Below are 144,179 nucleotides of genomic sequence, written 5' to 3'. Positions count from 1 at the left end.
CCTATGTTCCCTCTCTTGCTGGCTGTCTCTCTCTCTGTCAAATAAATAAATAAAATCTTAAAAAGAACCCATATTTCTCTGGCTTCATTTTTACAAAGACATAATACAAGAATATTTTCAATTTGCTAAAAAAAATGTATATTTATTCTTTTTATAACTGGTCCTGTAAATGATAAAAGTAAAACCCAAAGTGAGAAGGAATGTGGATTCAGGTCACTTCAGCTTAATCTGTGGTGTTGGAACACGTGTATAAAACTAAGCAATTTCGACAGCCGTTGCCTTAGTAAAGCTAAACAAAGAATACTGAAAAACCAAGAGGGACAGCTGGGTGACAGGGCAAACTGCAGCATTATGTACAGATGTCGACCAGACGTGAGCTAAGCCTGGCTCAGACTGTATCTATAGAAACGAAAACTTCAGGCCCGACATGTTCGTGAGGTGCTGGCTCTTTAGACATTTACTTAACAGTCTTCTACCAGCCCTGCCTCCTTCTGGGGATCTGAAAATCAGATTTCATTTCATACTTTGTCCAAACTGAGGTCCAATCTAGAATTCTCCAACCTGCTTTCTTACTCTGTATTAGCAGATTATTACATTTTTCTCCCTTAGAAATGCAAGTCAAGAAGACATACTGACAAGCTGAGGCTCAGCGTGAGAAGGGAGAAGTCCTTGTATTGGAGAAGGTATTTCAGAGGATTTAATTTACAATGAAAAGTGGCTCCATCTCTAGCGATCAATGCCCTCTGGCCAGAAAATGGTTATTTGTTTTAGCTTGTCATTTTACTTATGAAAGATCAAGAAGGTAATCCAATAGTAATTCAATCACTTCTTTCTCAACCTCTGAACAATTACCCTTTTTCTGACCAGGTTTTAGGAAGAAATCAACCGATAAGGGTCCATCTCTATCCCTCCCCTCCCCACACATTATTGTTACAAGGGAGGGAACCAGTTAAGGGAAGTCCTATTTCAAGTAGATGGGGTCTGGGGAGGGACGAGAAGAAGGGGTGCCGTCAGAACCGGCCACATAAATTGCGGGGCTCAGTTGCAAAAGGAAAACGCAGAGCCTCTTGTTCAACTGTTAAGAAATTCAAGACAGCAGAGCACTAACCAAAGTGTGGGGCTCCCCGGAGCGTGGGTCCCTGTGTGACCGCGCAGATTTACGTGTGCAAGAAGCCAGCCGTGGTTACGCCAGCAGCCACACTTCTCCGGAGCCGGCCTTCCAACTCCAGCCTGGGGCGGTGATAGGCTCCAGGTCTGCAAGGAAAAGTTCCCTCTCCTCTTACGGAGGTCTCTTTCTCAGAGTCCTCTACGGCCTCTTCTGTAATCTAGTTATTATTGGACAAAGATGTCGTGGAGCCGAACTTTTAAGGGATGTCTGTGTGTTTAAGCCTAGTCTAAATCAACATCCGGATTTTTGTTTGTTTGTTTTCTAATTATAGGACCCCCTCTATCTTCTAAGTAATCCTTGACTGCAAGTGGGTGGGAAGGGAAATGGGCTGTACTCAACTCCAGAGCAGGACTACGGGAACCCCTAATGAGTCATCTAACTCCTCTCAGTAATATAACCCCTCCCCCCCTTCCCTAGTTCTCTCTTACACCTGCTGCGCGTGCCTGGGCACGTATTTGGCTCCTCTGCGGCAAACTTGCTTGTGACACACAGCGATCTAGTAAGTCTGGATGCAATGAATAGAGCAAATATCACATTGACTGTGCTTTTCTGTGTCTTTATGTCAAGGAGACGTGCTTCAACCCAGCACGTCCGCTCCCTCCTATCAGTTCATAGCATTTTCTACTCCCTCTTTTCTGCCTGATAACTTGGTCAGGGCTTAATTCATATGCAGATTTTAAGTGCCTCTGATCATGGCCACTGGGGCCCAATTCCCTTTTCAGACAACCCAGTTGAAATTGGTGCTTAGCCCGCACCCCTGGATCTGGGGGGCTGCGGGAGTATAGTTAGTTTCACAATACCCCTACGTGGAGTCCTAAATGAGTAACTCAGGATTTCCAGCTTCTCTTCCTTTCAAAAATCCAATCAAATCAGGACAAATAAATTCTTCTTGACACATTGATAAAGATTCTGGGGGGAAAATATTGAGACGGGCAGTGGGGCTGTCCTCAGCTCAGGTTAAACCAGCTTCATCTCATAAGAATGGTGGCAATCAAATTTGTTCTCACCTCTCTCAAAAACATAATTAGAATGCAGGGAGAAGTATATGAAAAGGGATGGGATTATTTATAAAAGTTTTAGAATAAATCTCTCTGGGTCAGGAGATTTGCCCAGTGGCAGGAATTTCATACATAAGCATAACTCTTTAGAGAGCTTTTGCTCCAAGGACTTTTTTTTTTCTTCCCCCAATAGGGGGAACTTGAGGAAATGAAAAATTTCCGAGAGATGTTAGGAGTGGCTGGGCAAAACCCAATTTGATCTCCACTCTAATGGTATTATTTGATTTTTGCATTAAAGACTAATATCCATAATGTGAAGATTATGCCAAGTACTCTATAAAAGGATACAAACCTTGAGGCAGTCATCTCTGACTGGCTTCCAATTGTGCTTAAAATGACACACACACAAAGATATGCCAAGAAGCGCGGTGTCAGCAAAGCATTTGGGGCCGGCAGATGGAAGAAGGAGGCCGCTGAGTCCCACCCTCAAAATACAGAAACTCATTATATAAGAGAAAAAAGTATCATTTAGAGGTTGAAGAGTTTGCTGAATGGGTATGGGTATGCTAAAGGTATGAAATGATTATAAATTTGACTTCCTTGATTGAAAAAAAAAGCCGTATCTCATACATACGGATATAAATATACAAGTAGATACAGGTGTAGATAGACACATATACGTATATGCACATGTAATTTTCAGCAGAGCGTATATATTCTTTGAGAGAAATCATATATAGAGTCACTGGCAACGTGCTGCTGTCCGGCAGAGCATCCACATATGAAAAGCCCAAATTTCACTTCTGTACCACTCTGTGCTGATCTATATTCCTGCTCCTCTTCACAGAGAAAGGTCAGAGACCTAACCGGAAGGAGCAGCTAAGTTTTACTGCACAGGGCACATCTACAGCGGCTTCCTCAAGAGCTGTGATGAGAACGATCATGTGTCTGTCTGAGACCAGCAGGGAAGATCACACGGATGGATTAGTGATGTCTACCGTGGCGTACAAAGGAAAACTTTAAGTTTTCCATCTCTGTTCTGGACTTGACCAAGGTTGGGGAAATCGATGGAGGAGGGTAGATTTATAGTTCATGGCTGATGGAAATGGCGTAGCGGTCATGGAGGTGTATGATTTCCCTTCACAAGTGGCCACACCGCCACCCCTTTGGGATCCACTGTGGTCCTCACACTGAGCTATGAGCTACCGGGCTGCTCCCAGCTAATGAGTGAGCGTGGTTGGGGTACTAGAGCCAGGTAGTTTCTACTTGACCTGAGTCTCTTCTAAGGAATTATCTTTGCCCTGGGGTTCCAGGTCTGCTCTAGAATTTCTCAGAGACATACTGTACTTTGAAACTCTTCCTACCCAGTCTTTCTTCCTTTCTTCTCTCTTTTGACAAGCATCATGCCCAAATGTCAACTGAGGGCTCTCTGCTTAATTCTGTTCTCTCTCTCTTCTCTCTCTTTCTCTGCTATAGCCTTCACAGGTGTTTTCTCAATCAATCACTCAAACTTCTAATTCTGTTAGAAGCATCTGATTCCTGGAAGAAAATAATAGACACACAGGATAAAAGTGAACCCTACCCTTGGTGGAGTATCTCAACAAAATAACATTTATTTTCTTCTTTCCTTTTTCTTTTTAGTAAAATTTATGTAATATAAATATTAATTGATTCTTAGGTTAACAAAGAAGCTCCTCTATATAAAATTTTCATAGAAATGAGCAAAGCTATGTATGTAGGCAATAATGTACGATCGGCATCCACCACTAGTAGTCCAGTTGTGTGGGACGACTTTGGGTTTGAGGACCATGGATTTGTATAAACTTCACCCAACCTCATTGTTTATAGGTGGTGAAGATACTCCGATGATTAGACTGAGTGCAGAGAAAGAAAAAGATCTATCCTTCACACACACATTTGGTTCCTGACATTAAGCTTTGAATTTTACCTACGTTTACTATGGCAGAAATTATTTCTATATCTCTTATTGTTGGCTCAGAGTGACTCATTTTTTAATCTGATAAAGTAACCTACATGTTTTTAAAGATTTTATTTATTTATTTGAGAGAGAGCACAAGCCAGGGGGAGAGGCAGAGGCGGAGGGAAAAGGAGAAGCAGATTCCCTGCTGAGCAGGGAGCCTGGCACGGGGTCGATCCCAGGACCTTGCGACCATGACCCGAGCCAAAGGCAACCGCTTAACTGACTGAGCCACCCAGGCACCCCGTATTTTGCATTTTTTAACACGGTTTATACCTGGATATATATATTATATGAACCCAGTTCTTGTAATCACTAAAAATCAAGGCATTGCATCAAGAATCAAATCAACCCCAAATAAACAATATAACATTAACTGAGTCGATGACACAGAAGTTGTCATTCCTCCTTTATTTCCTAGGCCCACGTTTCTCCAGTCCTGGCCTTGTATACATCAGGCTATCTAATGACAGGAGAGAACTTCCCAAGTGGATTATTTTTCCCACTGTGATATGTCTTCTTGGGCTTGGCCAGTAGTCAGCTTGATTCCTACTCTTCCCACTCCAGGCTTTGCCACTGACTCATTTAACAAATAAACCCATGTGATCTGTTCTGATATCACTACCAGCTATATTTCTATACTTACAAGTATGATCATGAAATGACAATATGAAACCCATAGTGTTCAGTCAGTTCTGATAACTAACTAATTCAAGGTATTGGAAAAGCTTTTTGTAGAACACATTTATTTTATAAAGGGACATTTGCTGTGTGCCCACTTTAAATGGCAAAGACTTTTTATTGTATTTGATATAGGATATATCTTTCTATTTAAATATTCAGGAGCATTATGAGTTCCCTCTCTTTAAACTTTGTTCCTCAATGTTTACATTTATAATCTTGTAAAAATCTCAAGGAAGGAAATTGAAGGAGAAGCGCCCTAAGGAAGAAGCTAGCAAATAGTACTGAGAGAGAAAGCTTAGTCTCTTCTAGACTTGAACGGATGTACATCAGATATGCTAAAGAAAAAAAAATCTGTCATGTGTTACAGAAAGTAGAAGGAATAACTTCACCACATAGTGAGTGGGACATGGCTTGACGATCCATTTCTTAGATGGCAGCAAGATAGTTTCCTGGTAGGATTTTAAAAGACTGATCTTTCTTTTTCTGGTGAATGAATTTTTTTTTCTTTCTCCCCAAAGAATTTTTTTTTTCATTCTTCCTATATTATTTCTGTTCACTGTAGATGCTTCTAAAATTCTTTTCATGGGTTAGAATTTCATTCTGCTTCTGGTGAATCCCTCTGAGAAATTAGAAAAAAAAAAAGGAAATCTATATAGTCTTGGTTTCAGATTGTATTTTTGGGCCCATCTCTAATTTAAGGAATACTGCTTAGAGATGAAAAAGAACCAAACAGATTCTTGGGCAAGAGTTGACTCTGCTTTGTAACTAAAGTACGAATAATAGTTTCTGTAGAAAAAATCCTGGGTTTTGTTCACTAGTCATAATGCACATCCAGAATTTCAGTTTCTCTGTTCATAGTCATTTGATGAGGCCCCTATTTAAGGATAGATACATTATTTTTTAGACCATATCATTGAACATTTTTACTTAACTTTAACCATGATGGTTTAAGTTTTAATATGGTTGAGATCCATTGTTGACATCTATGCTTATTATTTAGTTCAATTTATCGACAGAAGTTTAATTCTAGAGAGAGCTACATCTCTCTGCTATCTAAGATTAAAAGGATATCAGTGAATTAAGCGAGTCCGAGAGGCAGTCTTTATAGCTTTTGTTTTGACTTATGTGGCCATTCATTAAACTAGTGATTAAAGGTACCTTACCGCCTAATGTGTGCATTTCAGCTGTTGACATTATGCACCACCTTTTCTTAGTTCAAAGGAATGAAGGATAAAGTGAAAGCACTGATACTACACTTTAGTTGCCAGGGACACGTAGAGTCTATGAGTTTTCTCTTTACTGACCAGGATCGCACTAAGGTCAAAGGCTGACTTTTTTTCTTTTCTTTACAGAACATGGAAACTGCAGATCTCAACAGCAAACTCCATGTCCATCTTTTTTGGTGGGTTGCAACTCACACAGGATTTTAGCGTCTCATTTCTGGGTCTGTACTTTGGGTTCATATCCAGGTTCATCCATGTCCCAGCTGTATGCGTGTGAGTAAGCTAGTCCGCCTCCCTAAGCGTAAGACCCCCATTTATGTTAGATGTCCACCTCAGATGGACAGATAGTGAGTATTTTTAGAATATTTTTAAAATATTACTACAGTGTTTAGCCAAGTCACTAACAAGAATAAAAAAGAGCATTATGTTTATACTTTTTAAACACAATAATTCAAATTTGAGATAATGCCTTCAAGAAATAATCTAACACATAGAAAACATCATGTAGAAAGATGTTCAGGGGTGATAATGGAAGTGACGCTGGACAGGCCAAGGCCCCTAGAGAGAGGGCCTCGGGCCCATTGCCAAGAGGTTTCTTGGTTTTGCTTGAGAAAGAATTTAAGAGCAAGCCACTTAGAGAAAGGAACAAAGATTTATTAAATATAGAAGAAAGGAACTACTTCACAGACAAAGTGGTAATCTCTCCTCTGGGATGAGGAAGAGGATCCCCCTTTGCCTCTAATGAAGGGTTTTATAAGTTTGTTTAAAAATCAGCTAATTGCATAGGGAGGGGCTTGTTCTTTAACTTGGGGTTTACCATTGACTTTGGGTGGTTAGTTTTTCCATTGTCTTAGGGTTGTGGAATGACCCACAGGGAGCAATGTTAAAAATGTACAGCCTTTGTGGCTCTTAATATCGAAGGGAGTGGGGCCTTGTGGTTTTCCATGAATCAGATCTTGTGACTCTTTTTATGACCCGCTGACTTTTAGGTTAAGAGTCAGCCTAAAACCAAAACAGCTTTACCTTGGTCAACTTGTCTCCCGGGTCGGCCTTCCCTCCTGCCTCAGAAGTAAAAAAATTGGTAACAATGCATAATGCCAGAGAACTGTTAAAGATTGATAAATAAAGGTGATTTTATGCAATCATCAAAAATTATAACCGTAAATTAATATATAAATAGGTGAAGTGCAAAACTAAATTTATTGTACCATCAAAACTCTGTAAGAACATGAATGTCCAGAAAAAAAAAACAACCCACCAAAATAAGGGGCACCTGGGTGGCAGAATCCGTTAAGCGTCCAACTCTTGGTTTTGATCAGGTCGTGATCTCAGGGTTGTGAGATAGAACCCCACGTTGGGCTCCATGCTCAGTGTGGAGTCTCCTTGAGATTCTCTCTCCCTCTCCCTCTGCTCCTCCCACTTGTGAACGCTCTCTCTCTCTCTCCAGAATGAATAAACAATTTTTTTTTTTAATTCCAAAATTAGGGGCACCTGAGTGGCTCAGTCGTTAAGTGTCTGCCTTTGGCTCAGGTCATGATGCCAGGGTTCTGGAATCCAGCCCCTCATAGGGCTTCCTGCTCAGCAGGGAGCCTGCTTCTCCCTCTCCCACTCCCCCTGCTTGTGTTTCCTCTCTCACTGTCTCTCTCTCTGTCAAATAAATAAATAAAATTTTCAAAAAATAATAAAAATTAAAAAATAAAAATTTCAAAATTATATCATTGATTCTTTCAAAATGGTAGATTCACTTCTGTGAATCAGAGTATTGTTTGTTCTGCTTTTCATAATTTCTATAATGTGGTCATATTTCTTTTATAAATAAAAATTGTACCAGGAAACTTATCATCATTGTTTGAGGTCTGGAAGTCTGGAATGCTGAAAGGAGGAAGTTCTCTGAGCTGGCTTTACAGCACTGGAGATTTCTAGAGTGGAGGCAGCTTTAACATCAAGGTGGCCTTCTCTGGAAAGGCTGAGAGTGAGATTAAACTTCAATTCTGAGACACGAAGTCCAAGTCAGAAGAGTTCTTTCATATTCTCTCTACATTTGTGAAAAAAAAATTTTTTTTTAAATTTCTGTCCCCTTGCCCCATCCGCATTACCATTAGCAAAGCCCAGAAATCTTAAGTACTTAGAAGTCAGCACCTGGGTTGTAAATCTTTGAGCAGCAATATTTCAAGTGGGTACCTTAATTTCACACATATATCTCAATAATCTTCACTACTCAGCAGTCCTCCCCCTTCAGCCTCCTCCCAACCTCTGACCTCCATCAACTCATGATCCACAATTACTAGCCCCAAGGAGCTAGCTTCCCTATGTCGCTTTTGCTTTTTGTGATCTCACTCCCAACTACTGCCCCCTTCTTCGTTCAGTGTCAGTAACCCTTGCTCTCTTAAGTATACACCATGGCCACCTGCCCTGAGCTCTCTGAAACCCCAGCTCCTGGAACACATTTACTTGAAAAAAATTTGAGAAATTCACTTGTCCTTAACCTCTAAAACCTTTCCGAAGTGGACATCTCCCCACCCCCAGTTCTTAGGCATCAAAAACCTGTGAGAACGGAGAGAGCCCTCGCTCCCACCTGCTGTTTCCACTTGTTCCTTCTGCTTTTTTTTTTTTTTTGACTTACAACATTTCTCTTCAACTTTGAACCATCCTTCTCACTGTTAGGGATCTTCCTGGTGCAAAAGGCCGGATGAGGACAGTCAGTCCTTCTCAGTCAGTCTCGACTTGCCCTTCTTTCATTCTTCTGAGAATTTTTGGCAGCAGACTTAAAAAGGAATTATAGCACTTAAAACAACAGTTAAAAAAGAATACGTGTGTTTTATAGAGCAATCGCCACTACAGAGCCACCGCATTTCCAATTTTTACAAAAGCATCCACTGACAATGGCCCATTTCCTTGATCACTCTTCAGGGCTGGATCGGTGTCGGAACAGAGTGTTTCTTCCCAGGCTCCGCTCTTTCCCTCTGTGTGAGATGGTAAAGTTGTAAAATTTCCCAGAAAACAAGACCTTCCATTGGTGACCATCTGATATCACACTGGGCCTTTGCCAAACTATTTTTTGTAGCAGGTCTCATGGAATGAACAGTTCAAAATTTTGCGTCACCTACGTTAGGATACATACTCATTGCAGCGCAGCAACTTTTACTCGTTAAATCAAAGCATGGTGGTATTTGGGGGTGACGTCAGCAAGATAGCAGAATGGCCTAGGTCCTCCCACAGAGATAACAATTCAGTAATGATACATAGACCAATTCCCTTTGGGAGAAATTCAGAAAACAGGTAAGAGACTCAGGTACCCCTACATGAGCAGGAAACAAACCACATTGATTCCAGTAGGAAAATTCATGGCACCCACTTGCCAAAGTCGTTCCCCCAAGTTCAGTGCAGTATGATTGGGGAAAAAAACCCTCTCAGTTCTTAACTTTTCCATGGGAAAGGAAACAGAGAACTAAAACATAAGTTCAACATGCAGACCTTTCAGGCAGTTGCCTAAGGAACTGGTTTCGGTCTTGCCCGATTCTCCATGCTGACAGGAAGGGGCGTCAGGCTGGGAGCTGCTGAGAACAGAGGCAAAGGTTTGGACTCACACACACTCGGTCACTGGTTCATTGTGGAGCATCAGGAGAAAAAACCCAACTTCCAGCTTCTCCCTGGGGAGGGAAAGAGTTGAACGTGAGTTCAATGTTACAGCTTTTGGGGGGACAGCCTGAGGGACAAATTTCTGTCTCTCACAACTCAGAGAACTGATGGGACCCAGCCTACATAGAAGCCCAGTGGCCACTGTGAACCTAAGGGAGCTGGACGGCTAGTAGCAGCTCCGGGACACCTGCATTAAAGGTAAAACAGAGACAAATGTGCAATACGGTGACCGCAGTGCTATAGACAGACAGACACCAGACGGAAGAGATTATGAGCTCCTGAAAAATATCTGCAAACCCCTCTAAACTGAAAATGCTGAAAATGTACACATGCAAGTCCACAGAAAGCACATTTATTTTCACTGAGACACTATTCACAATACCCAAGACACAGAAACAACCTAGACATTCATAGACAGATGAATGGATAGATGAAACATGGTATACATAGACGGTTGAATATTATTCAGTCTTAAGAAAGAGGTCTTGTACACGGCGACATGGATGAGGAGCACATTAAATGGAGTGACATAAACCAAACGCAGGACAAATGCTGCACGAGTCCACTCATGTGAAGTGTCTCTAGTAGTCAAACTCATGCAAGCCAAGAGTAGAATGGTGGTTTGCAGGGGCTGAGTGGAGTGTGAAATGGAGATTTGTTGTTCAATGGAGCTATGGACTGAATTGTGTCTGTCTCCAATTCATATATAGAAGCCCTAATCCCCTCTGCGACTAGCAGAAACGGGGCCTTTAAGGATGTGATTAAAGTTAAATGAAATCATAGAGTAGAGCCCTGGTGTGATGGGATTAGTGTCCTTATCAGAAGAGACACCAAGGAGTTCTCACTCCCTCGTTGCCCCCACCCATGAGAAGAACTTATGTGAACACACAGCAAGGTATTGCCACCTAAAAGCCGGGGAGAGAGACATCATCAGAAACCCACAACGCTTATCCCCTAATCTCAGATTTCCAGTCTTTACCACTGTGAGAAAACAAATGTCTGCTGTTTAAGCCAGCCATCTCATGGATTTTGTTATGGGAGCCTGAGCGGACTAATAGAAGCAGGGTGTAGGGTTTTAGTCACCCAAGGTTAACAAGTTCTAGAAATCTGCTATGCTATGTGAAAATGTGCACTTAGTTAACAATACTGTACTGTATACTTAAACATTTGTTGGGAGGGTAGAGCTCATCTCATATGTTTTTTTACCCAATTAAGAAAAAAGTAGTTGTGGGCGCCTGGGTGGCTCAGTCAGTTAAGCATCTGCCTTTGGCTCAGGTCATGATCCCAGGGTCCTGGGATCCAGCCCCACATCGGGCTCCCTTCTCAGGAGGGAGTCTGCTTCTCCCTCTCCATCTGCCCCTCCCCCTGCTTGTGCTCTCTCTCTCAAATAAATAAATAAATAAAATCTTAAAAAAGAAAAGAAAAAAGTAGTTGTATTTCCATAAAGCCTCATGCTGGCCAGTGTTTTCCTTTTCTTTAAGCCCATGTCCTATTCCTACACATGCCCATCCAAGCCTTCTTACCTCCTTCCAGCCCAGAATTTTTCACTTATCTCCTACATTTTATCATTATTATCTACATTTTCTTTTCTTTTTTTTTTGTATCACCTTTATTTTCTTTTTATTTTAAAGAATAATTTGAAGAAAAAATAGAAACACGGGCTATAAAATCCAAAAGATGCAAAAGGTGCAGAGTAGAACCTGTCTGTTACCTCTGTGCTCCATCTTGCAGCCACCAACTGTCTTCTCAGAGAGAACCCCTATTTCTTGCATAGTTTTCCAGATGGAAATTATGCATAGACAGACATAAATACGTTTTTCACACAAATGATAGTATATTAAACACCATGTTTTGCACCCTCTTCTTTTCCCTTAAAACGGTGCCTTAGTAATCGTTCCATGTAAGTACGTATAAGTCTACCTCGTTCTTTTTCAGAGCAGCACTAGAAGACGCCATTGTTTTATAGAACAAGACATGTCTATATTAATGGTTACAAAACAAAGCTCTGAGTTCAAATCTCAGATCTACCACTTACTAGCCATTACCCTGGGCAAGTTATGTATCTCTCTGGGCCTCAGTTCCCTCATCTATAAGAGAAGGATAATAGTGGTGCCTGGGTGGCTCAGTCAGTTAAGTGGGACTCTTGATTTTGGCTCAGGTCATGATCTCAGGGTCCTGTGTGGGGCTTCACCCTTGGCATGGAGTCTGCTTGAGATTCTCTCTCTCCCTTTCCCTCCAGCCTCCCCCCCCTCCTCTTTCTCTATCTCTGTCTCTCAAATAAATAAATAAATCTTTAAAAAGAAAAAGAGAAGGATAATAGTCATCTGTGCCTCATGGTTTAATTGAGAAGAAATAACATAGTCAATACATATAAAACACTTAAAATGGTGTCTAACTCAGAGTAAACACTCAACATTATTTTCTGTTAGCATTTATTGAGTTTCCTATTGAAAGGCATCAGGTTATTTCAAATATTTTGATGTTATAAGTAATTCTATAACAAACTTCCTCATATAAAGCCATTTTGTACTTATGCAAGTATGTCTGCAGGATGATTTCTGAACATGGACATTTCTAGGTCAAATGAAGTATGCATTTTATATATTCATACATGCTGCCAAGCCACCTTCCATTCAGATTATAATAATTTACTCACTAGCAACAGTGATATGAAAGTGCCTCTTTATCTCACCATTTCTAACATGATGGGCAAAAAATTATATTGCAGCCCAGTTCTAATTTTAATTACCTATTTATGTTAAGCATTTTCCCATATTTTAAGAGACTTCTGTATTTCCTTTTCCTTTTTTTTAGGATCAATTCACTCAGTTACTTGCCCCATTTTTTAGTCTTTTCCTTTGTTTATACTCACACTTTTTTCTAAAGTGTAGGTGGCCAGTACAGAACCACTCACTTCCCTTTCCTATTGAAATTGCAATCTCTGGCTCAAAAATGCTCAGAAGTTGCTCCCTGAAGTCACCAATGACCTCCAAATGACTCTATTTAATTGTGTCTTCTACATCGGAATTCTTGCTTTTTTTGCAGTATTGACCATGCTTGGCCACTCCCCTTCCTGGGGCAATCAGGAGACTTCTAAAGTACACACTTCTGCATCTCTTTGGAGCTCTCTACTTGCTTTTTGGTTCTCTGAGGATGACCATATGGGCCACCTACCAGTTAAGCTTAGGGTTCACCATATAATTTATCATCAACCCAGTATACTTTTTAAGGCAAAAGAGGTGTTTTAATAATCATTCCAAGGCAATAGTTGTAAATAGATTACGCCCCAAGCAAATCATGACATATGCTTACTCTAATCAAGTCCTTAAACCATCTTTCTGTCAAGTATTCTCTTTCTTCTCCAAAATCCAGAGCTTTTTTGGTCTAGCTGTGGTGCTTTAGCTTTGCCATTTATTTCTTGAAGTTGCATTCTGCTGAGATTAGGTAAGGAGTAGAGTCTATTCATCCCAGTACCCTGTTTCTTTGTTGCATCCCAAATCAAGTATTAATCACGGAATTTTAAAGATTGCCTACTAAAAACATTAAAAGTATGACAGGGAATCTTATCAGAGAGAGAAAGCATGGCCATGTCTGAAACAGTGATCCAGCTGCTAAGGGGGTAACTTAAGATGAAGCATATGGTCAAGGAAGGTGAGCTGATCTCTTGGAGGTCGATACTCAAGGGATCTCTAGAAACTCAAAGTGGCTATGCCTTTACAACAGATGGTGGTGTACTTCATTTTAAGGAACCTGAAACCCCTGATATTGTGATCACTCATCTACCACCATAGTTGTTTCAAATTCTCTTGAACCAAAACACCAGAAGGAATTCACTTTTGCCCAGACAAGGAGACGCTGTTGGAACGAATGGTGGAAGGTGGACTTCTGACGGGCACTCTGCACCGTGGACATCGAACTCCTCTCTCAGGAAGACAGCTGGTCCACCCTACAACCCTGAGCCATGAGGCTGCTCTTGATGTTTCATTCAGGCTGGATTTGGGCTGCACCCATGTCTCTGCTTCATCTCTTCCTACATTCATATGTAAGCCTGGAGATAACCCTGTGTTCTTTGCATAACTGATAAAAGGGATTTTTGTGGCTCAAGGCTGAAATGTATGATATAAAGGTTATGCTGCTGGGACAGGAATCCAGAAGGTGGGAAGCAATTCACCTCTATAAAAAGTTTGATGTGGGGCAATGCAGAGTTGCCCACCCAAAATCTATTCCCACCTTTTTCCCTGATGGCACAATCTCACCAAGTATCACACTGACCTAACAGTTTGGTTTATTCACTTTGTCCCACCTTCAATCCATTTTATACATTATTCCATTCAAACATCCACTATAATTATGCCAGTGTCTGGCTCAGAAATCTATAGAGATTTCTCCAGTTTCTAATAATATTTAAAGCATTCACCTTTTTTTCCCTTCCAAAAGCATAGCACAGCACACTAAATCCAATATATTTTTAGCAATTTTTTACTTTTTAATTTGTAGCCATGAGTAATTTTCAAACAAAGCCAATCCTGTGTGTGAAAGCATTACTACCTCTTTGTTTATATTTTATTAAAGAGGACTCTGAGAAAGACCCAGAGAAAGATGCACAACTAGTCAAAGGAAAAAGAAAACAAGAACACCAAGCCCTGACTTTGATACTTGCAATTTTCTCACTAGAATATGCTCCTTTCTTACCTGTTAGGCTACCGACACGAGGCTACCATCCCCAGCATTACTAGGACACACAGTTACATTTATGACATCTGGGGTTTTTCCATTGGTTGTCTGGAGGAAGATAGAATTCTTTTCAGTATAATTCCATCACCTTAAGGCATGAGAATAGCAAAATCCCAAGATACCTTTGTCATAATTACAAATAAGAGTAGGCCAGAGTACGTGGTGAGGATGTTCCACAGATAAAGGAAAAAAGGAAAGCCTATGAATCTATGGAACCATACTTATACAGGAAAGGGTTAGTTCAGCAAGTCTGGGGAGCCCAAAGCCTGAACATTCCAAATAATGACTGGCTTTTCCCAGCTCCTGGAAGATAACCTCAAAGTCCTTGGAATATCTTGCCTAAGAGTGTCTTTATATGCCTGAGAACTTGGGCCATGCCAGACAGTGTGCCAGCAATGTCATATATGGCAGAGGCCTTGAGCCCTACCGTACAGATTTGACCTCTGGAGAAGCTGGAGAGTAGCTAATGTCAGCCACGGAGGTGTTCTATGCCTACATGACTGTTCCCAATTAAAATGCTGAACACCAGGACTGAGGTGAGCTTCCCTAGTTGACAATACTCTGTATGTCTTATTACGTACATTACTGGGAATATTAAGTGCCCTCTGTCCGACTCCACGGGGAGAGGACAACTGGAAGTTTGCATCTGGTCTCTCCCAGACTCTGCCTTGTGGACCTTCTATCTCTGCTGATTTTGATCTGTATCCTTTCACTGTGAGAAGCCATAACCATGAGTATAATCCCTTACCAGAGTTTTGTACGTCCTTCTAGCAAATCATTAAATCTGGGCATGATCTTGGGGATCCCTGACACAATACCTCTTGGTGGCTTATTTAGGATTAAGGAAAAGTCTAAGAGCACCCAGGTTACCTGAAGGGTGGTAAATGGACGTGTGAAATAATCATAGTAACTAGCATTTGTATCGATACTTTATGGTTTACAACATGCTCTCTTTTGAGACTCTTTCCAAAACTCTGTGAAGTAGGTATTATTCTTATTTTGTCATTTGTTTGTGTAAAAACAAACAAACAAACAAAAAATAAAACAAAACCCAAAACTCAAGTTTACTGGATTAAAACAACAATGAGTATTAGCTCATCATTTCTGAGAGTCAGGAATCCGAGAGCAGCTCAGCTGGATGATTTTGGTTCAGGGTCTCTCGCAGGGCTTCAGTTACCTGGGGTTGTATTATATTGTAAACCCTTGACTGGATTCCAGGCTCAGCCTCTGAGAAGACTCACCCAATGGCTATTAGCTGGAGCCCTCATTTCCCTGCTGGCTATTGTCTACAAATCTCAGTTTCTTGCCATGGAGGCCTCTGTACAAGGTTGCCTGGGTAGCCTCAAGACATAGCCCTTGGCTTACCCCAAAGCACGTGCTGCCTAGGACAGAAGCCACAGTCTTTGTAACCCAATCTCAGAAGTGACTTAACAGCATTTCCGCCATACAGCATTGGTCACACAGATAAAACCTTGTCAGTGAGGGAGGGTACACACAAAGGCTCCCCGACACCATCTTGCAGGTTCACCGCCACAGGAACCAAGAAGTTAGTTTACAAGGGAACGGTCAGGAGACAGGCAGAGCCAGAAGTGGAACTCTTATCTCCAGGCTCCAAATTCCTTGCAAGTTCTCCCATAACTGACCCGACTTAATTACAAACATTCCCTTTGACTCTAAAGTGAAGTTGGTGAAAAGTGAATTTAAGCTTTGAATCACAGCTCTAAGTAAATATTATTATCTCATCTAATACATGAGAATAGAGGTTCAGAAGAGTTACCTTTTTCTACTTATGTAATAAGGATGATGAAGAGAAGCTAGTCTATAAGGATTTCTAATAGATCCATATCCTCTTCTTTTTTTTTAAAGATTATTTATTTATTTATTTATTTATTTGACAGAGAGAGAGACAGCCAGCGAGAGAGGGAACACAAGTAGGTGGAGGTGGGAGAGGAAGAAGCAGGCTCATAGCGGAGGAGCCTGATGTGGGGCTCGATCCCAGAACGCCGGGATCACGCCCTGAGCTGAAGGCAGACACTTAACCGCTGTGCCACCCAGGCGCCCCGATCCATATCCTCTTCTAAATAGCCTCTGTGTCGTGCTACGGGAGCAACACGTGAACAAAATCATTCATCTCGTTCCTCCACTTCTATGTTATTTTTTTCTTAATCTGAGATATCAATGCTTATACTACCCAGAAAGAAAGAATTGTGCAGATTAAATTATGAGTCAGTGCTTTAATGAATGTCCTGCACAATTCGTGAATTAGTCACACTTGCCTCTCATTGTCTTGAAATCTCTTTCATCTCTTCTAAGAGGCATGTTAATTTCTCTTGCCCTCAAATACATTGCTTGGAATCTAACAATCTTTTTCCATATATTCCATTAAGAAAACAATATGGCTTCATTATGTCAGTATTTTTTTCTTAAATTCTTGGTTGCTGCTTTGCCAAGAAAGAAAGAAAGAAAGAAAGAAAGAAAGAAAGAAAGAAAGAAAGAAAAAAGAAAGAAAAAAGAAAGAAGAAAGAAAGAAAGAAAGAAAGAAAGAAAGAAAGAAAGAAAGAAAGAAAGAAAGAAAGGTGTAATTTTCGTTATTCCATCATCAATGACTATTTGATAAGAGCAAATGTGTGCCCTGCTGCGCTGTTTTTGTGCCTTTTTGTTTACATACCAACTTTTCCTTTGATGCCAATTAAATTTTACCTGCAGTAGGAACAATGCACGTGTCAGTAAGTTCATGGAAATGATGACAAATAAGAACAATTATGAACAAGTCGTGCACACCCACTAGACTGGGAAGAATGGTAAAATGCCATTGATTCTATGATAAAGGTTGATTTCTAATATGTCAAAATATAAAAGCCTGTCTTTGAATCAGTGAACTTCTATTATTGTCCAAGATTTACTCTAACAATGGTTGTGTGGGACCCAGCGTGGTAATTTCAAGGTGCAGGTCAACCTAGTTAAAACCAAACCGGGCCTCTTTCACCACACTTATTTTACCCTCAAGCAACTTTTATGTTATATTTAGGACCTCTCAGGAATAAGTGAGAAATCAATTCAAAACATGAAGTCTGATGTCCAAAAGCGAGTTAGAGAGTCGCCCCTCAGAGCAGTTAGATCGACATGCAGTGGACCTCCACTGACAGAGCCTGACAAGCCTTATTTGGGTTGAAGGAAAAATAGGAACAATTGCCTTTGCAAAGCAAGAACTTGTGAGTCTACTCTAACCAGCAATTTCAATAAACGTGAGTAAATTCTCCAGAAAGTGTCAGGAATGGTTTCTGAGAACTAACGGAGTGAGACAGGTGGAGAGGCAAATGCCGTGTGTAGTTATATCACCCTGAGAGAGTCCCAACATTCAGGAGACGTCTTTCATTTTTTCTACAAACATTTGTTTCCAGCTCAGCTGTGTACATTTTAGACACAACTTGTATTAGTTTCTGGTTTGCTGCCGTAACTAATTGCCACAAGCTAAGTGGCTTAAAATAACACAAATACACATGTTATAATTCTGGAGGTCGGAAGTCTGGCCCAGATGTCAGTGGGCTAGCATCAAGGGTGTCAGCAGGGCTATGTTCCTCTCTGGTGGCTCTAGGGGAGAATTGACATGCTTGCCTTTCCAGCTCCTAGAGGTTGCCCACGGTCCTGGGCTCATAACTTCCTTTCTCCACCCTCAAAACCAACACTGGTGCATCCGTCTGTGCCTTTTCCCCCTAGGCAATCGCCATCTGCCTCTTCTTCCATCTCACTCTTCCACTTTTACAAATTACTTTGGAGCTGCCTGCATAATCCAGGACCTATTTTAAGGTCCTATATTCAGATGAGCTGATTAGCAACCTTAATTCCCCCCTTTTTTAAAAGAGAAAGATTTCATTATTTTACTTGAGGGAGGGTGAGAGAGAGAGCACAGAGGGAGAGGAAGAAGCAGACTCCCTGCTGATCAGAGAGCCCGATATGGGGCTCGATTCCAGGACCCTGAGATCATAACTTGAGCTGAAGGTCAATGCTTAACCGACTGAGCCACCCAGGTGCCCCTTAATTCCCCTTTTTGATGTAACCTAACATATTCAGAGGTTCAGGGATTGGACGTAGGTATCTGTCAGGGGAAGGGGCATATTATTCTGCCCAACACTCTACTTTTGCTCTTACGATGTTGTATTATTTAATTTCAAAATCAGCTCAAAATTTTCAATATTATTTTAGAGTGCTAGAGATGTTAGGCTCACTTATTTTGCAAAGCATATTTTTAACACTCACCGTTGGTTTCATGAAAGACCATCAGATTGAGTTTTAAAATGGAATAGTTTCTTTTCTGCTATTGACTTTCTAGGACAAATCCTTCTGTGAATTGTAATTTCCAGCTCATAACATGTGGATAATTGTACATTTCCTACTTATCTCATGGAGTGATGATGAGATGAGCAAATATATGTTAAAATACTACATTGTCACTGCTATACAAATATGAGACAATTTATCTATTAGCAATAATTTGAGTTATGGTCATTTAAATGTTCCAATTCCACTACCAGTTCCTTATCTCAGAGCTTCAAGATACTAAATGTTAACAAGAATTGGTTAAAGGCCCATGGGAAAATATCTCCTACATTTTCAAAGAACGAACTATTGTATAAGCACAGCATTTCCTTCATGAGTAAAGTGTTTTTAGAGAGCCCTAAAACTCATGGAATCCCCGGGGTGCCTCATCTTCAGAGGCTCTGATTTAAAATAGACCATCTTTATTACAGATGTAAATTGCATGACAATTATGATTGGCCACATCTTCCACTCTGCAGGTGGTGCCTTTTTTTTTCCTTTCCATACCTACAATCATATCAAGAAAGGAGACTTGCTTAAGTGCAAGGAAGCACACAGGTGGGCCATGGCCCATGGTTGGTAATCTAAGGGCACACTTTCATTTTCAATGCAATTAGCTGTCTAATTGAGCATCCAAATTTAGCAGTGCATTTGCATGTGCAATTAATTATGATTTAAAAGCAGTCTGCGTTAATGGTTTCTTTTCCATTATCTACAAATGTAATTACTGAAGGATGGATTGAGTTTGGAAATCATTTGGGAAAATGGTTTTGCACCACTGGAGCCCAATGCTGTAAGTGGTAACGATGAAATTGGAATCCCACACCCAGAGGCATAAGGCTGGAAAGGGAGTTATTTGGTGGGGACGAGCTATAAGACAGGACCAGATTGCTGATTTGGGTATATGGTAATCTTTTTCTTGCTTACTGGAATTAACTCAAATTAGATTCACCATATGACTTCACTCAGTCAGAACAAAGATAAACACTGAATTTGCAATAGTAGATTTTAGAGGGGAAAAAAACCCTCACATTAAATAAAAATCTAAAAGGAGAAAATATCTTAGTAATTTTTCATAAATCACAAAAATTAGTATCCAGCTCAGTTTAGGAATATTTGTATGTTTTTCTTGATTAAAGAAAATAAAATATGACCTCAAAAAAAAAAACAGATAAAATTCAAATGAGGAGCAAGTAATAATTAATAGAAAACAGACTGAAAACATAGTCATTGGAGAGAATGCAAAAATTTTGACTAAGCACACTGTGTCCTTTCCACTGGCTGAACAACTGAAAAACTCTGCTATTGTTTCCTGAGGAAAAACAAGCGTTTTGCTAACCTGGGATTTCTGTAAATGGAATGCCCATAAGTTTGCTGCGGAAGAAGGAAGTTCAAGAAACATCATAGACTCTCAGTTCTTGTATCACTGCCTTAAGGAGCGCAAAGACTGTGAAGGATGGAGGGGCACCGGGTTGGGTTTATCTTCACTGGCCTAGTTAGGTTGGAGCCTGACCTCCTTACTGGGAACTGCTGAGAGAGAAAGTGACCATCGAGACGCTGAGGGGTGCTTCAGAAGTGGGGGGACGGGAGACAAAAAGTTCAGGTGTGAAAGAAAAATCCTCAACCATTACTTCACTAAAGTCTAATTCTTTTAAATAAATTGTTCTAAATAAATAAAATTATTTTAAATTTTATTTAAAATAATGTGCTGAATTATTGAATTATAAATTAAAGAAACAAATTTAAAAACAATTGTTTAGAATAAATTGTTTTAATTAAAACCAAACAGAACAGCATAAAACAATAAGTAAAAGTTTTTCTTCCCACTCAGAATCCTGGCTCTTCTCCTCAAAGATGACCACAGTAAACATTTTTTCATGTATTCATCCATAAAACAATATATACTATAGCTTAAAATTTTTATATCACACTGTAATCAATACTGTTTTGCTCCTCACCTTTTCTTCATATTAAAAGAACTTTGATTTCCTTGCATAGCAAGACATTCAGATCCACTGCATTCTTATGTCTGCTTAAAACATAATTGGACAGATTTTTTTCAAGATTCTATTTATTTATTTGACAGAGCAAGTGAGAGAAGGAGACAGCACAAGCAGGAGGAGTGGGAGAGGGAGAAGCAAGCTCCGCACTGAGCAGGGAGCCCAATGTGGGGCTCGATCCAAGGACCCTGAGATCATGACTTGAGCTGAAGGCAGACGCTTAACCAACTGAGCCACCCAGGCGCCCCCATAATTGAACAGATTTTTGATGAAATATTTGACTACTCTCTTATTGATAGACATTTGGGTTTTTCTCGTTTTGTCTTTTATATAAAATAGTGCAAAGTACGTTTGTGTAATTACCCTGGCATACTTTGGCATTTGTATATAGAGAATATATTTTTAGAAATGAAATTTTTGTCAGATGACATGTATATACATGCACTTTAAATATTGATAGGTATTGACAAATGCACTTTTAATACAATATTCATTACAAAAATAGAGTCTGAAAGTGCTAATTTTCCCAACACTTTTACCAATCTATCTTCAACATTTTAAGACTTTTCCCAAGCTCATGAAGAAAAAATATTGTGTTTTAATTTGCATTTTCATAATTACAGTTGATATTGAATATTTTTTCACATGCTTATATTAGAGTTTGGTATCCTTTTTGTGAATGACTTAATTATAGTCTTTATTTTTCTTCCTCTTTTTTTTAAAAACATCTTTTCCTTATTGGTTTGTGGGTTTCTATTCTAAGCCTTAACTTCTTGTCTGTTCTGTGTGCTACATATATTTTCCATTCTATTTGTCTGTTGGCCGTTGGTCATGCTGTCTTGTGCTCTGTAGTACTGAGATATCTCTGACTTTGTGCTGCTCAGTGTACTTTAAAAATTATATGGAAAAATTATTTGAAAACTAGAAGAAGGAGCCTTTATCCAAAAAGGATTTACATTTGTGTTACAAGGTGCCCTGAAGGTGCTACTAGTCCAGGGCGATCTTAAACCAGGTTCAAGGTTTGAGTTTTCCGTTCCCCACAGAATAGGATCATTGGCTTACTTTTGAGGTCTGTTTTGTTTTTTTCTGTGTGACAATTTATTGCGGGGAACATGTCCGCTAGAATGTACCTGACACTCCCCGTTTTGAGCAGACTCTAGGCTGTGATGTGTATTTAACCTCCCTTATCCTTCACAGAACTAAAAAGAAAGTTTAAGTTTTTTGGAATGGCAAACGTTCTTAAGGCAAAATGACTTCTGGGCTCTGTTCATCTTTCTGGAATCCTTGCCTTGTTTTCCCTCCCACTTCATCCTGCTAATTTCTTACTAGGTTTTGTCAACTCTTCCACACTTTTCAAGAAGATGCTTAAAATAGTTTATTCAGTACTCTCACTTGTAAGAGCATAAAGTGTGACAGAATAACTTAGTTTTCTATTTCCTTAGCCGAAAGTACTTTGCTTCTATCTTTATTAATCTTACCATTCATTCTATTTGGGAGAAGGTGGTGATTTTCTGCTCTTTTTCGAGTTTTGTGAGATTAAAATTCTCAGGTTTTTTCTTCCTAGTGAATGTATTTAGGAGCATGGTTCTTTCTCTGAGTACTTGTTTGGCTGCATTCACTGGTTTGGATATATAATTAATTTTAAATAGTAATTTAATAACTTTTTAATCTAGAAGTTATTAAAAAGAGTTTTATTTTTTAAGACATCATTGATTAAATTTTTGGGCCCACCTCCAACTTATTAATTCTTTATTTATATTATTTTGTGTTATCAATCATGAACCATATGACATATGGTTTTTACGAGTCATAAATTATATTACTCTTTACCTAATACCTGAACAATTTTTCTGTTACTTGTATTTATTTGTTTATTTATTTATTTAAATCCTTTGAGACTTTATTGAACTGCTACAGTACATCATTAGTTTTTGATGTAGCGTTCCATGGTTCATTGTTTGCGTATAACACCTAGTGTTCCATGCGATACGTGCCCTCCTTAATACCCATCACTGGGCTAGCCCATTCTCCCCGCCCCCAAAGCCCTCAGTTTGTTTCCCAGAGTCCATAGTCTCTCATGGTTCATTTCCCCGTTTACCCCCCCTTCATTATTCCCTTCCTGTATTTCAACTGACTGTATATGCTGAAAAGGTTTCCCTCTTCTGGGGTTAAGGGTAGGTTTATGTTTCCTTATATTAGTTTATCCTACAGGTATTCATTGACTTCTATCATGTGCTAAGCTCTATCAGAGGCTATGAGGACCAAAGAGTCAACAAAACTGACAAATTGCTGTCCTCAATATAAATGATGCTTCGGGGGAGGAATCAACCAATAAATAAATAAAGGTATTTTTAGTGATAATGTCTATGAAAACAAAATAAAGCAATGTAAGGGAATGGAGAGTGGCAGAGGTGCTAGTTTCAACGGAGTAGCCAGCTTCAACAGAGTAGCCAGGGCAAGTTTTCTTCAAACCAGACATTGAGAAGACTTGTATGCAGTTATTGACCGACCTTGTGGAGATCTTGGGGAAGAACATTCCAGGAAGAAGAAAAAAGTTCTTAGGTATAGCTCATCAGTTATGTTATTCAAATCCTCCCTTCCTTAACATTTTTGGGTTTTAACAAGTTCTCAGAAAGATATTAAAAGATGTTTTTAAGATGTCTACTATCATCAGACTTTGTAAACTTACATATATTTTAAAATAGGAATTGGGGCTCCTGGGTAGCTCAGTCGGTAAAGCATCTGCCTTCGGCTCAGGTCATGATCTCCAGGTCGAGAGATCGATCCCCTCATTGGCTCCCTGCTCAGCAGGAAGCCCTTTCTCCCTCTGCCTCTGCTTCTCCCCCTGCTTGTGCTCTTTCTCTCTCTGTCTTCCTCTCTCTGTCAAATAAATAAATAAAATCTATAATATAGGAATTAATTGAAAATGTAGCTAAGAAATATTTGTGCTGAAACTGTACTAGTTCTAAGCATATTTAAAGAAAATTAATAAAGAAATTAAATAAATGGCTTGGGGGGGGACTAGGATTTCTCATATTACTATAATCTCCTCCAGCATTAAGCTATTTTAATTGAAGTCTAACAGATTCTTGTCTAACTACCTCAAAATGAAGTGAATCAGGCAATAAGGACAGGTACACAAATCTCCCAAGAGATTTTTCCCATTTAAAGGGAAGAAAAATGGGGAAACCATACTATCCATTTAACAGGGAAGTAGCTATCAAGAGAAAGAAGTCTAGCCCACAACTCTTAAATATGGAAGGACAACCAAGGATAAGCAGATACATAAGGAAAACAGTGTCATGAAAAAAAAGATAAAGAAAGGATCCACACATAATACAGGAAAGACAAGACAACTTAAATCTTCTAATTATTATCCTGAGAGAAATTTGGGGAGATATTGCAATGTACAAAAAGTTAAAAATAAAATTGCTAAAATAGAACAGCTGAAAGATACCACATTAGCTAAAAGATAAAGTCAAAGATATTCTAGAGAATTAGAAGGAAACTTTAAACACGCAACATCTGAGAAAGAACATTAGAGACAGAGGACATGTGTTGTTAGGCCAATATCCAAATAGTAAGTATTCTAGAAGAAAAAACAACAACAAAAAATGGAGAAAATATATTTATCAAAGAAAAACAGAAGAACATTTTCTTAAACACATTAATTGAGCCATATCGTAAGGCCCAATGCTAAGTACTGAAGAGTTTAGAATTAATTAGATATAATTGAAGACAGTAAAGTCTGTATCCACAGGCTAAAATACTATAGTCTATAGGCACCAGAGAACCAATGAAAGGTTTTAAGCATGTGAGTAACGTTATCAATATTTTTCTTTTAGGAAATGATTTCCTATCAGCAATGTGGATAATAGGTTAAGAAAAAGCTTATATTTTACTAAATCTCTTCATCTGTATTTTCTTTGTAATTGAAATGAGGGAAAGCTGTTACTATTCCCATTGGACAGTCCTGATTGAGAGAGGTGCTATAGACTGTACATGTCAGATCTGAGATTAAACCTCTTTCTTTTTTTTTTTTCTTTTTTTTGTGATGGCCACATAGCATTCTTTTTCCTCATGATTATATTTTTGTCCTTTGTTGACATTTCATGTGTATTCGGCACCATTTTGGCAATAACATTTAGTCTGCGATTCAAATGGAAAATGTTTCTTTGAATTGTCTAAGAATGTATTATTCAATAAATGCATATTATTTAATAGATCTATTTTCTTTTATTCCTAGGGACATAGATAGATGACATTTTCCAGATCCCAGTTTGATGTTACCATGAACTAATTTCTAGCCAGTGGAATCTGAGGGGCAGTTGTGTGAACCTCTTTTAATCCTAGTGCTTAAAAAATTCATGTGATAAAGAAAAATTGTGTGATATAGAAAAAGCTAACATACTTAATTGTGAGAAACCTAAAACTTTTCAGTTAAGATCAGGTGCAAAGCCAGGATGTTTTTTCTTACCATTCCTTTTCAGCATCATACTGGAAGTTCTGGCTAATGCAATAAGAGAGGGAAAGGAAACAAAGGTACACGGATGGGGAAGGAAGAGATGAAACTGTCTTTATTTGCAGATGACATGATTATCTATAGAGAAAATCGGAAAGACCCAACAAAAACTCCTGGGTCTAACAAACAAGTACAGCAAGGTTGCAGGATACAAGGTCAATATATAAATAAACAAAATATAAAATATACAAAAGTCAATTGCTTTCCTATACACCAGCAATGAACAAGCAGAATTTGACATTAAAAACAAAATGCAACTTACATTAGCGCCCCAAGAATGAAATACTAAGGTATAAATCTGAAAACATATGGACAAGATATTTATGAGAAAAACTATAAAACTCGGATGAATGAAGTCAAAGAAATAAATGAATGGAGATATTCTATGTCCCTGGATAGGAAAACTCAGTATTTTCAAGATCTATAAATTCAGTGGAATTCCAATCAAAATTCAAGCAAGTTATTTTGTGAATATTGGAGTCTTTTTGCCATAGGAGCATTTGCTTTTGGCAGTTTTTTGTATCTAGAGCAAATAACAGCAAGCTTTTTATGTAAAGTGCCAGGTAGTAAATATTTCAGGCTTTGAGGGCAATATGTAGTCTGTTGCATATTCTTTTTGTTTTGTTTTGTTTTGTTCTTACAGCTCTTTAAAAATGTAACAACCTTTTGGAAATAGCAATGATGATTGTAAAACATTGTGAATATAATTAATGCCAGCAAATTGCACACTTAAAAATGGTTAATAAAAACTGGACCAACTTAAAAAAAAAAAGGAAACACCTCTCATGCTCTTTCTCCCTCTGCCATCTTGAAGCAACTAACAGAAGCCAAGTGCTAAAGATGGTGGAATAAGAAGATGTAGGGAGAACTACCCAATAGTTAAGACTAGCTGTTACAGATTAGACACAAGAAATAATTTTTTATCATTGGGGGAAATTATAATTGTAATCTTAATACATATAAATATATGGTATAACTATAATTACACATATTATGATTTTGCTTATATATGTATTTATATATACATACACATGCACAAATAAATGGCAGCTAAATAAAAAAACTCAAAAATTTCAGGAAATCTCAAATCCACATACCACAATATCTAATCTTTGCATTGTCAAACAAGTGCCTAACTAAAAATGTTTTCAAGACTATAATGCCTATTTCTTAATGCTATTTAAGGATTATAGGAAAAGGTCTCTTTTAGCAGTGCCTGGAACAGATTAGTTCCTCAATGTATGTTCCTTCCCTCTTACAGCTTTGGATGTTGCTATAAAATCATCTGAGACCAAAAATATCAGAGTAAAAAAAGAACAAAAACATTTCTTCATTCATGATGCCCTGGTGTGGTTTGATATGGAATCAATGCCTCCAATGTTTTTCCAAAATTTGTAGTGAATCACGAATCTATCTCTATTAGTTCTTTGTAGTTCCCTATCTTAGCTAAATTAGTTTAAAACTTTAATTTTCTAAAATAAATGAAGTGTAAACCTACAAATGGAAAAAAAAATCCATATCTTAATAAAGTATATTTCATTTGGATGTTCTTTCATTTCCTATTTATTCTCCAGGGCCTCTTAGAGCACAGCCAAATTGGAATCCTTAATTGTAAGTAGCCATTTGGAATTGCTTAATCAATGGTGACTTACAACTGAATGCACAGACAAACTTCATTATCATAGCTACTTTCCAAATGAATTCCTAAGTATATATGTCTTGGTGTATCATGTAACTTTCCTTTGATTTCTCTAGATAATGTCAATTAAACTGATTAGAAGTAGATCTGAGTACCTAAAGTATACATACACATTTTGTTATGAAGAGTAGAGATTTTATTTCTAACAAAATATTTACCCTGAAAGTGTCCAAGCTCTTCGCAAACTCTTGAGAGCTTCATAGAGTCTTGGAATGAGGATCGGAAGGGTATAAATAGGGCCAATATTATGGTGCTATGATTCTAAATAATCTTATGTATTTTTAAAAGACCTTAAATGTTTTTATAATGAAGAGCTCTAGAGGATGTTCTAATCAAGCGACAGTGAAGAAAAATATTTGGATAGTTTGATAACAGTCTCTATGCCTTGCTAAGTTTGTTGCCTCTAAATAGAGTTATCTGGCAGGTGTTGAAAGGTGCTGTCTTAATTGAGTTGGTGCTTCTAGGTATGTTTAACAGAGTAAGAGAGAACACTGTGTCTTTCCACTCACTAATGTATTATTTTATACAAATAAAACTCTTTGATACTATTTACATTAGGTCAAACATAATTGTTAGGGTGTGTTTATTTATAATTAGGGAGCTTATTTATTCAATTTATGTCCCCAGGCTTAAGAAAAACCACACTCCTTAAATCTTTTAGTTTATATTCAAAACAATTTTTTAAAGATTTATTCATTTATTTTTAGAGAGACAGAAATTTGGGGTGGGGGGAACAGAGGAAGAGGGAGAGAGAACCCCAAGCTGACTCCATGCTGAGCACAGAGCCCAACATGGGGCTCCATCTTACGACTCTGAAATCACAGCCTGAGCCAAAACCAAGAGTCAGAGGCTTAACTGTCTGTGGCCCTCAAGCGCCCCTATTGAAAACATTTTTAAGACATTTGTATCTTACATTCTTTTTTGATTGTTCAGAGACTTTCTGGTATCAAATTCTTTTCAGACAGCAATTTTATAATTTTTCATTGACTTCCATTTCTTAGAGACACAAATGGACTCTTGCAGAAAGAAAAAGGTGACTCAAGGCAAGGTTGAAGGCTTCATTCAGCTGATAAGCATCAGGACAGGTGACTCCTGAGTAGAAGCAGGTTAGAGTTTCAGAAGGCGAGAAGAGGAGGACACGTGTCCTTGCAGTTGGACTGGGGTCACAGTTTCCTCATTAAATGCTGTGAAACTTGCAGCTGGAGATTTTCTGGGTTTTGTGGCTCTTGCTCAAGATTATTAGTGCAACGCCATCCCCATGTCAGTCCTAACAGGACTTTCTGAGACCTGTTTTTGCAAACAAAGCCTTTCCGTATGGTGATTAAGCACTATGCTGGGGAGTGTATGGACGGAGCAAAAAGCAAGCAAACAAGGGAGAGAGAAAGGGAGAGTGGAAGGAAGGAAAGAAGGCGGGGAGGGAAGGAAGGAGGAAGGCAGGAAGGAAGGAGACACAGGAAAAATTGGGGACTTTCTATAATGCCTGTCTTAGCCCTTTTAAACAGTAAGAAAAGGAACATTTTTCATACTGTATGTTCTCCTCGTTATACCTGACCCTTTTTTTAATGCACAGAAAGAAGTAGAAAAAGATCCTTACTGTGTAATATGTCTACATTTCTACAGTAGGAAAAACCAGGATTACTTTTATAGTTAGATTGGCACAATTTCCTCTTTTATCCTCCCTACAGACTAGCCACCGTATTGTTTGTTTCTAAAGTCTCTTTTCTATCTTGTACTTAAAGTTATTGCGGTAGTTTGCGTAACATGCTCACCTTTACACATTCAGCTATTTCCTTGAGAACATTGCTCGTATCTTGGAACATTTGTAATCTCCTTTTGACCTAGAATACTTTCTTCAAGACTTTGGAATTATAAAATCTCAGAAATACTAGAGCATGACTTTAAAATATGCACTTATATAGAAGATTTTTTAACAGAAAATATTGCTTTCCCGATGGAGAGTAGTCATTGTGAAACCTGCATTGGTAGTATTAGAGTATGGTAAGAGTCCTTTGAAGCTTTCAGCAATGACTGCGCTCTCTACGTTTGGAAGCTGAAAATCTATTTTTAACATAGCGTATTTCTCATACAAATAAAATTTCCATTGCTTCGCGTGGTTTCAAATACACAAGTACTATCTACTATCTTAGAAATGCTGATTCACATATTGTCCTTCTTCATTTCAATCTCCTTCCCAGAAAAATGTGACTTGCACACATGGGACTGAATAATTATGAATATTAATTCTTTTCTTGAGATTCACTGGTTATTGGAATTTTCTATACCTTTAAAAAACAAAAATCTCTGAAAGAATGTGCTTTGGCAATTTTTAAGCTTCTTACACTAACAGAGATGCACATGTCATTATTAAAGATTGGTTTGTGGTTAATTTATACTATAAACTATCAAAGCATCTTATCAAAACATTAATTTAGGTATAAGTCATTTTACTCTTCACTCCAGAGCGGATATGTAGGACTGTCATGCAGATGGACTTGTTACTTTGCTGAAGTCCACTAACTATTCAGTCAATCTGTTCCCCTGATGGTTAACGGGCCCAAGGAGGCTGTAAAATACTTATTTTACCCCCTTAAAGTCATTCGCAAGAGACTGATGGTTTATATATCCTTCTTCAAGAAGTTTCTTTGGCATTTACCTACCTAAAGTGGAGACTGAAACAAACTTCTGGGGACTGGATAGTAAGACTCAGATGCATAAAAGAAAACTATTTTTAGGTCAGCAAGATGCATCAGACCCATGTCATAAAAATGCATTATCTGTAGGGTTTTGTTCAATCCTTCCATTGTTTTTAGTTTGAACCTCCAGCGCTACCATCCGTTGAATTCCCATTAATGGAAATAACCCCGTTGGGATTGTCATCAAGGACTGGCATGGATGACCTGGGAAATGCAGGTGGTTGATGACTGTGTAGAATGAGATGGATAAGCCTTTGGGGGAAGTAAAACATCTGCTGTAAGTCAGTTCCTAAGTGATAATTAAATGGTATGTGGTGACTATTTCAACTTTAGCCAACATTTCCACACCCCAACTTAGAACTGCACATTCTTTCTATGTAACTATGTTCCTGAGACTCAATTGTTTGGAGTTCTATTATTTTGAGTTATGATACTGAACAGCGAAGAAAGGAATAAGAATTTTCTATTTCATTAGAGGGCCCTAGTTATGTGACTACTGACATGAAAATAAACTCCTCAATACTTTAGAACTAGAACAATATAAATCATACCTTCAACGCAATTTATGTCTAGTCCTTCAAAGGTAGAAGATTTCTACTAGAAGCCTTAAAGTTTTATCTTGATTTTAGTAAGAAATGAATTTTTTAGACAATTAGGTTGGAGCTATTTTCAAGTCCTCAGTAATCTCCTAACAGCGTCAAGCAGCCATAGAACATCTTAGTGGTCTCTCACCACTCTGGAAGGAAGGACAGAAGGAAGGACAAACGGAAGGAAGGAAGGAAGGAAGGAAGGAAGGAAGGAAGGAAGGAAGGAAGGAAAGGGAAGGAAAAGTAGACAAAAGGAAGGAAGCAAGGAAGGAGAGAAGGAAGGAAAGGCCAACATGTACGAAGCAGCTCCATTCTCTAAGCTACAGGATTAATATTGAGCTTGCATATATTCATAGAGGATAAACTTGCATTGAGTTTACATCTGGAAGGGCAAAAGCATTCTTTCTCTTCTCTGCACTTTTCCACGTGGGAGCAGCATATCTCATCACGCAGCTGCTCCAATCCAATTCCATGAATACAATGCCACCAGTTCAACTGTCTCTAAGACAAAGAGAGAACCTCTGGAATTTAAGAATCACGCCAGCACTTGCTCTGTGTTCTCGAACTCCTGTCCCCATTCCAAGTACAGTTTATTTCAGTTGATTGAGCCCAACAGCCTTACCCACATCAAGGTGATTCAAAAGTTTCAAATGGGACGATGAGATAAAGCATCTTCACTCTGGATTTTCCGTGGTGAGAGGATGACTAACATGTAGGCATAAACTGGGATTGGTATTCAGAGAGATAGAGCGTGTGCCGGAAGGGATTACTAAGGTACTGTCTAAAGAAGCTTAATATTAAGCTGAGGAGTTCATCTGGGCTTCTTGGGCCAAAGAGGAATTGAGCTGATTGGAAATTTGGGGGAAATAAATACTGCCCCTCCAAATTTCCATTATACTTGAAAGTTAACAGCCTAAAACTGTTGCACATTTCAAGCTGTTTGCTGAGTCTGGAAGCTTTGTGATTCAGATTAATCCCGTGGTGACTGCTTCCACCCCCATTGTTTTCTTTATTAGGAAGCAAAGATTCCCATATGTTTCGGTGTAAGACAGAATGACTCAGGCGTTTTATATTTAATGCACCCTTGGATAGCTGCTTTAGATTTTATATGCTGGTACAAGAGCACAGCAATCGACTGTGACACCGTCTGTTGGTGAGATGTAGAGAGTGGCCCTGGAGACAGAGTTTTATGTTCTGGTCGGAAATATGCAGAAATCTGAATCTGCTCAATGCTATTATTTGCCAGTATCTCTCAGATGGACTTGTGGTTCCAGCATTAAATCTAGTCAAATGATGGAAGTGATGGGATTGCCTTGATCGATGCAGAGATGAGATGCAAGTTGCTTATCACCTCAGACTTCTCAGCAGCCGGCACCGTGTTTACCAGAACTTCTGGGCAGCTCTGAAGGGAAGAACTATATGAGAGAACTCCCATTTTTCTCAGGATGAGGTTGGCCCCCATTACCTATGACCATGTTCTTTCTTCCGTGGGAAAGAAAGGGGAACTTTGAGTTCGATAGCAGGTGCAGGCCTCCAAATGTCAGCCCAGAAAGACAGAAGGAGAAAAAATGTAGTTACCCATCTCCGTTTTCATACACGAGGTTTTTTTATTCTCTCCATCAGTGAGTTTTAGTACCATTCCCCCAGTCAGAAGTTTGATTCTCTTCACTCCACATTTTCCAAGAATCAGTCTCCAATCACATCTTTACAAATCCATGGTCCCCAAGTCCTATAGACTCTACCCCCTAAATATTTCTTCTTTCTGTCTCTTCCTCTGCTAATTTCTTCAGGGAGTCTCAATGTCTCTGCCTGGATTATTTTATGGATTCCTAGTGAATCACTCGCACCCAGTGCCCCCTCCCCTTCATCCATTATTTATAAAAACATTTTCCAAGCTGGTATCAAAGTAAAAAAACTGTGCTAGATAAAGTCAACAGGAAAGGAGGATTTTATTCAAGACTATTTCAAGAAGGAAGAGAGACTGAACACAGCTCTGCTAAAACAAAAGGCTGGTGATTTTTGAAGAACTTGGATGGGAGGAAGTATATGTCGCCCTGCCACCTGTGTTTGCTAATTGGCCTCACCCCCCAAAAAGTAAACTTTCTCCTATCTTCATGATAGGAGGTGGTCTTCCAACTCAACTTGGAACAAGGAGCCCATGGAAGTCAGGCTCTTACCTCCCCAGAGACTGGCAGATAGGGGAGGAATCTTCCGTGATGATTACTTCTCAAATCGCTCCCAGGTCCTTGAGAAAGACATTCTCTGGATTGTAAAACTGGCAAGAGGCTTTTAAGGAGATTTACATACATTTCAAGGGGACAGAGAAAGAAGTTGCAATTACAAGTTTTCTAAAGTAAGTGCTCTAAGAAAAGGGAGGTCAGGGGCCTATAGACAGAAAGAAATCCATCTAAAGTCTAGTCAAGCTGAAGGGAACTTGAAGTCCATCTTGGACACTGGCAGTAGAGAGATGTTTCTAAAATATAAGTATGGACACTGCAGCCCTTTTTTGCTTCTTGTTCTCATAAAGAATAAGACTGAAACTCCTAACTTGTCTTATAAGACCAGTTTCATCATCTGATACCCTAGCTACCTTTCTCTACCTCTGGGCTTCAGACATTGGAGTCTGCAAATCCCTAAATATAGCATACCTTTCTTGGCTCTTTGCCTTTGTGCCATCAGATATGCTGTACTTTCTATGAAGGATAACATTCCCTGCCTTTTTGCCTACCAAACTCCAAGTCCTTCTTTGTTACTGCCTCTGCGAAGCTATCCAGATGAAATTATTTACTCCTTCACTGACCATCACATAGCAGCTTCTACATAATTCTAGAATCGACTTATAAAGTTCTATTATCGTGGAGTGTTTCTGAGTCTCTTGAGGGTTGGAGCAGTTGTAGGTAGAAGTTGTATATTTTTTATATCATTTCCCTAGTTCTCACCGTAGTGCCAATTACCTTGGAACTACTTATTTAATATTTTCAACTAAATTAAAGATATAGTTCTTAGAAATAACACCAGGACCTACAAATGGAGCTCTTAAATGTTCTCAATAGTAGCAAATCACTATCTTTGAAGGGTACTATTTTTAAAAATAATAATCAAGTATAATTTGGAACTATATTAGGATAAAGCACATAGTTAAGCCTGTTTTTAAAAATCCATAATAACTATTTTTTCACGTGTTTTTTCAAGTGTGTGTGTGTATGTGTGTGTTTATTGCAAACCAGTGTTTACCAGATTTTTTTTAACGTGATTTTTAAAATTAGTACTCAAAGTTTTAAGCAAAAAACATACAATTTTAAATGGGAACCTAGATTCAAGGACTTGCAAGGACAATGCTGACTTAGATAAATGACATTGATATGTTTGTTAACAAATTAGTCTCGGCACTCCATTGGTATTTGCAAAGCAGCCCTGGGTAGGGTTATGTCCTCTGTGAGTTCTTAGTAAACATATGTTGACTAAATATTTTGGAATATTCCATTGTTTGAGGCATCACGGCAAAACAGGGATTAAGTCCTCTGGATTAAAAAATTTAACACATTTGCAACACTGTGAAATCATGCTTCATGAGATAATGAATGCATTAGCCAGGCTTCTTGTAATGTTCAGACACTTCCCCACTGGACAGCTGCCTTACACCTGCTGGTGAATGAACTTCACTCACCAAGTGGGCTTAGTTCAATTTAAAGTTGGTTCATATCTGTTAACATGAATTATTTAAATCCCCGAAGTCTTTGGGGTGGAAAAGACATTCTTTAAAGTTCTTTAAAAGATAACTCAAATCTGGCTACATTAAGTTAACTCCATAGAAGGGAAAATGTATCAGGTCACGTCCATTTGATAAAATAGAAGATTGGAAAGCTTAAAAAAAAATGTGTTGTTGTTGTTGAATATAATTTACATACAGAGAAACACAGAAATCGTAAGCGTTCATGTCAACGATTTTGACAAATACATAAATTAGTATAATCCACACCTCTAACAAGGCACAGAATATTTTTATCACCACAGAAATTCCCCTCAATTAAAGCCCCACCTGAAACAAATACCATAGATTTGTTTTGCTTGTCCTAGAAAGCTTACATAACTAGATTCTTGTAATAAATATGGTGCTGGGTCTCTCTTCTTTCATTTTAGCATAATGGTTCTGGTGAATTTTATAATAATGAATCTCTAGATTTACTCATATTGTAGCATGTTTCAGCAATTCGTTCTTTTTTATTACTGAGTAGTACTTAATTGTATGTCTATACCAAGTCTTGTTGAACTATTCTTTTATTGGTAGACAACTGGTTTGTTCCCAGTTTGGGGCTATTATGAATAAAACTGCTATAAAAATTATTGTACTTAAGTACAATTGCTGAATTGTTTGATAAGTATATGCTGGGCTTCATAAGCAATTGCCAAACCGTTTTCTAAAGTTGTTATATTATTTAACACATTCAGAGCAATAAGAGTTCTAGTTGTTCCTGCATCCTTTCTAACATTTGGCGTTAGCGATCTTTTTCAGTGTAACCATTCTAGATGGTAGGCAGTAGATTCTCATTGTGATTTTAAATTGCATTTCCCCAATGACTAATGGTATCAAGTAACTTTTCATGTGTTTATTGGCCATTTATATATCTTCTCTGGTGAAGTATCTGTCAAATCTTTTACACATTGGATTTTTTGTCTTTTTATTATAAAGTTGTAAAAGTTCTTTATATATTCTGGGGAAAAAATTCTTTCTCAGATATTTACAAAAGAATACTTTCTCCAGGGGTGCCTGGGTGGCTTAGTTGGCTAAGTGTCTGACTCGTAATCCCAATCTGTGACGTGCTTATTTATTTTCTTAATGGTCAGTTTTCATGAAAATAGGTTTTAGTTTTGATGACATGAATCTTATCGATATTTTCTTTTATGGTTGATGCTTAGTGAATCAGCTCTAAGAAAGCTTTGCTTAAATCAAAGTAGTGAAGGTCCTCCTATGTTATCTTCTAGAAATTTTATAGTTTTAGCTTTAGGTCTAAGTGTATAATCCATCACACTGGGGGCGCTGGGGTGCTGGGGTTCCCTTCAGTTTCCTCCTTCACCATCGTGCCTCTGTAGGGTGTGTGTGCGTGGGCGGGGTGGGTGGGTGGTCTCCCTTAGCCCTTGGTCTTCCTCCAATGGTTGACTGTCATTCCTTAGCACTTGGTGGAAGGCTTGGAGTTCCCGTGAAGTTTCTTCTTCCTGCCATCATAATTAGGAAGGCTCTGTATGTGTGTACCTCAGAAGGGTCTTTGTCAGTAGACTGCTACCATCTCATATTCAGTACAAGGCCTAGAGTGTGGGAGGGTGTCTCTCAGGTCTTTTGCTTTGTCCTCAGATTGCACTTGTACCACAGAAGGGTCTCTCCATTCTTCTGCCATATCACCAATCCCACCTGCTGAGCGCCCAGTGAAGGCCTGTGCTAAGAGGTTAGCTGGGTAGTTTGGAGTCACTCACCCATGTACACCAAACTCTTACACTCACCTACACTCAGTATTTAAAAATCAATGTAGGTTCACCTGTTTTCTTCCTACCATTTTTATGGCAGTTTTCTCCTCTACTCTGCTGAGGATGAAATATCCATGGGTTCCAACTTCCCTAACAGAACTTGACATGTCTCCTATTTTAATTGATTATGTGACCTTCAGACCTTAGGTCTTTGAGAGTTTTAAAAAATAAAGTTCTTTTTTTTGTGGTTTTTGTTGTATTTTGTTTGTTTTTTGTTTTTAGGATTATCTGGCTTATTCTCATTTTGTGAGTGATCAATTTCATCAAAATTAAAAATATGATACAGGGGTAGACTTCTCCATCAATAATTTTTTAATACCAGAGGGAATGTCTTCTGCAGTTAGCTTCCAAAATACTTAACATAATTTTGTTTAAAAATTGTTGAAAATTTAGTAGTTCTTGTACCCACTAAACCTGCAACTTCTTGCTCCCAAAAAAGGGTATTTAAAGGATTTTCAGCAGCTTTGTAAAATACTTGCATAATGTTGAGGTTTTATTTTAGATTTTTAAAAATTTGTTTATTTGACAGAAAGAGAGAGAGAGCACAAGCAGGGGAAGCAGCAGAGGGAGAAGCAGGCTCCCCGCTGAGCAGGGAGACCGATGGGGACTCAATCCCAGGACCCTGGAATCCTGACCTGAGCCGAAGGTAGACGCTTAATCAACTGAGCCACCCAGGCATCCCTAGCAGATTTGTTTGAATTGTGAGATCACTTGTTTCCCCTAATGGCCTCAAGAAATTAATATTTTGTGACAAATATCGTAGGAATCAGTGTGACTTATGAGCTGTACTGACATCATTCCGATGTTACCAATGCTATTTGAATGAATTCTCTTTAAAACAAACAACCAAAACATGCTCTTTAGCAAAATAGATCGCACCAGTGTCTCCTCAGTGAATAGTATCTATATTCTCATAATAGTTAAACCCTTAGTATTAATTGAAGCAAAGATTTTGGTATTGCTGTATTGGTATGAGGGTAAGTGTATGGTGGGAACAGGGGAAAGTGAAAATGAAAAATCCATTTGCAAAGAGAAGAGTCACCTGCTAATATCTAGAGTTAAAAATGCTATTCTATTTAGAAATTAAGTATACACTTAGCATTTAGAAATTTGAGGAGAAACATGGAGGTGTTACAATTATTGATAGTGGATGTGACCTGAGCAGGACTCAGGCATGGGACATGGAATGGCTTTTGTTGGCTTGTGAAAAAACATGTCCATAAATTATTTTTGTTAGAGAGAGAGGGAGAAAACCAAATTTAATAGGGCAGAATGGTCAGGCTCATGAGTGTTGCAGACAAGCCAGTACAAAGTTATCTTTTCTCCCTGATACATTTTGTACCAAAACATAATTTATCAACTTGGAATATTAATGAGATTTTAGTACTTTTATTTTTAAGTAAGGAGAAAAAAATTACCTGCAGGAAAACAATTTCCTGAGCAGGCTGAAATGTACTTAATTTTGTAATACCAACTCCCAAGTGTAGATAATCACAAATATCACTCCAAATAAATGATCCGCTCTTTTGAATATTTTTGTAAGGTAAAAGCACATTAAAGGCAACACTGGAGGGGAAAATAAGTCACGACGTTAGCTGGAAAGGCACACAAGGAAGGAGGGGGTAGTCCACTCCCCTCTGACGTAGTGAGGAAGGAAATTAAGTGGAATGGAGAGAATGAGAAAAGAAAGGAGAAGGTGGGATAGTTGATTACCTAGTGAGAGACTTTTTGGTATCTTCTAGAACTGCTAACTTGTTATAAAGCACCACCCCCACCCTCCTCAAAATTTAAAACCACAGGAAATACACCATATTTCTTTACCCTCAGAACAAGTCTTTAAAAATAATTTCCACTTTTATTGGATCACAGAGAAAAGAGTTTGAGAGAAGACAAGTGCTCTTTGAGCCATCACCTCCAATGAGACTGTCTCAGGGAGAAAAGAAACAGATTTGCAATGAAATTTCCTTCCCCCCCCATCTCTTCCTACCTGGTGGATGGAGAATTGCTAAGCAATTAGATCCGCTTGTTTGTTTTTCATGATTTGAAAAACAAATGAAATAGGATTCCTCCGCATATCGACTCCAACTTTTCCTTCTTCGAGTCGTTCACCAATTTTTACTTACACATCTTGAAGGACCTCTTGAAGCTGATGCAATGCAAATGGCCATGAGCACGTATGATTTTCTTGGGATTTTTTTTCTTTTTCTAAGAGGAGTTAACACATTGTTAAATTGAGAATGCACAATATTTAACATGTGTTTTCTTATTTTAAATCTGTTTTAAGATCATTTGGTATTATTAAATGGGCCTCCCGGTGATCCTGTTCTCAACAGGATCCCACAAAAAGGTGGGAATGAGCTCTAACTGATGGAAGGAGAGGAAGAGTACTTTTGGAAATCTAGTTTGTCCGGTTCAGTGGAGACCACCGGCGTTGCATATCCGATTACTATTACGTGACTTCTATTAGCTCTGCTCAGAGAAAACTCCTGAGTCATTGTGTTGCTTTTACATTTGCCACCCCAAATCTCAATGACACCAACACAAATGAGCTCCCTAGAGGACGGCAGTTAAAAAATGTACTACCAGACGTGTGATTGCCAAGGACCAGGGGCATGCGTCCTCCGACCAGGGCTTCCTCTCTCTGGCAGCAAGCCAATAGGAAGCCAGCTTTTATTCAGAGATTCGCTTATCGAACAGCAAAGTCAGAGCAAGGGGAGAAAGTAAAATGTAAATATTTAGTGACAGCTCTGGCTCTGAGGCTGGCCCATGTGTCACTACGAGAGGAGAATAGTTATCTCTGGCAACGATTAGTCAAGTCTTGAGCTACAGAACCCCTTTTCCAGGGAGCAAAAACATGACCTTCCCCTGCATTTGCCTGTCTTTGAGGCCCTCCCTTAGTCCATTTATGGCCAAAGCTCCTTATCACGGACACACTCCTTTTTCGGTTATATTAGCTCTACCCATACATTTGCATGCCACTCATTTCCTCTTTTAAATAAGACTTTGCAAAACTCTGAATTCACCATGCTGTGCAGGGTAAAACTTTTCCTTAAATTTTTATTGTATTTCCTTAAATTTATTATTTTTCCACATATTTGCTTGTTAATATCACTTAAGACCAGCTGAAAGTTTCACGGTCAGCTCACATAATAACAGACAGATGAAGAAAGAACAGAGAGTCCAGAAAGGGATCTAAGTATATATGCAGAAGAATAATCATTTAATAAAATGTGATTGGTTAATCTTTGGGGGACATAATGAACTGAGACCCCCCCGGCTTCATACCTTGAACCAAAATATAGGGGCAAATTATTTCAAAACCAAAATGAAACCCAAACCTACCTGGAGGGAAGATTCCTGGACTTTTGTTTGGGCTAAGGAAAGCCTTTCCAAACCGGATACCAAGGGCTGAAACCACAAAGAAAGTATTAACCGATTTAACCATAAGTACATGGGCCTTAAAAACTTCCTGCCAAAAACATGAGAAATGTACTTGATACTATTATCTGAGTCTTTCTCGTGCCCACAGTGGACATGTCCATTGAAGGAACTAGGCATAGATTTTTTTTTTTATTTCAGTCTTTACCTACTCTCTGTTCTAGGTTTTACTGATGAGAGAGGATGCACAAAAGAAAGATGGAGAAATCAAGTGCTGGTCTATTTCATATTGGCCAGTGCTGAATACCACCCCTGCCTCCACCCCTTTCACATACACTGACACACTGGAACAAGCCCAAAACGTGGCTTAGGTCAGGAGTCTTAAGTAAGGTTTCTTATTTCCTAATTCCGAGCCTTTGAACCTGACTCTATCCACTCAGCCTCAAGGACCTGGAACCATGAGAGAAAACTATGCTCTCAATTCACCCACCACTCAGTCCCAGAACTAAGAGAGCATGGCTGGGCCAGAGAGAGCTAGCTGAACAGTCAGGCCCAGACCGAAGTACAAGATGCTGGAAGTACGAGACAAGGCAGGAGGCACGATGCATACAAATCTGACTTTTAATTTAAAAATCTTAACTGCCGGTGGAAGGAGCCCTCTGGTCAATTAGATTAGCCACCTTCCTCCTGGGAGAGGGCGGAGAATGGATGCAGAAAGGTCAGATGTACCTTCTCTCACACTTCCCTAAATGAAGAAGCTGGGGCACGTTCAGTCTCTCTTCCGGGCAGGAGAAAAATGTGCGGAGGGGAGATGGGTCCCATTCAACAGCACTGTGTCCTTAAATTTATCCAGATCCTTGGACCAAGAGGTTTATCTTAACAGAATGATTAAAAGTACGCAAAAAGATCTATCTCAAAGATACTCATTGAAGAGATAGTTTATAACAATGAAAGAGTATAAAGTAAACAACATCCAAAAATAGAAAAAAAAAAAAGCTTTCAGTAAGAAAATACATTCCATTACTACAGTAGACTTCCATATGGCCATTGAAATCAAGTTATGACAATAACTCATATGAAATGTAATTTTATTTTTATATTGAAGAAGTGTACATACACAAGAATGACAAGTTGTTCAAAGTGATTATCTCTAAGTGGTAGCACTACGTGTGATTTCACTTTTTTCTTTATTAAAACCTGAATTGTCTGTCTGCTCTTCCCATAAAAAACATGTAAGACAAAAATTAATAAATGAAGAGTTGATAGGGTCAATCACGATGAAAGACACAGTGGTGTCAGGAATCTGGGAAGAATAGAAATATCTGGTTTATGCAGGAACCACTTCCCAACAACTGAAGAATTGATTCAAAAAACTCATTTTGGGCCGCCTATTGGAAATTGCTATGGGTGTCTTACATGGGTTTCTTCTAAAATAAATGTTACCTGGCTTTGTCTTGCCTATTTGACCTGACATTATTCACTCTCACCTGCAGTTGAACTAATTTGGAGATCTGCAAGTTCATTCATCTATCCATCGACTCACACATATTTGCAAATGGAATGAATGCATGATTTACTAGTTTTCCGGAGATGCAAAAAGATAATAATTTCTCTGAGAGAAACTTGCTGCAAACTTGATGCCTCTTCTGGGAAACAAATCATACCTGCTCAAAATGACCTGATTACGCTCACAAGATAGGTAACCCAGCTCGATGCGGAGATTTTTACTGAGGACTGTGAAGAGTGGGACAGATCCAGATGTCTTAGGGTGCCATAATAAAAGATTCTTGGGGAAGAATCAGCTTACCTTGAACCTTACAGAGTACATGGGATTTTACTTTGCAGAAAGGAGGGTTTCATTAGTCTAGGATGTCATAACTGACGAGGTTAGGGCAAGAGGAAGTTCTAGGGAACTAGAGAGAGGGGGTTGGAAAACTAAAGTGGGCCCATTGGATGGAAAGTTTCAGAATCCAGATGCAGGAATTTTTATTTGTTCTCAAAAATTAAGAAATTTAAAAAAAGGGGGCACCAGGGTGGCTCAGTCGGTTAAGCGTCTGCCTTCAGCCCAGGTCATGATCCCAGCGTCGTGGGATCGGGTCCGCATTGGGCTCCCTGCTCAGCCGGGAGTCTGCTTCTCCCTCTTCCTCTGCCACTCCCCCTGCTTGTGCGCTCTCTTTCTCTGACAAATAAATAAATAAAATCTTTAAAAAAAAAAAGCATAATTAAAAAAAACCAACAACAACTGATCTCCATAATTCAACTTACTATAATTCTCTCCAAATTTTTCTATGGAGCCAATTCCAGGGAATATCCTACCCACCCAGCAAGAGCCTGTCCAGGATCACTGCGCAAGCCGAGCGCTAAGCACGTTTCCTCAGCCACACAGAAACACCCTGGAAACCCCGAGATATAGAAGAATGAGGCTCAAAGATGTGATGTTAGCCCATTGTGCTGAATAGGACTAGTTACTAGGGAGTGATTAAAGATCTAAGTCAGTGTATATGTTGGTGGCGGGGGTGGAGGTGTCTTTTTGGCTTTCTTTTTCCTCTAGGCTTGCTTTCTTCTCATGGAACTGGTAGTGTTAGTGAGAATTCTATGCCTAAAAGTAGCCTGACTCTCCTCTATTTAAGGATTAAGGAAATATTCTATTCTTTATTTGTTTTTCCTGATAGTTTATTTTTACTCTCTTGGCCTTGGTGCTGAGCTTTGAGATTCAGGGGACGGGCTTACAGTGTCAAAGGCGGGCGGCCCCACCATCGCCACCCTGTACCACAGCTCAACAAAATTCCCTACTGGGACTTGGAGTTGCCAGACCCAAGCTAGTGATAGTCGCTAATACAAGTTGTGTGTGCCTTCTTTTTCTGTACATACATCTGTCTCAGAAATCTCTCAGGAAAAGGTGGCTCTAGCAGCCAAGATTTGTGTTAAGACACCATGGTTTCTAAGATGACCCCATAATATAAGATATAAATGCCAGGATTCGCCAGTGGTTGCACGTATCATCAAATGGCTACAGACACCAAGGAGTTACACGGAGGTAAAAACCAGGCAGGCGTGTGGGGCCTATGACTAAAAAGAGCCTATCCCAATGATGTCAGAAACATCGGATTGAGCTATTTTATAAAACTATAAAGTGACTTCAAATAGTCACCAAAATCTCTCAGAAACGTCTGAGATGTCAAGGATACAAAAGAGCCTAAGCCAATCTCGGAGATGACCAGAAAAGCCAGGGATCGTGCATTCTTTTTTTTTTTTTTTTTAAAGATTTTATTTATTTATTTATTTGACAGAGATAGAGACAGCCAGCGAGAGAGGGAACACAAGCAGGGGGAGTGGGAGAGGAAGAAGCAGGCTCATAGCAGAGGAGCCTGATGTGGGGCTCGATCCCACAACGCCGCGATCACGCCCTGAGCCGAAGGCAGACGCTCAACTGCTGTGCCACCCAGGCGCTCCAGGGATCGTGCATTCTTGATAATTCTTTCCAAAATATTACAGCCTCTGTGTTGGGTGAGCCACCAGAATTCCCTGGCGACTGTCTAGGACCAGTCTCTCTGGAGACCCTGCCTTCTTTTTCAAATACCAATCACCATTTCAGTTTGATTAATTTTTTGTAGGTGATTCCTGGGACATGAAAGCAAGATCACCCAGTATAACAATTTTTTCTTAAGTTATTTGGGGAAACAATTGTACAGAAAAGGTGAAATTATTAGTCTTTGGGGGGAAAGATGTGGGGAGAAAATGAAAAATTATTTCGTCTTTGATCTAACAGAGAACACTGTGCAGCGCTTAAGGACAAAGAAATCACAAAATCTTTAATATGAACCTGGAATGAGACACGCACGCACTGAACAAGGCACTTGCCTATTCCACTCTTCTGGAAGAGGGAGGAAGATTGAGATGGTCACAGGAGCAGAGAGAGAGCATCCAGGAGGTGAGAGGAATGAGGGCCCAGTGACAAGAGCAATAATCCTGAGGTCAGGGTCACAGTATTTGGATGCCCTTCTCCACACATCTTTTTTGGTCAGCTTCTACTCATCTTTTAAATGTTTTATTTACCTCCTTTAAGAGACACAATTTAACCCCTGTCAGGCTCCTTTCAGGACGCTTGGGTTCCTGTAACACTCCCAAGAATATATCTAACAATGTGTTTCCACTTAGTACTCTCTTGAGGTAGAGATAGACAGAAGTGTGACTCTGCCTCCTTTCGCCCCACCTCATCCTCTTTGAGGTCTGGGCAATTTAGCTGTGAAAGGTAGAAAACTCAGTTATGACACCCAAAATTCTGTACTACATATGATAGAGACAAAGGTAAAATGCTTTGTGGTTTTGCACTTGCAAAGTATGTCCAATGGTAAGTTACCCATTCGTTGGCCATGCAACAAATTGTATTAGCCATCCTAACACTGGTGTCCATAAACTTTAATTACTTCTAGAATCAAAAAATATTCCACTTCCCCAATTCATGGCTAAGAGCAATCATCAGGTTCATTCTTTTCACCGATTGGCATAGTCAACAGTTTATATCCTTGCCTTAACCATGTGAAAACTGAGTTACTGAAAAATTATATGGTACTTCTAGAAGGGGTTTTGTTCTTAAAATAGTCTTTTTGAGGTTCTATCAATGAATTCTACTATATTGTATTTTCTTGTCTCTAGCTACCAATGGCCAGCCACATACATGGCCTTCGCATGTGCATCAGGACCAAAGCAGAGGTAAAGATGCTGGTACTGATCTCTTTAATATATATGAGTAGTCGGGCCTTTGGGGAGTTCCTCTCATGGGGTCACACTACCCACTGAAGATAGCCAAAGTCACTTGGGAACATCGGAACACCCTGGACAGCAAAACTAACACCCAGAAATTGGGTAGATAAGTCAAAACCCCTCTTTTTAGACAGAATTACTAAAATCAAACAATAGTACTAGAAACAACAAACCTTTCTCTTCCCCTCTGCATAAGCACCCAGAATCTCCTTCAGGAAAAGGGAGAACACTCAGACCTATGTTCTAGAAAAAAGGAAATTACCTTTATTTCCTTCTTCTTCTTCTTCTTTTTTTTTTTGGATGGTATCAATCAAGTTAATGGCTACATCTTCCGGAAAGATCTCAGAGGCAACATGCATTGTCAGTGATGTACTTGCTAGCTCAGGGGTCCCCATGGAAAGGGTGCTCATTTTGTAGCTAATGTAAATTACAGTGCCTGTCTTTGTATTTCAGTGATTTGAAGTGACATTCTATTAAAGGTGTTCCTGACATAAACAGGATTAGGTAGCAATGGGAGAATTAAACAAGAATTACGCTTGGCTGGTAACCTTGAGACTAATGGTCTTCAAGAATAACCCAAAAGTCTTTCTTTCTCTCCATTTTGTATACTGTGATCTCCCTTTACAAGTGGCGACTTCAAGAATTGAAAAATGATAGATTAGGACCTATGTTTTCCATCACACTTGTTTACTACCATCTGCTCAGAGACTTCCTCAATAATGAGGATTTGATAGTAGGTCAAATTAGTGTAAGTTCCATGTTAATCATGACCTTGATACCTAGGTAACAATAATAATAATAATAAAAGTACCGACGAAATTGTCCTGCCTTTTGTAGCTTAATGAAAGCATGAAATCATTCATTAGCAAGGGCAGTGAAATAAACTCCAAGAAAGAGTAACCATGACCTACTCAAAACCATTTAAGCCGCCAGCCTCACCTGACGCTTGGGAGTGTTGATACAATGCAACCTAGACATATTTGCTTCTCGGCAATCTGAGGACAAAAAAATCAGATGAGTAACCAAGGTAATACATCAGACCAAAAATTAATATAAATAATGTGAGCAATTACAGTCAGCAGCAGTAAGGTGGTCAGCATTGCAGGGTTTATGGTAGGGAGAGCTAGCAGGTAGACGAGCTTGAAACAAGTTGGGAGAAAGGATAAGAATTTTGAAATATCACAGTATTCCCTGTAGTAGGTGACAATTAACCGATACAATTTGCACAAATAAGTGTTGAAGTTGAAATAGAGGTGAGAGAGGACAACGGTCAAATTAGGTTAAAGGCAGCATTCCCCAGGGCAAGCAGTTGCTAAGCCGAAAAGCCTCGCAAATAGGCAATTTATTTTGACACTTTACTGATGAACTTTGCTAGGTGGAAAAGACTGGAACTCTAATTCTGCTCAAGTCCAGGAGGTATTAAATTAGAACTCTTTCAAGCAAATTCTGGACATATGCAGTACTGTACTTGTTTTTATCTGGAGGCTATCTTCAGTTTTGCTGATTATAACTCCTGAGTAATCACCTCACTAGAGTAACAGGAAACCACGAAGTGCTCAGGGGAGGAGATACGGAACAAAGTTATCTAGTATTTACTCCGTACCAGGACCTGTAGTCAGCATCTAACTTAATTCACAACGATCCTGTCAGATAATATTGTTAGCACCTTTTTAGAGACAAGAAAATAGGCTCAGAGTGGTTGGCAACTTACCCAGCATCAGGTAACTGAGACCACATCTCGTTCCTTGGCTCTCTGGGTGGTGCCCACTCGGTAATGGCTCCCGGAATGGTGGCCTCTTGAAGAGCTCAGGGGCAAAAGCTCTCTTATGTCAAACTTTATGAGTACTATACCCTTGTTATCCCAAGTGTGATCCTTGGACACCAACGTGGCACTTCCTCACAACTAATGAATCATAATCTGCATTTTAATAAGATCCTGAGATGGCAGTAAAGTACACCGCAAGCTTTACAAGACACGGCACTGCCTGACCCTTTGACTTAATGGAGGGAAAAGGGATTCCTTTTGATTCACAGAACACTGATGAAGCTGATGAAAACTGTGCAACTTCTCTGGAAAAACAATATATGCAACCGATAAACACACTTTCACTTACCTCCTGAGGGTTAGGGACTCCCTGAAACTCATGCATGTACAATCTACGTGTCTGTAGACTCTAGGTTAAAAATGCCTTTCAGAGGTGATTAAGGTAATGGGGAAATCGTGCAGTATGAAGAGTTTAGAACATGAAAAACCATACCCAAAAGAAAAAGGTTTATTCTTTCTTTTCTTCTTCTTTTTTTACAGATTTTATTTATTTATTTGAGAGAGAAAGCAAGAACAAGCAGGTGGAGGGGCAGAGGGAGAGGGAGAAGCAGACTCTCTGCTGGGCAGGGAGCCCGATGTGGGGCTCCATCCCAGGACCCTGGGGTCATGACCTGAGAAGATGGCAGACGCTTAACCGACTGAGCCACCCAGGCGCCTCCAGGAATCTATTTCATGAGACAATTAAAATCTGAATTTACTAAACTATTACATCGCATGGTTTGGTCTCTTTCTAAGTTTTAAATGCTAAACACAAATCAAAATTGAGGTTTTGGTTTCTTACCCTTCGCAATTACTGGGTTATCCTTGTTTATTTCAATCTGCTTGAAGAATGTACCAGACCAGAGCAGTGAAAATACCAACGGCACTCGAAGCCGGTGTGAATAAGCCTGAACACTTTAGAACCGACTCTCAACTGAAACCACTAGAGCTGATGGCCAACCATGTCACCAAGGTCTCCAAATGAACTTCCACATAGAATAGGATGTTCACTGGACGCCTCGTTGGTTCAGTCGGTGAAGCGTCTGCCTTTGGCTCAGGTCATGATCCCAGGGTTCTGGGATGGAGCCTCACATGGGGCTCCCTGCTCAGCGGAGAGTCTGCTTCTCCCTCTCCAGCTCCCCCGTCTTGCACGCTCTCTCTCTCTCTGACCAATAAATAAATAAAATCTTAGAAAAAAGAATATAATGTTTATTAAAGGTAAGTCATAAATATATGCCAACTTGCAGATCACGTTTATTACTAAAAACAATGTCACCTGAGCAATGTGTTTAAAACTTGGACTTCCAGGGGCGCCTGGGTGGCACAGCGGTTAAGTGTCTGCCTTCAGCTCAGGGCATGATCCCGGAGTTATGGGATCGAGCCCCACGTCAGGCTTCTCCGCTATGAGCCTGCTTCTTCCTCTCCCACTCCCCCTGCTTGTGTTCCCTCTCTTGCTGGCTGTATCTATCTCTGTCAAATAAATAAATAAAATCTTAAAAAAAAAACAACAACGTGGACTTCCAAAAATATTTTTCAGGGAAGGGTATTTTACCACTGGCATCACTTAGAATCACTGACACACAGGGATCACAAAAGCGGACAGACTTTCAGTCAGTTTTATTATTCTCTGCAGACAATTCTCTACAGCCCATGCACCCCTGTGAAGCCTACACTGAGCGCTTCCACGGTCAGCCCTAGGTACACCAGTGCTTGCAAATATTTATTCCTCCAAGAGCATTTTACGTTTGTTGTTTGAAATAAGATAAAGATGACTAAGAATGAAATAAATCTTTAGGGACAAGTCAGCTTGGCTAAGAAATAGCATGGCCTCATGGGAAACCAAGTTCCTTCAAACAGGGCAAGTCTAAGCCCAGTCGGATGCCTTGCAGGCTTATGATCTCATCGTGTGGACAAGGGGTTATGCCTCCTCTTATCTTTTCTGGCTCCGAGTTCAGAAGATCTCTCTGTAAGGGGAAAGAGTTCCTCTGCTTTGCAAACCTACCCTACTCTACCAAAGGAAGAAATCCCTTCTGCATTGGCCATATCACGCATCAAAAAGACATTCAACTGCAAAGCCGGAAATAGCATCATCGTGGCCATTTAGACGGACTGTGGCTGCCTGTTAACTTCCTGTTTGCAAGGAGAGGGGCTTCGCTGATCTCCAGACGCTTCACCTGTGGAGCGCTCAAGAATCAGAGCCAAATGACCAGCAAAGACCATAACCGTCTAAAAGAGCACTCCTTATGTCTGCAATTTGAATTAAATCCTTCCGCCACGGAAAGCATGATGTTTTTCTTACGCTGCGGTGTGGATAACAGGTCTATGGTTTTCATAAACTCTGGGGCACCAAGAGCTTTTGTGATTCTGAAAAGAGTGGATGTCTTATCACATGAGATGTGTAAAGCGATGCTATTAATAATGCTGTGTATAACAGCTGCCTTTATTTATTCATAAATACAGCACAAACATCTTACTTGTCACAAGGAGAGGATTTTCTTTTACTATAAAAAGATAATTAATTCAGGCTGAATAAACTTAATGGTGCATTTGCCATCTGGGCAAAGCAAACAAAATACCAGAATAGAATTGTGTGAAGAAAAAAATAATCAAAATATGGAATAAAAATACATGCTTAAGCTCTGTTTTGATTTCTTTAACAACAAATAATTTTCCACCCCAGGTATTGTGCTCATGCTTATTTGAAAGGAAATATAAAACGCAATGGGGCATTTAAAAAGACATAGCCGAACGTGGACAAAAATTTCAGGTGATTTCTTTCTGTCTTTGTTTTTCACACATCAGCAACATAAGCGAAATGTTTCATAGGTCTGCATCTTTTCTCGTCTACACCCACGAGGGACGGAAGCTCTTATCAAATAAAATCATATAGATAAAAGGGCTTTGTGAACTTTAAAGAACCATAAAAGTGTAGGAGAATTAATATTATTTTCATCAACCTGGTGTGTCCTTAGAGAGCAGAACTCATAGATACACTGAGGGCTTTGACTTTATTAAATCGACTCAGGAAAGTGAACTTCGTTGATGACCCATGATCTTTAAAACTCTTGAAAAGATGGTACTTGCCGTGGGGAGCCATCACTGCCCTGACATTCTAGAATCTCATCTGTAGGCTCTCAGGGGCTTATTCAGAAATGCTGCTTCTTTCTTATCCTCTCCGTAAACATCTCAGATCTGTCTTTCCTCGACCATGGTGCAACTGAACCCCGTGAGTCCCTGAGGATAGGTGTGTAAGTATGCTTTCAAAGCTTCCTCCCTGCCCACCACCCACCCACCGACCACGCCACGTGCACCTTTCCAGTCCCTGTTTTAGCACTGCCTGGGCACCAGACAGCAGAGTACCATCATTACATCCCGGGGGCTTCCTCTACCCCAGTTTTCTTGATGAAGATGACTGGTCTCCCTGACATCAAATGGTTCTCATTAAGAAGTGATTGAAAAATCCTATTTTCAAAAAGACTTCCTGGTGTCAAGATTCTGACCACAGATCAATTCTGGCTGGCCTCAGAACCCCAAACTGGATTTACATGTTAATCCTGAGGACTTTGGCCTCTCAGGTCATATACACTGCAAACAGGCTTGTTGTATTTGACAGCAAATGAAAAATTACTTGCCGAAGTTGGCCTCCATTAAGTGTTGCAAGGAATTCATTAAATGACTCCAATACTGAGGTCCATATAAGATGATGTTATTAGAAAAAAATTATTACCTCAGGATTTGGAGGTAAGGGGATTTTGACTTCAACTCTTTTCTCAACAGCAGAAACCAAGCCTGCTGTGTTTTCAGACACGCAGAGTAAGAGCCTCTTTCTGTTGGAATATAAAGCAAAATCTTTACCACCAATATCCTTACCTGGCCTGTGAGACCAGCTGATATTTATCTTACCAGCTTCTTTCTGACCTTAGCCACTCTGGCCCTCTTTCCGCTCTTTGAACTCACTCTAATCCTTCCTTCCTGAAGATTTTGGCGGACGTTTCTCAGACGGATCCCCCCGCAATCAGTCTTTATAATTTATAGCAGAGCTCAGACCCCAGTGTTTGAAAGAAGTTTTGACAGCTTGAAAGGATCTGCTGTTTCTTTTATACGCTCACCTGGTGCCCTTCATAGAGCCGATAACCGAACAAGCACCCGAGTGGTTGCTGGGATAACAGGATTCTCCTCCTGGAATGTCAGCCCCACGAGGGCCGAACCTCTGGCTGCCTTCCTCACACTTATAAAGGCGGCGCCTGCCCCCATGTTCGCACACAGTAGGCTTTCAACAAACCAGGTTACGACATGGCTGAAGGAGTGAATTCCTCAATGAGAGTGAGGACGATGAAGACCTATCACTTTCAGAAACACTGGATTCTCTGACAATATTCCGAAAGTGTTGACACAGCTTCTAAAAACTAAAGGCACAATTTTCAATTTGACATCTGTGGAACAAGGTCCTCTTCAATTCTTCTAGTGGTTAACTGATTTTGAAATCCGGGATTAAAGAGGTAAAATATAGGACTGTCAGAAGTTCAGAAATACCAGCAATAAAACCAGTCAATCACTGAAGTAGTAATTAGTGAGAGTGTATTGTGCACACACCAAAAAGTCTGCAAACCAGAAGCATCCAAATCAAAACATGGACGGCGGCTCACGGTACCTTGTTACGGGGCAGCTGCTTTAAAGGTGAGAGAGCAGTGACGACTGAGGCTTCACAGTGATGGCTTATGTTAAGAATTTTCTTAAATGATAGGGAATTGGTCAATGGTGACCACCCATCAATCTTGGGAAACAGATTAGGTTTTGCTTATGGCTTTCAGACGAATAAGCAAGAAATGACCCAGTCTTGCAAAATAAGCTAAATTAGGGTTTGTTTGTATGATGAGACGGATTTTGTCTGCTCAGGGAATTTTCAAGGCTGGTCTCCGTTTGTTTTTTTTCACAGGGACAAAATCACGACTCTTTATGAACGATTCATTAATTTTTCTTCTATGTTGCATCAGACAGATTATACAATTAGGGGACTTTTCAATGAAGCTGAAGTTTGCCTTGCATAATAAATTCCTTAGTGAAAATAAAATTCAATCAGGCACATGCAGAAGCATTGAACTAAATCTCTATGGAAATGGGATTTCCTCTGGGCAAAATATTTATACATGACACGCATATGTTACCTGCGACTCACATAGGCATGCAGAGAACTCACATTAAGCCTGAGATAACACAGATGAAGGAACAAAAATGTATTCTCTAGTATTTCTGGGTGGGGGGAAAGAGATCGATCACATAATTGGTTCTCATATTATATATGTCGGCTTGACTTTATGAGCCCTTGAATTTGACGGACAGAAAGAGTAACACATTGAAACACATAATAAGCCCTTCTCACAACGAGAGTAATAGCAGCAAAAGAAAAGAATTCCATTGATTCTCTGTTCTAGGGTAAAAAATGAGAGTATGTAAAGCTAGGCTTGTGATTGGGTTTTAACAATCTCTGAGCTCACAAATTATGTATTGGTTCAGTTTGCATTTCCATGTCCTCTGCCTTCTAACCCTTTTTTTGCTTATTGCCAGGGAGAGTGTAGAAATTATAGTTTCTCATATATCTTTTTCTTCATTTGAAATTGTAAAGAGGTAAGAATGTAATCCATCAAAATGACTCCAGACTGTAAACCTAATTTTTATTAGGCTTGCCTTGACTATTGGACGTTCTAAGTCTATGGATTCGTGCTTGCTTTCTTGTATGTAACATAAGGCAAAAGCTTTCAGCATTTAGGGCAATAGGTGAGATAAAAACAACGTATTCTAGTCTACACAAATAACATTAGGCTGGCTAATCAAGGAGGAGAGTTTGAGAAGGAAAAACTTGGAAACACAAACGAAAAACTGATCTTGTTAAGAATTCAGGCCTGAACAATAAAACTTAGGTGGTTTTACATAATTAGTTCTTTTCTCAAGCTAGCTAAGAATGTTTTAAGAGCTGTCCCTCGATGCCTTGAGCCCCTTTTCCTTAAGATTAACTGAAGTGACCCATACTAAGGAACTACTGGGAGAGGAATTCCAATTCTGAGCACTGGAAATGCCAAATTTTAAACCCATTTGTGTGCTTATATAACCAGAAGAAATCCTTGGTCACTATAAAATAGTATTGGTGATGTGACTGCCATTATGATTTTCCTTTCCCATCCCAACAAACACCGGAAGGAGGCTAACTTTTGTCTAAGGACTGGATTGGCAACTTGCAGTTAAAAATGATGCATTTTTCCTATTCTCCATCAATAGAAAAGCTAGGGGGAAAAAATGAAAGGTAGGTTTTTAAAAATCCATTTCAAAGGAAATTAAACAAGCAAACAAAACACCACAGTCTCAATCCCTAAACTTTAAAATATAGCTGCCAAATACTATTTGTCTGGAACAAACTGATAGCTGACACATGACTCTTCAAAAGTCAGGTAAGATATAGATTTCTCCAAAACTATCTCGAAAGAAATGTTCAAGCATACATTGACTACAGCAACGAGATACATGGCATGGACGGGGTACTGAGGGATGCAAGAATGTTTCGATAGAGAACTGGTTCGTACTGTGGAACGGAGCGAAATCGAATCCGTAGGACATCAATTCCTACCCTGTAGCCCCTCGGTGAAGAACTCCAGAAGTGAACGGGGTGAAAGAAATCGTGAGGAGACAAAAATAGTTCATTTCAGTCATAGTTTTATTAAAAAAGAGCTTGAAAATTTCGGACAGTATAGTGCAAAAATATATAAACAATTATTTTTTATCAGATAATGTTGGCTCTAACAAATCAGCAGTTTTCTTTTTTATATACAAACATGGCAAAAAAATGTGAAAATATAAAACACCTGCACTCAGAAAAGCATGAAGTATTAACATCATTACAACTAAGAGTTCTCTATACACGATTCTACCTATCGGTGAAGGTTTATTATTGCCACTCCCACCTAAGATTTACTGCTGCACAGTACAGGCCAGGTTCAAGCACTATCTTTGATAACAGGTGCTTTCTAGACCAATAACTACGTTACAGAGTCAAGCACCCATTTCACACCTCTTTCTCCTTTCTCATTGGGAGTCAATTCTTCCTCCTTGTGCGACACCCACTGGAGAAGTGAGTGAAGGCTGGTGGTTAGCAGTTCCTCGCTGGCTGGAGCACAGTTTACCCGCCCCAGTGGTGCTCAGTCCCACCAGCTGTGTAATTCAACTCCTGCCCTTGAAGGAATGTCCCCTATTTCCTTAAAAGGGGTAAGTATCAGTGCAATTTCAAAGGATAAAGAAGACACACAATTTTATTCAATACTTTATGTTATGCTACAAATATGTACAACTTCAATAATAAATTAAGAATAAGTGAACAAAATAAGTAGGAGGACAGTTCATAGACATCATGCTACTCAATGCCATTTTTCTGCCTTCATTTCCAAGAGTTCATCCGATCCAAGATTCCGGATCATCCTCGTGTTAGAAAAATTGGTTTGGGCAGCCCATGTGAACTGCGGAGAGTTTCGTTGCCTTTAAGCCACGGGAAGATGCTTGTTAATGGCAGAAATGCTGAAGAGGATCGATTATAATCAAGAGTTGATGAACATTTGTACAATATGGACAAAACTCTGCAAAAATTCTTTAATATTTTTTTCCTCCAATTCCTCACATTCTTTGCATCCCGTTTCAGTTATGTTCTGCCAAATAAAAAGAAAGGATGAGATTGGAAAGTCTACTAGACCTCTTTTCTTGGCATATCACATCATTTGAGCCATAGCGTGAGGTCTTGAGACACGAAAACTCTGGCGAATTGGTATCATAGTAGGAAGAACCACTGGAAAAGAGAACTGGGAGATTTGATTTAGGCTTATTTTTCCTATCATGGGTTAAAGATATTGGAAAAATAAGCCATGTCTATCAAACCATGGACTTCCTGCTTAGCGCCCTTGGGTGGTTTTCTGGTCACCTACCCTAGCGACAAGTCCATGCCTCCCCGCACGGCACCAGGGGCCCTGTGGTGTTCCTCACCTGTTTCTTTCACCTGTCCCCACCACCTCAAAGGACATGGCCTAAGTACACTGAGTCCCTGCCTTGACCCGCATGCACACGTCATGCTATTGGCTACCCCACTGTGCTGGCTTTTTTCCTTCATGTTCCTCATTGCTATTTTAGTTACCACGACTCAGGTTAAGATGAGTCAGGTGCTGTCTCCACCGCGAAGGCGTTCCTGAACTGAAGAGCTCCCCGGGCTGGGCTAAACGTTCCATCTCTACATTCTCAGACCCTCCTTCCTATCACACCCTGTATTATATTGATAGGAGGGAGTTTCATGCTTTTTAAGCTACTATTCTCTAGGCTTTTCCAGGAGCGCAAAGCCACATATTTTTGTTTCCCTAGCACTTAGCATAGGGGCCAGCGCACAGTATTCACCCAGTCGTTACCGGTTGAATTAAACTATGAGATAAAGACCACAAGTTGTAATTCAAAGTTTCCTGGATAACTAGAATCTTCCAAATGTAGTCATCACAGATAAATTATTTAGAGATCATCCGAACCATGAAAGCTGTACCAGCAAACATCAAAATGAGATTTTACATCCATTAAGCACTTGAAATTCAGATTCACCAACATCGATCAAGCACGTACTCTATGCCAGGCACTGTCATATTCCATAGAGCGCTGTCCTCCTTGAAAATAATCACGTCAGCCAGCGAGGCAGTGGTATTGCATGATCCATCTCAGCTGACATAATCAGTGAAATGTTCTGACTGTGCGGCCTGCCCGCTCCTTCCACTACATGTGCTGAACACACCACATCGCGGTCACAGGAGCCGTGACCATGGGCATCAAGAGCTCACCAGCGATGTCGTTAGGAGTTATCTGTTGCCCAGCTCAGCCTCTCTACCGATTACACAGAAGTAACATATCACCAGAGTATTTTAAATATCAGTGTGTTCATTTCATAAATACATAAGTGTCTAGAATATGCCAGGCAATGTTCGGGGAGTTGGGATATGGCACTGAAGAAAACAAAACAAAACAAAACACAAAAATAACTGCCCCTTTGAAACCGGCATTCGAGTAGGGAAAAGCAGACAACAGCCATTAAGGAAGATGCCAGCTAGTGGGGCATGCAGACAAGGGGACGGGGCGTGGGGACGGATCGCAATTGTGAAGAGTGGACATCACTGAGAAGGTGACATTTCAGCAAAGACCTAAAGCAACCTGGCATTTTTTGGGCAAGTCCACGGTGTCCAGCCACCCCAGCTCAGGGGCTTGGCACTTTCAGTTGCCTAAACGTCCTTCCCCAGAGACAAGGCCCAGTCCCTCTCCTCTTGGCTTAGTAGATAAGCCTCTAAAGTGGGGTCCCAGCCCTCTCACCTGCCTTCTCTTTGGCCACTGGAATTAATAAATACCTGGGTTATTATTCATTTCCTTCTGATTGCTTTATTTATGCTTTATGGATTATTTAAGTCCCTTACGAGCAGAGACCAGGTGTGTTTTTTCACGTCTGTTATCCTGAGGGCCTGCCATGAGGCCCAAAAAGTATCTGTTCAATTAATGAATTATTCTTATGTCTTCTTTGTTTATAAAACTTCTTTCTCTCCACTCTACTTTGGCTACTAGTGTTGTGCCAGGAAAGCCATCATGCTTTTCTTTGAGGGCCTCTGAGCAGCTCACCCCCACGCCTGCTGTGGGCATCCCTCCAATTTCCTCTCCCGGAACCGCACTGCTCGTGGTGCCTGGCATGGCCCCAATTCTACTTGAATTATTAATATTTTTACTATTTTCTTTTTGCAGCATTTGTCCTGCTGGTGGATATGAAGAAGACGTCCCCCAAAGTGAAACTGCTTGGGTATGAATCCTGGCTCCCCATTTTACCAGCTGTGCGAATTGGAGGAAGTGACTGATTTTCAAGCCCTTAGTGCTTCAACCTTAAACAGACACAAGGATAACTATCTCACAGATTTATTTTGGGGACGCAATGGACTACCATGTCACCGCTGAAGAACAGTGTCTGGTACAGAGTAACAACCAAATAAATGCGAATTGCTATTCCTGATGCCAAACACTTAACTATGTAATTAGATTCATGTCTATCCACTGCACCTGGGGAGAAACGCCTTGAGGGCAATGACCTCACTGGCTCACCACTGTCACTCCAGCACCAGAATGCACCGCCTGGCGTCAGGCAGTAAATGTTTGTTGAATGAATAAACTGATAAACCAATTTAGGACTGTGCTCACGCTGCTGATGGCGGCCACTGAGCCGGCATCAATTCTCTCTCCCGAGGATCGGCTTGTTCCTTATAACCAGCTAATGACTGCTCCCAACCCACGCCCAAAGCATCAAAGCTCCGTCCGACTATTGGAAAACTCACCCCATTAGCAGACAAACGATCATTTGCTAGGAAGATAAGGTTCTCCACCGTTTCATTAAGGACATCATGTTTGAACTCCAGCGAGATAACACGTAACTCCAGGAGAAAGCACTTCATTGCTGTTACTTTGCAACTGGGCTAAAAATAGAGTTACAGAAAATCATTTTGAAAAAAAAAAAGATCTTTCCATTATGCCTGTTAACATAGAAATAATTTTGATTTTTTTTTAAAAAGTCAATGCAAATATTTTATAAAGAAACACAATACCCCTAAGAAGTTTTACATAAAAGACAGCTTTTTTTTTTTTTGGCTTTGAAATCAAAACCCAAACGACAAAACAATCTAAGGGGATGGTAATATTATACAGAAGAACGAACATAAATCTAGAAAACATGGAAATAATAGGCCACTTTTTCTCACTGAGAACATTTCCTCTTTGTAAAACGGTGATAATACCAGCCTGAGACTCTCAAAACATTAGTATGGATAGTGCACAGAAAGAACTTTTAGAATCAGATTGTGTTGTTAACATTTTAAACAGTGATGGCTGCTGATCGTGCTGTTTCTGCAAGTTCCAAAGTTCCAGAGGCAGAAGTGATTCCAAGAAATGTATCAGAAAAATCAGCGTAGCAGTACTGCCCACTCACGGGCTGGCCAAATCACAGAGGTACCTTTCAGATACCACAGAAGTACGTTTCCCACAATGGTCACTTGAACAAAAGCCTAAATGTAAAAGAAGCATTGATGAATATCTGGAGATTTGAGCACGACCTGTTTGACTTTCTGTTCTCATTGCCTGCACAGCGCCTGGGACCCTGCAGGCACTTCACAGATGCTTAGTGCGTGGACGAAGGAAGGAAGGAATCCACGCATGTGTCTGGCACTGGGAATATGCCTTATGTCACACAGCAGCTGCTCAGGATGGAAGGGTGAATACTGTCCCCACAAAGATAGATAGATAGATAGATAGATAGATAGATAGATAGATAGATAGATGATAGACAGGAATAATAAATAAATAAGTAAATAAATAAATAAATAAATAAATAAATAAATAAATAAATAAAACAGGCTCAGAAACGTTGAGTGACTTCTAAGGTAACACAGCTTGGAAGTAGGTGAATCAGAGTTTAAATGTAAATTTCAACCTCAGCTTCTTTCTACAACCCCTGAGTTACAAAGTTTCTTCTTGCAAGAAAAGCAATCTCAGGATGCTGACTTCTGGTGGTTAATTGACTGCTCTGTACTTTGGAAAAATGGAAGAGGTGCTGAAGCCAAAGAGGCAGACGATTTCCAGGTGTAGCAGCACTAGCCACGTGGTTGATGACTATCTGTTTTTTTCTAGTTTATGGTGAAGCCTTCCTCCCAAAGCTCAGAAAGTCTGCATAGGAGCAAAAGCTTCTATGTCCGAGAAGTCCCAACTGAGCACTAATTGAGAGCAGACTCACGGTTCTCCACCCACACAACATAGAGTTTGTTTTCCACGAGCTGAAGAAGTCAGGGATTTGTTTCTTGCTTTTTAGTAGCCAGTCCAGAGGGAAGGACCAGCAACATGGCTAAAATCATAACATGCCTTCAGCAGTGTCAGGGTATTAATGAAACAGGTTCAAGATGATTTTTGAATTCTGAGAGGTTTTATGAGTTGTGTTTATTTCTTTTCTCACATGGAGGGTAACCAGCCAGAATCCTTTTCTGACAACTGTAGAGATTCATGCAAAATGTAGAACATGGATGCATTTAAGCGATTTGTAGAAAATTTGATTAAGGGTGGTAATACACTACCAGCACTGGAAATAACAGATATGGCAGATAGTTTTAAATTGAATCAGTTAACCTGATTTTTGCATTTAATTGCATCATGATCTAATTGTATCACAAAATATGTATTAGATTTTGCTTGACATTGATGAAAAAGGCTGTTTTATACTTTGACTTGGTACCATTGTGAAAATAGCATCTATGTAGCTCTTTGTCCCCAAGTCCCACAACCTCAACAATTACTTACAAAATTCATTGATCATATGTTGTCAGAACACACCAAAAGTTAGATTTAAAAACTACACATCCTTCAGTAAATTTATGAAAATATACTTCTCCAACTTTTGAAAACTGGAAAATATAGCAATTTTCAAAAAAATAAACTATACTCACATGAGCATCACTTTCAGTATATAAAGTGGTATCAATATGTATAGACTGAAAGGAAACAAAATTAGATAATATGAAAAACTATGCCCTGCTTTAGGTATAGTGAGAACAACCTACTGAAAACATTAAATTAAGCTTTTTAAATTAATTTTTTTTATTTTGAGATAATTTCAGATTCATATGCAATTGTAAGAAAAAATAGAGATCCTGTGTCCCCTTCACCACTCCCCCAGCGGTAATATCGTGCATAACCGCAGTACAATATCACAACCAGGAAACTGACATTGATACAATCCACTCCCCTTGTTCAGATTTCACCACTTCCATGTGCACTAATGGGTGTGTGCAGTTCTACTCCATTTTACCAGATATGTAAATTCATGTGACCACCTCCACAGTTACAATACAGAACATCACCATTAAAATCCTCCTCCTCCTATTTTATAGCCCAAACCACCTTTCTTAACACACATTCCACCCCTCCCACCTTTCTAATCCCTTGCAACCACTTCTCTCCATTCCTATATCATTTCGAGAATGTTATATAAGTGGACTCCTATAGTATGTAATCTTTTGAGATTGGCCTTTTGAATACACTATTTTTTGAGTGGTTGTAGGTTTACAGAACATGAGCAGAAAGTACAGAAGTCCCCCATATATCCCCTTGCCCCCCTGCCCCAGTTTCTCCTATTATTTATTACTATCTTGCATTAGCATGGTACATCTATTACAATTGATGAGTCAGCATTGATACATTTGTAACAAAAGTCCATAGACTGCATTGGGATTCAGTCTTGGCATTGTACATTCTGAGTTTTAACAAATACATAATGACATGTATCAGCCATTACGGTATCATACAAAATGGTTTTTTTACCATAAAGATCACCTGTGTTCCATCTACTCATCTCTCCTTCCCCCCGTGACCCCTGGAAATTTCCCACTGATGCTTCTGCTGTATCCATGGTTGAACCTTTTCCAGAATGTCATAGAGTTGGAACCACAGCATGTAGCCTTTTTAGAGTGGCTTCTCTCACTTAGTGGCTATGCTTTTAAGGTTTCTCCGTGTCTTTTCACATCTAGCAGCTCATTTGCTTTTACTGCTGGAGAATATTCTATTGTATGGATGTACCACAGTTAGCCTATTCAGACTGGCTTTTTTTCACCCAGCATAAGAATACTCTGGAGATCCATCCAACTTGTTGTATCAGTAATTCTTTCCTTATATTCGCTCAGTGTTGTTCTATGATGTAATGTACCACAGTTCATTCATCCATTGAAGGGAACTGGGATTGCTTTCAGTTCTTAGCTATTACCAATAAAGGTCTATGAACATTCATGTGCCTGTTTTTGTGTGGACATGAGTTTTCATTTCTCTGATAGAAATGTTGCCGAGCGCAACTGTTGGATCATATGGTGAATGCATGTTTTGTTTTATAAAAAGCAGCCAAACTATTTTAGAGTAGCTGTAAAATCTCATATTCTCATCAAAAATATGTGTGATGCAGTTCCTCCAATCCTTGCCAGCGCTCAGCATTATTACTATTTTTTAATTTACATATCTTATAAGTGCATGGTGATGTCACTGTGGTTTTAATTTGCATTTTCTAAATAATGTACAGCCATTTATTGGCACTTTCTCCCAGAAAAAGACTTGCGGTGGTTTATAATTTCTTCCTTTCTAATCTGCATACTTTTAGTTCTTTTTCTTGCCTTGTCAATTCAGCTAAAATTCCAATACAGAGTTGAGTAAGAGTGGTGAAAGATGACATATTTGTCTCGTTTCTAAGCTTTGGGGAAAAACATTCTTTCCCCATTAAGTATGATGTTGGCTCTAGGTTTTTTGTACATACTCTAGATCAAGTTGAAAAAGTTACCCCTCTTTCCTTGGTTGCTAAGAAATATTACTAGGAATAAGTATATTCTTAAAATGCTGTTTCTCCATCAATCGATCCGATCATATGATAATCTACTTTACCTGTTGGTAAGGTGGATTACAGAGACTGATTTCCCAATAGTAAGCAGGTCTTGCATACCTGGAATAAATCCCATTGGTCATGGTATATAATTTTTCTAATACATTGGTGAATTTATTTGCTACCATTTCATTGAGAATTTCTGCATCGAAGTTCATTAGAGGTATCTGTTGCTTTCTCTTTTGGTATCATCTTTGCCTGGTTTTAGCATCAGGGTAATACTTCGCCTAAGCGAGTTAGAAAGTTTTCCCTTTTCTATTTTTGGAAGAGACTGTAAAACTGGTGTTAATTTTTCTGTGTTTGGTAGAATGCTCCAGTGAAAGCAGGTGGGCCTGGGGATTTGTTCTGGGGAGCTAATTTATGGTGAATTCAGTTTCTTTAATGGTTATAGTAGTTTGGGGATTGTTTATTTCATCTTCGTTACATTTTGGGAGTTTGTGGTTTTTGAGAAATTGGTCCATTTCCTCCAAGTTGTCAAATTCAGAGAAGAAAGTTGTTTACAGTTTTTCTTTATTATCCTTTCAATGCCTGTGGATTCTGTAGTGAGTCTCTAATTTCAGTTCTGATATTAATGGTTTATGTCATCTTTCTTAATCTTTGACTGTTTTTCTGGAGGTTTATCAATTTTATTGATTTTCCCCCCAAATAATGAGCATTATGTTTCACTAAATTTCTCTATTATTTTTCTGATTTCAATTTCATTAATTTCTGCCCTTGTCTTTACTTTTCCTTCCTTCTGCTTGTGTTAGGTTTATTTTGCTCTTCTCTTTCCAGTTTTTTGAGGTGGGAACTTAGATTGTTGATCTGAGATCATTCCTCTTTCCTAATATCATCATTTAGTTTTATAAATTTCCCTCTCAGTCCCACAGATCTTGATGTGTTGTATTTTCATTTTCATTCAGGTCTATGTACGTTTTTATATCCTTTGAGATTTACTCTTTGACCCATGAAATATTTAGAAGTATATTATTTAATTTCCAAAAGTTTGGAGATTTTCCTGCTATCTTTATATCATTGACTTCTACATGATTCCACTGAGGTCACAGAATACACCCTGCATGATTCCAATTCTGATAAATTTGTTAACGTTTGTTTTATGGCCCATGATTGGTTAGTCTTAGTGAATGGGGCCTGAAAAAAATGTTAATTCCTTGTCAGTGGGTGAAATGTTTCATCGATGTAAATCAGATGTTGCTGGCTGACTGTGTTGTCCGGTGCTTCTATGCCCATTCTGATTTTCTCGCTTGTCGTTCGGTTTGCTCCTTAGGAGGTGGTGAAGTCCTCAACTGTAATTGTGAATCTGCCTATAACCTTTCAGTTTAGCTAGTTTTTGCATCTTGTATTTTGAGGTTCCGCTGTGTGGTGTGTACACAGATCACGTTTTCCTGGTGGATTCACCTCTCGCCATTTTGTAATGTATCTCATGAGTCTAGTAATTTTACTTGCTGTAAAGTCTACTTTATCGGATATTAAGAGAGCTACTTCAGATTTTAAAAATTATTGTGTGTATGTGTATCAGCTTCCTAGAGCTGCAGTAACAAAATATCAAAATGAGGGCTTAAAACAACAACTTATTCTCTTACAACTCTGGAAGCTGGAGGTCCAAAATCAAGATGTCAGGAGGGCCATGATCCCTCTGAAGGCTCTAGGACAATCCTTCTTTACTTCTCCCACATCCCTCATGACTCGGGCAATCCTGGGCCTTCTGTGGCTTCTAGTTGCGTCACCCTAGTGTCCTTTGCCTCCAATTCACATGGCCTCCAATGGTAGCTGCCTCCAATTTCACTTGGCTTTCTTCCCTGTCACTCTCTCTGTGGTCTGTCCTCTTCTTAGGAGGAGAGCTAGTCATGGAGTTAGGGTCCACCCCACTGAAGTAGGACCTCATCTTAACTAATTACATTTGCAAAGACCCTATTTCCAAAGAATGTCACGTTTGGAGGTTCCGAGTAGACACGATTTTTTTGGGGTGGGCACTATTCCACAACCCATTACGATATGATATATTCTTTTCTCTTTTCAATTTCAACCTACTTATATCACTGTATTTGAAGTGAATTTCTTGTAGACAGCAAAACACTGGTTTGTGTTTTGTTATCAATTTGGTCAATCTCTGTCTTTTACTTGTATTCTCTTTCCCCTCTCCTTCTGAGATGCTAAGGCTAAGAATGCTGGATCTTGGGCACCCAGGTGGCTCAGTCAGTTAAAAGTCAGACTCTTGATTTTGGCTCAGGTCATGATCTCAGGGTCATGAGATCCAGCCCCGCATCAGGCTCCATGCTCAACAGAAAGTCTGCTTGTCCCTCTACCTCTGCTCCTCCCCCCCCTTGCCCTTCCTATCTCTAATAAATAAATTTAAAAAAAAATTTTTTTAAATGCTGGATCTTTTATTATACTGAAGATCCCCGAGGCTTGTTTTTTCAGTGTGTGTTCTATTATCCTATCTTCAAGTTCACCATCTTTCCTCTGTCATATTCATTCTGCTTGAGAATCTCTCCAGTTTGTTTTGTATTTCAGTTACTGTATTTTTCAGTTCTGTCATTTCCACTTGGTTCTTTTTCTATATTATATTTCTTTGCTGAGACTTTGTTTTATCCAGTTGTTTCAAGGGTACCTGTGATTGCTTGCTGGCACATTTTTACGACGGCTGCTTTAAAATCCTTGTCAAATAATTCCAACATCTAACCCATCTCCCTGTCAAAGTCTATTTCAGAGTCGTTTCTCAGTCATGTTGTGATGTGCTGGCTTCTTGGTCTAATGAGTGAGTGTCGGCTGTATTCTGGTATTGCAGCTTTATGTTAGAGACCCTGGTTCCACTTAAATCTTCTGCATCAGCACGCAGCCACCCTGTTTAGTTTAGGTTCAGACTTCTGTTTGTAAGCTGCGGTTCCAAATGACAGTGTGGCTTTCAGAATCTTTGTGGTGCTAATTTGAACTGCTTGGTTCACCTGGTGCCCCTGGGACTCCCACTGGCTCCTGCTGTGTCACCCCCTGCGGTAGAAGGCAATTCCCTGGCCCCCTGGCCGTAGTCCTCAGTGAGGCTCCTGCTCTCTTTCTCCTTGCAAGTTCTGCCAGTGGTCTCACCACCAGGGAGAGAGGCGGTTTCCTAGCCACAGGACAGAGCGCTCCTCCCTGGGTCAGGTCATGTTCCCTACAAGAGCCGCCAAGCTGCCCAGTTTCTTTGCTGGAGACGGGAGTCTCTGGACTGTGGTGACAGAGAGCTCTTCATACCAGTCCACTTATAAATTGAGTTTTAAAGATAATTAGGATCTGAAAATTGTAAGGAAAAGATTTCATTTAAGGCTTTGCCAGGCTCATGAATTTCTACAAAAATATTGTTTCAAGTGGGATTTCATTAAGACTGACAGCAGAACGTAGGGAGAGGCATACTCCATAGCAATCATACCAGACGGTTTATGGAAAAATGAGTACTCACTTGAATAATATTGTCAATTTTTTCCAAATCACGTATTACAAACTGCCAGTTTGCCTCTGTTTTAGGAAGACCTGCACTGATACAGCTGAAAGCAAAACCAAACAGCAAAACATTTTGAATGAGCATAATAATACTGACTTGATGAATATTACAGGCAAAAGAGCAATCAAGAATTTTTAAATTTTAATCAGTGAAAAGATAAGTGTTATCCTTGCTTTTGTACATTCAACAGGCTTGTAGATGAATATAAACACCAAACATATAGTCTGACCCCTGACACTTGAAGCTAACTTAACGCCTGACCTGCTGGGATTAGAGAAATACCTAATTTGGAAGGATAACTTATAAACAACCTGGTGTAATTTCCCAAATGGAATAAACATCACCTGATATGTGGCAGTGCCCAGTAAATATTTTTGAATGAATTGCTAGTTTTCTTTCTTTATACGGCTTTTAAGTCCAATAGGTAAAATTCTTAAAATAAGCAATAATCATTTTCAGGTACAGACTTTGATAGTAAGTATTCTTTACCATAGCTTAAACACGCCCCTTGGCACACCACTCGTACTGTGACTATGCCTGCAGCGGCTTTCTTCAGAAATATTACAGACTCGAGACCGATCTAGTCTGAATGATCATATACTTACTCATTTCCATAAAACTGACATTTAACATCAGGACAAAAGACTCATACACTGACCAAGTGACTGTGGAAGGATTCCTCAAGCTTGAGGAAAAATAGTTGCTCCCTGATGGATATTGTATGGAAGCAAGAGGACCGACATTAATCTTCCCTGGGAGGAGAGGTACCTGCACCCATCTATGGATCCCCACGCCGTGAAGGCATCAGTAAGGAAAACGGAGCTGAGGGTCACACTACGTAACTACAGGCTGGGTGCTCTGGGCCAGCTGTGTGCAGTGAATTAGCTACATCTAAGAGAGAAGAAAAAAGTAATAAGCATGGGTATGTATCTGAATATCTATTAGGAGGAAAACGAAAGCCCTAAATAAAGAAACATTTCCAACTGATGTAGGATAGCGTTCAGAGGATGGGAGATGTCAGTGCCAGGGACAGATAAAAATGCAACACAGACAAGCCCTAAATATCTATATTTTCTTGCTGCGAAATCATGTAAGCTATTAATAAGGAATGGACTTCCACGTTCACTTAAATACCAAGAGGTCTAATTCATCGGAAGGCTATAACACTCATTTGGAATATGCCCAAATGTAGAAATGTTCATTTGGGTGTTTACCAAACCTCCTCGGACTCCCCATCATCTGCCCTCTACTGTACCCCCAATACTTAGTTCCTAAGGATTTAAGCAAACCGAACATAAGCCAGTTTAACAGAGAAGATACTGAAGAACCATGGCCATGGCCATTAGCATGATGACCTTTCTGCTGCAAGAGAAACTTACCCCAAAATGAAGACATGAATGCCGGCCTCGGTTAGAAAATGACTGTTCAAAAGCAAACACAAGTAGCACTGGATGGAAGTACTTCTCAGATGTGGTTTCTGAAAAACAGAATCACAGGCAAAGTGGTCAAAGCTTTTCTAGTTAAAAAAATCATACTTAAAATAATGTTATCATATTTTTAGATTCTAAAAGGTAAGTTTATCACAATTTCAGAATGCTGATTATTATTATAATTATTAGAATTAATGAAGCTAGAATTTATCCTTCTTGCTTTCTCCCCACCTCCAGCTCTGTCTCCTCTGTGCAAAATTCTTTAATATGTATTTTTCCGGGTGCATTTCAGTGATGATAATTTTAAGAAAATTCACATATTTACTAATTTACACATATATACTCATATCACCACTTACTCTGTTTCTATTATCCTTATCCTCCCTCTCATCTTTTTTTTTTTCCTTTTTAATAGTTCAGCATATGTTTGTTTGATTGCCCTTAATTCTCTATGGCATGTTCATTTTTTATTTTTTTATTTGGGTGTGGTTGACAATAGTAGTTCAACACATTTTATATAGCACAGATGAATACCATGAGTTACTAATACAGGTGTACTAGTTATATATTAATTTCATGTAACTATCTGAAAATTAATTATATATTGATATCATTTGGAGGGAAAAAATGGATAAAAATAGACCCAACTAAAGATACTCTATGCCATCCTAACAAGTAATATATAATAATTTTTCTTGGTGATTTAGGAACATACTTACCATAGAATTTCTCAGTTTTGATACTTTTGCCTGCCTCTCTCATACTGTCAAAACCTTTACAGAAAGTACCCTACCCACTAAAAATCTGTGCTTCATGTAGTCTACACCGAAGAGATGAATAATACCCAGACATTGTCATCAAAGACTAGATGAAAATTCAAGAACAAAATAAGGTAAGATAAGTGAAATAATACATTTACAATGACATGAAGAGCACATCAGGGTGTTAGTAGAGTTAAAAGACCTACTTGTATTTACTCTCAAAATAAGAATAATCCATATGTGAACAGAGATCTGTGACATCTCAAGGTCTTTGGAGAAGAGTCATATAAGTTATTATGAAGTATCTGAGATTCAAGCGATCTTTTATGAAAAGTCCATCTACTATCTTTATCTAATTTTTCTTACCGAAATTCTCATTACTCAATGCCAGGGAAAATCCTTAAGTATTGAAGAAGAGCTGGCTACGGCAATGGGTTTCCAGCAGCTGTCCATCCAGAATGCTTCCTATAATACAATCCAGAGTAGGAATGATCCATTAAAAACACGAGTGGACTAGCGGGGGAAAGGAAAGGAGGAAATTAATATTCATTGAGCACTTATTTTTCATGGGCTATTAGTCACTCAATATATATATCACACTCCATCCTCACAAGGGTCTTACGGGGCAGGGTTAGCAGCACTTGGGTAAGCTGCCCTGGCCCCACAGCAAGTACACGACAGCCAGGATTTGAGACCAGGCCCGTCTGATGACCAAGCCTAAAGACTCTCCACTATAGTATATTCCTGAATTGGCAAATTCCAAAATTCCATTAGTAAACAGCAGAAGCAACCAAACACATGGCTTCATATAAACTACTGACCGTTCATGTAATTCACAACAGAACTAGCTACGTCCATAGACACTGAACAGCTGTCTTCAGTCTTTGAAATGGATCACTGTGTATTAAAACACTATTTGAGAATTTCATAAGTAACAAATCCTATTTTTTTCTAATTCAAGGCAATGCCGAATGTGAAGATCACACACTCCCAGTTTCAACTCCATTTATTAAAGCAAAAATTAAAACCAAGATACATAAAAGGTAAAGTTATTGGTGCCATCCTTTTAAAATAGTATGTGTTTACTGACCTCCCCAAAAAATCAAAATCTGCCATGGCCTTGGCATAAATATTCACTGCAATTAAGTTCTGTAAATGCAATTATTTTATTTTGCAGATGACTGCTTTATGATATATGATGGATAAATCTTTAAAAGAAAAAAAAACTAGCATTTATCTAAGCATTAAACAAGACACTATGAGAGTATATTCAACAGGAATGCCTTTTTTTAACAACACTATATGAAATCGAATCCTATTACATACGATCTGACTCACGCACACGATTTAAATTACAGCAAACCCTCATTACTCTCATCTTAGAATCATCCTGTCTATATTATCGCAGGGCCTCAAATTTTTACAAAACTTCACAATTTCCTTATCATAATTAGCCAAAGCCTCTTAAATTCCCTACATCCTTTTGAGTTGTACCCCAAACTCCACATTGTTCAAGCAGAAGTACTTACTGACTTGAGCCCGAGCCATACTACGGGTGCTGTGGGCGTCAGTAAGGCCGTCAGGGAGCTACTTGCATCAGCAGCAAGGACTGCGCAGCGAGTCTCTGCAAACGCAGCGGGTTGCTGCTCACCGCCCTGCCCACCCACCCCCGCGGGCGCCCGGCAGGGACGACTAGCGCCGTGCCCAGAAGGCCCCTGCCAAGCACAGAGGAATGCAGCAGGAGCCCGCCTCGGAAGCTGCAGGCAAAGCGAGGATCCCGAAGGCCAGGGTAGCCGAAAAAGGGAACTTTTACAGCTTTGCCACTGACAGAAGAACTGATGCGATTTCCTGGGCCAACAGCAAAGAATCCGATTTTTATAGCAGCTTTGGAAGCATTCAACCTGCCACTTACTAGTTTTGTGGACCAGTAATTGACTAGAAATGTGTGTAGGTGGGCGCGCGTGCACGTGTGTGGGGGTCAAAACTCAGCGTGGGTCAAAGAAACCTGAAAAGGGAAAATATTCTTGTCTCTTTAGCCGGAACTCAAGGTTAACAATTCATATAATTAATTAGCATTAATAATGAGAATATTATAAATAAGTATTGTTTACCTGGTGCTTTCAGGTTTCCAAAGTACTTCCTATAATGACCCCATTCAATCCTGGCACTTTCTTCCTGTGGAAGATTTACTCTTATTTTACAGCGAAGAAATGGAGGTTCTGAGAGGTTAAGTGACTTGCTTCAGGTAAATGTCTCATGTGTGGCCATGAAAATTGACCTCACCATCCAAGGGGGGCAGAGGGAAGAGGGCTACCAGAAACTGACACGTGCAGGCCCCTTCCTCCGGGAAGTAGCTGACCCATCCCTTGCAAATAAGAAAAAGCCACTGCTCTACTGACGCTTTAAAAACGGTCTTTCAAAGTCCTTGCATGAAACAGAACTCAAGCTCTTTCACATCCATTAGCTCATTTGATTTTCACAAAATACCTGTTAGAGAGAAGTGGCTGAAACCAGGTTAATTACTTTCTGAGAAGGCAAATCTAGGGATGAAATAAATTATCTATTTCCTTTTAGGTCATATTTTTGGAGACCCAGGGAAGCAGGGTTTAATCCTGGCATACTAATTGTGTGTGGTCATGAAATGCGCTGGCCATCAGCACCTCTGGTTTGTCCTTCGTTCATCTGCGGGCCTGGATCCAGGCACAAAAAAGACTGAATCCCAGCCTTATGCTCAAGTTGCTGACAAAGTTTAAGCAGGGATTTCCCCCCCCCCCCCCCGATCTTGTGATTGGGTGTCACTGCAGGATGGCTGTTGACCTTATGGCAACACCGCTACGCTAGCAGGATGTCGCCGCCCAGGGGTAAGACATCGGGAGGAGTTGACAAATCAACACAGCTGGGCAGCTCTAAGAGCTCTAATTCTGGAGTGACTTGTGAAAATAATTGTACACATCTTGCATTCCATACCAATATTGTAGTCCTTCCTGGCGAGGAAATATAATCTAGCACAGGGCTGTTTTGTCTTGTTTTATTATGTTTAATTATTTACTCGCCTAGTCACACGTTTAGAGTAAATTTTAAAAGGTCTAGCAGGGAAAAAGAGTTATAAGTGTTGTTCAGTTTGGTAAACACATTCATCTATTCACACACACAAAAACGAAAAATGAAGGCAACCCAATGTCGCATGCTTATGTGACTATAAAGAATGGAGGACAGCAGGCCCCTGGGTGGCTCAATCGGTTAAGCGTCTGCCTTCAGCTCAGGTCATGATCCCAGGGTCCTGGAATGGAGCCCCACATCAGGTTCCCTGCTCAGAGGGGAGTCTGCTTCTCCCTCTGTCTCTTTTCCTCCCCGTTTGTGATTTCTCTCTCTCAAATAAATAAATAAATAAAATATTTTTAAAAAAGAATGGAAGACAGCATTGCTGCCCTATACTCATTTAGCAAATATTTATTGAGTATTTACTATGCGCTAGGTATTTCTCTATGACCTTGGGATACACATCAATGAATGAAGAGGACAAACCACCTTGATTTGAGAGGGAAAGACAGACCATTTATAATATACATAAACTGGTTAATTTAATGTTTTATTAGAGAGAGATAAATGATAGAAGAGAAAGAAAATATAGAATAAGGCATGAAGGATGCAGTTGCGATCTGGAGTAGGTCGAGTTCAGTGAGAACAAAATCAGATCAAAGATGGACAGACAGCAAGGGAATGCGCCCCAAGGGTACCTGAGTAAAGAGCATTTGAAGCGGAGGGAAGAGCAGGAGCAAAGGCACAAAGGCAGTGGCAAGCCTGTGAGTCTGAGGTTCGGAAAAGAGGCCGAGGGAGCGAGCAAGAGAAAGTAGTGGGAGACGAGATCAGAAAGGTAGACAGGGAGGCTTGGGTCAGACTGGGTCCTTTAGGCCACTGGAAACATCTAAAATGAGAAATCACTGCAGCACTTCGTCGAAGCAGGTAACTGATACCGTCTGAACGACCTTGTTAAGAATCTGTCTCGGCTCCTGTGTTAAGGACAGGCTGGGCAGGGCGGGGCCAGGAGGGCAAGGCTGGAAGCAGGGGTCCTGTGACTACAGCCAAGCAGGTGACACACGGCGGTGCCGGCCATGTGGGGGATGGCAGTGGAGACGGGAACACGCGGTTGGAGTCTGGAAACACTGTTATGACAGAACCAACAGGATTTCCTGACAGACCGGATGTGGGGCATCTGAGAAAGAAATGCCCCCAAGTCTTTTGCCCTGAGCACCTGAGAAATGGCACGGCCATCAGCTGAAACAAGACAGGCTGTGGGCGGAACAGATACTTTGAAGGGAGGGGGCAGATCAGGAGTTTTGATCTGGGCGTGTGGAGTCTGAGACGTCTAGTACATATCCACATGGAAATGTCAAATAGGCAGATAGACGCAAGAATCTTGAGTTCAGGAAAGTGGTTTGAGCCTGAAATCCACATGGGATTCATGACACTGGTTGAGATCACCCACAAAAAGGTGGAAAAAAGGACCAAACCTGAGCCAAGGTATTTCAATATTAACTAGTCAGAGAGACAAAAAAGGACGAGCAAAGAAAAACTCAAAGGAAAGACCAGTGAAAAGGGGAAAAATGAAGAGAGTGTGATGGTCTAGAAATCAATGAAAATTATACCCAGGAAAAGAAATGATGATCACGTCAAAGGTGCTGACAGGTGGAAGAAGACACAGATTGGGCCCTGAAGTGGGCTTAGTAACATGGGGGTGTGGGGTGACTCTCACAAGAGCATTTTCAAGGGAGAGATGGAGACAGAAGACTGCCCAAAATGGATTGAGGAAAAAAACGGGAGGAAAGAATTTAAAAATGTTCACGCAGGCAAGATTTTGCAGAATACTGCTCCAAAAGGGAGAAGGAGAGTGGTACTAGCAGGTGGGGGGGACAACAGCATGTCTGGGTGCCGAGCAGGTCTGTACCTCTGAGGATGTTAGAGGGAGAAAGGACCATTGCCAGCTGATGTTCTTGAATAGGCAAGTGAGGAGAATGGCATTTCATGCACGACTGGGCTGGTGGCTGGGTCATCCACGGTCATGGGAGGAAGGCTGAGGGTCAGGGAAGATGCAGTGTCTGGGGGGTACAGAGCTGTGGTGGTGTATGTCCTCGACTGTTGCTTCTATTTTCTCAGTGAATTAGGACAAAAAGTCATCGACAAAGAGTGAGGACAGGGAGGGAGTGTTAGGGGGTTGAGGACAGAGGAAAATATATGAAATAGCCATTGAGGTAAGTCGGAGAAGGACAAATGTAAGTACAGTGTGAGAGCCATGCCCATCGGAAGGCCGTGGTCGTGAATGGTCAGAAAGGAAGATTTGTCGGCACGTGTGTGCTTTCTCCAGCCGCATGAAACTGCGAGGAAGAGGCAGGCCCGGCACAGGTGGAGAACCGTATTTAACTGGGGTTGTGTATGCCGGCACGCACAAGCGAGAGAGAGGCAAGGGACTTCGGAGTCTATGTAAGGGGGCACGATGGAGAGACGTCCAGGAAATCTGATTTTCTGTGTTTATTACAAAACTTCACGGAGGAAATGTTCCTCGAATCATATCATAAAGAACGCATAGATGTTAGATGTTAAGTGAAGAGAGAGACAACACTCTAGGTGGAGGAAAGAGCCCGAGCAAGGACATACGAAACAAGTGCAGTGTGCACTCAGATGAAAGTGTGTCATTGGCTAACGGTGTGAAAGCAGGGGTGGGTAGGAGTGGACAACACCGTCGTGGGTGTATGAAGCACGGACTGGCAAACAGTCTCTACAGGGCCCGAGAGTAAGAATTGGCAGCCTCCGTCTTGTGTTCTCAGCCACAGCTACTCAACCCTGAACAGTCGTAGACAACGCATCAGTGAATGCATTCACAACAGACAGTTGGTGAATTTGACCCACGGGCTAGGACTCCTGGGGATCTCTTAATTAGTCCCAACTGGAATATAGTTGAGAAAGTGATACGTTTAAATGTCTCAAACTGTCCTATTAGTAAGGGTACTGGCATTTTTTTCAGTAATCGCTTTTAAGCTGTTTTCAATTGACAGTAATATTATGAAATTTTCAAATACAAAATTGCATTAAACACAATCTGTGTTCAGTATTAAAACAAAAAAACAAAAAACGAAAAACAACCAAACAAAAAACCCAATATGGACTATGTATGTTACCTCATACTATGTATGTATGTTACCATGGGTACTACTTTGATTTTTAAAAAATTAATTCACATAAGATCTGAAGTTGGTATTTAATTCTCTCATAAGGCCACACATGTTAACAGGGCCTATAAATCTCACAATTTATCAAAGCAACAAAAAAAATGATTAAGTAAGATGTTTCTTCTTTTGAAAATACTTGTTCATATAAGGCTTACAAAGTACTTATTATATATATAATATATATATATTAATTATATATATATAATATATATATATATATTAATAAAACCAATGTTTAAGTTTGGGAGAACAGTAAAGACAAACTGCTTAATTATATTGAAATGCTCCTAAACAAATCATAACCATTTAAATGTCTATGCTACCAAGGGGGCGCCTGGGTGGCTCAGTCCGTTAAGAATCTAACTCTTGACTTCAGCTCAGGTCGTGATCTCAGGGTGGGGAGATCAAGCCCCACATTTGGCTCCATGCTCGGCATGGAGCCCGCGTAAGATTCTCTCTCTCTCTCCTCCTGCCTCTCTCTCTGCTCACGTGCACATCTATGCGCACCCCCTCTCTCTAAAATAAATAAATCTTTTTAAAAAATGTTTATACTACCAAAGACAAAGGCAGTGATAAAATTTGAACACTTAGTTATGATGACTGTTCAAAAAGCATTAATTAAATAGCTGGTATTATAAAAAATGAATATAGAAACACTTCAGGAAGTTTATCATCTAAGAAACTCAATGATGCATACATGTACCTGGAGGGCATATGTGCTCTGGCCACAGTTCCATGTAGTAATACGTGCATGTGCTTTTTTTAATCATTTGGTGCAAAGGTTCTTGAAAAATGTGTTCTGTAAGTGTTTTTGAAAAACGCTAGCTAGTATAATTCTCTAGGGCAGATACAATGGACAGCTAGCCCAGAATAGCACAGCTCTAATATTTCACCTACTGTCTAGGAATAGTTAGAGATCTGTTCTTCTAGCCCACTTTCCAAAAGTACTGTACTCAGAACACTTAGGAAAGATGAAGAAAATTTCCCAAACCAGAGCACAAAAGGACAAAAAGTTGGAAATTATGAGATAGATCTAGAAATTCCAATATAGGATTGAAACGGAACTCCAGAAAGAGCAAAGAGAATGAAGAGGAGGAAATAATTACAAAGTGATTTTTAAGAATTCTATAGAGTTGGAAAAAGACACTAGCTTTCACATTGAAGGGGCATAAAAAGTACAGATGAAAAACATGGTATTTTTTAACTTAAATTCTCTAATTCCATGATAAAGTAAACCATGCTAATTCATGGAGTAAAACCAGGTTACTTAAAAACAAGAATCAGAATGAATCTGATCATGGTACTTAAAAGACAATAGAGGTAATGTTCAAAGTTTAAGGGAAAATTAATTTGAACCTAGAAAGATTTTAGTATTCAAGAAAGAGGGCAAAAAATAATTCTTTCATACCAGACTTTCAAAAATATAAGATCCACAGAATGTGAAATAATAGTATGAAAATGAATTTTGGAAAAATAAAAATGTCAAAAAAATAGAAAAAGATGTGGGATATAAAAATATGAAGCATATAACAAATAACATTTATATTTGGGTCTAAATAAAGGCACTGTTCTTTTAAAGTACAAAGTATTTACCTGCTTCATTCATTGATTTATTTTGCAAAAACGTAAGACCTTGTGATTAGAAACCCTGTTTGTCTTGTCCATTACTGTACCTCCAACACATAAAGCATACTAGCTTAATATAATAACCACATATTCTATGTTTGTTGGACTTGGTTTTTCATTTGTTTGTCATTAGTGTTCTTCTCGCAACCATCAACCTCTTAGCTACACTTGCTTCCCCAACCAGCAGGTGTCGCAGTGAGTCACTGTAAAACTACCCTAACTAGCACCCTAAGTTCTTTCTGCATTTTATCATTCGGCTACTTTAATTTTGCTAAATTCAAATTACAAGTTACAAAGTACTGCTGGAAAAAATTTGCCATTATAACTTCTTGAGACATAACTTCCAATGGACCTTCTTTACATCTTGCTAATAATTTCTTGCTCTCTGACATTCTCCACACTTTTAAAATCAGCTTATTGAGGTATAATTTCAGTATTAATAAAATATACCCATTTTAAGCATACGGCATGGGTATTTACACAACTCAAACTGGCAATGCTACATATCACTGCTTTTTTTTTTTTAAGAACCAGCTGCTTTGCTTACCATGGACCATAGCCTTACTCATTTTTGTATTTAAATTTCTCAAAAATGTTCTAAAATCTTTAATAACTCCTTGTTTTCCTATTAGTTTTTCCTTTATTCAATTTATCACTAAATTGTTAGGTGCGTGAAGTTTTGTCATTATCTTATCTTTCCGTAGACTGTAACTTTACCCATGTGCATTATCCTTTGTATTGCTTAGTACTTGTCACTTGAAATCTGATTTTCCTGGAATTATCATTACTATACTCATATTTGCTTAGCATATCATTTTCTGTTCTTTCATTTTGACGCTTTTTGTACCATTTTATTTACATTTGTTATACATAGCCTATTTTAAAATTTGTCTGCCTTTCTACCTCTCTACTTTTTAAACTCAATCAAAGTGTCTGTTCTTTTAGTAACCAGATAGTTTTTATCACATCTTTGCATGTGCACAGGGACTTGTTTGCATGTTTAGGCTTACCACTGCCACTTTAGTTTGTATTTTTTACTGTGCTTCCTTTACTGAATTTTTTTCCTTTTCTGCCTCCACTGCCTTCTGTTAGATTGCTCAAGTTTTCTTAATTTTCTTTGCCTTAGTTTCCTTTTTTTTTTTTCTGGTTTGGAAATTATAATAATGCTATATTTCGTTTTTTTTTTCTGTAGTAAACTTTTATGTTGACTTTTGCAATCAATCATCATGAGCATGTTTCACATTTCAAGGCACCAATGGTTTAAGAACTTCACTAAATGCCTGAAAGGCTTTCACAAGCCAATTAGAGCTCTCCAGCATACCACTGCCTATGGTAAATTTAAAAAACACAATGAATAATGTTTTATGTAGTATGTATTTATATTAAATAGGTACAGATAGATGAAAACATTCTGCCCTACACAGCAGCACATAGAACAATCATAAAAGTTGTCTATGACCTAGATCTAAAATGTCTATGTGCCAGACCTAAAATAAGTCTCAAAAATTATAAAAATCTGAAATAATACCTGCCACATTATGCGATCACAAATCAGTAATGCTGGATTACTGAAAAGAATCATCTTGAGCTACAATAATGTTAAAAATTTTGGATTAAAATCATAATAAAAGAGGAGAAAAATTGTAAAATCTGCAGTAAAACGATACTTTTAAATACTAGTATAAAAGACAAAATTAATATGAAAATTACACTTCATTAAAAAAAACTGGGGGCACCAAAATCTGATATCAATACTGTGTAATGATATCCCCCAAAAGAAAAATCATATGGGAATCTCTCGTGAACACGGATATGCAGTCAGCTATCCGGGTTCAAAGCCTGCTCTCTCGCTAACTTAAGACATGTCTATACCTTAGTCATTTTTAAAGTCAGTAAAATGGAGATGAGCACAGAACATACCTCCTATGATTACTGTGAAGATTAAGTGCAATTTTACATGGAAAGCACTTTAGACCTTGCACGAGATGGGAACGATTCATAATACCATCTACTAATACTACCTTGGCAACTCATCAGGAACCTCTGAGAAAATATGGCGGCACCATTATTATCAGTCTCAAATTACAAATAGAGAAAGTAAAACTCAGAAGGTAAGTAATTTGCCCAACATCACACATGCTGAGAAGGAACACATCTGAGTTCAGTCTTGGTTCCTTCATTCATGTACACATTTATCAAATATTTTCTGAGTCCCTACTATGTGTCAGTAACTCTTCTTCTAAGGACACAGCTCTGAAAAAAAAAAAGGTGAAAATGAGTAATTCTGAAGTACCACGGACAGTGTCCTCAGTCACCACAGAGAAGAGCAAATACAGCATGTGTGAAATTTTGCGTAGGATGGCAAGAAAGACCTCACAAAAGGTGACATGATATTGAAGTAGAGCCCTAGAGTCTGCAAACAGTATCTGAGGAAATAGCTTTCCAGGCAGAGGCAACAAGAAATACAAAGACCAAAAAAAGAGAAAGAAATACAAAGACGCCTTGGAAGAAGCGTGCTCGAAGAGCAAGGAGGCTCATTCAGACAGATATCCAGGAGGTAAGGGGACAGGGTCAAGTAAGGGAGGGTGGCGGGGAAGTATGTCATCAGGTAAGGACTCGGGTTTAACTGGAAAACTTGTCTGAAGCATGTTGAGCACAGGGAAAATGGGAATTGGCTTAGACTTTAAAAGTCACACACTGGCTGCCATATTGAGGAAGACTGTGGGCACAGGGAGACAAGCCGGGGGGTTGCTACAGTAACCCAGGGTACTAGTAACAGAGATGGAGAGAGGTGTATATCCCGATAAACCGACGAACAGAGCGAAGGATGACTCTGAAGGTTTTGGACTGAAATGGGAAGAGCAGGGTTGCCATTGATTGACACAGAAAGGAAGAGGTCTGAGAAAACAGTCAGGAGCTCAGTTTCGAAAAGATTAAGTTTCATGATTATTAAATATTCAATTTTGTCAAGGTGTTGGGAGGAGAGTTGGATTTCAACACAGAGATCCCAGAAAGAATTATGGGAATATTGATAATACACTGAATAAGCAACAGATCAGTGAAGGCGAAGGGAACCAGAGGCCTATTGGGCTTCACTCTTCAGTCCTGTACAGAATTTACTGGGTATCCCCTGTGTGCGCGGCACTAAGGGTTACAAAGGGGAATAACCATAGCCCCCGTTCTTCAGGAAATTATAGAAACACACGCACACTTTCATTAGAATATTATAAATAGTAAGAGGTTGAGAGAAAACATCCTTGAGGATACGACTAAAACAGATTACCTGAGAGGATGAATAAAATTAGCCAATCCAGGGAAGGAGAAAAGGACCTTCCAGGCACAGGGAAGATGATGGGCAAAGGCAGAGGCACAGAACAACAGGAAGGGAAACTCCAGCATGCAACTTTCCCAGCACAAGTCAGAAAGAGAAAGGGAGTGGTAGTGGTAGCGTGAAGGATGACCGGGATGAGTCCTGGGGAGCCCTGTCTGACGGGAGAATGTGCTGTTCACTGTGTCCGTGAGGGCCGGGGCGTGATTAAATCTGCACTGGATACAGATCATCTTGACCAATGTGCGGAGGGTATATGTGAGGAAAGCAAGACCGAAGGTAGGAAAATAGGCCAGTTATTATTACAGTTGTCAACATAACGACCTAACCTGAGGAAGAAGTAATAGGAATTGAAAAGTAGCCACAATATTAGTTATCGTAGTAATACTGCCCAGCAAAATTGGCAGGGCTGGTTGGCCCTCTGGGAATGCTGGGTGAGGGAGGAGGAAGAGTCTAGGACGCCGAACCGGTTGTATGCTTTGATGTCAGGGTCGTGAGGTCACTAATTGAGATTGGACACAGGCAGGGCTCATGGGAGGGGAAGATGACTCACTCCGTGTTGCAAATGCTGACTTCGGAAGGCTGGTGGGATACCAAAGAAAATGTTCAGGCAGACCTGAACATTTTATGCAAATTAAAGCTTAAGAGATGGCAGGGCTGGAGACAGACTGCATTGGCTTAAAACAGTGAGTTCAGAGAAGATCAAGCTCGGAGAGCATGTAAAGAGAAAACTGCAGTGAGGAAAGAGAGAACAGCCATCTTTAACCTTTCTTCAGATAATGGCTTCAGTGAAAGGATTCTAATTGCTTCAGGTTATTGGTCACAGCTAACGTGATCACACAGCAAGCAATTACAGCGCTCTCATGCACTCTGACGGCGCATCTCCTTGAATGCAAGAAGCACATTCTTTCAATGTGAACGTTTCTGAAATAGGGTCGTGTCTTAGAAATGATCTCTATCCTCATCCTCAGAAAAGCTGTTATTAAAAAGATTGTGCTTCTTAAAAAATTGATGGTGTTTCACCGCGTGTTCTCTGGGAAGGAGGCTCTGACAGATTTATGGGCAGGACGTATATAGAGAAATGTCTTTAGGATCAGTATCTGTGAGGGAGGGGAAGAAAGAGCACTTGGGCAGAGGCCACTGCACCTCACCAACTGGGCTTCGAGGAGCTCGAAAGCTGGGATGGCTCCCTGGAGTGGTACCAAGTTGGCAAAAGGCCTTAAAACACTCCCCTCCTCCCAAAACACTGGATGCAGGCTGCCTCTGGGTTGTGGGCGTGACCTTGGACAAGGAGAGTTTCTCCCAGAGACAACTGTCCCCTGAGACTCTAGCGAGCAGCACTCCGGGCTGTGGTGGTAACCAACTCTTTCTTCATCCCTTACAGAGAATATGGCCGCAGCATGGCAGCCATTACAAATGACATTTATGAATGAAGGAAGTGCAGCATTTTTATGTCAATATCATTTGATCTTACTATGATCATGAAGTATTAAACATAAATTTTCTCTGGCACAACCTATTTTAAGATCTATTTTTAGTAAAAGTACAGGTCATATGAAATCCTACCCTATTTGGGATAAAGTAGATAAAGAGTTATTTCTGAAAATTAAAAAAAAAATATGTACGATCAAAAAAGACATTCACTACAAAATTCCTAGGGATTTACTGAAAATTATTTGGCAATGAAAGAGTAAAATAATAATGGCAAGCGCTAAGTTACTGAGCGTTCAGAATGAGATCTTGGCAGATTTACCATAAAATCAGCAGTGCTCCAACACCTCTGTCTTGCATTGCCAATGATGGGGAAGCGACAGTCCTAGCCCTGTCCCGGGGGCACCGAGGGTGGGTGGCCCCAGCTTTTGGTCACCTACCTTCTAGAGGTCATACTGGGTAAGCAAGCAGGGACTAACTGCTTGCTAGGCAGGCTGCCAACACTTCCTTCCATCCATTTGGACTCCAATTGACAATCTAACTCCAGCAGACCTCATGAGGAATCGGACCTTATCAGTGACTTTAAGGATGTCAATACAACGCATCGGCGCCACGATGTCCCAGGTTGTCAGCCACTTTACACTCCCTCCCTGCATCTCTCACAGCAAGACCTGCCCACAGGGTAGGGATAGGGAGTCAAGAAGAAGCAGGAAGGACCTGGCCGAGCTGTGGAGGCACTGGCCTGTCCAATATTGGGTCAAGTGAAACCCAGAAGCTGGATTTCTCTGAGGCTTTCCTCTAAACAAGGACTGCCTGATGGGAATTTGTGGGGTAATCAGAGATACCATATTTCCAGTAATGCCTTATCAAGGTAAACAAATACTTCCTAAACCATCAATAAGAAACAAACCCCATTGGGGCGCCTGGGTGGCTCAGTTGTTAAGCGTCTGCCTTCAGCTCAGGGTGTGGTCCCAGCGTTCTGGGATCGAGCCCCGCATCAGGCTCCTCCGCTGGGAGCCTGCTTCTTCCTCTCCCACTCCCCCTGCTTGTGTTCCCTCTCTTGCTGGCTGTCTCTCTGTCTGTTAAATAAATAAATAAAATCTTAAAAAAAAAAAAAAGAAAAGAAAAGAAACAAACCCCAACCCACTTTGCTATAGGAAAAAATAAATTTTCTCTCTAGTTGCTCTATAAAAAAATATTAAAAATCGTGATCATCTAAAAGAGGACACCTGAGTCTACACAGACAAAGATTTGTAGGAAATAAAGTATATAAAGATGAGTTAGGAAATTTATTACAAAATTAACATTTTGTGATGTTTGTGGCATTTTTCAGTTCCTTTAGTATCTGTAATTTGCGATTGCTCTTCCCACTCTAAATAATAGCCCCCAAATGTGCTAGCTGACTAATTCTGTGTTCATAATTTAGTACTCTTTCTCTCAAAGAGGGCCCGGACACTGTAAATGCTTGAGGCCTGACAAACCTGGATTCGTTCTTATTTACGATGTGCTAGACACTTCTTCCAAGCACTCGATTGGTTTAATCATGTAAATGTATGAGGCAGATACTTTCATTAGATGAGAAAGTTGAGGACAAAGACTTCAAGGAACTTGCCAACAGTGACTCATGGGGGACAAGGCAGCGTCAAGATTTGAACACGTCCTGCTCCTGAGCTCATGTTCTTTCAACTCTACACTATACTGAAATAAGCAATTTATAGACTCTTTTGATGCACTTTGATATGCAGCCTTTCATTCATCATTCAACACTCACTGAGTCCCTTTTTTGGTTCAGGGAATGTGCTAGGTGCTGGATAATATCAGGCGGATACTATAAAGCTCCTAGCCCCCACAAACCATACGGACTAATAAGGAGACCCAAAAATACAATGGTAAGCATAATAAAATCAAAGGTATCAAAAAGTGCCACAAATAAATAAAGGAGAAATAATGAATTAAACATTCGCATCTGCCGAGTGAGACCGTGAGCAATGGTGTATAAACATAGGCTAAGCCTTCCTTTCATTCATGGAACATTGGATAGCTAATGTTACAATATCTTAAAATTTCAACTCAAGATAGTGGATATGTTTGGGATAACACATTTTTAAAGTTTCATTTCAGGATGAATTAACAGATGTTTTGAGTACCTATGATGTGACTGGCATTTTGATAGGTATTTGTTGATCACATTGAGAAAAATATTTCGTCAGAGATGCTAGAATCTACCCTCTTTTGTAACGAGGAAGCTGAGGGCAAAAGGATATGTCGCATATGTTCCAAGAGTCATCTCTTTCAGGAAGCCTTTCCCTAAATGACCACAGTCACACACCATTTTGCCTGTTTCTAAATTCCACTTAGGCTTCGGTCTGTAGCTCTTGTTCTTTGGTTGGGTACTTGTTTTATACATATTGAGGTCATGAGCTTTTTAACTCTTTTTTTTTTAATGATCAATGATACCTTTAACATGTAAAAGCTATGGACTCTTTCCTCAGAAAAATGCACATAAGCACATATCCAAAATTTTAAATAAAATCATCTTAAGATTAAACATTCAGCCCTCTAAAGGTCTCAGGCTCCCAGGTTAAGGATCTTTCTTCTAGATTGTTGGCTTCATGAAATGATTTTTTCTTATAGATGCCCACAATACATGCATAAATTACATTTATCTGTGTATTTCCTATAGTGCTTAACATTGCAATAAATATGGCAGAAGCTTAGTAAATGTCCACTGATTTGAGTTATCCAAGAATAAAGTTGCAACCAACTAAAGACAGAGAAACAGCCTCATCACTCTCTGCCTGGTCATGTCTTACACTATTTCATGATTTCTCTTAAAAACAAAAACGGTGGGGCGGGGGGGGGGGGGGGATGCACCTGGGTGGCTCAGTTGGTTAAGTGGCTGCCTTTGGCTCAGGTCATGATTTCAGGCCCCATTGTCAGGCTCCCTGCTCAGCAGTTAGTTTGCTTTTCCCTCTGCCTCTGCCCCTCCCCCTAGCTCATGCTATCTCTCTCTCACTCTCTCTCTCAAATAAAAAAATAAAACCTTTAAAAAAAAAAAAGGACACAATCATTACCATTGTGGGCTCAGTTTTACAGTAGAGGTAAAATAAGCATTCAAATACAAACTCAGTATAACCACTTGGATAGGACTATACATGCAATAAAAATTCACATTTAGGAAAGGACAGCACCTGTAACAGAAAATACTCAATAAATATCTGTAGGGTGATTGTGAATACATGAATAATAAAAGATGAATGTAGACTGCTGCAAAAGGAGAAGGCTTCTGGATGGGGTGGCAAATGCGGTCGGTATTGAAGAGTGAGTTGTGGTGAGCACCAGGTGTCGTATGAAGTGCTGAATCACTATACTGTACACCTTAAACTAATATTACACTGTATGTTAACTAACCAGAATTTAAATAAAAACTTTTTAAAAAAAGTGAATAAAATTTGAATAGGAAGTAGGATATTCCAGCTAATATAGACCCAGCATAAATAATACCATCTGATTAGGAGAAAACCCAACAGCTTCCACTGAATAGAAAGTATTGGAGGGGGTCAGAGGAAACTGTAGGGAAGCAAAATGTGTCACCCCAAAATGTGTCTCTTTGGCACTGGATTATTTTAAGTTGATTATTTTTAAGAAACAGAAGGTTCCAGGGAAACACCTTTGGCCTTCCCTCCAACCACCTAAAAGAATTTAGAGGACCTGCCTTGGGAAGGAAGCTATCAGCATAGATAACAAGTCTAATATGAGCTCTGGTGGTAGACGGGGAGGAACCTAACAAAACCAGTGCTTCTGCAGGCACTTGTTATGATGAGCACTGGGTATGACACGAAGGGGAGGAATCACTGAATTCTACTCCTGAAACCATCATTACACTATATGTTAAACATCTAGAATCTAAATAAAAATTTGAAGAAAATAAATAAATAAATAATAAATAAATAAATAAATAAATAAATAAATAAAGGGAGCCCCCACCTGTTCAGTACCCCCTCCCAAAACAAATATGTAGTCTTTTTCATCTTCCTGTGAATCGTCTTCCCTCCCTTTGAAGTCCCGGACCCCATCCCCTTCTCCTTAGCTCTGGATGGCCTCTAAGCCTCAACTGCCTGACTGCTTGTCGGCCTCAGCTTCTTAGGGAGCCCCCCTACATACAGAATTCAATTTAATTTTCTCCTGTTAATCTGTCTCGTGTCAATTTAATTCTTAGACCAGCCGCAAGAATCATGAAGGGTAGAGGAAAGTTTTTCACCAATATAATACATCTGAGTAGTCAGGCTGGAGTAGGATTACATGTGACCTGTAAGTGAAGCTGAGGAATCTGATTTGATTTTCCAGATTCTTAGACAGTAATGTTACCTGACAGTTGTCCTTGACAGAAATTAATCATTAAATGCAAAACTGAAGAGAAAAAAGTCACATATCATGTTTTAACATCAGCCTGTATAAACAACTCAGACCATTCATTCATCTATTAATCAGACTATTGCCCTCATCTGATAAATAGTCCTTCTACTTGAATAACAAGTTTGTGATTCCTGGTAATTCGGCAGTCATCCTTTTTACGGGAAAGAAAAGACTTGATTTTTCAACAGTGAGAATTTGTAATTGATTTAATGCTGAGCCCATGTGTTAATTATTAGCTGGATAAGTACAGTGTTGGGTCATAATTAGTTCAGATCCTATATGAAATTTTCCAGTTCCTCAGCACATATGCCTAATAGGAGCTCACTTCTGGATTGTGGCCCTCTTTGTTACTGTTGCTTCCTTAAGTGTAGTTTTTTTTAATTTGCTTTCTCAAGCGTTCGTACTGTTTCTGTATTTTGACCTGGCTAGTAAAGCTCATCATTATTCAATCTCTCCACAACTCCACTCACAGTATGATTGAGGGATAGCCCCTGTAATACTCTACCTAGGAAGCTGGCATTCATGTTGTTCGTTCAAATGAAAGAATGAACAACTAGAGGTCATATCACCCGCCAAGGCACAGCCAGACCAGCCAAGGAACACAGAGGCCTAGACTCAAGGGATAGGAATGCTTACTCATCACTCAAAGTAACCTATAGGACAAGTAGTTAATCAGCACTAATGAAATCTCTGACATACAGACAAAGATATTTCTCAGATTCCAAGTCTCCTGAAACGAAACACACCTCCAAAGGACCAGATCGAGCGACATCAAAAGTGAATAAGTAGCCTCTGCTAACATGACCCTCAGGGCCTCTGATCAGCAGTGTCCACCTTTCTTGGGAGATTTTGCCCTGACGAACCCTCACTTGGGGACACCTGGGTGGCTCAGTCGGTTAAGCATCTGCCTTTGACTCCGGTCAGGATACTGGGGTCCTGGGATCAAGTCCCGCATCGGGCTCCTTGCTCGGTGGGGCACCTGCTTCTCCCTCTGCCTGCTGCTGCCCCTGCTTGTGCTCCTGTTCTCTTCCTCTCTGACAAACAAATAAATAAAATCTTTTTTTTTTAAGATTTTATTTATTTATTGGACAAAGAGAGACACAGTGAGAGAGGGAACACCAGCAGGGGGAGTGGCAGAGGGAGAAGCAGGCTTCCAGCTGAGCAGGGAGCCCAATGCGGGGCTTGATCCCAGGACTCTGGGATCACACCCTGAGCTGAAGACAGACGCTTAATGACTGAGCCACCCAGGTGCCCCAATAAAATCTTAAAAAAACAAAAACCAAAAAACCCTCACTTGCAAGGCATCAGAGAATTTGGGATTTTTGAGCATTGGCTCCCCATTTTCCTGGGTGGGGCCACACCAATAAAATAGTCTACCTTTGTTCACTGTGAGAGCGCGGTGTCAGTTTGCACTGGCTTGCTGTGCGTTGAGTGGACGAACTCTCATTTGGTTCAGTTTCAGAAGTTTGATGGGGAAAAATCTGTAACTTGATAACATTAATTTTATTTGTGGAATTCAATTACCAATATATTCCAAGATTAGACTCAGTAAAGAAAATTCAGAGTTAATCACCAGTAAGTAAAGTTTTCCTACTGCTCATGTTTTCTTTCAACAAATATGGATCTTAATTTAAGAAGAGGGCGAACAAAGCTGGATATTAATGTATTAATAATTTATACGGGGAGCTAATAGTTAAACTTGCCTTTGCTATTAACTCTGAAAAAACACTCAGAAAAAAAACTCCACAGTTCAGCAGAAACTATTTTTGAAGGAGGAAAGGTACACTAGAAGTCTTGCATTAACAATCTCCATAGTAGAGCACACGCATTCAAATGTTGTATCTAATGTTGACTCTTCATCAAAAATTTTCAACAATTGTCTAGAAAAATCACTTCTCAGCAGAAATTACTTCGCCATGAGCTCTAAATCTGTGGATTAAATTGAAACCCACAGTCTGTATGGTGCCAAAGGAAAATAATGAGTCTTGGTCTCAGGAACAACAAAATGGGTCACTTCAAGTCTGGGAGTTACATACAACAAATGGAGAGAATAGACTTTCTGTGACTAACAACCCCTATCAAGCCAATTAATGACTCCACTGGAGCACCCAAAGAGATTCTGTTATCTGAAAAGAAAGCAGGCTCTATAATAGGGTAAAAAGGCCACGCAGAGTAATTGCCTTAGGAAAAAAAAATGTTTTCTCACTTTACACTAGACATATAGGAAACATAAATTATATGGGAATGAGAAATATGTTAAGAAGCCCGTTATTTCACTTTGATTCCCCTGGGCACCCATTATCATGCTAGAACTGAATATTTACATAAAATAAACACCATTAGCAGCAAAGAAGATGACAGAAAATTCTTTTCCCACTTAGAGCATTTCAACAGCTGGGCTACCATGGGCCATTAAAGCACAATGGAGCAGCCTGCCTGGACTGCCACGTACCCTTTTATTTATTTATTTTTAAGGGAAAATGTAAGGAAATACCTGTATAGTTTAGACTCCCTTTGGCTGCTGAGCAAGCTGTTGCCAGGCAAAGCAGTCCAGCGGATTCTATTCCCCTTTAAAAAAGATGTCTTCTCCTCCTTTTTTACTTATGTTGATTAAACACACCAACTCATACGAAAAAGAGAGAGGGAAAGAAACCATGTTTCACAGTGCATCTCATGGAAGAGTTCAGAGAAAAATCAAAAGGTGTTTTGGGGAAAGAAGAAAAATATACAGTAATGGAAAACAAGCCGTCTCTCAGGCTCTGCTTAAGGAAGGTAACGTACAACCACGGATACGTTACAGAATTACAGGGAGAATTTAGGTGCGCCCTGGCTGAGCTGAATATCATAGATGTCAGCCCACAAAGACAGGGTGCCATGGCCACAGAATGTAGGTGGAGAAGAAGAACTTTTAATACAGAAGAATTGGCATTAAAAGATGCTAATTTCAGTTAAGAAATCTCCCCCAAAATGTTTGATTAATACTCACTAAGGACACCCTGGTGCGAAGCAGTCCTTGGGAGCTATGCCTAGAGTAACAAAAGAGGTGAATTACTGACCATAAATGATATTTGGTCTTTGGCAGAGTAAATATCCAAGGAAGACACCCAGAAAGCGTGGGTCTAATGTACAGCACGGATGGGTCCAACAAGACTATGGGGCCCCTGAGGAAGGCTGGTGGGAGAGGAGTTCTGTAAGGAAGACAGTGGTCAGATGAAGGATGTGTCCAAATACACTGGGCAAACACAGCTCTGAGTTAAAACTAACACTCAGGTTCTGAGTTTTTAATGGCACCCAGGGTGGCAACTTATAAAGATAATTTCCGATCACATTTTATAAGACTTTCCTTTACAGCCAAGACATAAAGCCATCTCCATAAAGGAAGCTTTACAACAAAACTTTCCATCAAGTGTTTGACAGAAACAGAACCAACCGACAAGTCTCTGATAGCCAAAGAACAACAAAAAAATAAAAACAGTGATACAATATTCATTCAGTGGAATGAAGCACATAAAACACAGGAGATAGCTCACTTGTGGACATGGTGCTGGTGGCATTCGGCTTCCTGCCTTGAACACTCAGAGTCATACTCTCCCTCCAGCTATAATAAAATATTGCTACCCAGCTAGAAAATCAACACATTGGCTTCCGAAGCACATGGACTCAGTCGTTTTCCTATCAGAATCCTACAGCTTTATGAAGCCACGTACTGACGGAATGGCTGTGTAAAAAGAAAATAAAACCGAAAGAAAAACAGACAAACAGCTGTTTTCTCTTGCACTGAGGCATCGCTGCAAACATATAGGAGTATAGGTTCTTCCACAGTGAAAACTCTTTTTGTTCTCTACATACTGAATGACAGCATGAATAGTTTTGTTCTGTTTGGGCTGCTATTTCCCAAACTTTATTACCAGAAAAAATCATTCCCTATGTGCATGTTGCCCATAATATCCTCCCTTCCAGGGAGAGAAGTTATAGCTCAGACCCCATTTCTAATTTAACTGTTCATTTAATTTTCTTTAACACTTTAACATATCAACTGGATGCTTTGACTTGTCACAACCGGGCCATCAAGTTGGAGGAGAACCCATAAGAATGGCAATACCAGTGCTTCATACGACATATTTCACAAAGAAAGGCAAAATCAACTTTGCCAAGACAACACATAACAACTCTGGCAATGGTCTGCCATCGCGATGTCTGTGTTTTCAATATTCCGTACTTTACCCTCAAGAGTAGATATAGGAATTTCTCATTAAAGAACAATCACGCATATATTGTGACTCATAACATGCCAAATAAAAGATATTTTGGTGAAATAAAGAGAAACAAGAAAAAAAATGGAACACTTATTTGAGAAGAGCAAAGTGTGCATAAAAGTTGAAATCCAGGGAAGTTTTCTTGTGTGAAGAAAAGAAAAACAATCCTATAACTTAAGTATGACAAGTTCCATACACATTCCAATGAATTTTACTATAATATTCAAGCATATTCAACTATAAAATTTTTCATGTGTCTTTATGAGATCCAGCAAACAAATTTCTAAGCAATCAAACCAAAATAAATTAAATATTTCCAGCAATGAGGAAACTGACCAAAATATATCATAGATGTGATTAAAATAATAGAAACGTAGAACTGCTCATTTAATAGCTGGGGACGATAAAGTTCAGAGATGTCTATGACTTATCCCAAATTACATAGTTATTGAGAAAAACCAGTACTGGACTTTGTTTCACACACAAACTACACTGTTCCTAATACAAGGGAGCAGGTTATAGCCGATAAGGCTCTGTCTGACCTGGTTAAGTCATGGGGAAAAAAGCAGATGCCTGTTATCGTCTTAATGAAGAGGAAAAAAAGAAGATTCAAAGATGCCAATAAAGAAATCAATGGTTCTCTCAAAAAAAAAGTTGCCCTCGGGGCGCCTGGGTGGCTCAGTCATTAAGCCTCTGCCTTCGGCTCAGGGCGTGATCCCGGCGGCGTTACGGGATCGAGCCCCACATCAGGCTCCTCCGTTGGAAGCCTGCTTCTTCCTCTCCCACTCCCCCTGCTTGTGTTCCCTCTCACACTGGCTGTCTCTATCTGTGTCAAATAAATAAATAAAATCTTTAAAAAAAAAAAAAAAGTTGCCCTCAACAGCCCAAGAAATATATGCCATATAACGGTTTGTGTTACTTAAAATCAACAAAATAACACTTATCTGTTTTCCTTTGTCACAGTGTGCACCACTTCAAGTATTCTGCTTCATAAAAATCCATGTGGTCTCCAGTCAATGGCAGCTTCATTTGATTAAGAATGGGATTTTTCTTAACTGACTTTCTATCTTCTGCAGTTTGCAGCAATCTTTAGCACATTGCTATAGGAATGATAGTCACCCACTCAATTGCTTCTTAAAAGTATATAAATAAAAACCACAATTGCACTCAAACTTCCAAAAGAAACGGAAATGAGCATGACTCTTAGTTAACCGACTCTTTAAAGTGTGTTTATAAGATAAGCAGGGTGCAAAGGAGAAACCAAAGCTTGAGGTCAAACGGGGCAGACTAAACCAACATTAGTGCGAATCACAGAAATATGGAGAGCTAACAAAACCTAATGTATGTGATTCTGGGCCATCTGGGTCTCCTGTTCTACAGGACCAGTGTGCATGGAAAGCTTGTGTTGGAACCCTCTGAGGCAGTACTTTTTACAGCACTATGTGGCACCAGCACAGTCTGGCTACATAGCAATAAGACTAGGCTCCAAAACGCCCACGGATAACAACATCCAACCCTCTGATCAATGTGACGCAGGCACAAAGGTCTATCATTCAACTAAAACCCGGGCTTGACCTCCAAGCCTGTGAATTACTGTTTTGAGTAATAGGATGTGGCAAGTGGAATTATACACTCCACATCACCCCAAAAATCCCACCCTAAATGTGCATATGATGAAGGATCACCCCTGGGGTTGTGTTATGTTATATGGGCACAGCTGACCTTAAGAGAGAAATTATTGAAGGGGGTGGAGCAGGTGGCAAATCTAATCACACGAGGCTTTAAAAGAGAGAATTTTTCCTGTCTGGTGGCAGAAGGGGAAGCCAGGGAGTCTCAAATCATAAGGAGGACTACACAGGCCTTGGAGGGAGTAAGAAGCAATCCTGGTGGCCTCTAGGAGTGGTGCATGACCCCTGCTGAGAGACAGCAAGGAAATAAGCACCTTACTCCTACAACCACTAAGTTCTGCCAACGAGCTGAATGAGTTTGGCATGGATTCTTTCCAGAGCCTCCAGATAACAGCCTAGCCTGGCAGAAAACGTAATTTCTACCCTCAGACCCTGAGCAGACTATCTAGTTGAGCCTGTCGGACTTTTGATCTCCAAAACTGTGATATAGTTAATGGGTGTTAAGTCACTAAGTTTGTAAACATTTGTTATACAGCATAATATAGAAGGAAATTTATTGAACTTCCCGAGCTTCTGAAAAACATAATAACACAAATCCTTAATGGTTTTAATGAGAAGGCACACTATGTGCCTGGCACAGTATTTGACGTGCAGGGAGAATTTAAGATGCGATTACTGTACCTTTAAACACTTCATTTTACGACACTTCAGATATTTCTGACACATTTTGTAAGTCAACCTTTCTGAGACCCTCTGCAAACTTGTTTGGGTAATACTTCTGCCTCTGTTCCCCTATTAACTGAACAGATTTACAGGTTTGTGAAATTAAAGTGAAGTTTTATATGAGCTATCACAATAAAATAATCAGATGATTCTACAAAGCACACGTGAAAAGCAGTCTTGTTAATTTCTATGCACCCTCGGGTGACCATTAAGTACCCAGAACAAAAAGGATCCTCATCCTAATCGGTAAACAAAGGTCCCAAGTGCTCTAGGTTGTGGCTTTCTACTACAACAAAGAGCACCTGAAGAATGACCTGAAACCTACGTAAATCTGGTATCAACTTTAGTGAAACATATTAAATATTGGCCCCCAAGCAGAAAGATCAAGTGCTTTGTGAATGTTCGATTTGTTGAGTTGTGAAACTGCTCCAAATACTGTGCAGTTACCAAAGTACAAATGTGTGTTGAGAGAGAAGGGCAGATAGTTAATTAGGCTGGACTATTCGGAATGGAATAAGAAACTACGGTGTTTATTCTGAGAGAGAGAAACCATATCATAAAATTGAAAAGGAGTGAATCCATGAGGCTTTTGTCAGGATGACAGGGTAATGGACAACAGTTAGGAACAGGTAGCAAATTACAGAATGTGAGTGGAAACACACTGTGAGAAGGAAATAAAAACATTACCTCTTATATGTCATAAGAGGCAGGTGTGTTCAGAGAACTGCCATCTAATAGTGGGGAGCTCTGTGGACAGCGGTCCCAGGAGGTTATTATCCATCCAAAGAGTGCAAAGAAGCTGTAGGAAGCTGTTGGGAGCAGAGAAACGTCGTCCACATAGGAAATATGGTGAGGAGGCAAGGCGAAGTTGGGGTATTTGATTTGGGTGACCATAATTCCCAGAGCAATGTGCTACGGGAATTGCCAAAAACACAAAGTCAATCAAATAAAATCATATCCTGGATCACATAACGCTACCATTTAACAAGAGACCACGTGTATCATTGGGCTGAATGTCTGACCTTTTGCACACAATGAAGAGATGGATCGTTGTATGCTTTTTCTTTTTCAATGCCAAACAACTATGGGTCCTGATCCAGAAAACAGGGCTTCTATTGTATTTGTAATTGGATGAAAAATACGTAAAGGAAAGAAGGAAATTTCATCGGTTTACCCCAAAGTAACCCATTCAACAAATATCGATCGCCCACTACAATGCTGTAAGTCCTGGCTATGATGTAAAGATACAACGGTGATCAAAGTCAATGTCATACCTGTCCTTGCTGAACTCACCATCCAGTGAGGAAGACAAACCCACAGCTATTATATAATAGTGGGAATTACTAGAAGAGGACACTACGAAAACATATGAGAGAGGTGTCTAGCCTGAAAAAGACCTTCTGAAGGAAGTAACATGGAAGCTGGGACCTGCAGGGCAAGCAGACATTCCTTAAGTGAGAAGGGGATGGGACCGTTCCAAGTGGAGGGGGCCACATACCGAAAAGCTAGAAGGTAAGAAACTGAGTTGTGTTTTTGAGAAAATGAAGACATTCCCTAAAGCTAGGGCTATACTCAACATATATACTTGCCTATAAACTGGAATACTTTTACTTTGTTATTACTGCTTTTATGTAGGTTTTTAAATTGGGCAGTGCCAAAGTAGAAGTGGTTAGGAGCTCTCCCTGATTTTATGTATGAAGTCTGCTCTTATGTATGAAATCTACTGCTCAGTCTAGATCCTGTGAACATTTTTCGATGGAAAAATTCTTGCTACACCCAAATGTTTGAAAACCCTTGTTCTTAGCAAAAGGGGCAAGTTTGTATTTCCATTTTGTCATACATACCCACGAGATATTGAAGTATATAAATTATAAAGTCACCGAGACTACGAAACAACAAAGATACAAGCAACAAAATATTTTGTTGTGAAGTCATTTAAAAAGTAAGGAAATTCTAACCAATCGAAATGACATTGAAACTAACAGATTAAAACATCAAACAAAAAACTAAAGTCCTTATCCCTAGTCTATGCTCTCTAAGCCTTGGTTATACACAGAGAAAAAAAAAAAACTGAACTAAAATATATTTATCTTTTTGTCATCGAGGAATAAAATTGACAGCTATTAAGAATTTATTTCCTATTGCTAAACCACTGAAGATAGTGTAATGCTCAACTAACAAGACTTTAAAATTCTCAAACTAGTAGATTTCCTCATAGATACAAACATATCCTTCATTCAACACAACAGTTAGAAGTAGCCACAATTTTTCTTTAATTATAAACAATTACTATGAGCTGTATAGAACTTAAACCACATCTTATTTCATATTATTATTTGCTAGCAATGATTGCTGAAGTACAGAAAAAAAATATACAACTGTTAACCCTTGTATCCAGAAAAATATTTACATTTTATCAAATGTGAAATAAAAACCCACCTGTTACGAAGCTGGCCATAACAACCCTTGCCATCCCTGTGCCCTTATACAATGTGACTTCCCCACTCCTCCCATTAAGATGTGGAGTCTATTTCCCCTCCCACTAATCTGGGCTGGCCCCGTCCCTAGAACTTGCTATGACTGAGAGGATGTGACAGAAACAATGAACAATCTGAAAACTAGGTCCTAGGAGGCCTTGCCACTGTGTTTTCTCCAGCTTGGAATGCTTCTGCAGCCATGAAAGAAAATCCAGAGAAACTACTAACTAAGAAACTACATGGAGAGAAAAATTCAGACCACAGCCAGTCCAAGTTCCCAGACATGTGAGTGAGGAGACCTTGAATAAGACCAGACAAGACCAGCAGAAAAGCTGCCCAGCCAACAGAGAGAATCACGAGAAATAACCAAGTGTGGTGGCTTTAAGCTACTACATTTTGGATGTTTCGTTACATAGCAACAGATAACTGAGTCACTATATATAAATTTTTCAATCACAAGATTTAGAAAATATGAGTTCATAATTCCTTGTCAATATAGCCTTCTGTAACATGAAATCAGCTAACCTTCCATAGCACTCTGAAGTACTTTTCACAACCTCATTTTTTCCTAACATAACCTATGAGCTAATTATTATTACTATCCAGATTTAAAGAGGAGGAAACAAAGGCTGATTCGTTGACCCAGCTAGTAAGTGTGCCCACAAAACGGAGCCTCCCCATTAGTCTGTGAGCTTCTTTAGAGAAGGCTTATCTAACTAACACTTTGCATCTCCAGCACACGCACGGTGACCAAAATAAAGAAGGTATTTTTCAAAGGCTGAATGGATGAATGCATGGATAGACAGCCGGATGAATGAATCAACTGGCACTTCCTTTGCTATTTTAAATATTTAAGAAAACTAATACACACGTAGCCCTCCCCCAGGCCCAGCACCTCCAAGGTCTTTCTTTTCCATGCTTGTTGTTTTAGCTGCTTTTCACTTGAGTTAGTACCTAGATATTTTCTATTCTTGGTTGTCTTCTCCGAAGTCAAATTCTATTTCTCAATGTTTCTCTTAAAACTGAGAACTTGAAACTGAACATAATAGTGAGTTTATCTAAAACTACTCTCTGTAATCTGAACTCTGCATCTTTAAGAAAGTAATATTCTTTGTGGATTTCAAAAGTTCGTCTGAAATAAAGCATCACCTTAAATAAAACAAAAATAATTTCTAGGTTTTAACACGAAAAGATCGAATCACTCTAGAAATCTGTTGTAAAACCAAAATGCCTTGGCTAAATTTACAGTCAATAAAATTCAGTGAGGAAAATGTACTGACTCTGTAGTAATCTACTTGAATCGAGGGAATAAATGGACTCATTAATTTTGGCTTGCTTAAGGGCCTTCTTGAAATTGTACCATCGATTCTGGTTAATTTGGATAGAAGTAAAGAACTCAAATTGTTTTATTAAATTCTTTCTATTGCACATTTACTTCGGTCAGTTTTAAAAGAATACAACAACATAAATAGTCTCAATGTCTTAAAGTCAAGCACAGCTGGCTAAAACTCTTATGTCCTGTTGTATTCTATCATTTATCATAATGGGAGCATCACAGACCAAAAGTATCACTTTTTATCTCTGCCACACCCAGTCAAACATAATTCTGCGTTAATCTCCATGGAACTATGAAATCACGAAATCCCTGAAATGGTTAAGGTCTCATCAGTATTTTAAAAACCTATCTGTTCTCATCAGTATGTTAAAAACATACCTATATTAATTTTATTGAACTGACTTCGGTAGCCAGTTTAAAGAGAAGTTCTTACAAAGTAACTTTATAGGACTCACAAGAAGAAAAACATAATTTTATAAAATCTATTTCTAGGCAAAAATTCTTTTACTTTAAATATTTATATAATTTTATGTTCATGACACTATTCAATTTTAGTTAGAATACTGTATATACATGTATCCATGCTCACTAATGATTTCTCAAATTATATAGATGCTGACGATGAAGAAATCGAAATCGAAATCTCTAACTTCAACAACTCTGCCAAGGTTCTGCTCTTTTGCAATAAATTACACAGGGCTTGGCAAACTATGTCTTTAGAGGGCAAATCGGTTGCAGCTTGTTTTTGTTCTATATTTTTACCTTTTTAAAATAATTAAAAGAAGAGTTTAAAACATTTAAAAAGAAGATTCTATAACAGATTCCATATTTGGCCCACAAAGACTAAAATATTTACCTTCATGCCCTTAACACAAAACATTTGTCAATTCCTGACCAATGGATGTTGCTACCTGTACCCATCACTATCTCAAACTTAACCTAAAACCAAAGTTTTTCTGCCCAGACCTATAAAAACTCTTACAGACTATAGGAGAGAAAAGAATACCTCCCAGCACACACTCCCCTTCTCCCAAAAAAAAAAAAAAAAAAAAAAAAAAAAAAAAAAAAAAATTCTCTCTAGACAACACCACCTTCTGACAACTCTCCATTTCTCTCCAATTCAACATTGTCCAGAGCCTCTCTGTGACCCCAGCCAGCCATCTCTATGTATTCCTGGATCCCTGCTGCTATTTGCAACAACTTAACCTGGGCTTGTGTGTCCTTAAGGTTGAACTGTCTTAACTACAATCTTTCTCTCTTTGATTCTACTCTTTGTATTCCTTGTGGGTTCATTTATAACAACATCATTGCTGTCACTCAAATTTTATCAAGTCTTCCTACTGCTTACTATTATACGTCTAAATACTATGGCACTTTTAATAAATAAATACATGTATACATACATACATACATACATACTATGGCACTTTCAAAGTCCCACTTAACTCAGGCACCTGGATTTCCAAATTTTCCATTTAGTTGACAATAGCAAGTTTCTTATTTCCCTCCAGTTAGGTCGATCACTTTACCACATTCTACTTATGTTCCATGCCTTCGAATATCTAAAAGAAGGATAATTTTTTACTGATTAATAATATTAAAAGAATAATTGCTAACAAATAATCAAGTACTACTTACCAGTGACTGTTCTAAGCTATATATATATTTTTAACTAACTTTTTTATTATGCCAACTTTTAAGGAAGGTAATACTATTATCATCATTGTAAAGATGAGAAATCTGAGGAACAGAAAAATTACATAATTTGCCCAAAGTCACCCAGCTAATAGATGGCAGCACCACAGCAGGAAACTGGGCAGCCTGGCTTGCATCCGAGTTTTTACTGCTATACTACGCTCTTCTCAATTATACCAATGTTTACTCCTGTTTGGAAGATCCCTACTACCTAGCATTCCAGAGGCTCCTACGTTCTGGAGAAACTAGAAACACGATCTAGGTATAAGCACTAGACAACAGGTTACCCTTGGGGTCAGAAAGACATGATGCAAGTAGGTGTTTCAGCGAGGAGGGTAAGAAGGCTAAGAGAAACAGAGGGAGAAGAAGACATGCGAGCAATAAATTCTCCTTCCGGGGGTTGATATCTTTGGGAAAGTGAGTGGAGAGTACACTTGGGGGAAAGCTTGGTCCTGCCTCTCTGCTTTGAAATTCTTAATGGATAGCAATGGGAAGGGTAGCCCCATTCTAGAGGCAGTGAAATGTGATAGAAAAACAAAGGTGAGGATTAGGTACGCAGAGAAGAGGACTGAGTTAACATAACGAAGCCTCCTCTCTGGAAGGAATTCAGAAGTTTCTGCCTAAACCCACAAGAGAACATAAAAGTTGGCAGAGAAAGAGCCAGCAGCATGCATGAGAGAGCAGCGGGGAGGTGGCATGAAGGAAGCCGACCACAGTAGAACAAAGAGGGCTTAAAAGCATGGCCCAGTAAGGTAAACTGAGGCTCAGATCATCTGCAGCATCTATCTTTTCAAAGGACTTCCACTTTAAAGAAAATCTCAGCAAGGATATGCATATATTTTCTAGCATATGTGGCACTAAGTATTATCCTTATCACGAAATCAATCATTTACCAAATTTTAATAAAATTCCAAAATGGTTTAACCACAATTGTAAAATACATATTGAGAAAAGAGAATCACACATCATGCATACTTTTTTAATGCACAAATTCCATCTCTGTAAAATGAGCTTTACTAATAACAGTGATGGCAGACAAAGCCTAGTGTCCCAAAAAAAATGTTAATGTCAGGTTAGCTTTTTCCACAGAATATTTAAATAAACGATTGCATCAGAAAATTAAAATTTAGATGGAGAATTAAGTAAGCTTACTTCAGTAGATGATGAAAGTGAGGTTGATGCTTGTGTACATACATGACCAACCCTCGGTGTGTATGTGCCTATGGCTAACCCTCAGAGTGTTCAGACAACTCGTTAAATATTATGTGCATTACAATACCAAGACAAAAACAAACACCCTTCCCAATATCACCCACTGTAAGAGAACTAGAAGAAAAAAACACTGTTTGAAAAATTAGTATTTGATTCAACTCCACTCTTCCTGCTGATAAATGAATAAATAGAGCTCTGAAAAGTAGAAGACGAACTTGTTTCTTAATCCTGTTGACTGGACAAAGCAAGTACATATTTTTTTTGAGGTGACTGGCATAAGGAGAGCGGAAAAAAAGGGTAAGAATTAAACCACAGATGCTCAAACACAGGATGGACAGATGTGTGCTCTTACGAAGATGGGCCATGCCATCTCAGATCCCAGACTTGCTCTGCTCGAATCCTTTCATCTTAAGTTATCCCACAGAAAAATCATACCATCGTCTCAACAGATGGCAACAATAGTCATCGCTTACTGAATTCCAGCTATATTCCAAGGGCAATGCCAAACACATTACAGGCTTTAGCTCATGTGCCATTTACAGAATGCCTATGATTGCTATCTGCACTTTATAAAAGATGAAACTGAGAGCAGAGCGTAAGCAGCTAGCCCGAGGTTGTGATGCAATGCTAGGTGGCAGAACTGGGCTTCAAATTCCAGTCAGTCCAATCTCATCAACACTGCACCAGTCTTGACCTAAAAAATACCTTTGGCAAAATTCGCTACACATTTTTTTAAAATAATAAATTGTTAATAATAGGAATAGGATGATAATTTCTTAATACAATCAAATCTTCCTTAAACTAATTCCAACTTCAAACCTACTAGCAAATCACTCTAAGTATCCCCACTGTACTCAAGAATAAGAAAGGATACTCGGGTGGCTATTCTTTGGCACCTGGAAGAAATTTCTGGAATTTCTTTTCTTTTTTTTTTTTTTTTAAGATTTTATTTAGTTATGAGAGAGAGAGCGCACACAAGCAGGGGGAACAGCGGGCAGAGGGAGAAGCAAGCTTCCCACTGAGCAGGGAGCCTGATGCGGGACTCCATCCCAGGACCCTGGGATCATGACCTGAGACGAAGGCAGACGCTTAGCCAACTGAGCCACCCAGGAGCCCCTGGAATTTCTGATTAATAAAAATAAGGCGTAAAAATATACAGTTATGACTATTCAAAAACATAAAACCATTACTTGTAGATTCTACAATTATTTTTTTGATTCTACAATTATTTAACAAAGCTAATAAGCAAATTACCTGAGACATCATATGAACTAAAATAGCAAGTTCTATGAGATAGTTTGTAACAAAATGAATGAGAAATAAAAATTAAATAACCACTTATTTTCATGTTCATCATTCTGTATCTTAGCAATATGTAGAGGAAATTATCTAATTCACATTACTGACAAAATTATACGATACTTAGGAATGAATATGATAAGGAATATACTAGAACGATGTAAAAAATCAATAAAACTAGATTGAAAAGCAAAAAGGACAATCAGATAATTTGAGAAGCATATTTTATCCCTGAATGGTAACACTATATATTACAGAGGTACAATTTTTCCAAAATATTTCATAAGAAATGAAATTGGAAGTGAAATTGACATAAAAATTGATACAGGAAGTGAAATTGACACTATGATTTTAAGTTCATGTGTTAAAATCCACTGGTGTAAATAATTTTGAAATAGAAAGATTGAAAAAAAAATAAAAACCAGTCCTAGTAGATGTTAAAATTTACCACAAAATGAAAATGAGCGATTGACATATTGACAGATGTCTCTATGAAAGAATCTTGAAGCAGCAGGTAAGAGAACGGTTACTATTTAACAAAGATTCTGTGAAGCTACTGGTTAGCTATTGAGAAAAATTATATTCTCCTCTCACTTCATATGACAAATTCCAGCTTTTAAAGAAAGACATCTAGAAAAAAAATATGTTATGCAAGCTTCTGATTTCTGGATAGGCGTAAGGCAATTTTTGATAGATTTAACAAAATAAAAATGATTAAGTTCTATAAATTAATGTATAATGAATAAAATAATAAGATAAACAGACTAAAATGTGGAAATAAAAATTTAAAATGTACTGGTTCCTTATATATTAAAATTTGGTAAGAAAAAACATCTCTAAACACGAGAAATGAATAGATAAGTCAAAGAGTGAAAATACAACAAATGAGCACTTTGAGGAATTCAGTATCTACAGTAATCAAGAATGCAAGATAAAATGAGATAAAATTTCCCATTTAACAAATTTGCAAAAAATTACATTCTATTGTATTTTTTCTGTACAGGTAATATATTCACATGGTTGAGAAACAAAACAATATGAAAAGGTATTCATTTAGAAATCATGCCCCGATTCTTTTCCCTGTCCGCCCTCTATTCCCTCCACCCTCTTCTCTTTACGAAACAACCATTTTTATTAGCTCCTGTAAATCTTTGACAAGTTTCCTGACGAAATGCAAGCAAATTGAGAAATATATACTTATATTCCCACATTCCATAAATAAAATTTAAAAAACGACTAGCATTTTGCATGAGGTTGAATTTTTATGAATTGAAAGACTACTTGCATTTCTTGTGATGCAAACTGTCTATTCATCATCTTTGTCCATTGTTCTACTGCTTTTTAGTTCTCCCCAACCCCACGATTTCTAAAACATATTAGAAAACTCTTGGTGATTTCAGAGGTAAATACTTTTTCCCCGTTTATCATTCTTTAGAATTTCTCCAGAATAGCTGTTTTTTTGTTTTGTTTTGTTGCCAAACCAAGGGATTTAATGAGTCAGATTTGTCTTTTTCTCCTCTCTCTCTTTTAGAAGTTAGAATTGAATCATAGTTAGAAATCTTTTCAGTTACATTCTTTTGGGTTTTCTAAGTATTAAGTCGTCTACAATAACAATTTCTCTTGTCTGTGTTTGTTGACTAACAACTCTGGTAAAGCATCACTGGTAGGTGTGAGAGCTGGGCACCCTTACCTTGTTTGTCTTTTGGCAGAAAGAGCAGAAGTGCCTCTAGCATTTTGCCATTAATTATTATACTGTCTTTGGGCTGAGTTGGTGTGTGTATGTATGTGTGAATGCATAGTTTGTTATGGTTACAAAATGTTTAACTCTTACTTTATTGGGTTGTCTCTTTTTTAAAAAAAAAAAATCCAAAATGGCTGTTGAATTTTGTCAAACGAACACTCAGCATCTATAGAGATAGCATATAATTTTTCTCTCAGATCAATTAATATGATGAATTCTTTTTAACAGAGTTCATAATTTTTCATTCCTGGAATGAATTCTACTTCGTCATGATACATTACTCCTTCAATGAGTTGCTGGATTCTTTCTCCTGATAATTTTCTGAGGAGTTTTGCATTGATATTCATAAATGAAATCATGGATAGTTTTCTTCTTGTGAAATTTTGACCAAGCTTAGGTGGTCAAGGATACTATGACCTCATGAAAATTATTTAAAGTTTGTATTACTCTGAAAGGGGTTAAATCACACTGAAACCATCTCTTTAAAAAAAAAAAAATCACCAGTTAGAATGTAATATACAAATGATGAATATCATCATATCTAGAGAACTAATACCCAGAGTAACAACTTTAAAAAGATATATGTTGTAATATTTAAGGTAACACATAAGTGTAAAATAATATTAATTAACAAATTACAGAGGAAAAGGGGATAATAAAAAGTTGATTAACCCACACAAAAGCAAGAAAGGAAGAAAAAGCTACATAAAGAGATAGGTCATATAGAAAACCACAGCTGGATGGTAGATAGAAACATAACTATATCAGTAATTATATTAAATGAAAATGGACTAAGATTGCCAGGTGAAATTAAAAACAAAAATGTGAAACAGCCACATGTTGTTTACAAGAGACATGCCTATAACATAGGGACAAAGACAGGTTGAAAGTAAGGGAAGGGAAACTATGTATCATGCAAACATTACATGAAATAATCTGGGGTAGCTATACTAATTTTGGAAAAAGAAGACAGTAAGCCAAATAACTGTATTAGCAAGACAGGAGGGCACTTCATACCCATGAAAAGGTCGGTCCACCCGGGATATCACAATCCAAAAGATAACCTTCTAAAACCACAGCTTTAAATGTTATCAAGAAAATGAATAGAACTAGATGAAAAAATAGGCAAATTCACCATTATAGTGGTGAATTCTCACAAGTTCATAGAATAACAATAAAATATAAATTCAGGAACAAAGAGTAGGTCTGAAAAAAAAACCAGTACACCTGACCTGCCTGACTTGAACACCGCACTGCACCAACAACGGCAAAATTCACACTGTTTTCAAGTTCTACGGGAATGTTTGCCAAAGCTGACCATATGCTGGGTCATCAAGCGAGTCATTACAAAATTAAAAGGACTGAAATTATTCAATGCTTATCCTCTGACAGAATTCTGGCTGCGAAATCAATAACAACAAAGATAACTAGGGAATTCTTAATTGCTTGAAAATCAGGCAATACGTTTTTGAATAACCAATGAATCAGAGGAGAAATCCCAGTGGAAATCAGATAAACAATAAAGATATGACATCATCATTAGACACAGAAGAAGTATTCCATCAAGGAGTGCGATTCCAGGCAAGCAGCAGGAAGTGAAAATGGGCAAGAAGCAGGAGAGGGGAGAGAGCCCACGGAAGGGAGGACTGTGGGGCTGGCTGTTGCTAAGGGTGCACAGGGCATAACTGCACCATAAGGGGTCACTCCCCGCCAGAGAAAAGGTCAAGAATGTGCTACTAACTCCTGCATCATTCTGGTCAACGATGAGCCACAGAGCCAGCTCATTCCCATCTCCACATCAGAAGGAAAGCCCAGGCAAGAAGCCCATGTGAAGTCCCTCGGGGTTCCCAAGAGGCGGCGTAGGCCTCTGTTCTGAGCCCCTCCACCTTCACCCCTGGGAGCTGCCCCCAAGGAACACAACCCCTTCCTTCCAGTGCATTCCCCTCCTTTCGGAACATGCTCTCTGAAATCTGCCACCAGTGGGAACAGAGAATCTTTCTCCATTTCTTACAGCAACGACTTCCTCTTGGAACTTCTTTCCCACTTCTTGGACTACTGACCTCCTGGCGACTGGGGGCATCTGCCGTCACAGGGCCCTCCCGTCTTGCCATTCCTCTGTGTCACTCAGTAGGGCTTCTCGCACAAATTCTGCTGGCCTCAGCTGCTTTTGCCTACACAGACACCAGTTTGGATTTTATGGCTTTTCACTGTCTCTGGGGTTTGTCATGGACTCGGTTTGTGAGTCACCCTGCAATCCCATGCTATATGATTTCCCGGAGGGAAATTACACTGGGACCAAACTACTGCCCTCTTTGTCACGGCACCAGGAAGAATTGTTTTAAAACCTCTCTGATGTCAGCACTAGTGAGGATGCGGTGTCACCAAGTTCACAGAATGGTGCCAAAGGTATTAATTTATACATATTTTCTGGAATATGTGTTGAGCACCATTAAAATATTTAAAATGTCAGACATCTTAATTCTCCCCCTAGGAAATTGTTCTTAACAAAATTGTCAGAAATCTGGACGGAGATTTATTCAAAGATATATTCACATAAGTATTATTTTTTTTTAAAGAAGATGCTTTATTTTTTTAAGATTTATTTATTTGAGAGAGAGAGAGAAAGAGCACGAGAGTGGGATGAGGGGGACAGGGAGAAGCAGACCCGCCACCGAGCAGGGAGCCCGATGTGGGAGTGGATCCCAGGACTCCAGGATCATGACCTGAGCAGAAGGCAGACACTTAACCGACTAAGCCACCCACGCACCCTCATAAGTATTATTTTTAATAACCACGAATTTAAACAATCATAATGGATTGTAATACATTTTAAATCAGAGTATTATACTCACATTAAAAATAATATTTACTTATGTAATGTCACAGGGAAATGTCACCGTCTGCTGTTAAGAAAACAAAACTACAAGGTAAATGTTCAAACTTTTTTATACCCACTATGCAGAAAAAATAACGATGCAACGAGTTGTCTCTTAGTAATTGCACTGCAGGATCTGATATTTTCCCCACGTTACGGTTTCCTATAGTTTCACTTACTATTATAATGAGCACATATTACTTTGATAATCAGAAAAACAGTAAGAAAAAAAATTAAAAACTTGATATAAATTGAGTTAAAGATGGTGAGTCAAGGCCACCCACGCCTGTAGGTTGAAGTCCCGGCCAAAATAAAAGGAAGAGAAGGCTTTGAGTGAAAGCATGTACAAATGAGATCCTATATAACTTATTCTACACCCAAATTCAGCTTTCTAAATGCATTTATTCTCAGAATCTAAAAAAAGAAAACAAAGATAATGATAAATACTGCAAGTGACATTCAGTTAGCACAAACGTCAATGTGGCCAAAATTTCTTGGGCACAGAGTCTAGCATGCTTCCCAACGGATTCCCCAAAATAAAAGCTACCTTCAAAGGAACATCCTATAGTAATAGCAGCTTTCTGGACCCTCCTTACGGTAACCCCCGTGCTCATTACGAAGCATCTTACAATTGATGGTCTGCTTTGACTATGCAAATTGTAAGAGATATATCTTTAATTCTACCCAGCCACCATTCTTCTCAACCCTCTCTCACATGAGACAAGAACAACTATCACAGGCCTGCACAAAACCACCACATCAAAATGCCTCTGTCTGGAAGTACCCCAAAGGAAGCCATAACTAAAAATCTAGAATCAAGGAGAATGAGAAAAACAGAAAGCACATGACACTTTGCTTATGACCTCAAAACAACTGAAGGGAGGTGCCTGTTTAACTTGCATATTGCAAGTATGATTTCATTTAAAGAAAATTCCCATTTCTTGCCCCCAGAGTTGACCGTAATGGTTTTTTAAAAAAATAATGTGTTTATTCATTTTCATAAATCTCCCATAGTGACAAGACAACTCAGAGCTACGTTGCTATTGTAAGAATGTCACATGTTCTATCCCTCAATATCCATAATGCCCTCCTGCTTCTTCCCTGAGTTCTCAGTGGTCACTACTTCTAATATGTGTCTACCCTAAGACTGTCAGTGAGTTGTTTCTTGAGTTTGGGGAATTCTTAATAAAAATTCCAGGAAACAGAGCAGTTTCAAGGAAGCATATGACACATGCTCTTCATACTTTTTCTTTCAATTTATATTTCCTTTGTTATTTTTTGATGCCGGAAATGATTGCACAAGAGAGGAATTACCTTTTTCCTCCGAGGATGCTTACAGTTTTCAATTTTCATAAACACCTTTACTTACTCTTTTGTTTATCCTGATCTACACACATGCTACGGAATTTTTTTCTGAAGGGATAAATGCAAATTATAACAAAGTAAAAATAAAACGCGTGTTTTCACTTTAGCAAAAAGAAGTCAGTTCTTTGAATTTCCATATCTGTGACTTTTTGTTCCATTCTTGAGACTGAACTTAATTTCACCTTGTTCTCAATATTTTTCAAAAGTTTCAATGAGTCATTCAAAAAATCTGACCTACATTATTCTCTAATTTCCTTACACTGGTGAAATCATTCAGAAACTGAGTGGTTGGATTACATATATTGTTTGGCTTTAACATCTCAGTTCCTTTAAAATTAAACTAGTAATATAGAAGAAAGTGAGACAGAATTTCTTCATCTTATATGCGTTGGGCAGGCAAACCATGACCCACAGGCCAAACTTCACCCACCACCTGTTTTGTAAATAAAGTTTTATTGGGACAGAGTCACACCTATCCACGTCTATGGCAGGAATAAAGGCAGAGTGGAGTAGTTTCAGTAGATGATTTGGCTCATAAAGGCTAAAATATTTACTATTTGACTCTTTTCAGGGAAAAAAAACCCTGCCTACCTCTATCATGTACGGTGTTCTCTAGCCTCAGAAAATGCATTAAACATTTTATGACAAATAGCATTTTCTTTTATAACCAAGATACTCATGTTTAAATTTCTGAGTATGTTTATGTATATATAAAACTTCAACTGGTTTTCCACATCTTCCTTATTATTAGTTACATTATTACATAAAAGGGTCTTACTACATGATATAATTCTTAAAAACTTACTGATACAACCTGCTGTGGGCTGGCTCTATGCTAACACTGACTTCTATGCTTTCTGTGATAATACCAGCATGGCACGTGAAGGGCTACTGCTTTCAAGAACCAGATGGCAGTCTATAGGAATGCATTCTGTAGGAGTCAAAGGTAGGGATTAAAAGATTTATAATTATGTACTGAATAATACTCCCTTCTTTAGATTTATGATTATTTCCACACCTGATCATGCTAGAAAAGACAGGGAGACTCATATGAAGAAAGCTTCAGAAGAAGTCCATGGGAATTTTTTTGGATTAATCTTTCCTAAAATCTTCAGACTTCCCCATAATTTAACTCACATCCATGTTGACTACACCACTTCATTTTGGAAGACAAATAATCACACAACATTTTAAATATACTATAATGTTTCACGCAGTTCTCTAGTAAAATGTTTTTCATTTCCCCAAAAATAGCACAAAGCAAATGTGATGTCCTCAAATGTATTTGTGGACTTGAAACCAAGATACTGACCAACTCCAAGGAAGACGCTGAAAATAAGTTACAAATATCTATTCTAAGAGTGGAGTAGCACAGTCTCCACTCAGACGCTCAATGGCGAAACACAACATTATAACATATTTTCACGGAATATGTGATTTTGAAGGGGTTTGACTATGCCAACAGATTACACCATTAGAAAACCCGAAAGTCGGATATTTCCTATTTTTAAAAAAGGTAGTCAAACTTAAAACATTTTTAAAAGGTAACCAGCATAATTCCTATTTTCTAAAATAAGAATCATTTTAACCAAAATTCAGTATGTCCCATGATATACAGGATATTTATGTTAATAATAACAAAATTACCTATCTAATCTTATAAATCTTACTGATTTAATAAAAGTTTTGGGGCGCCTGGGTGGCTCAGTCAGTTAACCATCCGCCTTCGATGCAGGTCATGATCCCAGGGCCCTGGAATCGAGGCCCGCATGGGGCTCCCTGCTCAGCAGGGAGTCTGCTTCCCCCTCTCCTTCTGCAGCTGCCCCTTCTTGTGCTCTATCTCTATGTTTATCAAATAAAAAAACAAATCTTTAAAAAGTTTCATATAATTCTAAGTCCAAAAGTGTAGCTATTCAATATACATGCCTATATTCAGAACCTTCCTGAATTATTTAAAATATTTATTCAAAACTTATCGTGTATAAGAACCTAGTAACTGGTTCTGATCCTTAAGGAACTTGCCAACCAGTGGGGGAAAACTGCAAACAACTAACTAATGCACTTAGTGTTTGAATAGAAAAATAAAGAAAGGCCCATGTCAAAACACAGTGTGAGACAATTAATTCTAGAGACGAAGAAGATGAGGGATTAGGAAAGGGTTCAGGGAGAAGGTGACATTGGAGCGGGCCTTTAAGGATGAGCAGTGTTACTCTAGTAAAGCGAATGCTGCCCGCAGAGGCTCAGAATTCAAGAAGGTGGATGAGGAATGATATTTTAAGAGGATTTTGAATGTGGCTTTACTCTTGCCCTGGAATTGGTGAATAGAACCCAGTGCTGGGGGATAAAGAAGCATTAAGTTGCCCCACATTCTAAAGAGAGTTTTAAGCTAGGTCCAGACGCCTGCTCCAGTGTTAACGCAGAGATAAGCAAGCCCTTATTACTTTTATCTCCTCCAGATCACCAAGTTCACCCCAAGAACCATTCCCGAGTCCATACACAGAACACTAAAATACCAGGAAGGAAGAGAAAGGCAATGGTTAGAATCATCAGCCAAGGGAATGATGAGAAATGCTATGGGACTACACATAAAAGAGACTGTGCTACAGACTGAATTGTTTCCCCCCAAATTCTTATGTCACAGCCCTAACCCCATTGTGGTGGTATTTGGAGATATGATTAGGGTTGAATGAGGTCATAAGGGTGGGGTCCTCATGATGGGATTAGTGTCCCTAGAAGAAGAGACACCAGAGACCTTATTTCCTCCCTCTCTCTCCACCACTAAGGACAGAGCAAGAAGAGAGCCATCTGCAAGCCAAGAAGAGTCCTCACCAGAGAAGTGAATAGCTGCCACCTTGATCTTGGAGTGCCCAGCCTCCAGAAGCCCAGGTGTGATATTTTGTTATGGTAGTCTGAGCTGACTATACAGACTGGCATCTCATCTCCTGGGTAGACATCATATCAGCTCAAGGGATTGCTGATTTGCTGTTAAACTTACCTGACCAAAGGAAAAATATAATAATAATGGAAAAAAGCATCAGATTTTATTTCCAGTGTTTGATTCAGCAAAGCTATGGATCAAAGCTGTCCTCTGCAAAGGGACTCAGATCATCAGACCTGGTGGGCTATCCCACTCGTGGAGGGATCTGAGAGGGTAGGAAGAGGTTAAGACTAATCACACAGAGAGGGCCGGTGTGAGGAAGAATTCACACATGTCCCACAGAAATGCCCAACTTTGGAACCCTCCCCCACAGAAGGTTTCAACATGAGTTACTGTTAGCCAGGAAGAGAAGCAACAACCAACAGAGAATGACCTCAAATCAGAAGCTCTCTGGTCCTTCTGCCCTATGTCCCTTCTCAGTCCCAGCTTCCATCAGTGACAACCGGGAGGCTAGAAGGCATGAAAATTGTGAACCACACTGTCTTCCCCCTACTGGTCCCACAGGTCTAACTTGAACTGGAAGAATGCATGAAGGTGAGACTGGGATTTTAAATGAACTCCACGGTTAAATCATTGGAAGTAACCAGCATGCTGTAGGATTTGACAGTTTGCAAATGAATCATTGCAAATGGATTATGAGGGCACTGGTTCCAGAAACATTTCAGAGTTACCAAAAATATATCTCAGATACCATCTGTTATGGAGGAAAAGGAAAGAGTCAATGATAGGTCAGAAAAGACTAATTTGCTTTGGATCTATTTAAGGCAAATTCCTATTTTCATCATTTTCTCCCATCCTCTAACAATATCTTTTCCAAGTTTATTCCCTTTCAAATCCCCCTTTTTAACAATCTCTCACCTGATGCATTACTATTATACAATAAGAATAACAAGAATTCTTATTAAGCTTTGTGTTGACAGAAAAGATTAAGGTTTTTGAGAAAAATGTTCAATTTCAAAGTTGGTCTTGGACGTAGCCATCAATCTTAGCATGTTTTTTTCTTTTTCATCTCCACCTGTGCATCGTACTCATGTAACAGCCAACCCCTTAATCCTGGTTTTGCTTCCCACTTCCCTGGTCTCCTCCATCATCTCCTAAGAACTTCTTTGAGATTCTTCTTGGATATTTTTCTATCCTCTCTATAAAGCTCCATCAACTTTATCAGGCACACCTAAGCGAGGCCCATTCCTTGGACCCTTTTTCCTCTCCTATCAGGAAACAAGCTTCCTTGACAGCCAGAGCAACTGATGAATTCTGCATAGGCAGGAGAATAAAATTAGCAAACACATGGAAAGCCACAGGACGGGCACTCAGACCCCTCCGATTTTCAAACAATGTCCCTGAGAAACATCTATGGCTTTTTGGCTACAGCTGTTTACCCCTGAGCTTCAAAGGGGAGGATGAATAAGAGCACCTAAGACTGTGGTTTAAAGCTGGTTGGACTCAGGACCTTCTAATCCTTCACCTAGTAGCAAGGCAGACTCATGTTTCCTAGCCCGGGGAGATCGGAGGGTAGCTTCTTCCAGAAACACCTAAGAAGACGCAACAAAAATATTTTAAAAAACAAAAGAAACTCGAACTCAGTTCTCCTGCCATTTTGCCCCAAGAATCTGCCCCAGGTTAAGTGACATCCTCTTAAAAACGCTGTAACAAGGTGCCTTCTCCATAAAGGCACAGCAGTAGTACCAGAAGATGAGGGCTGACCTAGCTAGGTCGTGGGCCACTATGTGGACAAATACATGTTTGGAAAAATTTCTCTCTTCCCTTGGACTTTAATGAGCACCTATTTAAATGGAACTAGAAACAAAGAATGTTAGATACTCCCAAGAACTTGCAGCTGGGTGTCCATATATCATAGAGAGAAATTGTGTCATGAAGAAATTAAGTGACTTGCTCTGAACAGCAAAGCTATGAAGGAATTGAAACGCATTCCCATTAAGATGTGAAGGTGCTATTCAGAGCTGTAGTGAATACCAAGGCCCTCACTATGCCAGCTGACAGCTCAGGGTGGGTTCTCTCCCCAGACACGCCCCAGTGGAAGGGGCTGGCTAGCAAGATCACACCACTTCCTTGTGGGGGCCTGGCCTCCTTCGCAGGAGTTGGAATGTCCCGGAAGTGCCATCTGGGCTGCAGAGCACTCACTCTCCACGGGGCCCACTGGCCAACTGCATCCCTCTGCACCTGCTCCCTTACCTTAGGAAGATGGCTTACTTCCATCAGGTGTCCTCCCAGGGAACACGCCGTAGTACACCTCCTGCTTGAGTTTCTAGATCAAAGTCTGCTTCCCGAGGAACTCAAGCTACAAAAACAGTCTATTCTAGTACTTGAGAAAATGGAACGCTGGGAAACACTTGGCCTACATTGACATAGATTATTGCAGGATTTCTTTTAATTTAACAAGGTGCACTATGAATCCCCAGTGAATATCCAGGAGTTACAGAAAGTTATTTAGCCAGAGAACCCTCTTTTTATATTGAACACCTTCTGAGACTGTTGGTGGAATGTGCTCTGGGAAACATGAATGCTCTTCCCTCTAGCTCACATTAGAATATAATTGCTAAAGTTACTCATGTCTCTATGTCCTGTAATAGCAGAAGATGGGAAATAACTTAAATCTCCACAGAGGACCGCTTAAACAAATTATGACAGAGCCATAGAATGGAATATTATGCATCCACAGGAAAAAATGAGAAGGTCTTTAAGCACCAGTATGCAAAAGTATCCAAGATATATATTTTTAAGTGCAAGAAGCAAGGTTACTCCATAGTACATATTTGTTTTTTAAAAAAAGGATTGAACATATGTATATGTGTCCTTGTGCATGCACGAAATATTTATAAAGTATGAACTAGGAAATGATAACAGTGGTTGTTTCCATAAAAGGGAATTAAAAGCAACTTGGTCCCCTCTGAATTTTAAACCTGAATAGATTACCTTTTGAAAAAATTAAAATATTAAATATTAGAAACAAAACATGCAAAGTATTAAAAAATTAAAAAATTAAATATTAGAAACAAAACATGCAAAGTATTAAATACTTCAGTACTTTGTCTAGTTATATCTGAAGAGACTCCGGAAAACTAATGTGTAACATCTCTACAAAGTTCCTTAGATTATGAGCTCCTTGAAGACAGGAACTATGTCTTCCTATTCATTTATTTGTAATGCCAAAAGCCTAGCAGCCTGCCCGAGCCGGGGGAGGCAGTCAATCATGTGTTTTTTCATTGAATCCTATTGCCTCCATACAGCAACAGATTTAAAATAGCCCTTTTTTCCATTCTTTCTTTTTTAATATTAAATGAAAAAAAAAATTAATGTAGAACCAGGGAATCGCTAGAAATGGAGGAAGAATAGCACATTCTTTTAATGTATTTTCCTGGTTTGGTTTTTCTGTTATTAGCCTTCAGTCAGCAACACCTGAAAAGTGTCCGGAGCTAGGCTGTCCAATACAGCAGCCACTAGCCATATGTGGCTATTTAAATATAAATGTAAATTAATTACAATAAAATTAAATTAAAAATTCACTTTCTCAGTTGAGCTAGCCACGTTTCCAGGGCTCAAAAGCCACATACGGTTTGGGGTTACTTCAGTGGACACAGCAGACGGAGAACATTCTCACCACTGCAAAAACTTCTTTTGGACAGCACTGATGCAGGCATAGCAGAGACTGTGGTTTCGGTCCTGTCTGGCTGAGTTCCAATTGAGCCACTATAACTGACAATAAGGTTTAGTGGAGACTAACCAATCTCCCCAGGCCTCAGTTTCTTCATCTGTACAATGGGGAAAATGATAGTGCCTCCCCTCACCGGGTCATTGTAAGGGTCAAGTGAGTTCATTCGTGAAAACTACACAGAACAGGCCCAGGCACACAGTGAGCACTCGAAGCTGTTACTTCTCTGTGATTACCAACCGTGAATGTGACACCTCACCACGAACCGGTCATCATCACCCTCACTATCAGTTATTAAAGTACCAGTCTCCAGAGAATAAAGCTTACACGAATTCCTTCTTCAGGAAAGACTTGTGAAGAAACAATGTTGGGTGAAGTAAAGACGTGTGCTAGTGGTGTGGTGAATTTGCATTCTGGTGTGAGCTCTTTATTGGGTCAAATCCTGGAAACAAATATTTTCATACTTTGGACTGCAATGGCCTAGTGGGATATGATTTTGAAATTCTCACAAAGAAGGCATCTGTCATACTTTGCCACATAAAGACCAAAGTCTAGTCCAGCAAAACCGAAGGGGAAGAGGCAGCTGGGTCAGTCACGGTGAGGTTTTTATAGCTGGTAAATGTGAATTAAATTTTGAAGAACATAAATCATGATGAGAGGAGAGAGAGAAATCGAGAAGAATGGCCAAGGAACAATACCAAGGGAAAGGAAAAAGAAGCGAAAGAAGACTCGTAGCTTTGGCCCTTCAAAAATCAAGGAATATTTTCCTTTAATCCCAGAGGCCAAGCCATTCCCTCGCTAGTCTGTGGCTTCCAACAACAGAAAGCCAGATAGACCTGAATTTACTAGTAGCCAGTTTTGGTCTCTTCAGTGCTACTGTGTGGTATATCTTCATATATTATAATAGGAATACTAAATATATATCACTTTGAACTCGAAACACATATATAGGAAAGCTATTCTGGTGACTTTCTGACCCTTCAAACATTTGCAGTTAAAGATAAACAAGCCAAAAAACCAAAAATTGCTCATGTGTGTGTGTTAAATGAGGGTTCTTCTTTTGAAGTCTTTGGGTATTTATATAAAAAGACCTATATAAAAAGTATTCTTCACCATAAAACTCAGCCAATTATTACTAGCCAATTTTCCAGGACTGTCAGTACAGGTAATTGTTTAACTATTAAAGTGTATGTTGTGATTTATAGCGGCCATGATGGCACCACGTGACTGCTCAGTGCTGGCACAGAAGACGGCTTATCTGCTTGCAGAATGAAATGCCGCATGACAACTTACAATGACGCACACTTCTTATTACCTGCCGATAGTGACCTATCAGGGAAAAGACAGCTTAATTATACAGCACATCTCCTGGTGGCCTGGATTCAAACGTTCCTTTGGCTTCTCACCAATCCCTTACAGAAGCAAAGAGGTAAGATGACCACAGTCCCCAGAAATAACACTGATCATTAAGTAAAAGAGTCTAAGGCAAAGTAGATCTTGTATATTAAATACAGATGCACTCCAGGCCCATAGTCTCTCAGCCCCGTCTCCAGGCAGTCTCACCAGAGCTGGCTCTCGCTCCTCTAATGTTTCATTTTTTTCTGGCTGATTAGGCCTTTGGTCTCTCCCATTCCAAATACCCAGCTGGTTATGAGCTGCATCAAGTAATTTATTCTGAACACCAGAATGTGGTCACAAATTTGCTGTAGTCGTCCCAAACGTCTTGTTTCTAAAGCATTGCTGGGCTCCTTCCTCAAGAGTAACCTGAACTTCTCAAGTCTCCACAGCAAAGCAGTAGTGCTTAGAAAACTGTTAAGAGGGGGCGCCTGGGTGGCGCAGTCGTTAGCGTCTGCCTTTGGCTCAGGGCGTGATCCCAGCGTTCCGGGATCGAGCCCCACATCAGGCTCCTCCGCTAGAAGCCTGTTTCTTCCCCTCCCACTCCCCCTGCTTGTGTTCCCTCTCTCTCTGGCTGTCTCTCTGTCACATAAATAAAATAAAATCTTAAAAAAAGAAAAAGAAAACTGAGAGGTTGGGCGCCTGAATGGCTCAGCCGGTGAAGAGTCTGACTTCAGCTCAGATCTTGATCCTGGAGTCCAGGGATGGAGTCCCACATCGGGCTCCAAGCTCAGCAGGGAGCCTGCTTCTCCCTCTGCTATTCACCCAGAGGGTGTTCTCTCGTTCTGTCTCTCAAATACATAAATAAAATCTTTGGGGGAAAAAAAAACTGGTAAGAGGCAGACTGTCTCCATTCATAAAATGTACTTGCAATGGGCAGAGTGCTCGGACCCTTGAGCTCTACGGTGGCCCATGTGGCTGCTGGCCTCCTTATCCCTGGGCTGGACGCAGCACTTGTCTACCTTTGACGGCACTGCTGGCCCTTCCCTCTGCACCAGGCCTGCGTGCAGTCACCTGGGACACAGCTAACAGAATGCCTGACCCTAGATTAGGACATTCATCAGCTGTTGCAGTTCTTTATCTCCTCTTTCCCGGGTCTCACAAAATATTCTTATTTAAATACTAGTTACCAAAACTACTACTGTGAATAGATGGCCATTCCTTCATTCTTTTCTAACCTTTGCTTTTCCTTTTTCTCTGCTTTTTATCAACTCTTTCATGCTCCTCAGCTTGTGTGCAGAGAAAAATGGTAATACAGACCTCCTCAAAAACGTAGTGTGCCCCATTCCTTCTATGGGCTTACACACTTGTCAACAGCATTTCAAATTCCAACCCTTTCTGTTGGCGGAGTTTGTACAGAATACCCCCAAGTGGCTGCCTTTTTGTGGCCTAAAATGTCACATTTCTTTTGAAGCTTTTGTTTTGTTTTGTTTGTTTGTTTCTCTTTTATCCCTTTCAGTGGGGCTTATAGAGAGACAGAGTAAGGGGCCGCTTTTTGCGCCAGAGCCATCCCATCCCCACCTAACAGAGGCTGTCCTATTAACTTCAGTGACCAAATTACTAACGAGAAGATTTTTGACCAACGTGGAATGGGAGCAAACGAAACCACAAGCCTTGTAGGATATATCATCAGGAATAGAAAACAGCATAGAAAATAATCTCCATTCAGACAGAACACAGCCTTCTAGGCAACCGCCATTAAGAGTGACACGACGATGTGCTGGGACCACAGACATTCATTTCTATAGACACAGAATTTCTCTCTTTGGACTTGTGTAAACAACAGCAGTGGTGTTCACTATCTTTTCTTTTACCAGACGCCATGCAGACTACTGTCTTGACAAACTATTCATCATTAAAATGTTGCAATTTCCAAAACTACGGTTTACACAACATTAGACTGAAGTCTCCTTGATAAAAATGTGGGAGCCTCCCTAATCTTACCAAAACCACAGAATCGACTAAAAGCCTAGAGAACCCAGCCCTGGTCTTGGTTCTGTCCTTAGACAGCTATGTGACCTTAGCAAGGTACATTGTGTCTCTTAACCTCAATGTCTTTATCTTTAAAATAAAGAAACTAGACTGGAAGGTGTCCAAAGTCCTTCCCAGTGTCTAAGTACATCTATTAAGGTCACAGGTAGCTTATCAGCATATGGTCAAATCTATCCACATTATATTAATCATCAGTATCATCAGATTTGACACCTGAGGAAATTCCTCTACTCTAATCATCTTAATTTTCCAGAAGAGAAAAGAAGTGCAGAGAAACTAAATGCATTGTCCAGTTTTACACAAAGAGGTAAAATTGGGGCTTCCCATGTGTTGTCTTGGCTTCCCGGCTTAAATCTTCACTAGTAGTTCATTCAGTTTACAGGGAGCACATGCCTTGGGCTGCCTCTCCATATTAGTTTCGATTTCAAAACAGGTCTACTTATCCTTAAAATCAAGGGTTATCAAATGCTTGGAGCTTACAATCTGATATGTATTGATCATAACTAAAGGGCAATATTAGTGGAATTTGAATTGTTTTAATTTCATACCTTAGATCCAACTATCCTGTAACAGCACCGGCACCATCAGCAAAATCCTGCAATTATTCAATTTACTTATTTCCAAATTGCTACTTTCTGGGTCAGAACAACTAAAGTAAACATGTCACCCATGACAACTCTGTGTCATCCTAACCCACAGTAGCCCACCTGACACCTTTCTACCTTGGAGGAAGGGGAGACAGAAATTTCATAATCTCCTTTACCCTGTGGCTACACCATCAATCCCCCTCTTGTTTCTACACTGGGATCTTTGAGATCTTTGTCCAATGTGGCTGGATGATAATAATGGTAAATATCACCATATATTCACATACCTACTGTTTCTTGGATGAATCACTTGGGAGAAGGGAAAATAATTAATCCCAGGCAGTTCCAAATTAAATAAAGAACTGGTAAGAACAACTAGTTTTTTCTTTAGGAATCTGCCCTCTAGGTTCCAGAGAAACACGATGGTTTGTGGAATGTCAACCCATGCTCAGGAGCTAATGCCCAAACTGTAAAAACTCCCTTGGGAGAGAGGAGGAAATTGTATCTCAGTTTGGCAGACCAGAGTTGGACAGCCTGGGCCAGAAGTAAAGGATGACATGAGGAAGAAGGTTCTAGTTGCTGTACCCTGTTTCCTCCCTTATTTTCCCTGAAAAGTACCGTTAGGAGATGCTCGTTTTACTGCATGTGTTAACCTGACTGGCACTTTCTGGTTGGGCCTGGCTTGCGGGGCATTCAGAACCTGGAAAGTCGGCAACATGGCTGCCTAAGCCCATACCCTGGATCCAACTAAGTGCTCTTCCCATCACTGCTGCAAGACAGAGGGGGTACCTAGAACACGGGACTGGGAGAGAGCCTTGGAGAACAAGGTATTAGACTGGTGGGAGAGTTCTGCAGTTGTTCAACAGCATAGGCTCTTCCACCTGAAACGTACCCCACACCCAGACAGTCGGAGGACATAAGCTAGAGTCAAGGGTTTTGTCTCTTGGCTGATAATGTTAGCCAATGATGATCTTAACTTAAGAAAGAGAAGTTTACAGGGAAGAATATATAGTGGGATCTCTATAACAGAGACACAAAACTGAAAAAAAAAAAAAAAAGTAAGCCAGATGGGAAAAGCCAAATGGAACAGATAAAACAAGAATTTAAAAAACTAAAAAATACTTGATAGAATGTAAGAAGGACTTTTAGAAATATGAATCAGGAGCAAGAAATATGAAGAAATAGCTGGGTATAATAAATATTAAAAAACCCACAAGTGATAAAAGTAAAGATTTAAGTAGATAGCCTAAATGTCAGAATGAATACTGCTGGAAAGTGGCAGAATGAGCTGCACTGTTAGATTAGGCAATATCCTGCAAGGCATTAGAAACTAAAAATTAGGTGGGGGAGAATAAAGGAAGAATGAAGCATAGATGGAAGATGAAAGTAGGAATTATAACTGTCTACTTGCAGTCTGAGAAAAAAAATTAGACAATAGATGAAAAGATAACAATCAAGATTCTTCCAAAATTCTAAACATAAGACCTCAAAATAAGGAAGGTAAGAGTAGCAAAGAAAGTAAATTAAAAACACAGCCCACTCACAGCCAGGCATTTTTTAGTGGCATCCAAAAAGATTCAAGCCCTCCAAAGAAGACATCCAGATGGCCAACAGACACGTGAAAAGATGCTCAACATCACTCATCATCGGGGAAATGCAAATCAAAACCACAGTGAGCTATCACCTCACACCTTTCCGAATGACTAAAATAAAAAACACAAGAAACAACAAGTGCTGGTGAGGGTGTGGAGAAAAAGGAACCTTCTTGCACCGTTGGTGGGAATGCAAAGTGGTGCAGCCACTGTGGAAAACAGTACGGAGGTTCTTCAAAAAATTAAAACTAGAATTACCATACGATCCAGTAATTCCAATACAAAAACACTAATTTGAAAAGATAGATGCACCCCCAATGTTTATTGCAGCATTATTTAGAATAGCCAAATTATGGAAGCAATGCAGTGTCCATTGATAGATGACTGCATAAAGAAGACATGACATATTTATAGAATGGAATATTATTCAGCCATAAAAATGAATGAAATCTTGCCATTTGCAACAACATGGATGGAGCTAGAGAGTATTATGCTAAGTGAAATACGTCCGTCAGAGAAAGACAAACACCCTATGATCTCACGCATACGTGGAATTTAAGAAATAAAATAAATGAACAAAGAAGAAAGAGAAACAAACAAACAAAAAAATCAGACTCTTAATTATAGAGAACGAACAGAGAGGGGTGCAAACAAGAGAAGGGGATTAAGAGTACACTTACCATGATGAGCACTGAGTAACGTATAGAACTGCAGAATCACTATATTGTACACCTGAAACTCATATTAACACTGTATGGTAAGTATACTGGAATGTTAAAAAAAAATACAAGCCAAAGGAAACTTCAACCGTATTCATTAGAGTGAAAGCAGACAGGGTCAGAATGACATCACACTTCTTGAAAGAAACAACAGATGCAAGATAATGAAGCAGAGTCCCCACAATGTTGAAGAAAACATAACTTTGTACCTAGAATTAAATATCTGGGTGAACCCTTATTTACATGTGAAGGCAAAATTAATATATTCACAGGCATATAAGACGTCAGAAAAATTCACCCTTTAAGGCCCATTTGAAGTAATTTTTGGAGAAAGCGAAAAGATATAGGAAGCAAAGATAAGTGAAGAATTTAACGTTTACTGTCGTTTAAATAAGCAAAACCTACGAAGCACTTAGAATACTGCTTGATGCGCATAGTAAGTACTCAGGAAAAATGAGCAGCCATTACCTTTGTTTTCAGTACTCCGTTAAATAGTTGCGCGGATACTGACATCCTCATCATTCTCCCAAACCGAAGGAAATGCTTTTTAAAGTTCTTTATTATGAATAACATTTATTAGGGGTGCCTGGGTGGCTCAGCCGGTTAAGCATCTGACTTTGGCTCAGGTCATGATCTCAGGGTCCTGGAATCGAGCCCAGAGTCGGGCTCCCTGCTCAGCGGAGAGCCTGCTTCTCCCTCCCTCTCCCCTGCTCATGATCTCTCTCTCTCTCTCTCTCTCACTCGTGTTCTCTCTCTCAAATAAATAAATAAAATCATTAAAGAATGACATTTACTAGAGATTATTTAGCAGATATCATTCATTCATTCACGCATTTGGAAGATCCCCTTTAATCTTACGAAGCTCTTATCCAAAAGCTTGATAATAACTTTTCCAGTATGCATCCATTAGCATTATATTGTAGATTTTCTAATATTGGACTATCCATACAAGGCTCAAGTAAATCCTATCTGATTATGATACATGTCTTCCTGGTGGGGGCGGTTGTGCCATGCGTTTTATTGTTACGTTAGCTAATGTTTTATTGAGTATTAAAAAATGCTACTGAGTTTTTGTTACTCCGTCTGGCTGTCTTGCTGAACTCACATTAGTTTTCATAGTTTGTTAATTGTCATGGCTTTCACTTATAAATAATGATAATTTTATCTCCACCCTTTTAATCTTTATGCCTCTCAGTTTTTCCAGCGAGGTAGCATGTGGGTGAAGCCCACAGGCTTTGGGGAGAGACTTAGCTGTGGACCCTGGGCACAAGGTCTCGGTGTGTCTGAGTCACCTGAAAAGTAGTGAGAAAAGCACCTCAAGGAGTTGACGAGGATTTCACAAGTTGAAATGCTTGGCACGTGGCCAACAATAAATGTTAACTATTGAAATATTTACTAAATAAAGTTAGGAATAGGGGATCCCAGAGGGCACGTGATGTCACGAGCACTGGGTGTTAATATGCAACTGACGAATCACTGAACTCTACCTCTGAAACTAACAATGCACTGTTAATTAATTGAATTCAAATAGAATAAAATTTAAAAAAAAAAAACAAGTACAAGGATCCAATCTTGGAAGTTTGGGAAAATCTCCCCGAGAAAACAATATGAAACTGAAACCCCTGGACCAGGTGGATGAGTCAGAAGAAAGCGGAGAGGAAAAACTATTGGCCGCAATCATGCATTCCCGAGGAGGGACGTGCGTGTCCACATGCTCCGCAATGACAGAAAGCGCAGCATGTTTAGAGAATGGACAGCTGTTCAGTGTAAGTATACAGGATGACTCAGCTCTTGGGTACCCCTATTGATTGCTCCAGTAGATAACGAGTTTGTGAAAGGAGTGATGTTTGGTTCAGCTGTTTGTCCCTCAGAGCACTTGGCAAAGAGCCATGCACTGAAAAAGTGCTCAATAAAGACCTGCTATTTTTAGGAAGGTTTCCGGTCCCTTGTAACCCTACTTGATTCAAAAGCATAGCCTGGGAGCTAGTACTTCACAAACTGCAGAGGCTAAGAGTAATGTGTCTTGAATTAAGAGAGGTCAAGGTTTAGACGAGAGATACCTCAAGAGCAAATCTAAATCAGCCATCATAAAGCCATACGTCTGAAGTTTTAGAGGTCCTTCACAAGACAGTGAGAAGAGTATCTTGCTTCCCGGGGGGTAAAGTCTAATGATATAAAATATAGAGTCTTAAAAATCTGACATTTGGGGTTACCTCAAATTTTAAAGTGACAAAATAAAGTTGTTATGTCTATGTATTTGTTTCCTTGGATTCCCAGGAGAAGGAGCACTAAATAAAATATTAACAGTACTACCATTTTTACAAATTTTTTTTCATCTTTTTTGTATTTTGAATTTTTTTTCAAAATACTTGGCAAATAGAATTAAGAAAATGAAAAAATTTCTACTTGAAGAAATTTAGAGAATAGGGAGTTTCTTGTTTCTATTTCCTTTCATTTACTGAAGGATTTACTTCACAATTTATAAATTATCCCCTCAATAAAAACTGGCACAAAATATTAAACAGCACCCCTCCTTTTTTTTTTAGTTTCAATAGGCTCATGCTAAGCTAACAAGCTCATATGCATCATCCTAAAAATGAATGTAAAGAGTCTATCAGTAGCCTGGCCCAAATTAAATCCTCGGGAAATTCTATTTCCCTTCCTGACCCTGACAATATGCTGGTATTGGTTTTCCAACGCTGGGAATAGTTTTCCATTTCCTGGGAATGGTTTTCCAATAGCTACTTGATCACTGATGATTTATTTCCAGTCAAATCTGGTCACACCCTTTTTCTCAAAACCCTATATCACTTCACCCCTCAGCCATATGTGACAGATTACTGACAACAAAAATAACATTATTAAAGGTCTATTAATGTGCCAGGCAAGGTGCGAGGCACACAAGGATGTGGTCTTTCCCAAAAGCCAGCCCTTTCAACTCCAACTCCATCATCACAGTTCTTATCATCCTTGGTACCACTTTTGTCATTCACTCCAGGGGAGAGTCAATATGAACACAAGTCAATATAATAAAATACTGCAGTTACTATTAGAGAGGTATCCATCGGGAGGGGACAGAACAAAGGAGAAATGTCAATATTTCCACGGGGCTTGAGAAGTGGTAACGCTGGAGCTTTACCTGGAAAACTTCACAGAGGAAGTGACTCTTTAAAGACTGGTATTATTAAAAAAAAAAAAAATGAACTCATAGATACAGAAAACAGATGGGTGGTTGCCAGAGGCAGGGGGTTGAGGAGTGGGCGAAATGGGTAAACGGAGTCAAAAGGTACAAACTTCCAGTTATAAAAGAAATAAGTCATGGGAATGTAATGTACAGCATGGTAGCGATAATTAATACTGTACCGCATGTTTGAAAGTTTCTAAAAGAGTAAGCCTCTCTTGCATGGGGGCTTCTGGGCAGGATAGGGAGGGACACACCATTCAGTCCATAACTGTTACCTTTCCAAGAACTGAAAAAAATCTGAACTCCAAACGTATCTGACCCTGAGAGTTTTGGATAGGGTACTATAAACCTAGTAGTATGTCGGAGAGTTACAGGTGTATGGAGGAGAGTTTAAACACAGTGCTGGTGTGAGTGGAAGAGGAAGTACATGGCTTCGGAAAAACTCACCACCAATGGGATATTGAACCAAGCCAATGAGGTAAGGGAGTGGGGAGGTCTGAGGGAAGAGCACTCGAAGTAGGGGAAGAGCAAGTTCAAAGACCCTCAGATAAGAACGCAGCAGTCTGTGTGATGAGGAGAAAGGCTGTCAGTGTGACTGCAACAGTGAGATAAAGGAAGAACAGTAGGTAAGATAATATAGATAAAAATCACTTAGGGCCTCACTGATCTTTGTAATGGAATTTGGCTTTTAGAGTGAGATGAGAAGGCAAAGGAGGGTTTTGAATAGAGGAGGACCATGACTTATGTCCTCTCCCACTGACTCTGGGATGGCCTTCTAACTTGCTTTTTTCCAATAGAATGAAACAAATGTAAAGTCTGGGAATTCTATACCCAGGCCTTGAGAGGATTTGCGGCTCCCGCTTCCTCTTTTACCGCAGCTGGATACTATGTAAGCAGTCTGACAACCCTGAGACCACCATGCTATAGGAAAGCCCAACCTAGCCAAGTGGAAAGGCCAAGTGGAAGAGAATGAAAGAATCCAGCCAACAGCCTGACCCAATGTCTTGAGCCATCTCAGACAGTCCTTGGACAACCAGAGTCAGCTGAGACCACAGACATTGTGCAATGGAGATAAGTCATTGTCACCATGTACCATCCAAATTCTCAACCTCCAAACCTTGAACCAATAAAATGGTTTTTGTTTCATACCATGAAATTTTGGAGGAGTTTATTACACAGCAATTAGAGAAACTGATACTAAAATTGAAAATGAGACCAGGTGGTGGGTAGACACCTGCCCAGCAGCAAGGCTACTCTTTTTAGTGAAAGTCAGAAAGGCAATGATGAACTTCTTACGGGAAGCTGGAAAGAGGGCAACTGACACTATGTTGTGGCCAAATGCTTGGCAACACTGCAGTAATATGGAAGAAAGAAAATCGATCTAATGAACTTGTGGACCTGGTTAAGATTTCTGAGTGTGATAACTGGCTTCATTTAGCTGCCTAGGATTCATTACATGAAGAGAAAGATGAACTAAAGTGTTCAAATGGAATTTAGAGGAAATTGTTCAACCCAGGACCTGCCAGGTTAGAAAACAAAACTTTTTGTCATTTTTGCCTCTCCAGACAGCAGAAGATTCTCCAAGAAAGAAGCAGTCTAGGACAAAGTTCAAATCCAAGGTCTATTTGTACAATGTGATCTCAGGTTAAAGATCAAATCAAGTGCGTGGCTGGAAGATGGATCATGAAGACCTCAGGTGAGGGCTGTGCCTCATAGACCCAGGCAGCAGGACAAAAATGCTTCGAGAAACCTGAAGGGTTTCTCCTACAGCATTCTGCCTCACAGCCCAAGTAAAGAGGCTGTGTCATGAGAGTCTTGTGGGTACATCTTTCTCTAACGGAGTGAACCTCAATAAAATGTATAGGAAGCCTTCAAGATTTAAAAGAAAATTATACTTAACACACACACACACACACACACACACACACACACACACACACAAACCCATCGCCAGGTAACAAAAGGAAGGAAGCAAAGGTCCCTAGATCCCAAATTCAGAGCAGGGAGTGGCCTACTGAGCTGCTGAGAAGAGCTAGTTCTTATGGAAAAGAAAGAAAGACTCAAAGGAGGGGGCTTTAACTTTCCAGCCAGCCCAGATGAGGTGCCAGACGTAGGAATGAAGAAACCTTCCGGAATGTTTCCTCCCCAGCAGCCTAGGAAGAGCTGAGGAGCTGAATGGAGCCCAGACGCCAGAATCATGACAAATAACAAATTACTGTTTGTTAACCCAGTGGTTTCTGGGTGTTTCTGTTTGTTTGTTTTAAGAATTTGCTCTTTTGTTTTGTGGGTTTGTTTGTTTGTTTAATGCAGGCAGGGCAAATAACGGAAGCTTTCTGGCTGCTGTGTCCCATTGAGAACGGACTGGGGGCGCGGGGTGGCAAGCAGAGCGGCAGGGAGACCAATGTTGCAGTGATACCACGAGGCATGACACAAGTGGCCTGGAGCCATGTGGCAGCAGTGAAGCTGGCGAGAAGTCAGCTGTGAGATGTACTCTGAAGGGACAGCTCAACGATTTGGTGGCAGATTAAAATGTGGGGTATGAAAAAAAAAGCAAAGACACCGCTGAGATGGACTAAGGGACTATCTATGCGACTTGAAGAATGCAACTGCCACCACGTGAGAGGACGGAGACAGTGGAAAAAGCAGTTTGGGGGGTAAGCCAGGAATCCAGTGGGTCCCAGACAGCTCCTCAGGAATACGAAGTAGACTATTGTACATACGAGTCTGGAATTCAGGGGGAGCTCACGACTGGACATAGAAACCGCCGCTCTAGGAAGGCATCAACAACCACGAGGCTGGATGAGGTCACCAAGGGAGTGGGTGACACAGAGAAAGGACCTAGGGACTGAGCCCTCTGACTCCTCTGTTTACAGGTTAGGGAAACGGAACCAGGAAGAGACTGAAATGGGTGATGGTGAGGCAGAAGGACAGGCAGGAGATGGGGGGACTGCCTGGAAGCCAAATGAAAAACTCTGAAAAAAACTCTGCTGAAAGAGCACACCGGAAGAGAATCAAGCCCAAACCGCTGGATGTAAGGGGGGGGGGTGGTACCTCTGGCAAGGACAGTTTTAGTGGAGCAGTGGGGAGGACAGCCTGCCTCGTTCAAGAGACCATGAGAAGAGAGGAATTGGAGACAGAAAGTAGAACTGACTGTGAAAGTTTTCCTATAAAATGGGGACCAAAAAATCAGGTGGTGGCTGGAGAGCAACGTGAGGCCAAAGACAGCCGTTTGTTGTTTTTGTTGTTATTTATGGGAGAAATTATAGTGATGGGAAAGACCCATTGATAGAATGAATTACTAGAGCTCTGTTCTTGAGCAGATAACAGGAATGAGACTGCAAGTCTGAAGGACTGCAGTGGGTTTCTGGCTGGGTTCCTTATCTTCAATTTGTTTTTTCTTCAATAACTCCTACCCCAGACTGATTTCCCCCAAATACTGTTTTTTGGATAACAGTCCACCATCGTTTTCGCTCTATGGTTTCCTACCTGTTTTACACTCCTCTGCTTAGTTGTCAAACTGCTGAGTGTCCTGTCACTGAAGTCAACACAAATCAACCATGGAACCAACCCTTGGCTGGGCTCACGCTGTCTTTATTCAAAATGTGACTATAGAAACACACATAATAAGGTAAATTTACAGAGACAAAAACCATCACAGCACCAAATAAATTCATGTAAGGGAGAAAATAATTCTACCTGGGCAATAGAAGGGGGTAGCAAAAGTTATGAAGGTCGAATGCTTTCTCAGCTGGGCTCAGGAAGGATGGCAAGGAGTGAGCAGAAATAACAAGTGTGTCTAGAGCACAGGGAAGTGTGACTGGGACTAGCACGGAAGAGCAGCCCAGGCTGGGAAGGCTATCCAAGCACCCAAGCCTGGCTGGAAACTGTATCCCATCTGCTCTCAGTGGGAAGTCTCTGCAGCTGCCAGTTCTTCAAACACAAACACACACACACACACACACTCTCTCTCTCTCTCTCTCTCTCTCTCTCTCTCTCTTTTAAGCCCAAGGAGGCATGGCAATCTACAAATCAACCTTAGGGGGCGGGCAACAGGTTGAGCCAGATCAGAGATCTTCAAAGTGAACAAGAGGCACCCCTGGGGAACCCCACAGCTTTCCAAGATCTGTATGGACACAGAGTTCTAAAGGAACCAGTTTCCAGATCCACTATTTCCATAGGAACTCTTTTTTACAAGTGATATGCCTGAAATGTGCGAACAGCAAGCATTTTCTGGCAAGTTCTCCTTTCCCGCTTCCCCTTTCATAATTACCCTTCACCCATTTTACCAAAGAAAGGCACATCTCTCTCCCATTCAGAATCTTACCATATGCCTTGCCTCCCCAGGGTGCCAAATAAAGGGGCGATTTGAAAAACTGGTATTAGAGAAACCTTCTTTCAGGTAAGCATTGATGTCAACACTACCCATACCTACACTTATGATATACATTTCCAATAATAGTTTAGTTTTATGCCTCATAATTACTTATCAAAAGTTAATGAATTATTTTGGTTACCTGTGTACTAATATTTAAAATAACATAAAGAATAATTTTTAACAAAATTATTTTAAAAATTAAATTTAAATGTATATACTTTTTTGTTGCTGAGGCGTAAGAAGAGCACAGAAGTTGAAAAAATATATTGCAAAATTTCTAACTATAAAATGTTCAATTAAAGAAAAATTGAAAATTTTAGGGGTCAGAGCTAACAGTGCACAAGGGGTATTCCATTTCTCGAATTTCTATTAGAAGGCGTATGAGCAAAATGCTTAGTGCGAATGAAATGATTACAAGGGATTATTGAATGTGTCACAGGGCTTCTTTCCCATGTCACTGTGATGAGTAGAGCTTCCCCCCACCAAACTTACAACCATCATATTTTCTTCTTGTAGGATCATTTTCAGTTTCAATTCCTTTATTTAACAAAATACTTTCTGTCACTCTCCTGATCGCCTCTGCAGTTTGTTAGCACTTACAGAAACCTTAGCATCAGGAGAAGAAGCAACTATGTGTTGTTAGAACATGATGAGCTAATAGGCATTCAGACATTTTTATCTATTTGTATATGGTCTATACACAAAATATACATTTTGTACACACACACACACACACACATATATATGCATAAATGTATATGTATATTTTGGTCCTTCCAAAAATGACCCGCAAGCCACTACTAGAGTCACAGTGGGATAAAACACTGAAAAAGACATGTATACATATACCATGCCTCCAGATATAAAATGAGTACAAATAACATTGCTGAACTGAAATGAGATCCAAGAGCCTCTTATTTCCTACATTTGACTCCAGTACTGAGTAACTTGGGGAAAAAAAAAAAAAGATAAAGCAAAATAATAAATAAAAATAATATAATTAATAATAATTAGTAAAATTCACCATTAAATAGCTAGTAGTGAGTATACCGCAGTACTAGCTAAAACCACAAAGGTTCTTTCAACTCCCCTGTGGAATTTTTCCACTCAATCCATTCAAATAGGATAGCAGCAAGCACTTAAGCATTATTCAATCTAAATAGCCTCATGTAGTAATCTACAATCGCTGTGTAAGTAAACCAAAGAGCTAATATTGAACTAAGGAAAGCAGTTGGCTTCTTGCCAACCCTCATACCATAAAGCCTCTGAAAAAGCTTTTCAAATAGTTGACTACACCACCTCAGTGTGATATAATGGGAAAGGCTTCTGTTCTGATCTCTCCATGAGCCCCAGCTTCCTACTTGGATGGATGAATGGATGGGTAGATGGATAAATTCACCATATAAATCAATCCACATGTTCCAATCCACATGTCAAGCTCTATCAGCAAAAACTGATGCAAATTAGACAAATGTTTTCATGCAGGAACCATGAAAGAAATCTCTCCAAGGAACCAAACACATATGGGCACTCCTGTGAATATTAGTTGATCATAGAGCTAATCTTTAAATATATAATTAATGATTGATGTCAATCATGCAAGTACCATATAAGCAGTAGTATTGAAAACCAACATTCAATCATTAAAACACTGCGTCAAAATGAAGTCGTGGTTAGTTGTCACTGCCAAATTGTGGGAAATACTTATACGGAGGAAATAACATTCTTCATAAACACCTGTGATCTTAAATCTGTCTGGGTTCAAATCCCAGTTCTACCACTTAACTAGCTCTGGAACTTTGGGAAAGTTATTTAATAACCCTATGCTTCAATTTTCTTAGCAGTTATAATACAGTCTCTACCACCACATAAGTTTATTATGATGATTTTAAAAAATACATACTTGGAACAATGTCCAGTACATAATAAGAACTCAACAAATATTAGCTATGATTCATATTATTTCCCATAATTCAAGTTGCTGGCGGAAAGACAGAACTCTCTGTATTATCATTAACTAACCTTCGAAAGAATAGTTACCTAATGAACAAACTTAACAGTAAACTCTAAGAGCTAAATGAAGAAAAGGACAGTTTTCTAAGTTTTAAAATGTTCTAAAAACTATTCTGGGTTCAAGACCCACTTAAAAACCTAAGTAGAGTTGTGGATATTTTCCTAAGAAAAATCCACTTACACACAACATTTCAGGGCTTCAATCCTCGCCTTCCTGAAATCTACTCAGAGCCAGCCAGCCTGAGATGGAGAACCTCTTGGGGGTTTAAAATCCTTAAACTATCAAATTCTGTTTCAACAAACTTTAAATCACTGATTTTAGTGGACAAACAAGTATTTCATTCACAACTAGTATGTCTTGCAATATAGCTGCTGACATTTATATCTGAATCTCACCGGTGAAAACGAAAAGCATCAAATCGTTTTCTTACTTAAGCCCACCAAACTCTGCAGTAAAATTCCGAATTTCAGGACTACAACTTCAAAGTGGGTTCTGGAGTTCCCACTCCAGACTGTCAGGGGACAAGGAATCCAAAGTATGACAAGGGGCACCTGGCTGGTTCAATCAGTACAGCATGTGACTCTCGATCTCAGGGAAGTGACTTCGAGCCCCACGCTGGGTGTAGAGCTTACTTAATAAAAATGAATAAACAGATTAATAGATTAATAATAAATTAAAAAGCAAAGTACGGAAGCACTGCCTACTAGAGGTTCAGGACCGGCGACCAACCTAACTCGTCTGTGTCACTGTCATAGTAGACGATACTGTAGGAAAGGCCATTCTAGGTATGACTAAAACTTTGAGAGGAGAAAACACAGGGAGAGATGGAAGAACGTGACCTTGAAACACAATCCGTAAGAAACCTTTACAACTTTGAGATTTCTTAACTTAATTACATAAAATTTTAAATTCTTCATCACTTTTTAAACTAAGAAGGCTATTGCTTTTTTCTTTAGTCCCTTCCTTTATGTATCTTCAGGTTCTTTCCTTTGCATCTCCTTCCTCTGTCTACAATGCCCACCACAATGCTTTTCAATAAAGCAACAGGAGTTTAAAAACTGAATCCATATTGCGCCTTGCTGTTTTCAGGAGAACGAACAGTCCACCTCACAGCCATCCCACTGCAGGATGCCACAAACCATCCAGGTCTAACCTGTTCATTCAATCGAGTCAATAAACCTCTTTAGGCACACTGACAAGATGAGGATGCCTATCAGTTACAAGTAGATGTCATCACCCGTGTCATAACATTAGAAAGTAGCTTTAAAGAACACAATGGAAAAAAAGCTAGCGACAACCACTTTACTTCCAGTTTTGAAACTTCTGACTCACCCTGTTTAGGAATCTGTTATACGCATCGGTTAAGAACAACCTTGCTTTATGGATCCGTTGAAGCTATCAAAATCTTAAATGCACGGCATTACATAAATTAAAATGAATTGTAAACATTCGCAAAATGCAATCTCAATAACATTGGAAAACATCAACCGGATTTTCATTTAAATCCACCTTGGATAAAGATTTTACTGCAATTAAAGTCCCCTGCATCTCTTCCAAGCTTCCAATACTGCTTTTTAAAGAGATGAGTGACTTGTCCAGGCTTGGAACTAAGAATACAGACCCAGGCCTGATTGCCCAGCAGTAACCATTTCTGCAAGTTCCTCTCCCTAGGAGGACAAGGGTCCTCATCAAAGAAGGGGAGGGTAACTGGATTTTTGCAAACAAAGGTAGCGACAGACGCGCAGGGTCCTACACACCTTTGCGCCGACTGACAGGGAGTTTGGGAGGGGGCGGGGAAGCAGCCCGGTGCTGCGGTACCTTTCTTGAACTCTGAGCTCGGTGAGGTGCAAAACAGCGCTCCGTGCTGCCAGACCGCGTCTTCTCGGAAACCGGCCGCTTGGCAGGGGCGGCCAGACACGCACGTCCCTCGCTCTCCGCGGGTCAGCTGCAGAGTCAGCGAAGAGGAGAGCCCGGCGCCGGGCGCTGCCTCCCGCCGCTCCGCTGCCTGCAACACCGAAAGACCGAGCGCGCGGAGGAGCCGCGCGGGACCCGCCCGCGGACGAGCAAGCTGCGCACCTCTGGGAGCCGAGGATGGCGAGCGGAGCGCACGGGAGGAATAAAGGGTCAGAAGGGGAAAAACCTCTGTGCGTAGTGCAACCGAAAACTGAAGTCGCGGTCGAGTGTTCCCCGTGAGAGGGCGGGGCGGCGCGACCCGCAGCCGGTGGCGGGAAACGGGTGGGTCCGCCCGAAGCTGGGAGAGGCCCGAGGCGTAGGCTTTCGGGGAAAATTCCATCGCCTTTTCAACCACCACCACCTCCCCTCCCAGAGCGGAGAAGCAGAACTCTACCTCCATCGAGTCCGGGCTGCAGGGCTGGGGGCGGCAAGCGGCGCAGCCGGACAGGCGCTGCCACCCGGCTCCCTTCCCCGGAGATGGGCTTCGACTGCAAAGAGCCAGTCAGCCGGGGTTCCCCCGGGCGCCCTGAACCCAGGGAGTCCCAACCCCCAGCGAAAAGAAAAGTGAAAGAGAAAAGAGCAAGGAGCAGAGGGCAAGATAAACATCCCCAGCGGAGGCTGGGGGAGGGGGAGGTGGCAGCAGACCCTGAAGGACTGCCCCAGGTGTCGCAGCTCCCCGCCCCTGGGCTGGGACGCTCCGCAGGTTTCTGCCACTGCCAAGTCCGGGGGCGCAGAACCTAGAGGGAGGAGGAGGTCAGGGAGCGCCGGCCCGCCGCGCAGGAACGCCGGACCGCGGCTTCGGCCTGTGCCTGTACCTTCCAGGGCACCTGCAGGGAAAGCGCGAGAAGTCTCGGAGACCACCCCCCCGCACCCCCCTAGTCTGGCTTGAGGCGGGAGACTTCCCCGGAGAGTCCTGGAGATCTGGGCGCGTGGTTGCGCATCCAAGGGGCCCAGAGCCAAGGGAAAAAAAGTGTAGTAGGATCGGGCTGGGCTGGGCGGCTACTCCACACCAACCCCCACCCCTCCCCCTGCCCGCAGCGCAGGCTGGAAGAAGGCAGGCTCAGGTGAAGTCTTACTGGAGAAGACGGATTAAGACGCCTGGTTGACTACTTTGTCCAAGGCAGCTAGCGCGGAGGGTGAACTGGCAGAAATGAGCCGCTCACCTTTCCAGTGGAGTGCATCTGGAGTGTAAACACTGAACACGGCCCCATGAAATAGGACCCTGTGAAATGTTATTAGAGTATTTTACAATTGAAAGAAGGGACTAAATTCTTTGAAGCTGAGCGATCCTTATGCCACACAGAGTCAGCAAAGAAGTCCTTGTGCCCGGTTTTGAAAACACTTTGAAGAACCTTGAACACATGTGAATCACCGAAAATCCCTCATGGAAGGTACTTCCCCAAATTTTCCAGTTATGTCACAGAAAAAATGATATGGCTCCCTGGCGTTTAGTAAACATTTAACTACATTTTCTTTACAATTACTATGTGTTAAGAAAAAAAACAGAAAAATAATAGAAGTGATTTAAATATTAAATATGCATAAAAATCCACCTAAAATAATTTCATATTTTTATGAAAAAGTTGATCTCTAGATAGTCACGGTCAACAAACAAGGTGATATATAAAAATGTAAAACCCATTTTTTACAATTCAAAAATTTACCACAGTTGTAAATTATATTTAAAGAAATCAAACAGTCCTATTCTTTTCTGTCCAAGACAATGTGATGTTAAATTTTCTTGTGATAATGCCAACGATCTCAAATCTCATCAGACTTTTTCACAGCAATATGCCGAAGCTCTGATTTGCAGAATGGGCATTCACTGTGAGAGCAGGCCTGCAGCCGGATTGGATTCTGTTACAAAGATGGTAGTCGCCCTAGGAGGGTGGTATGCGTACCCGTGATTATACAGATTAGGAATGGAGACGTGGATCTGTGTCCTATCAATTTGGACGGTGCCAGAGCTTCTTGGGCTCCCGCAAAGTGAACTCCCGAACTCCTCCCGCACCTCCTTCAGCACCCTTACGCATGCTGTGTACAGTGCAGCTGGTAGCCCAGATAAATGTCCAGACAGGAAGACACCTTATCGGCTACACCGAGAATCAACCAGCAGAGCCAGATATCATTGCCGCCAGAGGACACATCATCACCGCTCAGATCCTGCTGTGCTTGGGCTGCCCAGGAGCACGAGAGTAAGCTGCTCTTCGCTCTTAGCCTGTGGGCTCCAGCTGCCCACGGGGCTGAGCAGCAGCGGTGTCAGACAGGGCACTTTGAGCATGTGATCACCATGAGCTACTGGAGAGGTTTTCACAACACTCTGGGAAACCGGTGGGAATATTCTTATACACCCGAGTTTTGAAGTACAATCTGAACACATTAGAATACATATTGGTCTATAAATATTAAGTTTCATGTGTGTTCTGAAAACAAGATGGGCTGAGTGGGATATAAAGCATTTGGTCAAGTTGGGGAGATTAAAAAAAAAAACATAAGTAATAATACAGTGAAATTGAAAATTATGCTAGCCCTGAGATATGCTTTGCCCTATTATCTGCCTCCCAAGGATGTAGGTCAAATTCGTTTTCTTAATTACAGAAAATAAAAGTATTTTTGATTTAGTTATATAAATGCCTACAGTTCAATGATGTTAGGTTTTCAGCGTAATTTGTTTTTGTTGCACTGCTCTCAAACAGAAAAGTCTCGTATAAGCAACTTGTATTTTCAGTTGCCACAGGGTGTTTGGCAAGATATTGAAAATTACTCACACCAATGAACAAGTAAATTCCACTGTATAAATTAAAAACAAAGACAAAGATTGATGAAATAATTTGAAACCACTGTAAGATAACTCATAAAATTATAATGTAGAAAGATGTAAAAATTAACTAAACCTCACAGAAGGGACTAGAAAAACCATTCTTCAAATTTACAGAATTAATAATAAAATCATAGTTCAATACATTTTTAATATCTGATTTTTCATTCCAAAGACAATGGTTGCCCATTGGGCAGTTGTCTTTAAAAGAAATCACTAATAAATGTTTCCTAATAGCTTTTGAGACGACGTGGAAGAAGTTAAAAGCTCATCTGAGTTAGTGTTCAAAGTCCACGACTGTGACCTTATTTACGTTCCTATGTATAAACAACAGGGCAACAACTAAGTTGACTTTCTGGTCTTTATAAAACCTGGCCCCAGACCCCTCAAGTTTCCATTTTGATTAAAACATGCCTGAAATGCAGCTTTAGGTCAAGGTTGCCCCCCACCTCTGATTTTTGTTTTGGGGGGCTTGTTTGCTTTTTTAGTTTGGTGTTTTTTTGTTTTGTTTTTTTGTTTCTTTGGTGATCCTGATAATAGAGGAATACTCTTTCTATGAAGGATTACTTAAGGTTTCAAGAGGTTCTTACATTTCTGCTTTTTCAGAGGTGCAGCAATACTAGCTAATATTCTTACTGTCCCTGTTGCTCCCTGAGTGCCTGCTAAGCACAAATATTAGCTCTCAAATATTAAATTCTCACAGCAATGCCATGAGATACGAACTATCTCCATTTTACAGATGGAGACACCAAAGCCCAGAGAAATTACACGACTTGCCTAAGGTCCCATACAAGTGACTTGCCCAGCAAGGATTTGAATTTAGGTGGTCTGGCTTAAATATACACCCCTCCCCTCTGCCACCTCTGAATTGACCACTACCCTCCACTTCTTGTAAAACAAAGGGCTTCTGAGGGAGGGGTTCATGAGGAAAGAAGCTATTGACTTCCAGGCAGTGTCTCTTGGTCCAATTTTGTTTGCTCTAGAGTAATTTTAGCCACCACTAGGAAGGAAACTCATCAGTTCCATGAATTTCCACTTCCTGATCTCATTGTACTTCTGTAATGAAACCACTATGGATGTAGCAGCCCCACTACAAATGGGTATTTGAATTAAGTGGCCAAAGGCTAGTGGAGCTCGTCGGCAGAATAGACACAGCGGGGCGAGCAGCTGGTTCCTCTTAAATTTATGTGTTTTTTACAACATGTAACCACCTTCACACAAAAAGGTGTGAACCAAAGTCAATAGCAATGATAAGTGCATGTCGACACATGTGGCAAAAAAACAGTTAAACTGACATCGATTTTGATTTTGATTCTGTGGTTGGCAAATAGGTCCTGAATAAAAGTTTGTTGAATTTATTTTGGTGAGAAATAATTTCACCTGTCTTTTCACGGTTTTAAATTCTTGCTAGAATCAAAATCTGAGAACTTATAGATCTACATGTAGATATGTGGGTATATATGTGCATATAAACACGTATATACAAAATACACAGGTCCATTCATATTATATATGTATATGTGTATAAAAGTACATAATAGTTCTTTGCAAGTATTATGAAATGATTTGATAATTTACATAACTTAGTTCTGTGGTCTATATGTATATTTAATACTACAATCACTTTTTATTGAGTTTTTAACTAAACTGTCTTCAAAACATTTATCAAAATCAATTTTCAGAAACACTATGACAAATATCAACTATGCCAATAGAAGGTTATAATCATCTGTTAAAATACCATTAGTTTCGTTATTATAGGTATTGTTGTATAGGAAATGACTGTGATGAAATGCTAGCCTCCAATTACCATTCTGGAAGAATCAAAATGAAAACGCTTACAGACCAAATTAACATAAACAACATGATTTATCAAATCAATATAAAACTCACAGTGAGACGCAAAAAAAAGAGAGAGAGAGAGACCAGACACCAGGTTAAATACACTTAGGGAAGAGTACATGGGCAGAAGACCCCACGCCCCAAATCCTGGGTTATACAACGTTCATATAACCTCTCTCTCTGTCTCTCTCTTTTTCTCTCTCTGCCACATTATCCTTCTCTGATGATGGTGTAGTGATGAAGATCAAAGTTGAGGTGTGAATAAGGATGGGATACAAAGATGAAAGTTACCTAGGGCCAAAACACATGTTTACCCTATTAGAGAGACATAGGATTGAAGCTGTGTATTGCCAATTAGCCTCCTACATTTTTTGGACACAGAACATGTGAGGCTGGAATAGGACTATATTGGATGTCACCAATGAATGGCCAATTTAGAGGTGATATATAAAAATGTCTGCCGAGAAATAAGTCCATTAAAGAAAGATAATTATCATATGATCTCACTGATACGTGGAATTTGAGAAACAAGTCGGAGGATCATAGGGGAAAGAGGAAAAAATGAAACAAGAAGAAAGCAGAGAAGGAGACAAACCATACGAGACTCTTAATCTCAGGAAACAAACCGAGGGTTGCTGGAGTGTAGAGGGGGTGAGAGGGATGGGGTGTCTGGGTGATGGACAATGGGAGGTTATGTGTTGTGGGGAGCGCTGTGTATTGTGTAAGACTGATGAATCACAGACCTGTACTCCTGGAACAAATAATACTTTATATGTTAATAATAAATAAATAAATAAACAAATTAATTAATTAAAAATGTCTGTTGATAAAGTCATAATCATAGCTATGACTCTCTATCCTTTCTATCTTTAAGTAGTACCCTTGTTTGTTCTTACAAGTATTTCATTATACCATCCATTTTTTTAAAAGACTTTATTTATTTATTTGAGAGAGAGAGAGAGTGAGAGAGAGCACAAGCAGGGGGGAGGGCAGAGGGAGAAGGGGTTGGAGAAACAGATTCCTGCTGAGCAGGGAACCTGAGGCGGGGCTCCACCCCAGGACCCTGGGATCATGACCTGAGTTGAAGCAGATCTTAACTGACTGAGCCACCCAGATGCCCCTGTACCATCCATTTTTAACATGTCTTTCAGGTTACTAACTTACCATCTATATTTAACACATCTTATAAATTTGCCTAAGCCTCAAAGCTACTTATGTATTGTCTATATTTAACACACATCCTATGATTTTTGCCAATTTCTCGAAAGCTTCTAACCTACTTACTATGATTAACACTTCTTAGGAGCTTTAGACATCTCATTGTTCTCTTGTATAGAAGAATCAAATATTCTTTAATAATACATATTTTAGTAATCTTTGTGATAATGTGTTTTATTTATTTGAGATTGGTATGGCTGGAGGCTTTTATCACATTTATAAATATTTGTCCTGCATCAGACATCGATGTCCTTAGCCAAAGGCCCTATTGACCTATGGCATCTGGCTGATTCTGAAGCTGTATCCTGCACACTTACACCATTCTATCCTGGATCTCAGTAACTCCATGGAATGAAGCCAAATCTGCTATCTTCCTTTGGGATATATAACAGTCTTACTGTTTTGGTACTCAGTAGAGGGGAGAAAGAGTTTAAATAGAACCAAGAGATGACTTAATGTACTAATAATACTATTCTCAACAATCTTTTAAGGTTGATCTTATCAGTCAAAATCTAGTTCAAAAACACATTAACTACCTTACTTTGATTTATAATATAAATGTATTTTATGTATATATTTATGGGAATATATAATATGAGATTGTATATGTATATATACCCCACTTCTGAAGCTATCTTCTACCCATGCTTTATATTCCAAGTGTCTTAGATGTAAAAAGAGTAGTATTTACCAGTTTCCCAGAATGGGTTTTGACAGTTTACCAAATTAAACAGCAAGCTTCTAAATAAACCATGGATTTAAAGAAGAAATCACAGAGGATATTGTAAGATACTTTGAACTGAATGATAATGAAAACAAAATATACCAAACTTTGAGGAAATACCTAAGAACTAACTTAGTTCTTAGATAAAAATTTATAATTATCAATACTTATATTGCAAGAAAAAAAGGTAAAATCAATAGAACAAGCTTCCACCTTAAGAAACTAGAAAAAAAGACAAAAATACAAAATTAAGAGAAGGAAGGAAACAATAAAGATAAGAGATGAAATGGGAAAAAAAATCAATGAAAACAATTATAAATGAAAAGATAGTGAAATTGGTAAATCTCAACCTAAATTGATCAAGAAAAAAGAGAGAAAATGCAAAATTATTAATATCAACACTGAAAGAGGAGATATCACTATGTACGCCACAGACATAAGAGAAAAATAAAGAATATTAAAAACAACTTATGGCAATAAATTTAACAACTTAAAAGAAAAAGATAAATTCCTTAAAAGCCACAGGTTATAAAGGCTGACATATCTAAATAAATAAACAAATAAATAAATAAATGGTTTAAATTATTTCTACTGCAGAAATTTAATTCATAATTAAAATTCTTCCCACAAAGAAGACTCCAGGTCCAAATGGCTTCACTGGCAAATTCTAACAAAAATTTAAGAAAAAATAATGCCAACCTTACACTAACTCTTTCAGAAAATACAAAAGGAAGAAACACCTCTCAACTTACCTTGTGAAACCAGAATTATCCTGTCCAAAACAAAGATACTACGTGAAAAGAAATCTACACAGAAATATCTTGGAAAGCCAATCAATATAATTCTCCATATTAATTGAATAAAGAGGAAAAAAACATTTATCAAAATTCAACACTTATGTGTAAGAAAACCTCCCAGCAAACTAGAAATAGAAGGAAACTTCTGGAACCTGAAAAAGGCTACAGCTAATATCTTACTTTACAATGAAAGATGAATGCTTTACTTCTAAAATCAGCTACAAGCAAATATGTCTGCTCTGTTCAATCAGTCCTGGAGATCCTAAGCAGTGTGATAAAATAAGAAAAAAAATCACAAATGTTAGAAAAAAATAGATAAACAGTGTTATTTGCAGACAATAGAGTCCTGAGGAACCCATAAAAAATATTTCTAGAATTGAATTAAGCACGTCACAGGATATAAGATAACTATACAAACAAATTATAGTTTTGTATACAACAATGAGTAATTGGAAGTTTGAAGTTTTTAAATATAATTTACAAATGTATCCAACATAAAATATTTAGGCCTAAGTATGTAAAAACATGTACTCTGAAAACAGCAAAATACTGCTGAGGGAAACTGAAGATAGTCTAAATCACGGGTTGGCAAACTGGCCTACGGCTTGTGGCCTGTTTTTGTTTTAGAATATAGCTCCACCCACTTGATTACATGTGGCTAAGGCTGCATTTGCAGTTGAGAGATTGCAGCAGAGCTCATAAAATTTAGCACACCAGATATACGGTCAATTGGATTTGACAATTGTGCCAAAGTAAAACAAACAAACAAAAAAAAGGATAATCTTTCTAACGAATGACAGGAACAACTGGGTGTTTTAGGGTTTCAACTGAGTTGAAAAAAAAATTATTCACATACTCACATCATTCATAGAAATTGACACAAAATGGTTCATAGACCTAAATGTAAAAGCTAAAAATATAAACCTTCCAAAAGAAAGCATAGAAGAAGATCTTTGCAATTTTGAGATAGGTGAAGATTTCCTGCACAGAACACAAAAAGTCCTATGAAAGGAAAAAAAGTTATATAACTAGATTTCATTAAAATATAAAATGTTTCTCTCTTTAAGGTCCAAAATGACCATTAACATACTAAAATTTCTGGAGAATCCTGCAATAAAAGCCCTGGTTAATATTGCTTGACTTATTTCTCAAATTTATTGGTCAAAGAATCTTTTTAAAGTAGATCACCAATTAATCTTTTACAGAATTTGTATTCCAAAAAACACAGTAGCAAAATGCTATTGATGACACATTACTTTCTTCTGGAATAAACTCTACTATCAATGCTAATTGAGGGAGAAGGGCCATAACAGTAAAATAATTATTTTTTCTATAGGATATGCTCTGTGTTCCATCCAGTTACCTTTTGGTGTGATGCTTTTTATGTTTGGGAGTTATAAACATTTCCCTCTGGTGATAAACATTATTGAAAAACAGTATTTTTGTAATAGCTGTATAACTTAACTATTCACCCACTAATAGTCATTTACAACTTGATGTATTTTTTAATTAAAATTCAGAAGTCCTCGTATAAAATTTGGCTAGAGAATTTCAAATTTAAACTTAGGTCATACTTGCTCTGGTTCAAAGAGTCTAAAAAACATTGACAGGAAAAGGCTGTAGTCCTATAAAATCCTAAAAGGAAACTCACTGTATTTCTACTTTACTTTCAGAGAAACTGGGGCATAGAGAAACTGGGTGATTCACATCTAATATTATAGCCAATGTAATGGCAGGCCTCAGAAGAAATGCCTTTGGAAGTAACAGGAATATTACAAAATTCCTGAGCCTGCTGATCTTCAATTAAGAGACAATCATGATTACATTCCAAAATATTCTGAATAAGGACAGATCAAAAATCAGCATTTGTCCAATGTAGGTAAGTACTGTCAATAACACTGCATTAATTAAATAAACCACAGAAGCAACCACTCTCATACAGCTGAAACAGCAAAGCAAATTTTAGCTGGGAGTGCTATGGTACCTATTTGGATTCTGAACCAATATAGCACACAGAAAGCGTGCTATGATCCAAGAAAGCATTTCAAAATTTACTATAGATTACGTAAAGTCAGAAACTCATGCAAACATGGAATGTCTATTTTCCTGAAAAATGGCTTTCAAAAGGAAGAGTTGGCATATTCTGCTTGAAACATGAATAAGAAATGAGGTTATAGATCGGGCAAAGGGAAATCTTACGTTTGCAAAGTTAACTTTTATGTTCAAAATAGTGAAAACAGAAGAAGCGTTGGAAATCGTTATATGTGGTGTTCGAAGGTACTTTCATCCACACACGAATAACTAATTCTGGGTATGTAAATTGTGTTGGAAGCCTTGCTGCTTCATTTGCTTATCTCACCCCAAAATGCACACCCTCCCTTTAAAATCTACATCTGTTTGCATTTATAATGAAACTTAGTTTGGGAAATCTAAGATTTGTGGATTTGAAAAAGGCTCTAAGAGACCTAAAACCAATGCTATCAAATCATCCCTTCACTAACATTTGTTGATTAACTGTGCGCTCAGAATCTACCACATGCCACAGATTAGGTAGAAGGAGTATATAGCCCTTCCTTTACAAAGGGAAAATATATGACATAATTGCTACCATTAAGTTTGCAATGTTTTGTGGTTGATTTTATAGATAACATAACTGCAAAGAGTGGTTTGCAGAAATCCCTATACAAAAAACTTTGTGAGAATGTTCTATTACAATTACTTTGAAATAAAAATTACAGTATCATTTTTGATATTTTGATATTGATTTTGATTGGCTAGCTTTTTTTTTCTGTGATTGTTTAGTGGGAATTTTCATGCTAGATGTGTGTTAATTCTTATGCGCTCAAGAATAGAGAGAAAAGGAATTGCAGGATTAAAGTCTCAAAGACTGATCTATTTAAGCAAGTACCATTAGTCATGCAAACTTATCTCACAGATGTGGACTCACTGAGGTAAGATATTGTTTTGCAATGTCAGCTTGATGGAACCTGAAAAATATAAAATTATGAAACAATCTAATGGGTGCCCACGTGGGTGCTTTATTCATTTCAACAAAAAAGTTTCAAGGTAAACAGTAAAACACAGACTTTACCAGGTAGCTTTTTGAAATAACATACAGAAAAATGGATGGTAAAGTGCTCTTTTGACTTGCAAAGGAAAAGAAAAGATCAAACATTAACTTTCCATACTGGATGTCAACCACAGCTGAACCTTAAGGTAATTGCTTATAAAATCAGATACTAACTCCTTAGGTCCTTATTTAAAAGGCCTCTCATTAGCTGAGCCACTGAGTTTCATCTTTCTTTATAATCTTGTGTAATTGTATTTATCCTAAAAAACACCTCACTTTGCTGCCTCTTACTCCTGTCACTTCAAATACACCTCGCTAGCTCCTTTTCTGGTTAATATTTGACACTTTAAGCCAAATCCTCTTTCAAAGCCCATCTCAAGAGGTTTCTCCTTCAAGGAGACTTTCCATATTCAATTCACATTCCTGTTCCTCTTCCCTTAGAATAATTCCTTTGTACTTGAACTTTGAACACACTTGTTTGTGTATGGGCATGTGTTCGTTCTCAAGCCTGTCAGGTGTTTATCTGTTTCCTCCTTGAGATGGTGGTACCAGCTTGGCGATGGTTGGCCTTCCAGAAATCAGATTAATACATGTCTCAGAGCTGGGACAGACTGAAGAGAACCTGCAGTTTTGTTTGTGTAATAATCCCTATCTTGGGGACACCTGGGTGGCTCAGTTGGTTAAGCTTCTGCCTTTGGCTCAGGTCATGATCCCAGGGTCCTGGAATGGAGTTCCACATCGGACTCCCCACTGAGCGGGGAGCCTGCTTCTCCCTCTCCCTCTGCACCTCCCCCTGCCTGTGCTCTCTGGCTCTTTAAAATAAAGCTTACATTTTTTATTAAAAAATAAAATCTTTTAAAAAGTAATAATAATCCCTATCTTGTGGTGCTAGTTTTAAGGTTAGAGATGAGGGCCTGGCACACGAGAGGCAGTATACACTGGGAACATGGGGCTTTGTTGAAAGAGAGGGGTGGGGGTTGGGGTACAGGTGGGGAGTGGGGGGGGCAGAGAGAGAGACCTGGTTTCAAATACTAGATTCACCATGCATTTCTGTGTGATCCTGGACAGGTCCATTTTTATCTGCAGTTTCCACAATTTATAAAATGATGACAAGCATACCACAGTTTATAAGTGTTGTGAGAATTAATTTCAGGTAATTTACATGATAAAGTTTTCATTAGTGTGAACAAGTTGAAGCTGGGCCCACAGAGGCCGGCTGTTTGGTTGTCAGGAGGCCTCGCCATATTAAATTCAACAAATTTAATATGGTCCAGCCTTCTGTTATATGATTTGAATGTTTAATAATATTAGGATTATACATAACATCATGTGCTCAGATTCTCAATAGCCCAATCAAATAACTGTTATTTTATCAAAACACTCTTTTCTCCTGGAAGGTGTATAAATGGGCACCGGGTCTCTTCCACTCTGTTCCCACCACCCAGCAACCTTCCTTGATTCATACTTCGTTTCTTTCTGATGGTATGATTGTGATCAAATATAGCTCTGGCCTGGGAAACCCTTCTCCCTTCTCTCTCTCCCTTTCTTTCCCTCCCTCCCTCCTTCTTTCTCTCTCTCCACCCCCACCCTACCTCCTATTTGAATTGAAAACGCACATACAATGAAATAGAACAGTACCCAGACTACTGAAGCTTCTGGTAAACTCTCTCCTATTTACATGTCTTTCTGCCCTCCCCTTTTTAAAATACATCTCAAACCTTCCTTCTAGCCTCTTTTTCCTTCGCTTTAAAGTATATCCTCCAGAGGTTGCTTCAGGGAGAAATCTGTTGTGATAGACCACTTATTACAGGAAAACGTTTTTAATTTGGTTTTCTCTGAAAGATGTCTTTGTCGGGCATGACTCTAGGTTGAAAGAAATTTGCGACGTGTTGAAGATGTTATTCTAGTGCCTTCTGGCATCTGTTAAGAGGTTGTTGAGAAGTGAAATGTTAGTGCAGTTGCCATTCCTTTGCTCATAATCCATCTTTTCTCTCTGCTTTTTCCAACAATTGCTATTTTATTTGGTTCTCTGCAGTTTTTCTAATTTCATACCCACATATGATAATTTATCTTATTTGGGATTTGTTGGTATTCCTCAGAATGAGCTCGCTGGGTCTCGTGAAAATGTCAGCCACTGTCCGTTTAAATGTTGCCCCTTCGGTCTATTATTTTTTTTCCAGAAATTTGATTAGTATGTGTTGCCCTAGCTCATTCTAGCTTCTCTGTCCCCCGACCTCTCTCTTATACTTTTGCATCAGGTTGTATCTGTGAGCACCAGCTGTATGATTTGTTAGCTTGTACCTTTGGGGTGCTTAATTCTCTTTTAAGCACTTATTTTACAAACAGCTTTAATTTCACTGACTATGTTTTTCATTTCTAAAAGTTTAATTTTGCTTTTTACCAACGATGCCTGTTCATCTTTGATAGATGTTTGATCCATACTCGTGTTTTTTATTCTACATTTTGTTTACATAAATTTATTAGTTACATTTGTACATTTTATATCTCTAATAATTCCAATATTTGTTCTGTGTTAGTCCTGTTGTCTCTCCCTCACAATTCCTTGCTGTATTTATGCATTTTATGATCCTTGATTATGAGCATACGTCTGTTAAAATTCTGTGGGGCTTTGTTGAGGCTTGATGCAGGGATGTATTCAGCAAGAAAGAACTTGCCTACTTTCTCTCTGTCCCAGAAAGCTACAAGCCCAGAGCTTCCTTATACCAAAATTCTTTAATTGAAAATAATGTGAATTCAAGTTCAAAACCCATTAAGGAGCAGGCCTATGGACAAAAACTATCGCTTTTTTTTTCCCTTTGCCCAAAGCCAGTCCTAGTCAGAGAAGTCTCCTATTTATTACTTCCTTGGTTTAGGTCATTATAAGTCTGGGCTTTACACAAGACTCTCCAGTCTAATTCCTCACCATACACCAGCCCTAATCTTTGTCTTCTCCTAGAGATATTTCCCTGGGTCAGTGGGCAGCTCCAACTTTCAGTTCCTCCTAGACTTGTGCTCTTGCTTCATTCCTGGCTTCAGAGGATTTTCATCCATCTCTTTAGATCCCATTTATTTATGTGATTGCTATTTTTAAAAATTTTATTCAGTATTTAAAAAGGTTTTGTTGACATGTCTTCCAGAAGTCTTCAGAATTTCCGGGAACTTGTAATGTTGCTTGAAACCGACGCCCTCATGTGACTATTTTAACATTGACAGTGTATTCACAATTGGTCAGGCTCAAAGAGAAATGCCCAGCTGTTCCTGTTTAGTTCCACCTTGGTCAGAAGTAGAGCTTTCCTTTCACGCCTTCATCCCTACTTAGGATACTTCTACATCAGATGGGAGTACAAAAGTCTGGGATTGTTGCAAAGGGAGCTGGACACAGACAATGGATTCCAGGGGAGGTGCAGAGAGACTGTTCCATGCTGCGTCTCTATCTGATGGCACCATCTCATCTACCCCTTACCTCCAGGCAGGTCCTTCCTTTCAGTTCTGTCTGCCTTCTCCCTCCCTCTGCCCCTGTCATATTTAGTTTCTACAAGCAAGAAGAAAACTATTCTGCAAGGGTATCTTTCTATGCCAATGGCTCCTCTGGGTCATTATTTTTGCTTCTGTGTTGTCCCATCATAGAGGTGGGAAGATAGGGAGGAAAAATGTCCCTTTAGAGTATCATCGAGAGAGCAGAGATAGAGACAAAAGCACAGAAAACATGTAGATACATTCTTCAAGATTTTAGAGAGGTTCTTAGATTCCTCTTGGGATATTATTGTTTTCCCTTTAGGTGAGTAGGTAGTTTTCTTTTTCTTGGATCTCATATCAATGATTTCGTGCCAACAATGTCATTTTATTCTAATGCATTACTATTGTTTCCCAGTTCCCTGCCCTTAAGTGTGCGGATTCATTTCGCTCAGTCCTACAGTGTCTTTTGCCTGCTGTACTGCGGTGGTCACTTCACCGTAATCATACAATGTCCGCCCCACCAGATCAACAGGAGCGCTGTTGCTTAGCACTGCGACAGCACTGGTGGCTGGATCTGTCCCAGCACTCCCTTGTTACCTTTACTGTCCCATGAAGTCAGAGTTTATAGGAGCACTACTGCTCCATAAATATCATGTACTTGAAGCCTGCAGTAAATTCACGTCCCACGGCCAGCCTCAATGGTACTCAAATGTGATACGACCTCTCCTTCAGGCAGATCTGAAGCTTATCTAGCAATTCTGATTTGACTGAGGATTATTTTGAAGTTTCTAATTAAATCAACTCTTCAACCAGAGCACAACTATCACAACTGATTTGCAAATGGATAAGAAAGAAGGAGAAAAACCAGTATAACAAGTTTTCTCCTTGACTCCTCTGTATCTGCCCTACTGGGATCTATGGATTCCTTCTCCCTCTTTCTCACTCTCTCCCTCCCCCCCTCCCTGAGTTCTGCTCCACTTTCAGAAGGGAAATGAAAAATGCCAGAGTTTTCAAGATCTATTTTGTTTACACGGGGAAACATTTGTTTGAAGGCACAGAGTGAAAAGCTTCAGAAACTCGAAATAAGCTTAAGTGAGGAAAAAAAAAGATTCAGGACATTCTATCTTTTACCTTTTATATGGAGGAATGGGATGCTGGATTAAATACACATTTTTATTAAATAAAAATTCATGTGTAAATCATGTAATTAATCTTATTATATACGTTACCGATGTTGTTAATAATTTCCTAAGACTGCCATCTTTCAATTCTCTGGACAATCTGAAAGACAGAATGAATTTCATTTTTAGGTTATACTTTTATAAAATAAGTAGAAATTAATGTGTACTTACTTTTTTAAAAGTTGGTACGCTCTTAAACAAGATAGATGTACTCAGAAAAATGATTAAGATTTATTTAAGCTGGTTCATAAATCTTTATTTTTTAGTCTTACTCTCCTAATTTATTATTTTTTTCAAACAGATTCTGAGTTTTGAGGACCTAACAACCTTCTTACAAAGGAAAAATAAGATACTTTTTTTGGCCTAAAGGTGTCATGGAAAAATTACTGAGATACTAACACCACCACAAATGGAAAGAAGTTGGGAACCTCTGATCTAGTCCAATATTCCATATGATGCATAGGGTAGTTTCTGAACAGATTCAAAGACCTTATAGAGGAGACAGATCTGTAACAAAGACAGAAGTGAACTAAAAAATCAAAAACGATGTACTGATTATAGTACCTCTAAATGATGATTTTTTTTAATATTATGAAGCACAGCATGTACCAAACCCTTATGGATTCTTTAAATTTACCCTGCCCATATTTGCTCAACTCAGCATTAGAACATTTTTTTTTTTAAAGATTTTATTTTTTATTTGACAGAGATAGAGACAGCCAGAGAGAGAGGGAACACAAGCAGAAGGAGTGGGAGAGAAAGAAGCAGGCTCATAGCAGAGGAGCCTGATGTGGGGCTCGATCCCATAACGCCAGGATCACGCCCTGAGCCGAAGGCAGACGCTTAACCGCTGCGCCACCCAGGCGCCCCAGCATTAGAACATTTTACTATTCTCTTCACATTGAGAAAAATCTCCTGTTGTTGTGATCTCTTAACTGGATCCGAAGCCCATCCACAAACAAGCTTTGGGGGATTCATGGAAATACATATGTATAAAATATTGTAGATTCCCTTTTATAAGTGAGTCAGTTACAGTATCGATTTGTTGTCGTCATCACTGTTGTCTATGTAATCTCTAATTACTAAGGGCTTATTGTTCATTTAACAAATTTTTCTTGAGTCCACAATGGACAAGCATTATATTATACCAG

The 144,179-nt window shown here is 39.5% G+C and overlaps 1 protein-coding gene and 1 pseudogene across 5 annotated transcripts; both read right to left on the bottom strand.

The window, feature by feature from the left end:
- Positions 1-52,396: 52,396 nt before the first annotated feature.
- Positions 52,397-128,453, bottom strand: IL15 (interleukin 15). Of its 5 annotated transcripts, none has more exons than XM_087866469.1 (7): positions 128,317-128,453; positions 66,238-66,336; positions 65,060-65,157; positions 63,639-63,723; positions 58,233-58,277; positions 56,082-56,219; positions 52,397-53,396 (listed from the first exon to the last, which is right to left on the bottom strand). In XM_087866469.1, exons 2-7 carry the CDS (start codon positions 66,247-66,249, stop codon positions 53,289-53,291), a joined length of 486 nt encoding a protein of 161 aa, XP_087722595.1. In that variant the 5' UTR covers positions 66,250-66,336; positions 128,317-128,453; the 3' UTR covers positions 52,397-53,288. The 5 variants fall into 5 exon arrangements, with proteins under 5 accessions (XP_087722595.1, XP_045654883.1, XP_087722596.1 ...); XM_045798927.2 differs by lacking the exon at positions 128,317-128,453 and adding an exon at positions 127,788-128,274; XM_087866470.1 differs by lacking the exon at positions 128,317-128,453 and adding an exon at positions 84,274-84,384.
- LOC148109073 (uncharacterized) lies at positions 97,484-129,103 on the bottom strand (annotated as a pseudogene).
- Positions 129,104-144,179: the final 15,076 nt, after the last annotated feature.

The sequence above is a fragment of the Ursus americanus genome, chromosome 13 (assembly GCF_024610735.1).
Source record: "Ursus americanus isolate L20-20 chromosome 13, mUrsAme1.1.p, whole genome shotgun sequence".
Classification (NCBI taxonomy): Eukaryota; Metazoa; Chordata; class Mammalia; order Carnivora; family Ursidae; genus Ursus; species Ursus americanus.
This window is presented reverse-complemented; position numbering and strand designations above follow the sequence as displayed.

Coding starts and splice junctions, on each gene's coding strand:
- IL15 (XM_087866469.1), bottom strand. Junction 63,724..65,059: donor ATTCATGTCTTCATTTTGGG/GTAAGTTTCTCT, acceptor TTTTGCTTTCAG/CTGTATCAGTGCAGGTCTTC. Junction 58,278..63,638: donor AAATTGACAATATTATTCAA/GTGAGTACTCAT, acceptor GTTTCCTTTCAG/TCTATACATATTGATACCAC.